Source organism: Thamnophis elegans, chromosome 16 (assembly GCF_009769535.1).
Source record: "Thamnophis elegans isolate rThaEle1 chromosome 16, rThaEle1.pri, whole genome shotgun sequence".
Classification (NCBI taxonomy): domain Eukaryota; kingdom Metazoa; phylum Chordata; class Lepidosauria; order Squamata; family Colubridae; genus Thamnophis; species Thamnophis elegans.
The window spans coordinates 24502063-24643667 of record NC_045556.1 but is presented as its reverse complement, the minus strand read 5'-3'; the positions used below and the strand labels follow the sequence as shown (position 1 = coordinate 24643667).

The 141605-nt window shown below is 49.5% G+C and overlaps 4 protein-coding genes and 2 long non-coding RNA genes across 7 annotated transcripts in view; 5 read left to right on the top strand and 1 right to left on the bottom strand.

Annotated features, from left to right (window-relative positions):
- ZNF710 (zinc finger protein 710) overlaps positions 1–11614 on the bottom strand; it is a 20934-nt gene extending 9320 nt beyond the window's left edge. The window contains exon 1 of the mRNA XM_032233221.1: positions 11452–11614. The gene's annotated coding sequence lies outside the window, so the exon portion shown is untranslated. The remainder of the gene's footprint in view (positions 1–11451) is intronic.
- Positions 10437–14442, top strand: LOC116519370. The gene is made up of 3 exons (XR_004256644.1): positions 10437–11103; positions 11621–11916; positions 13570–14442. It is a non-coding gene; the product is annotated as an uncharacterized LOC116519370 (long non-coding RNA).
- A 56-nt stretch (positions 14443–14498) lies between these two features.
- LOC116519371 lies at positions 14499–45204 on the top strand. 2 transcript variants are annotated; one of them, XR_004256646.1, is made up of 3 exons: positions 14499–14537; positions 43102–43133; positions 43839–45204. It is a non-coding gene; the product is annotated as an uncharacterized LOC116519371 (long non-coding RNA). The 2 variants fall into 2 exon arrangements; XR_004256645.1 differs by lacking the exon at positions 14499–14537 and adding an exon at positions 39844–39902.
- A 27139-nt stretch (positions 45205–72343) lies between these two features.
- ANPEP (alanyl aminopeptidase, membrane) lies at positions 72344–112807 on the top strand. Its single transcript, XM_032233273.1, has 21 exons — positions 72344–72513; positions 97712–98721; positions 99201–99343; positions 100274–100410; positions 100517–100643; positions 100974–101128; positions 101295–101408; positions 102364–102507; positions 104581–104646; positions 105601–105666; positions 106557–106729; positions 106954–107030; positions 107414–107553; positions 107984–108039; positions 108277–108424; positions 108536–108627; positions 108744–108854; positions 111176–111343; positions 111800–111940; positions 112020–112101; positions 112513–112807. The coding sequence occupies exons 2-21, from the start codon at positions 97934–97936 to the stop codon at positions 112660–112662; spliced, it is 3078 nt and encodes a 1025-aa protein (XP_032089164.1). The 5' UTR covers positions 72344–72513; positions 97712–97933; the 3' UTR covers positions 112663–112807.
- Positions 112808–120739: 7932 nt separating this feature from the next.
- Positions 120740–121600, top strand: LOC116519557 (mesoderm posterior protein 1-like). The gene is made up of 2 exons (XM_032233481.1): positions 120740–121334; positions 121445–121600. Exons 1-2 carry the CDS (start codon positions 120819–120821, stop codon positions 121511–121513), a joined length of 585 nt encoding a protein of 194 aa, XP_032089372.1. The 5' UTR covers positions 120740–120818; the 3' UTR covers positions 121514–121600.
- Positions 121601–123036: 1436 nt separating this feature from the next.
- LOC116519335 (gonadotropin-releasing hormone II receptor-like) lies at positions 123037–129031 on the top strand. Its single transcript, XM_032233175.1, has 4 exons — positions 123037–123531; positions 123690–123897; positions 124754–125020; positions 129009–129031. Exons 1-4 carry the CDS (start codon positions 123037–123039, stop codon positions 129029–129031), a joined length of 993 nt encoding a protein of 330 aa, XP_032089066.1.
- Positions 129032–141605: the final 12574 nt, after the last annotated feature.

The following is a 141605-nucleotide window of genomic DNA, read 5'->3' as shown; positions in this document are numbered from 1 at the left end:
CTTTCTTCTCCACCCCCCCCCCCCCGCAAAGAGAGAGAACGTGAAAAGCCAAAAGGATTTTACATCTTTACATAAGGGGGGGTTGGCACAGCCTGTGAATCCGGGCTCCTTTCTTTTCAAGCGCTCTCCTCTTTCCCCTTCCTGCAACTCCATTCAGCCTTTCTTTTCAGAGCTCTCCATCCCCCCCTTCCTTTTTTCCATCGCTTTTCACTCTGTTTCTCTCACCCCCACCCCCCTTTGAGGCTCCTTTCCCCCCTTTCATCCTCCCTCTAGTTGGTTCCTCTAGTGTGTCTGTGTGTGTGTTTGAGGCACACTGCTTCTTTTTAAATAGCGTTTCTATTTTCAGAGAGCACATGGAACATGTAGGAAGAGAAATAATTTCAGCAAAAAAGGAACGTGAAAGTCTTTCTTGTTATTTTAGCAAAAGTTATTTTATACCAGGTCTTTGTAAGACAGTAAAGCTCTTATTCTCTTGCCACTGTGATTGTCTCTCCACAAGCAGCACAAGTGTCCCCATATTAAAAAAAATGTCCAGCTGCCACTCTGGTGCGTGTCTTGGTTGTGCAACCGCCACCAATTTCCTGTGGGCTCATCTGGAGCATGGTGGTTCCTCAGCCTGCAAGTGGCCTTCCGCCTCTTTCTTTGGGGCCAGTCTGGGACGGGGTCTCCCGTGTGTGCCAGGCCAGAGTGGCCCCTGCGGTCGCTCCCTCTTGAATTAAAAGGCTGCTCTAGAAGAGACGCCTCACTCCGGTGGCGGCAGGACATCTGTCTCTGAAAATGGGACAAAGGAATCTGGAGAGGAATTCCCAGGTGGCTGTCATTCTACCGAGCGAAAAGGAAGAAGCAGCCTCTGTTGGGGCCACTGGAAACACCCTGCTTAGTTTTTGATATTTGGGAAGATGGACGGCAAAGGGCTCTTTCTCTAGAACTATCCCAACTGTAGCTCGGCCTTTTGCCTGGCCTCTGAGGCATTCACATCCCACGGCAGGAGACCAGAGGAAGAGAGGCTCCCGCAGAAGGCGGTCGACCACCTGAGCTGCTCATGGGAATCCATGAGCAGGTGCTGAAGATGTGGCAGAGGCTCTAGGAAGCGTTTTTTTGATAAGCTCACCATAAGGGGAAATCAAGTGCACCAGCTCCTCAGTGAGGAGAGAAAATGCTATGAGATAAAAGGCAAAGGGAGAGGTATTTAACACTTGCTTTGCTTCAGTGTCTTGTTCACTGCAACAAGGAAGTATACAGCCCAACAGGACAAAGAGGAAGAAAAAAACTTGAGCTGATTGAAATCAGGGCAGGCAATAACAGTTTATTTTGAATGAATTTAAATCTCCAAGGCTACATGGGGAGGTACAGAGGGATGACAGAGGACATTAACACTGGGCCCTGCCCAACAAAATGTAATTCAGGGGTAAAAAAAGCAAGGTTTTACACTTAGGCAGGAAAGATCAAATGCACAGGTAGAGAATAGAGGGCATCTGGTTCAATAGCAATAAATGTAAGAGGGATTTAGGAGTCCCAGTGGACCACCACTTAAATATGAGCTAGCAATATACTGTAGCTGCCAAAAAGCCAATGCAATTCTATTAATCCTCTAAATTAAGAGAGGGAAAGAAGCAAGTTCATGTGACGTGTTAGTATCACTTTATACTTCTTTGGTAAGACCACACTTGGAATATCAACATCAAAAAAGATGTTGAGACTCTAGAAAGAGTGCAGAGAAAAGCAACAAAAATGATTAGGGGGGGTGGAGGCTAACATATATTAAGAATGGTTGCAGGAATTGGGTATGGCTAGTCTAATGAAAATAAGGACTGGGGGTGACATGATAGCAGTCTTCCAATATTTGAGAGGCTGCCACAAACAAGGGAGGGGGAATCCACCTACTCTCCAAAGCACCTGAAGGCGGGAGACGAAGCAATGGATGGAAACTAATCAAGGAGAGAAGCAACCTGGAACTAAGGAGAAACTTCCTGACAGAGAGAACAATTGACCCATGAAATGGCTTCCTTCCAGAACTTGTGTGTGCTCCATCACTGGAGGCTTTTAAGGGAGAGACTGGACAGCCATTGTCACATTTAACATAGAAGAGTTCTGTACACAGTTCTTCACATAAGAAGCCAATACCAAATACCCAGATGCAGAATTGGGGCTCTCTGACTTGGCTATATGACTTGTAAAGAAGATAATGGGATTTAGTATAACCTGAGCCTGAGTCAGCAATGTGATGTGGCTGCAAAAAAAGGCCGAGGCAATTTTATCCTTCAACAAAGGAAGCCAACTGCTAAAGCCCCAGAGGCAAAAGTTCCCCTTTAGGCTGCTTTGCAGAGACCCTGAAACTTCTGGAGGACTTCAGGAGCCCCGCTTGAGGGATGTCGGTCAGCCAGCCAGTCGAGTCAGGTCCAGGAACCTGAGACGAACGAGATCCTATGCAGAGGCAGATCAAGCTGAGAATGTGGAGTCCTGAGCAGAGAGGGCGGAGGAAGGGCACATGGCAACCTTTTCTGACCTTCCAAAATCCAGGAGACAGAAGAACGGATCAAACACAGCCAGGAGGGGGATTCTGACTAAATGCTAGATAAACTTCCTGGCAGGAAAAGCCCTTAAAAAGCAGCATTTGTTTCCAGCGGGGGTTAGTGCGGGGTCTTCCTTCCCTAGATGCATTCAGGTGGGTCCAGCCGGCCTTTGAGGGGCCACTTGGATTTCTCTCCTGAGCAAGTGGCTGAAGCCTAAACAGTTGTCACCCTTCTACCATACTTGCCAGAGAAAATGTTAAGCCCTTCATTTGAATCTGATTCTGAAGGGAGATGGGGGAGGGGCATGGGGGAGGGGCGAATGCAGCATCTTCCTTCCTGTCCTCAGGGCATCAGCTGAGCCCCTTCAGAAAGCCTCTTTTGGAGAGTCCCCCCAAGCAGAGGAAGGGTCTGCTAGCTGAGACTGAATGGGGGGGAGCTGAGGGGGGCCTCTGAGCCCAAGTGTTAGGGACACAAACAGCCAGGAGAGAGGCAGGCAGCGGCAAGGGGGCTGGAGGGGAGGGGCCACGCGGGTGCTCCTGCGCGCAGTCTGGGAAATAAAATTCCCCATAAATAAATGCAAATGCAGTATGGTGAAAGCAGGCAAAGTTGAAAGACAGGCTTTGTTCAGGACTCATCCAAGAGAACAGGAGACAATCTAATGTTCCTAGCTGCACAGCCGAAAAGCCAAAAAAAGAAACAAAAGTGAAATCGCTTTGTATCACAGACAGTGATACAGATACAGTCCAGCCTGATGGAAGAAATGAAAAAACAAAAAATCCCTCTCCTCTCCGCTAGGTCTGACCTAACTCAAACGGCAATTTGAAAATGTTTGGATATCTATGTCTCCGACAATAAAATAAGCCACAATAATGGAATTGTCATTTATGCTCACACTTCACAATATAAATCCTGCCAAGGAAGCTTACATCAGCACTGATGATGCTACCAATTTGATGATGTCTGCAAGGAACAACCAAGTTCAGAGAGCACCAAGGATGCCACCGAAGCTTACAACAAATTAGAAGCCAGAGACTGGGAAGATACAGTGGGGTCCCCACCTCTGGGCTCATACAGAATATTCGCCGCCTGCTTTCTGTGCAACAACCGTGGGGAAAATTGTATTTCCCCATCTCTTTCCTAGGCAGGTCCTTCCCCTCTTCTTCTTCTTGGCTCCTGGAGCTTTCCCCTTGGGGAGCTTCTTCTGAACTGTTTTTCACCCAGCCTGTTGAACTGCGATGGCCAGAATTGCAGAGAGCTTCAAAAGGGGTCTGGCCAGGGCAGAGTGGGCCAAATACTAAGGGGGATATGGACTTTATGGTTCTCGCCTTTTCCTCCTGGGCGACACCTAGATTCTTCTCCGTGTTCTGCCGCCAAGTCAGGTCTCCCCTCTGCTGGGATCACTTTGGATCTCCTTTGGAAGGCTTTGGAAAGGAGGCAGTAATGCTGCTGGCAACAGTGTCTCTTCACCCATCTCCCTCCCCTCCACAAGAGACTCCTTCAGTTACCTGAAGTCAGCTATCGTCTCTGCTCCAGTCTAGGGAGACACCCAGCATCTCCAAGTGCCCCGGGTAAGGCTTCCTTCCAGCCTCCTGATCCATCTGGGATGCCACCTTTGGACATGCTTCAGTTTCTCAGGGGCTTTCCTAAGAGGCGGCACGGAGAATTAGGCCCAGTCCTTGTTTGCTTATTTATAAAATGTGGAGGCTGCCAACCATTCTGATTCTTGGCAACATCACATTAGAAGGGAATCAGGGCTTCTTTTGATGCCGACAATCTCCTCCTATTGAAGCAGCCAAGGAATTGACTGTTTTCTACCTACATCATTGGGTCACTTATAGCTTCTCGCCCGGATCCTTCTAACACATGCTACTATTCAGCGTGCTGCCCACAATATCATTCCCATGTCCTTGATTTTTCATCCCAAACATATTTTTCGCTGCTGAAATTCATTTGCCATTTTCTATCCATTTCTCCAACTGATATATTACGATCCTCCTGAACCCAACTGCCTATAAACCTGCTAACCAGCACACAGGGCCTTGACTAGCTTGACGCAAAGGGGTCCATTCCTTGGGCACAGCTGCTCAGCCACATCGGTACTGATCTAATGATGATCAGCCCGGCCCATTTTTTCTGTTTTTTTCACTACGTGATGCCTTCCTGATTTCTGTGATCACCTAAATTCATCTCTTTAGAATGAGCTGCTTTAGCAGCCTTCGGTCAACTCATGCCAGCTCTGCAAGGCATTCACTCCTAAATGCCCACTAACTCATCTCTTCCAGAGGGTTGTCTGGCATCAACACCAAACTGACCTTTCCACTGGGTCCTCTAAACGGAAGCAGCACATTCTCTGGCACTGTGCCATGATTTCCCAAAGGCCCCAGTCGGGGTCTGCAGGCCTTCAGGTGTAGGTGGCTGGTCCTGGAGCCTTGACCTAGTTGCCAGATGCTCCTAGCATCCCTTTATTTCTTTGGCTGCTCCCCCCCCACACCTTTTGTCCCTTATTCTCCTTCAGCCCATGCAAACAAGTTTCCCTTTGGAGGCAAAAGCAGAAAAAAGGAGGCCTTCCCTTCCTGCCACCTGTTATTATCCTATGACTGCATTTCTCTCGCCAGCAGACCCACCTTCCCTTTTACTACCAATTCTGCCAAAAAAGACCCTTTTATGGTTTCCTTTGCCAGCCTCAATTTCATGGTTGCTTTCTGCACGGCTACTTGCCCTCTACCTGTGATGATCACCCTCCCCTTCCCGTTCTCCTTAACTCTTGACAGCTGCATTCATAAGCCTTTCTTAGGCTCTCTGCATTTTTCTCTCGGGTTAGGAGATTTCCTTCTGGTGCCAAGTTTCTCAGGGATTTCCGGCCCACCTACCCCATCTCTGCACAAGGAGTTCGGCTTGTGAGGGCAGCTCTCTCCACATGGCCAAAGCGGCTCTGCTGACATCCTGCACCGGTTTCTCTTTGGGTAAAAACAACCTAGATGACATATCCATTTCCTCCCCAAAGTTCCCACTGCTTTCGGTTCATCTGACCTTTTGCCACTGATGAGAATCCTAAGCCACCAGCTAATCTCTCCTCCAACTTTCTGGAAAATGAAGCACTCAGCAAGATTACTGAGGAATTTGGGGATCTCTCAGTTTTGGCGGAGTAGTTTTTCTGGCTTTTGTCTAAGTAGTGGAAGTGTTCCGTTAGGACCATAGCTCTCCTCCCTGCATGTTCTGCAATCTGGCCTGAAGGGTATTATCTCCAGTATATCTGCTGCCTGGCCTGATGGTAAATTTAAATAATAGATGTGGTCTTTCCATCTCCTTGTGTTGTTAATCACTGCCAGCTGGAGATTCAGTGCTCATTCTGCATCTGAGTGCTTAGGAGCCCATCATCCTTCACATAGGATGCTCCTTCTCCTCCCCTCCTCCTTTGCTTGGGATATTCCTGTCAAATACATGCTCCCCTTCAGTTCTTGCATTCCAGTTGCAGGTTTTCCCCACCAGGTCTCCCCACTAAATTGCACTTCCCTTCCTGCATTAAGACTAGTTCTCCACATCCTGTATTAGTATGGCAGGGGTGTCAAGCTCAATTTCATTCAGGGCTGCATTAGCATTATGGCAGCCATCAAAGGACCAGATGGATATAAGACTATGACAACTCACAGTGGCAAGGTGGGCGTGGCTGGATAGTCACAGCTGGGTCACCACGACTAGGTGGGCTTGGCTGGGAGGGTATGGCTGGCTTGATACCACTCACTGGGCATGGCTGAATTGGGACACCTGGATTGGTGGGATGGAAAAAAGTCAGACCAGCTAACTCAACATGGGGACAATTCAGTGCACCACAAGCTCCTCACCTCCCAAACTGGTGTCAGCCACAGGGGAAGGGGACAGCCTTTTTCCCAAGCCCAGGTATGATTGGCAGTTTGCAAGCTCAGATATGGGTAAAAGTCTCAAGCTTGGAATGGTGTGTGTGTGTGTGTGTGTGTGCGTGCGCGCGCATACAGCACACCAAATGAGACATTCTTCTCCCAATCTGACATTGTTGGTGTTTCCCTATCCGGTGCCCCCTCCCAACAACGCAGGAGGCGGAGGAAGACGATGCTGCATATGGAAGCGAGGAGGAGAAAGTCTGCAGGAAGCAGCTTCCTCAGAGTGCAACTTCTGCCTTGAAGAGGAGCAGACAGGGGAGCTCCTGGTCCTGCAGGAGGGAAGCTGGCTCTTCTTGAAAGGGAATCCCCGTTTCCAATCGTGTGTGTGGTAGGAATGCTGGCTTGTTGGGGCAGCCTTTCCTCATGCAGCTCCCACCCCACCTCTCCAGAGACCTGTCAAGGCAGATGTTGGACTCAGAGGAAACTGGTGGCTGTCGCTTTCCCACAAAGGGGCAGGGTGGAGGACGGGGTGGGGTTGGGGATCATCCCAATGAAAGGGAAGTGCTCACGGGCTGTGGGGCCCAGTGGGCAAGACTAGGCCAGTGAGCGGGCCATGGAGGCGGTGGAGGTGCTGGTGGCAGGCAGAGAGCTGCTGCTGGGGCAACACAATGCTCATCACAGGTCAGCGATGTGCCAGCCTCCACACACTCGCCGCCTCCTGTGCGCATATACAGAGGGAGCACCTGGCCAGGCTGGGGTGGGCCAGATCTAATCACACCATGGCTCACATCTGGCCCATGGGCCTTGAGTTTGACATGTCTGGTATATGGGGATGTGGAATTCTTGGATCACACACCTAGGCCATTCCTTCTTCTCCTAATGTTCATTACAGGATGCCCCTATATTCTGCCCAACTCCTCTCTGAACAAGGAGAGGGCTTGAGATTGCTCCACACATTTGCTTCCCAGGAGGAGGAGACTGCAAGGCTGTAATTTCCAGTGAGTTTGGAGTTCTGGGAGGTGAGGGGGCAGCTACTTTGCTCAAACTGCAGTAGCTGCTCAGAAAGTTCATATAATTCCTTTTGTAATCATTTTCAAAAAATGATTGTTAAATGAATTTCAACTGTTAGAAACTTTTGGATTGATATGTTAAGTTTCCTTCAGTCCTTAGCAAAATAAGTTTTAAATATAAGTTTAAAGTTTAAGTTTAAATATAACTTTTTTTTTAATGAGCAGCTAAAGGGTGATTAAAACTTTTATGTTACAAATGGACTAAGGGTCCAGACAGATCTGAAAAAAGATTTTGGAATTAATTACAAGAATTCTTGTCATAGGAAAAAGTTTTGAATTCACGTAAAAAACATGTTAGGAGTGTCTGCCTCTATTGACAAACTATGTTTAAAAGAAGTAATGAAACAGGAAGAAGTTTTACTAAACAAGACTGATCTAAAAGTGGATTTAAAAATGAGATTTGGAAGAAGGTGCTTCATTGGACATACAAAAGAAACCACTTGATGTCTTAATAATTAAAAGGGATATGCAAATAACAAAATAAGCCAAGAGTGTAACCTGGATAATTCTCCTATATTGGATTTACAAGAGTTCTGTTAAAGCTTTTAAGAATTTTGTGAAAAGTGATAACTAAAAATGAAAAGAAATAAAGTTTTAGGATATTATTTGAAGGGCCTAAAAGATCATGATTGTTAAAAATATGAAATTGGTTCATTTTATGTTTAAAATAAATACGTTATTTATTTCTGGTAACCCTTAACGAACTTTTGCTGATATCAGGACTGAAATGATGAGGCTTTAAAATTTGTTTATAGATAAAAGATAGGATATAGGAATAAAAGATAATTTGTTATATTTTAAGGGAAGGTTAAAATTCTTTATAGTTGTTATGACAAAAGAGGAAGTTGTCCCCCCCCCCTCTCTCTGAGAGAGAGGGGGTGGTGGTGGAATGGCTTGCCTTCAGAAATTGTGAGAGCTCCATCACTGGAGACTTTTAAGAGTCTGGACAGCCACTCAATATCTAGGGACAGTTGGAGTTCTTTCAAGTATCTTACATATATTAATTCTCAGCAAATTAAATTAATAGTTTTGTCAAGAACAAATCTTATTAAGACTAATCTAATTTTTGTTATTAGCTAACATCCTTAATAGATTGCAGGAATGCTGTAGCTGTAAAACATCTTGATGTGGATGAAGAGGCAGAAGTAGCTTATCAAATTTGCAAAATGCACAAAACTGGATGGGAAGAATTGTGCTTGTGATAGAAAAATGGAAGAAAGTAACAATTACATTCAAAAAGATAAGTGCGCAGGTCTTCCTGTCACGAAACAGAAATCAAATGTTCAGGTCTAGGTTGTAGTTCTCTGGCTTGTGCATCACTTATGAGAAAGATCTTGGAAGGGGTAAAAGACAGCATGTTACTATGTGACACAGGGCATTTGCTGCAAAATTGGCAAGTAAATGTCCAATTGCACCAGTGGAGTTTCACTTTCTTCTGCTTTGGGCAAATCACATGTCAAGAGCTGGGCTCTCCTTCTGAGATGAGACTGACTGAGGCTGCTTTAAATGAGATTTCTGCACTGAAACAGATGTCACATTCAATGGCTTTGATGGCCCTTTCTAGGGCTGGGCCATGGAGGTTAAAAGGCACAAGTGTCAAATCAAGATATCTAAGGTATCCCAGATGCCAAAACCTTCTTTTTCAATGGGGCGAAGAAAGATAAATGAACTGCTAGAAATTTAGAAAAGGAAGATAACAACTATATTTTAGTCTTCAAGAGATAGCTGGTAAATTTGTTAAGCAAAGGTCTCTGAATAGGAAACACACTTTTCCCCCTCCTCTGCTCACTCCTTTTAGTTTCAGTTCAACTTCTGGAGGCAAGTTGGATTCATGCATTTCCTATCCTGAGCCTTTCCTGATACAGAGCTAGAGAATGCGGGGGGGGGGGGGCTCTCCCTGATGCCCTTCAGCCAAGCCAGAAGAGAGGAGGCATCTGGGAAACACCGGCCATCACCCACAAAGATATGAGTGGGAAGGCTCCTCTGACTTCTCAGCATAAAGGAAATGATGGGGACAGTTAAGAGTTAAGAAAAGAAAAAGAAAAAAGCAGCCGGTCTGTTGAAGGTGCAGAATAATCCTCAGGTTGGCATATGTGCAATTGTGCTTTCCCCCCTTCTCCCTCCCTCCCTCCCTCCCTGCCTCCCACACACACAGGAAACACCAGGGAGATTGAAACAGGAACAATAATATGGGAAATGAAGGAGGCATTCTTCCTTTTGAGAGTCCAGCCACCCTTTCTTCCTTCTTGGTTTTGCCTGGAATGGCCACCACAAGCAAACACTTCCTTTTTGTGTTTTAAGATGACACAGCCTTTTATAAAATGAGGATATGGAGTAGTTAGCTAAGTCCCTAAAATACAACCCTCTCAAGAGATAATGGCAAGAAGCCCCTGGGTGCTGAGGGGTGCTAACAGCAAGACAAAGCTGTGGATTAAGAGGTGTCTTTTCAACGCACATTGAAGGAGGCTGATGTACCTCAAGTTCCTCAGCAACAGCGCCCCTCCCCTCAGTCCTCTCCTCTAGGAGGCTCCACTGAAGGTCTCAGCCAGGACAAAAAGCAGGAGGTGCCCCCACCAACACCTGGGCTCTGAGCAATCATTTCACCTTGGGAGAGATCAAAAGTCTTCCGGGGTTTCATACTGAGAAGCAAGTGGAATATCAGCACCGAGCCAATTATTTTATTAAATTTGTTCGCTGTCCATCTGGGCAGTTACGTGACAATCATTTACCCTAAAACCACCTGCGGGTTTTCTCTCTCTGACCGCGGATGCCCCACCAGAGGCCCAGCCCTGCTTGGGGCGAATGGGCCCCAGGCCTCTCCCTCCTTGAGGCTCAGCAGATCCTCCTCTCTGGGGTGGCATTGAGGAAGGGGCCTGGCTCCCCCCCCCCGGCGCAGTCCCTGCCCCCCCCCCAACCCACCTCTCCGCCTGCGCAGCCACCTGACTCTGCCCCGCGGCCGCAACACTCCTCCCTTCCCCCAGCCTTAATCCAGGGACCGCACTACGCCAAGCGGCTCGACCCTCCGGCCCACCCATGCCCTTCCCCAGCGCCGCCAAGAAGCCCAAGGAAAGCAGGCGCCCCTCCGCCACCGCTTCGACCGCCGAGCTCCGCCAAGGACACCCGGGGCGTCGCCTCCAGCCTCCGTTTCCCCGGCTTGGAGAGCCCCTCCCCCACAGCCCGTTCCGCCCGGTGGGGAGGGGACGGAGAAGCCCCTTTGAGCGGAGGGCACAACTGGCCGCCGCCGTCTCCGCAGCGCGCGGGCAATCGAGGCCGCCACGAGTGGATCCCAGCCGGGCAGGGGCGGCGGGAGCCGCGCGGGGCGGGGGGATCATGGCACGGCCGCCCGAGGCGCTCCGGTTCCCTGCCTTCCGGGCAGCCTCGGCGGCGCTGCCTCTTCCAGGGCCGGGCGGAAGGTCCTGCCAAGGGCGCCCCCTCCCTTCGTCGCCGCCCGGCTCAAGCGCGGTGGCGCGCAGGGCCCGCGGCCCGCCACGCCTGGGAGCCGCGAGAGCGCCGCGCCACTCGGCCTTCCGGGCGGGCCGCGCTAGGCCGGGTCGGCGGGCAGCGAGCGACGCGGGCGAGACGATCAGCTGTTCGAGGGGAGGTTCAGCGCGCCGAGCCGGAAGGGAGGCGGGCAGGAAGGGCCGCGGCTCGGAGCCGCAACAGGTAACCCGCCGCCGCCTCGGCGTCCCCAGGGAGCCTCGTCCTCCGCCGGCCTGGCAAACTTTGCACCGGCAGAAGCGGCCCGCGAGCCGGGCGGGCGCCCCACGTGCTCAGCGGCCGAGCCGAGCCCCACGCTCCCCTCCGACCGACCGACCGCCTCCCGCCTCCACTGCCTCCTTCTCCTCCTCCCGCGGCGCCATCGCTGCTTCGTCGCTGCCGGGTCCGAGATGGCGAGGGCGGCGGCGGCCTCTGGGGCCTGGCCAGTCGGCAGGCGCGGCGCGGCCCTCTGTGCACGGGCCCGGCGCCTCCTGGAGCCGGGTTGGGGCCCGGCCGGGGCGCCGGCGAACTCACCCTGGGAGTCCTGCAGAGGCTCGGCCGCGGGACGCGTAGCCCCACTCGACGCGGGCGAGGCGAGGGGCCTCCGGGCGGCTGCCGCAGCGCTGAGCTCCGGCGGCGCTGCTGCTGCTGCTGCTGCTGCTGGCGCGTCCTCAGTTCCCTTTCCCTTTTCTCTCCCTCGCAGGAAGGAAGAAGGGAATGAGGCAGGGCTGACGTGAAGGGATGCAAAACAGCCCCTCCTAACCCGCGCGGAGAGAGAGAAAGAGAAAGGCGCAGAGAGGAGGGAGAGCCGCCGCCGCCCTTTTATCTCGCTTTTGTTGTCGCACTTCCTCTCGCTCCTGCCGCGCCAAGTTTTCTTTCTCCTGCAGCCCGGCTTCTCTCCCCCCTTCCGCCTCCGCGGAGACCCCGAGACCCCCCTGCTCTCCCCGGGCCAGATGGAGCTCCGGGGGAGCTGAGCCCGGTCGCTTCCCGGTGAAACAGGTGAGGAGGGAGCCGGGAGCCGCCGGGGCCCGGAAGACCCCTTCTCCCGGGCCCAGCCCGCCTGCCGGCAAACTCCACTTTAACAAACCGAGGGTGCTGCAAGTGCCCCAGAAGGGCCTGACCCGCCGCCCTCTTCCCTGCAGCTCACGGGGAAACGCTCAGTGGAAGCCCTGAAATAAGCAACTGGGGTGCTGCCCAATGAGCCTCGGCCGCCCCTCCCCATTTTTCTTGTGGGCCCAGAGGATGGGCCCATTTATACCAGTTGATGCGGTGTGATTTGAGAGATCCGAGGGAGATGTGGGCTTGTAGTACTTGCTTGTTCTGCAGGCATTGAGCTAACACATCATGACAAGCCCCAATTCTCTCTGTGGCCTGTGCCTGGGCGTGCCGTATGCACCCAGCCAGCCATCATGGTTTATGGCACAACAGGCTGTATGGAACCGACTAACAATTGTGGTTTGCTCATTAAATCCATGTGTGTAGTAGCAAAGATTGTCTGCCCTTACAAAGAATGACTTTCGTCTGTCGGAAGTCTGAAAGTTGAAATAATTTATCACTTCCGATTTGTCCCCATTATGAAGCCCTAAAGATTTAAAGAAGGAAAGGACTCCAGTCCCTTATTAACAGCCCGGCCCCCCAGCTGTTCTGGAGACCTCTCCGTCAATCGCACAAGTCAGGACATACCACCCTTAGCCTGGAAACTGCTACTATCAGCACTTCTGCTAGTCAGGTCTCAAGGTGCCTCACTGTCCAATGTTGGAGTTGTCCACCCACGAGCTGCTCTGTCCACACAAGCCACTTTCAAAAGACCCATCCTCTGGGAAGATCCCCCATCATTGTGCCAAACCAGCATTCTGGGTTACTGACTGTTTTTTGAAACTGGCAATCGTAGTCCAGGAGGTCTGGGGGCCTGGAAATAGCCTTTTGCAGGAGAAAAACAAGCTGTCATGAATGTTGCACAGAGTAAAGGTGCAGCTGCAGTCTCAGAACACCTCCCTTAACTGTTTGTAGATTTTCAGGCTCCCAACTTTGATGAGGTTTTCCCCTATTCCTCTGTAACCAGAAGTTACCCCCTTATCAGAGCAGCCCTTGAGAAGAAAGGAGGCTCAGTCGGGTCTCATCCACCTTATGCTGCCACTGGGAGAAAGGCAGACTCCCTTAGGAACTCATGAAAGGAGTCCAGGAGCGCCACTATCTGCCTTTCACTTTGCATTCAGGTGTGCAAGAGCCGTGAGGCCATCCAGTCCAGCCTTCTTTGGCTTCTGGGAGGCTCCCGTTGGCAGGCAGGATACGCCTTGCTCATTCTCACTTCACAGTTGCTTCTTCGGGAGGGGCAAAGTTCTGTGGCCACAGATGGGCTGATCCACTGTGAAACTGGCATGTTTCCTTTCAGTCACCCATGTTGGCCACTGCTACCAGAATTGTGGTGCTCTGTAAAATAACACGTCCTATGTTCAATTTCAGCCAATCCCTGTGTGATGTCGCACAAAGACCCTCTTGATGTGGCTTTGTAGTTTATAGGCCTTTGATGCCTCCTCTTCTGTCCAAGCGAATAGCCCCAATTGCTGCAGTCTGCTTCCTTCTTCCAATGCCCTTTTTAACGTATCTCCTAAGTGCATCACATCCTTCTTAATCCTCCTTATTTCCTTCTAGGACATAAACATCTTAGAAGCCATCAAAATGCTGACGAAGAACCTTTTGCTGCCCCATAAATCACCCTCCTTGCTAATGGCCTCTTCCTTGATGGGCATGTCCTCTTCTGCTGAATCTACTTCCGAGGGAGGGGGGAGCCAGCATTTCCTGCTTGCCTCCCTGCCTGGCCTTCAGCACGATCTGAACTGCTCCAGGACAAGGGCTTGCCAGGAGCTCTAGTCAAAAAGCAAGCTGGGCACCCTGACAGCCTGTGGAGTGGCTGAGGATGAGTGATCAGGCATCTCAGGCATTTTTTAAAATGTATTTGCATATAATTTTTATTAAGGATTTTGATTAGAATAGTAAAAGTTAATACAAACTATATAAAATAAAGAAAAAAATAGAATAAAAAGTGAAAAAAAATTAGGAATATAGTGAAGAAAGAGGAAATAAATATATAAATAACTTCCAACCTTCATCACACATATAGACAAATTTAGTAACTCCTAATCCCCTCCAAGATTACAAATAGATTTGTCCATATCCCACATCCCTTCCTTTAACAATAAGCAAATCCATAAAACTTTTCAATTCTGGTGGCAGCAAAAAAAGTCCATAAAGGGCTGCCGGAACTTTGGAAATAAATGTCTTATTTTAACCTTGATCAAATAAGTCAACTCTATGCTCTTTTATTTTATTTTTAACAGTCACTCTTGAGTTTATTGAAATTCTGACATAACATTTGATTTAATTGTTTATCCAATTACTCCAATAAACATCCTTTTCCAAATTACTTATCCAATTACTCAGATTTCATCAAGGGTTTAACAAGCTCCTTTTGTAGATTCAATAAAAATTTTCCACATCATTTTCAGGAGCCGAGGTGGCGCAGTGGTTAAATGCAGCACTGCAGGCTACTTCAGCTGACTGCAGTTTGGCTGTTCAAATCTCACCGGCTCAGGGTTGACTCAGACTTCCATCCTTCCGAGGTGGGTAAAATGAGGACCCGGATTGTTGTTGGGGGCAATATGCTGACACTGTAAACCGCTTAGAGCTGAAAGCCCTATGAAGCGGTATATAAGTCTAACTGCTATTGTTATTGCTATTTTCATGGTTTGCTATTTGTATTTTCCCTTTAATTTTTAACACTTAAACCAATTTCTTTGCTAAATCCAATAAACATCCTTTTCCAAAACATAATTTTGGAATATTTATACAGATAATTGTCAAGTTACAATAGCTCACTTAGCGACAATTTGAAGTTACACCCCCCCCCCAAGTACTTATGACACAGTCCCGCGGTTACAGGTATTGCAGCACCAAAGCAGTTGTTCACCCTTAGGAACGTTCTCTGTCCCCACTGCCGGGTCTCCACAGGTCCTGGGCCTGTGGAGATTCCCTTCCTTTGCAAAGATCTAGTGAACCTTCAGTTTCTTTGCCTGCTTTGTTGCTTCAGGCATTTGCAGAGAACAGAGGCCTAAAGTATCACGAGATCTCATGTTACTGATCTCACTTGATCCTGCACACTTTAGGCATCTCTTCTCTGTGAATCGAGGTGCAAAAGGCTTTGCAAACAGAGGGAAGGTTTCATTGCTTCAGGCCTTCCCTCCGTTTGCCATTTCCCTACTGAAGCCTGCAGGGAGATTGTATCCTTGTGGGCTCTAGTCTCTTTGCAAAAAGCCTTTGCTGGCAAGAATGGAGCCCGGGAGGAGCCAGCACATCCCAGTCATGTTCCATTCTGGCCGGCAAAGGCTTGCCGAAGTGTTTGCAAGCCAATGGGACACTTGGAGGCAGCGTGATTTCAGTACCCCAAAGCCTCCCATTGGCTTGCATACAGTTCGGGAGCCAAGACTCGAGCTTCTGGGGTCCATGACCTCACGTGATTTCAGGCACCCATTCTCTACAAAGACAGATGGGTGCCTGAAGTTGCAGGAGATCACGGCCCCCAGAAACTTCCAGTCTCGGTGCCCAAACTGTTTGCAAGCTGATGGGATGCTTTGTCCTGCCCCAAAGCCTCCTGTTGGTGTGCAAACATTTTGCGCACTGAGACTGGAAACTTCTGAGGGCTGTGATTTTGCACAGCAGAGAGGCTGACGAGGATACAGCTCACTAAATATTCACAAGTGACCCAGCGCAGCAGGATGTGGGTGGGGGGAAGCAATTGTGGGGAACATGAGGTATCTTTGGGTTGGGAAGAGGCCTTGAGAGGTCTTAAGTAGGTGGTCTTTTCCATCACTAGCTCTCCACCCCCTGGCCTTCCCCACCCGATACCTCATGTGCATTTAACAACCTGTACGTTGGATTAACAGATGTGTAGGCAAAAGCAGGGAATTTTCTAGTTCATTTTACGTGATTCACTCCAATGAATCCTCGGGTTATGAATGTAATTGGTAGGCTCCATTGCATTCGTAACTTGAGGACTACCTTTATTTCCACTTTCAGTACTTTGTCTTGCCAGACAAAATTTGGTCCACATCTGACATAATATTGACATATTTTCGCCATACTCTATGCATAAAATTGGACATGATTACTGACATTGTTGATACTGTACTAATTTCTAGTTCCATTGTTCAAAAATATTTAATATTTCCAATGTTATAACATTTTATGTCATTTGTAAGCCCCCATAAGCCTTGTATTAAAAGTCTTTAGTCCCTTCTAATTTTTGGTCCAAATCATAAAATATCTTATTTTTATTATACACCAAGATAATTCATTTAATTTTAATTCTTTTATATTCATGATTTTATGCTGTTGTAAGTCACCCAGAGGCACAATGAAGAGTGAAAAGGGCAGCATATAAATTTAAAGTTACTAAACTGGACTCTTAATCTGTTGGTAACTTTCTCAGATCAAAATTTTATGTAACTTTTGCTTTTTATTTTAATTTCTATTTTTAGATTTGTAATTAATTTTTTTTGGTTTAGAGTCGAAGCTAAACTTATCTGCTGATTTTTCAAACTTGTTCTGAAAGTCTCTTAATGGATAATAGGCAGTTTCAAAAAGTGGGTAGAAAGTCAGGTTTGTGAACCTTTTTTTCCTTCTGTTCAGTTGTGTCCAATTCTTTTGGGGACTGGATCAGTCGCTGCAGTTTTCTTGGCAAAGTTTTTCAGAAGTGATTTGCTGTTGCCTCCTGAGAGGCTGAGAGAAAGTGACTGGCCAAAAGTCACGCAGCTGATTTTGTGCCCACTAGAACTAGAATTCCTGGTTTCCCAGTTTCTAATCTGATGCCTTAACCATTGACACCAAAGAGGCTCTCCTATAAAAATTTTATGTCCTTTAGTGTAACCTTGTCGGTCTATAAGGACAGTAATATGTCGTTGGTGTCCTTATAAAGTTAGTGTCTTCAGTGTGAGTAAGAAGGCCAATCCCTTCGTCTCCCAGTGCTGATACCAGTGGAAAACTGGTCTTGCAGGCTCTTCACAAGGAGCAGCTGTCTAGAGCACATTTAAATGATCTCCAGTCTTTTCTGAAGAGTTTCCAAGGAACCAGTCTACTCACCTGTGCTTTGGTCTTTGCTGTGGTTGTTGGCTCTGCTTTCATGGAAGCATCACCACTTTGCCATCTCACTCGCAGAGGTCCATACCAGGGCAACTCCAAAGGAATTCCTATACTAAATAGGCTGTTGCTTCAATTGGCAGCATGCCATCTTCCTGATTACTTTTCCTTAATTAAAAGAATCCTAATAACAAACAAGAGGAACAGCTAATTTGGTGGGCATAAAGAAAGGTACCTGGGTCACATTAATGTCCAGAAATATGGCATACATTGTTAGGCATTTGTGACCTTGCCATATGTGTTATGAATTTTTTTCTGTAGAAATATTACTGCTTTTATTGATTTAATTTTTGTAGAGAATTAAAGTGGCAGAAATCTATGCTGTGACTTGGTGTTATCCTCACTTTGAAATTGATGGGAGAAAGTTGGTTTCTAAGATCACGGTTTGTGTTGCCTTCATAACAGACCACTGCATGAGATAGGATACATCTCCCAAGGACTGGGAATCTCATTTTCAATGAAAAATTACGGGATTTATTGTACATCTTATTAATCTCCAGCAGATGAAAAGCAAATGGAATAAGCTTGTGATCTTAGGAATGTATAGTCAAATGATTATACAGAGACTTGGTGAGAAGACTATCATGACACAAAGACAATAATTGTTCAAAAGGAACTGAACCAAAAGGAAAGAAAGGTGCATTATAATATGCTCAAAACAAATATATAAACTTGGCAATGCTGTAGGAGTCTATGTCAAGATAAATGGAAGACTGAATAAATGGTATTAGTCAGGACAACTAAGGAGAAGATGTGAATGGTGTCCAAAATCAAATTGGAGACTTTCATAGTCCAGTAGTTATAAGTGATTCAGGACTTTTATACTGGTATCTGTGAGAAAGAAACTACATCAGGGGTGACAAACTCAATTTCACTGAGGACTGCATTAGGGTTGTGTTTGACCTGGGTAGGGTGTGTGTGTTTGTGGCCCGGTGGCGTGCCAGATCAACGTCACTCGTGTTGGCGCCTATGACGCAGCAAAAGCAGGCTCCTGCAACCCTCTGCCAGTGAAAACGGAGCTTGGGAGGGCCATGTATTAAACATGCCTTTTATTATCACCCTTCATTTCTGAACCATATTTCTGTCCTTTTCTATATCTTAACATATTAATATACAATTATTTCTCCCTGGTATTTTCTATCCCTATTTTAACTCCCCGCACCTTCATATTGCTATAATATTCAAAGAAGTGTTTTCCACCTATTTTGTTGTAGATATTTCCTTAGTTAAATCAAAGTTCCATCCTTTATTCTTCCATTACTCAATATCTCTTTATATACAGTTTTAGTATGAATCATTATCATTTATACATTTAGAGTATTTCTATTCATATTCTTTCCAGTTCTTCAATCCATATAATTCTAATATTAACACGTTTAGATTTATACACACACACACACACACACACACACACACGTACGTATGTGTCAAGGCTGCTTCACTCAATAACCAAGAAAGAAACCCCTCAACTCCATTCATAGATATCAATATGTGACCCAACCCCCTATCCCTGGTAACCTTAGTCCATAGTCCAATCAGTACACCCCACAGGTGTCATGTGAAAGACATCTTCAAAAAACATCATCAGGCTGGTATGCCGGACAGTTGGTCTGGGCGGCAAATCCTTTATCTGTGCATGCGCAGTAGATGGTGAGAGCACCTCCCTTTATTCAGTCTCTCCAGTGCTGACACTTCCCCACCCATAAACAATGCCCCCCTCCCCGTTTCAATGGCAGCCGAAAGCAAACAGCAAAACAGAGGCTGACATCCGGCCCTCTGTCAGGAAAGGAAATCATCCCTGCAGAAAAAGAACAAACAAACACACAAACAACAGAAAACAGGGACAAGGAAAGGTGAAAAATGTTCATGCCAATCCAGGTCAAGGCTTGTCGGGATAGGCAGAGTAGAATTTCCACAAAAGTCAAGGAGCCCTCACGTGGGACTTATCGACCCATTCAGCATGAGAGGGAGGAAAATGCTTCCAGGAAACGAGATACTGAATTCAATTTCTATGTTTCCAAGAGTCCAATATCTCCTTAACCTCAAAAAGTTGCTGTCCCTCAATGAGAAGAGGGGCAGGTGGTGCAGGTAGAGGAACTCACAGAGAGGAAGTGTGTTCTGGCTTCAAAAGGTTGACATGAAACACTGGGCAAACACGGTTAAGGTATTTTGACAGTTCCAGTCGTACCGAGAGGGTTGATAATCTTTACAATAGGAAACGGACCGATGTACTTAGGACCCAGTTTCTTAGACTTCTGGGTGGTTTGGATAAATTTGGTAGACAAATACACACGGTCTCCAAGCTTTGCTTAGTCCTCTTCTTGCCAGCCTGTTTCTTGGGTGCCCAATGAGCAGCATCCAATGCCTTGTATGCCAAAGGCCAGATTTTGCGGAGTTGGTCACTCCATTATGAAAGGGATAGGACTTGTGGTTTTTCTCGTGGCACCTCCGGAATAGGTACAAAATCATGTCCAAACACTACTTTAAATGGCATAAAACCTGTATTGCTGTGCACCGAATTGTTGTAGGCCACTTCAGCATGAGGTAACAACTCAACCCAATTACCTTGCTGATAATTAATGAAACACCAGAGGTACTGTTCCAAAACAGAATTAGTCCTTTCACAAGCTCCGTTAGTCTGTGGATGGTGGGCGGAGCTTAGCCCCTGGGCAGAGCCAATCAACTTTAAAAACTCCTTCCAAAATAAGGAGGTGAATTGGGGCAACAGCTCTTTAGCCCCAGGCCTGTCGGAACAACCAGGTTTTGAGGGCTTTGCGGAAGGCCTGGAGGGTGGTGAGGGTTCGAATCTCCACAGGGAGTTCGTTCCATCGGAGCAGCCACAGAGAAGGCTCTCCTCCGGGTAGTCGCCAGTCGACACTGGCCAGCAGATGGGATTCGGAGGAGGCCTAATCTGTGGGATCTAATCGGTCTAGTGGAGGTACTTGGCAGCAGGCGGTCTCTCAAGTATCCAGGTCCAATACCATGAAGGGCTTTATAAGTAACGACTAGCGCCTTGAAGCGTATCTGGAGACCAATAGGCAGCCAGTGCAGCTCGCGGAGGATAGGTGTTACGTGGGTGAACCGAGGTACACCCACAATCGCTTGCGCGGCTGCATTCTGGACAAGCTGAAGTCTCCGAATACTCTTCAAGGGCTGCCCCATGTAGAGCACGTTGCAGTAGTCCAGTCTAGAGGTCACAAGGGCACGAGTGACTGTTGTGAGGGCCTCCCGGTTCAGGTAGGGACGCAACTGGTGCACCAGGCGAACCTGGGCAAATGCCCCCCTGGTCACAGCCGACAAGTGGTGTTCAAGAGTCAGCTGTGGGTCCAGGAGGACTCCCAAATTGCGAACCCTGTCTGAGGGCCATACTGTTTGACCCCCCAGCCTGAGAGATGGAACACTTGGCCAATTAGTAGGAGGGAAGCACAGCAGCCACTCGGTCTTATCTGGATTGAGTACAAGCTTGTTAAGCCCCATCCAGTCCCTAACAGCCTCAAGGCACTGGCACATCACGTCAACTGCTTCATTGAGTTGGCACGGGGCGGACAGATACAGCTTCGTATCGTCCGCATACTGGTGGTATTTTATCCCGTGCCATTGAATGATCTCACCCAGCGGCTTCATGTAGATATTAAACAGGAGGGGGGACAGGACCGAACCCTGCGGCACCCCATAATTCAGGGGCCTAGGGGTCGTTCTCCATAGTGAGGGGGGAGGAGTATCCAGAATGGGTTGACTTTGTCCTCTCATGATTGGATGAGTCAGATAAGCTCTTTGGGTAACGCCCCCTGGCCAGCAGGCCCTCCCAGATTTGACTCATCCCACTCAAGGGAAAGGTTGCACCACTCTGGACCTCCAGTAATTTACAAAGGATTAAAGAAAATAAACTTGGACCCGGCGAATCCTGCCTCCCTACATCACACACAGCCTCCTCCTGCAAGGACTGGACTGCCACAAGCCCTCTGGGGCGGCACGCTGCCCTGGCCACTGAGTGAGACGGAGTCACTCAGGGAGGACCCTTGCTGGGCAAGCAGGAGAACTGGGCACACATGCCTCCTAGAGGCAGCCCTTGATGCAGAGGCTTCTCAGGAGCAGAAGCGCTCCTCTGCTCCCCTCAGGGGTTGAGCCACGAGGGTTGTGGAAATACCCTGAAACACCTATGCTGGCAGCTATCACCAGTGGACAAGGTGAGAGCCGGAAAGGCTTAGAAAGATCTGCGGGAGGCAGGGAGACGCGAGCTGCAGCCGCATGGCAAGCCTGCAAAGGCAAAAGCCATTTCCATGTGCTCCAGCAAAGAGGAGCCGTTTGAATTTGGAGCCGGGGGCCATCTTGAAACCACGTGGTCCAAGATGGCTGCCCCCAGCAGCTCAGAGGAGGCAGGCAGAAGCCTCAACTCTCAGCCCTCCAGCAACAACCGGAGGCTTGTGGAGCCCTTGAAAGGTGAGAAACCATCGCAGAGGCATTAGCCAAGGGCGGGGGACGCAGCAAAGGGCCAAAAGGAGGCTTTTTAAGGTGGTTAGAGGCAGGCGGTGGATTCCCCCCCCCCAAGCCTACCTCCTAGATGAATCACAGAGGCAGCTGCCACAAGACTGCACGAAGAACCCTCCCCCCCAACCTGAGAACTCCTCCCCTCCCAGAGGAGGATCCCCTTCCGCTTCGGTGCTTCAGAAATCCTGCCTAAAAGCCCGTTCTGTCCCTTTCTAACTGCATAGTAACAGGAGAAGGCTCCCCCCCCCTTAAGGACACTCTCCTTTAAGTAGGAGAAAGAGACTTGGGGGCGAGAATGCCATCAGAAAAAGGCTTCCAGCAAGAGCTGCGTTTTTTTGGGGGGGCTAAGTCTCCTTCCCCCTTAAGAGCATTCTCCTTTGAGTAGGAGAAGGAGGGGGGAGGGGCAGGAAGTCCCTGAGAAGGAGGCCGGGCCCTTAACAAAAGCTGTTTTTTTGTGGCTAAGTTCTGAGGGCGGAGCTATGGCAATTGCCTTGCAAAACCATTTGGAAAGAAGGGGGGAGGGGCCCCACGTGGCCCAAGCCGGCAGCCCCGGCAGCCTGGAAAACACAGGGGGGAAGAGTATTCAGCCCGCCTACTAGAGGCTGCAGCCCCCAGGGAGAGACAGAAGAACCTCCAATCAGGTTAGAGATTACCCCCCCCCCCAGGGCTTTCCAAGGGTGGGGGTGACTAGGCAAAGAGCAAATGCAATGCAATACAATACTATGCAATACAATAGCAGAGGGGGAAGTGACCTTGCAGGTCTTCTAGCCCAACCCCCTGCCTAAGCAGAAATTCCTACACCATTTCAGACAAATGGCTATCATTACTATAGTTGATTATGCTGACTCTGTAAACCACTTAGAGAGGGCTGAAAGCCCTATGAAGCAGTATATAAATCTAACTGCTATTGGTATTACCATCCAACAGCTGCTTAAAAACTTCCACTGTTGGGGCATTCACATCATCTGGAGGCAGGTTGTTCCACTGATTAATTGTTCTAACTGTCAGGAAATTTCTCCTCAGTTCTAAGTTGCTTCTCTCCTTGATTAGTTTCCACCCATTGCTTCTAGTTCTGCACTCAGGTGCCTTGGAGGATAATCAGGCTGCCTCTTCCCTGTGGCAACCCCTGAGATATTGGAACACCGCTATCACGTCTCCCCTAGTCCTTCCTTTCAATAAACTAGACCTACCTAAGTCCCGCAACCGTTCTTCATAGGCTTTAGCCTCCAGTCCCCTGATCCCCTCTGTTGCTCTTCTCTGCACTCTCCCTAGAGCCCCCACATCCTTTCTACATCATGGTGACCAAACTGAATGCAGAATTCCAATCTGGCCTTTCCAAGGCCTTATAAGGTGGGATGAACACTTCATGGGAGCTTGATTCTATTCCTCTGTTTATGCAGCCAAAAACTGTGTTGGGTTTTCTGGCAGCTATTGCACACTGCTGGCTCATATTAAAGGGTTGTCCACTAGGACTCCAAGATCCCCTTCACAGTTACTACTGTGGAGCAAGGTATTCTGTACCTGTGCACTTCACCTTCGTTGCCTAAAGGTAGAACCTTACTTCATTGAATCCCATTTTCCTAGGTAGTGCCCAATGTTCAAGGGTATCAAGAGCCTTCTGTATCTTTAGCCTGTATTCTGAAGTGTTGGCTATTCCTGCCAGCTTGGGGTCATCTGCTAACCTGATGACACCCCCCCCCCAATCAGCATTTAACAAACAGAGAGCTAACAGTCATTCTGGCTCCTTCTTATGACCGCTTGAGATAACAGCAGTTCTTAAAGAAACAGTACTACTATCATGGCATATATTTTGCTAACCCAAATGTTAGCTTACACACCTAACACCCTCATTCAAATCACTGATGAAGATGTTGAAGAGTACTGGGCTCAACACTGAGCCTTGGGGGACTCACTGCACTCTTCCCTCCATGAAGAGGCAGTTCCATTGAGGAGTACAGGTGTGTGCGGTTGATCAACCAGTTACCAAGCCACCTGGTGTGACTATGTCTAACCCACATTCTTCTCCTTTATCTAGTAGTAGGTTATGGTCTACCTTATCAGGACTTGCTGAAGTCCAAGTTAACTATATCAATGGCATTCCTATGGTCCACTAGGGTTGTCACTGTAATCTAAGAAGGCAATATGGCTAGTCTGATATGATCTGTTTTTGACAAACCCATGTTGGCTTTGGGCTCTCAAGCTGGTTTTTCTCCCTTTCTGAAGGGAGGGAATCACATCAGCAATTCTATAGTGGTTCTCCGGTACTCCAGGATCTCTGATAGATATAGTTTCAGTTGTTTGGAGATCTCGTCCGCCAGCTCCTTCAGATCCCTGGGGTGTAACCCACCCGGTCCTGGGAATTGGACCTTGCCTAAGATAGACAGGCTACCATTTCTTCCCTATCTCATCTTGGGTTCCTAATCTGAATTTGGGGTGCTGTTCTTGATAGGTTGGATTGTTTATCCCTTCGGGTAAAGACAGATGCCAAGCACGAGTTAAATAGTTCGGCTTTACCCCTGCTGCTTGTCACCTTCGGGCCACTTTCTCCCAGCAAGGGACCAATTGTTTCCTTAATCTTTCTTGGTTTTATCAGGCAGGAAGATGCCCCCTTTTGTATTTTATTTTATTATTATTATTATTATTGTGGTTGTGGTTCTTGTTGTTATTACTATTATTTTATCTTTGTGGCAGGCCTTTATTATGAGACTTAGCTTCCCTCACTTCATCTTTACACACACTCTAGTGGCCGCCCATTAAACTCCGTCTGTGTTTACATTCAGAATATCTCTGCGCTAATCCTAGCCATAGAATCATAGCACCCTTATGGCCGGGGGGAAAAAGGGTCAGACAGGCTGGTCCCCATGCCAGAACCCACCACAAACTCAGAATGGGATGCCCGACTATGAGAGATCGCAGAAGCACCTCAGATAGCCTATGAATTTAGACAACATTCGCTGAGGGCAGAACATATAGCAGGGGTGGGGTACATCAGAGCCGACTGGCTCAGCCGGACCAAGGGGACAATTTAGAATGGAAGCTGCAGCCAGCAATCTTCAAGGAGCTGGCAGAGTGCTTCGGACACCCGGAGATCGACTTATCCGCCACGCCCCTCAATGCTCAGCTCCTGAGGGTCTTCTCAGGTACCAGACATGGGGGGGCAGAAGGGGCGGATGATCTGCGAAGCCCCTGGACCAGGGGTTGTCGGTATGCCTTCCGCCCTTACCCCTGATCCCCAGGGTCATATGGGAAACCCTTCGGGAGGGGGTGGAAAGGGTTCTGTTGGCGCCTCACTGGCCCCAGAGACTGTGGTTGCAGAGCTCCAGTCGCTTTCAGCAGAGAGGCCATGGAGAATCCCCCAGGAGGGGATATCCCTTAACCAGGGGTCGCTGGAGCACCCAGACCGTCAATGGCTCCAGCTGACCGCTTAGCTCTTGGAACGGAGCATCCTGGGGAAAGACCCTTTCCCCCCAGGGTGATGCAGACTATCCAGACTGCCCGCACACCCTCCACAGAGCATATCTATGGCTCAGGGGTGGGTTTCTCGCCCCGTTCCAACCGGATCGGTTGGAACGAGGCCGGCGGCGTCCTCGCGCACGCACGCGGCGTCCTCGCGCACGCATGCGGCGTTCTCGCACACGCACGCGGTGCGCGTGTGCACGCACGTGGTGCGCGCATGCATACTAGCGTCTGCACGATGCTCCAGCTGCTCCTGGAGGATCGCGCAGGCGCTGTATGCGTTCTGCACATGCGTGGAAAGCGCAGAATTCGGAAAAACCGGGTAAGGAGCGGGCGCGGGTGTGCGGGCGCGCGTGGGCGCGGGGTGGGGCTTCGCCGTTCCCGGAAGTTACTTACTTCCGGGTTCGGCGACCAACCGGATCGCAGGGACCGGTGTGAACCGGTTGAAACCCACCCCTGCTATGGCTCCATGTGGCGGGCCTCTGCCTCATGGTGTAATTCCCTGGGGCACAATCCTAGCCAGGCCTCAGTGCCTCAGATTCTGGACCTCTTCCAGGCAGGCCGGGACAGAGGGTTAGCTTCTAACACAATTAGGAGACAGGTTTCAGCCATCTCGCCAGTTCTCCTGCGTGGCAGGAACCAGAGCTTGACTCACCATCCTATGGTCAAGCAATTCCTCAAGGGGGCTTCCAACCCCAAACCACACACAGCGTTCAAGTACCATTCCTGGGACTTACACAGGGTAGGGGACGCTCCAATAGGCGCTCCATCTGAGCCTTTACGAACAGTTTCCCTTACGTTCCTGATTCTCACTGTAGCCTTTCTGGTGGCCATCTCCTCCGCCAGGCAGATATACGAACCGCAAGCTCTGTCCACCGGGGAGGATCTCTGCTTCTTCCACCAAGACAGAGTGGGGTTACATCCTTCATCCCCAGGGTGGGCCCCTGCTTCCATCAAACCCAGGAACTGATTTGCCCAACTTCTGTCCAGACACTTCCCACCCGTTGGGAAAGAAGTGGTTCACTCTGGGCGTAAGGAGGGCTCTGAGGATTACCTCAGGAGAACCAGGCCAGACAGGAAATCCGAAGCTCTGTTTGTCTCCTTCCAAATAGGGGCCTGGGTAACAGGGTGACTTCCACCACAATAAGTAGGTGGTTGCGAACCTGCGTTACCTCTGCATACCAATCGCAGGGCTTACAGACACCAATCATATCACAGCTCACTCCACGCGGAGCGCAGCCACGTCCAGGGCCTGAGCCACGCAGACAGCCCTGGCCGGAATCTGCAGGGCAGCCACGTGGGCTTCCCCCTCTCCCTTTGCTAGGAACTATAAACTGGACTCTTTTGCCTCAGCAGAAGCCTCTTTGGATGCAGGGCGTTGTAGGCGGTTCACAGGGCGGGGCCCACGCCTCAACTGGCATGAGCGGGGGACATGGGGCCTCTTGGGTCTCCCTCCCTAGGGACGTGCAGGCTTTGGTACGTCCCATTCTGGATACTCCTCCCCCCTCACTATGGAGAAAGAGCGTTGGTACTTACCTGATACGCCTCTTCTCATAGTGGGGGGAGGAGTGTCCAGTCCCCCCCTGACTATGTTTGTACGACTTTATGTTCACAGTTTTATGAAGTTATATAAATATTGATGTTGAAGACGATAAAAGCTAAGAACTGAATTAAGAGTCTGGAGTGAATGGTGCCACGAGTCGGATGGAGCTCTTCGTCAAATCTGGGAGGGCCTGCTGGCCAGGGAGCGTTACCCAAAGAGCTTATCTGACTCATCCAATCATGAGAGGACAGTCAGCCCATTCTGGATACTCCTCCCCCCACTATGAGAAGAGGCGTATCAGGTAAGTACCAACGCCCTATGTCTGCCCTCCGACTAACACCGACTGCGACCTATCCGAGAGGTAAGAGGAGAACCACCGTAGGACAGTGCCTCCCACCCCCACCTCCCGCAGTCGTCGCAGAAGGATACCATGGTCGATGGTGGCGCAGTGGTTAAATGCAGCACTGCAGGCTACTTCAGCTGACTGCAGTTCTGCAGTTCGGCTGTTCAAATCTCACCGGCTCAGGGTTGACTCAGCCTTCCATCCTTCCAAGGTGGGTAAAATGAGGACCCGGATTGTTGTTGGGGGCAATATGCTGACTCTGTAAACCGCTTAGAGAGGGCTGAAAGCCCTATGAAGCGGTATATAAGTCTAACTGCTATTGCTATTGCTATTGCTATCGAAGGCTGCTGAGAGGTCAAGGAGCACTAGGACGGAGGCATGACCTCCGTCCCTGGCTCTCCAGAGATCATCGATCAATGCGACCAAAGCGGTTTCCGTGCTGTAGCCAGGCCTAAATCCTGACTGGAAGGGATCTAGATAATCGGTGTCCTCCAAGGACCACCGGAGTTGAAAGGCTACCACTTTCTCAACAACCTTCCCCACAAAGGGGAACTTGTTTGGAAAAGAAGTCTGTAACAACCCAAATCACAGTATTTCCTTGACTTTCAGGTAATTCAACAATGAAATCCATAGATATTTCTTTCCACAGTGCCTCTGGACGAGCCATGCCCTGGAGGAGCCCCTGGGGTTTCCCTGGTGGGCGCTTTGCAGCAGCACATGTGGGGCAACTGGCCACATAGGACTCAATGTCCTTCTTCAATGGCGGCCATCAAAATTGCCTTTTAATGAGATGCAGAGTTTTCACAAATCCAAAATGGCCTGCCATGCGTGAGTCATGGGTCCGTTGCAGAACCAAAGTTCTAATGGCAGCAGGAACATACAATTTAGCCCCTATCCAAGGTAGACAGTCTTTCATGGTACACTCATTGGAATGCTGTTTAAACCACTCATCGGACTCAAGGTTTTCCTTGAGTTTGGAGATGAGGTCCTTTGTGACCTCAAAATTTGAACTGCTATGGCTTCTGGTGACCACCGGAGCAGCGAGATTCTTTGCTGGGATGAGTGGGTGAACCATGCTGAGCTTTGAGCTCTTGTATTGAGGGAGTCTAGATAGAGCATCTGCCATAAAGTTCTTCCCCCCTGGGATATACTTTAAAGTGAAATCGAACCTGTTAAAATGTTGTGCCCATCTCATCTGTTTGGGGGATAATTTTGGGGGAGTTTTTAACGCCTCCAAATTCTTATGGTCAGTCCATACCTCAAAAGGGTGTTTTGCTCCCTCCAAGAAATGTCTCCAGGTCATCAAAGCCCACCTGACTGCAAAAGCCTCCTTTTCCCATATAGCCCATTGTCTCTCTGTCTCAGTCAGCTTTTGAGAGGTGTAAGCGCAAGGTTGTAGCTTTCCATCAGCATTTCTTTGTAGCAATACTGCCCCCACTACAACGTCACTTGCATCCGCCTGGACCACAAATGGTGAATCCATGTCTGGGTGTTTCAAAACAGGTTCAGCTGCAAATAGTCGTTTAAATTTTTCAAATGCGGCTTGACACTCCATAGTCCAATTTAAGGTCTTTCCTGGTCTAGGTTTGGCCTCCCCTTTTGATTTCAGGAGGTTCGTAATAGGGAGGGTGATGCTGGCGAACGAGGGAATGAATTGACGATAAAAATTCGCAAATCCCAAAAAACTTTGCAACTGTTTGTGGGTGCAGGGGGGGTGCCCACTCAGTGACAGCTTGGACCTTTGCAGGGTCCATCTCAATGCCATCATGGGAGATGCGATACCCAAGGCAGTCAATTTTTTCCTGATGAAATTCACACTTAGACAATTTCGCATATAGCTCTGCTTCCTGGAGTTTTTTTAGCACTGAGCGGACCAGTTTCATGTGTTCTTCATGTGTTTCTGTGTAAATAAGGATGTCATCAAGATAGCCCATCACGCCTTTGTAGAGGTGGTCATGAACGCAGTCTTCCCCTCGTCACCCTCATTAATTCTGACTCTGTAATAGGCCTCCCGCAGGTCTAATTTCGTGAAAATTCTTCCATTACCCAACTGGGCTAGCATGTCCTTCATTAGCGGTAACGGGTAGAGATTCTGAATAGAGATAGCGTTCAGATTTTTATAATTGACCACTAAGCGGAAGGAGCAATCTTTCTTTTCTCTGAATATAACAGGGGCAGCCACCCGGGGCCTAGCAGGCTCAATGAAATCTCTCTGCAAATTTTTGTCAATAAACTTTCTTAACTCATCAATTTCACGAGGGGTCATTGAATAAATCTGAGGTTTCGGAAGTTTGACTCTGGGAAGGATATCAATGCTGCAATCAGTGGCACGATGGGAGGGCAATTTATCAGATGATTTTTCACTGAAAACATCTTTCAGGTCCCAATATACTTTTGGGATTTTCTTCTCCCCTTCAATTTTTTCTTGCCCCCTGACTGCTAGTTTGGGGTCAACGTTACATTTTTTGGGAGCCCCCCCGCTCCTTTAGGGGGTGTAGCAGAACAGTTACTCTGCTTGGGAGCCTCCCCCTCTCCACCCACAATGCCCCCCTCCCCGTTTCAATGGCAGCCGAAAACAAGCAGCAAAACAGAGGCTGACTATGTGTGTGTGTGTGTGTGTGTGTGTGTGTGTGTATGTATATATATGTATATATATGTATATATATGTATATATGTTTGTGTGTATACATACATACATGCACACATACATACATACATACATATATATATCACCCATTGTTAAGTTCTAACCTTCCACTGTTGTTTCATATTTTTATACATATTTAGTAGTACAGTCATTCAAAATTTATTTTTCCAATTCTTCATATCCATTTATATTAAAATATTATCCTGAAGGGGAGAACCTCTCTATGATATTGTTAACAGTTCCAATTTCAATTATTTTAAAATTATAAATCCAATAATTGAGCAATGTTTCTAAAGAAAAATTTGGGACTTTAATTCCAGCATTTTTAAATGCTCTCAATACCAAATCTTTTAGCTTTGAAGAACCAAGTTTCTATTTATTATTTAAAAAACAAATGTTTTCCTTTTTCAATTCAATTTTCCTGTGTGCCCATTCACAGCTTCAACAAATAGCTTTAAATATGCTTCCCCCTTGGATTTTTGGAGTCAATTTCCAATAAAAAATATTTTCTCACCCAGATCACACTCCATTCACTTTCTCCACTCCAGCACAGTCTTGGGTATTCAGGCTGTCCCCGGTTTCATGGTGGCCATTTTGTGTGCCACTGGATGAGGGGGCTTTCCAAGTCAGGGAGGAGAGATGCGGCTCTCCTCTACCTGCCAGGTGGTCCCCCTTTATTTCACCACCCCTTCAGGGTGGCTGTGGTCCGAATTTAGACCCTCAGACAGGGAGAGGTTGGAGCTGACCGCAGAGCTTGCTGATCAGACTTCCGAAGGCACCGGAAGTACAGAAGTCCCCACAGCCCTTGAGTTTGACATCCCTGCTCTACATAGTCCTTCCAGGGCAATAATAGAACCTGCAAATGGTTTGAATAGAAGCCCCACAAGCTCACTTCTAAACAGGAACTTCTATGTTTTCCAACACCAAAGGATCTGTCCCACCATGGAATGGTGAGGAGCAACTTAAGCTTCAGACTTCAGCAACTGTCCCTTTACCTTGAGTGAGTTTCAATTCTGGGGTACTAAAGGAGCTACTTAATGGTTTCACTGAACCGTTTCAGCAAACTTTTTGGAGGGGCCCATTGATTAGAAGGGAGATAATGTCCAAGTCTTCCAAAAGATGCTCAGTTAGTCTGACACTGAGATTTGGAAAGAATTTATAGCAGATCACAAACAGCTATTTATAGACACCTGGTAAAATAATGCAATAATTACCAGAAGTCATGGATTTATCAAGAACAAGTCTTGCTTCAGTGAACTCATCTTTTTCATTTTGGCTTCCTTAGTAGACTCTGGGGTGGCTGTCATGTGATGGGTAGTCTATTAATTCACTTATTTTTATGTCTTTTAATGGTGTGATACTATGATTAGAAAACTATGAGCTGGGCATCATGCCAATTAAATGTATCACTAGAGGAGAATATTTGTAGCTCAGGGTTGAAATGAAGGGTTGTTGGTGCTCTCTGAGCATGGTTGCTTTCTTGCAATAATGAATGAATTAATACAAGATGAATGAAAGCAATTAATGAAACATCTGGAAGAAAACAACCAAGCTCAGAGAGCACCAAGGACCCCTCGGTTAAATGTATACATAACCACCTAACCCCTAAAATTTCTTATGCAGTATGTGCTCATCAATCATCCTTTGTAAATTGGGGACAGATATTGAATGTGGCAAGCAAGAACTGTCAAGTGTGTAACCTCATATAGCCTTATATTCTAACATGTATACTAATTAAATGTTTTAATTAAAACATTTTTTAATTGTTAAAAAGATTTTGATTGTATGCTTGTTTTTATTGGTGGCACTTAGAGTCACTTTTCTGTGAGATAGTCAGCTAAGTAAATATGGTGTGAGGGAGTGAATGAATGAGCTGGATGAAGAATCATGGAAGGGCTTCTAGAGAGCAGCGGAGGGGACCCTGGAGCAAGAGGCTTCCAGAAGCCATCAGGGGCAGAGGAGGCCGGAGGGAAGCCCGGAGGGGCAGCCAGGGAACATTAGAAAGAGGCCCAGAGCGGCTCCTCCCTGATTTCCAGGGAAGGTGGAAGGGCGGCCACGGTCTCTTACGGGAGCCCCTCTCACTAAATCAGGCGTGAAGCCCGTCTCCCTTCTGGGGCTGACGGCAATGCTGCAGGATCGCTAAGAACCCTCAATGGCGGGAGGGGGTTGTTAACCGAGAGGTCGTTGTTTCCCAATCACAGCAAGATACGCGGACTTCAACTCCCAGAATCCCCCAGCTGCTCAACAAGCGGAAGGCGCGGAAGAGCGAAGTGCGGCTTCTTGGAAGGCAAAATGGAAATCGAAGGGGCGGGTTTGGGCAGCCCCTCCCCCTCTTGCGCTCCAGAGCCGAGCTGGGCCGGGTCGAGCGCGAGGGCAGGAGCTGCGTCCGACCACGGCGGCAGCCTCGGGAGGCGAAGGGCGGCCGGGAACCGGCCTTCTCGCCGCTGCAGCTGCAACGCCCTCCAGGGGCACCGCCACCGCCGTAGAGGCCCGCCTCGCTCGCCGGCGCTCCCGGGGGTGGGAGCGCGCGACAGGCTAGAGCCGGGGGTGGGGGGAGGGCGGGCGCCGGCGGCCCGCCTCTTGCCAGCTGGTACCAGTCCCCGCCCGCCCGGCCTCAGGAAGGGAGGGGGCGGCAGGGGCTTGAGCCAGAGCCTTAGGCGTCCCCCCAGGAGCTCGGCCAATCGGGGGGGGGGGAGCCCAGCTGCAGCCTCCGGACAGAAGCGGCTGCTCGGACGCGTCCAGCCCAGGACGCCTCTCGCTGGAGGAAGAGCGCCCCTCCGCCTTCTTCCCGTCGGCGGTGGCGGAGAGCGGCCTGACCTCCTCTGTGCAACACGGAGATGATTTCCCTCATCCATCCACTCACTCTCTCTCTCTCTCTCTCTCTCTCTCTCCCTCTCCCTCTCCCTCTCCCTCTCCCTCTCCCTCCCTCCCTCCCTCCCTCCAAGCTCAGCCTGCCCGGCGGAGTCTGACTTTCCAGTCATGTCTAAGGTGACCAGATTTTCAGATTGGTAAAGGGACACCATTGACAGGGGGAGGGGGAAGGGGGGGGGGCTTGATTAAAAAATTTATTTTTTGTCAAAAGGTCACCCCAGGACACTGAAACCAGCATAAATACGAATCTGTTGCCAAACAAAAATTTGATCACGTGACCATGAGGATGCTGCAACGGTCACTAAGTGTGAAAAATGGTAGCAGCGGTCGCTAAGTGTGAAAAATGGTTATCAGTCACTTTTTTGAATGCCATTGTAACTTTGGTCACTAAATGTTTTCCCCCTCCTCGAGACACCTCACTTCTTCCTTCATTCCTCTTGCTTATCTACCTTCACCTTATCCATCTTCTGCTCTTTCCCTCTCTTCCTTCCTTTCTCCTTCCATCCTCTCTTCTTTCCTCACTCACTCCCTTCCTCCTTTTCTCTTCCTTCCTCCTTCCATTCTTTCAGCTTCATTTCTTTTGCCTATCTACCTTCTCTGTCTTTCTGCTCTTTCCATTTCTCTCTTCCTCTTCGCTTCTGTTCCTTCCTCCTTCCCTCCTTTCCTATTTCTTCCTTCTTCCTTCCTTCTGCCTATCTACCTTCACCTTCTCTGTCTTTCTGCTCTTTCCCTGTCTTCCCCTTTCCTCCCTCCCTCCCTTCTTTCCTTTCTAGTTCCATTTTTCTTCTTTCCTCTCTCCCTCCCTTTTTCTTTTTCCCTTCCTTCCTCCTTCCTCTTGCCTATCAACTTCATCCTCTTTGTCTTTCTGCTCTTTCCCTCTCTTCCCCTTTTCTTCCTAGCTCCTTCCCTCTTTTCTCCCTCCCTTCTTCTTTTTCTTCCTTTCTTCTTCCATCTTCCTCCTTCTCCTTTCATTCTTTCTCCTTCCATCCATCTTTTCTCCTTCCATCTTCCCCCCCCCTCCCTTCTTCTTTTCCTTCCCCCCTCCCTCCTTCCTTCCTCTCCTTCCCTTTCTCGCACACAGGAAGGGGAGGGGGGGCTTTCTAGTCACTTTCACAGCATAATTTCTTTATCTAACTTTTAAAAAACAGTGTGCAAATCAAACTTGAGATTTTCGTAACTTGCGAAGCACCAAGTTATTATCTTCTGTTGTTGTTACAAATTTGCAGCTACTCCATTCTTTCCGATAGGGAACTGCATTTCCCAAGATGCCTCAGGTCCTCAAAGCGCTGAACGCGGTTTGCAATTGACTCCAGCGAGGCCCGGTAGCCGCCGGCTGGGATGGCTGTCAGGGCGCTGACGGCGGAGCAGACGCGCTGTTTGTTACTGCTTCCAGCAATCGAGACGGACGAGGGAAGCGGCGGTGGCGGACGTCGGCAGCGACTGTAAGGACCGCTCAGGCGAGGTGCAGAGGAAGAACGGAAGGTCCCTCCCGCCCACGACGATGGCTCCAGCCATGGACGAGCAGGCTGGCCCCGGTGTCTTCTTCAACAACAACAACAACGCGCTGCTCTTGCTGCCACCTCCGGGTGGGAAGCAACCACGCCTCGCGGACTCGCTTCCCAACGCAGCACAGGCGCTGCACAGGTGTGGTTGCTTCCCACCCGGAGGTGGCGGCAAGAGCAGTGCGTTGTTGTTGTTGGGGCCAGCCTGCTCGTCCATGGCTGGAGCCGTCGTTGCGGGCGGGAGGGACCTTCCGTTCTTCCTCCGCACCTTGCCCGAGCGGTCGTTACAGTTGCTGCCGATGTCCGCCACCACCGCTTCCCTCGTCCGTCTCGATCCCTGGAAGCAGTAACAAACTGGGTGCGTCCGCTCCGCCGTCAGCGCCCTGACAGCCACTCCAGGCTCTGGAAAAGGTGGAGGTAAAGAAGGCGGTGGTGGCGGCGGCGGGGGGACCCGCAGCTCACTTCCCACCACAGCACAGGCGCCGCCAGCGGGCTTGCTTTGGCTTTGCTGAACACGGGGGCAACTGACACTAGTTTGAGCGGCCGCGGTCGGCACAAACTATCGTCAGTCGCTCCGTGCTCATCAAAACAAGTCTGCTAAAAGGGCCACAGTTCCCCATTCCTGTTCTAAAAAAGCATCAAGGAGCGAGACCACATGGAGGTACTGCTCAGCACACGCTCAGCCCCGCTAGCTAGTCCCAGCGAGTAACATTAGGCAAAGGGGCAGAATAGCCTGACTTTAACTTGCTTCTTTGACAACTCTTCTGTCCCAAAGAACAGGAGAAAAGAGTCTGGAATTTAGCCCGGCCACCATCTTTCTGCATTACAGGAAAGCGATAATAACGCACTGAGCATTAATCTCGTGGAGCCTCCAGAGAACACCAGGGCTACGGAAGGAGGCAAAAGACGCTCCGAAGCAAATCGCCTTTCTCCTCTCGGCACTCTCCATTGCTGCGCTCAATATTAATCGATAAGCCAGGCTGAAGGCACTTCTAAATTTGGAATCCATACTAAAACTGCCAGAGAAATCTCAAGACGCCTGCAAACTAGCCCGCTACCGCACAAGAGCACTCAACCAACTGCCGCCGTTTTGAATGGGGCCCGCCGAAAAGGCTGCCGGGAAACAACGTCCGTCCAGAGACTTCGACGTTTGCAGAACTACATCTCCCAGCATGCAGTGGGAGCTCCTCGCGTTGTCCATTTTAAAATTACATTTCCGAGAGGCTTGGGAGCAGAAATGGTAAAATCGATTTAAATCTGATGCAGACAGTTCAGAAAGTGGTAGTCCTTCTCAGGGCAGCCCGCCCAACTCCGCAAAGGGGGAGAAGGAGAGGAGGGCCGTCTCCTCCCCCCAGCTGCCCTACTGTGGAGGGACAAAGGCTAGTGGAGGAGGCGGGACGGGGAGGGGACCCAGCCGGCGGCCTCCCTAGAGAGGTTCGTCTCCGCGTCCACATGTGGAATTCACTTCACCTGGGCAGCCAGGAGGCGGAGCTGGCGGCTATGCACTGGGCCGGGTGGCAGAATCAGGAGGGGGCGGAGGGGTTGCCGGCATCACAGCGCGAGTCACTCGGCGCACCCCACTGTGACTGGCGGGGACAGCGATGAAAGCTCGGGCTCCGCTCCTCCGTCTGGGGCTGTGGCTAACGGGGGCGGCCAAGCGCTTTCCTCAAAAACGGCACTTCCCACGACCTCCCGTCCCTCCCCGCAACTCCCCAGATTTTGAAAGCTGGGTGTGTGTGGAAGGCGGGGGTGCGGGTTCTCCACTGCCGGTGTCTGCGTTTTCCTTCCTCCCACCCGCACCCCCGCCTTCCACACACACCCAGCTTCCAAAATCTGAGGAGTTGCGGGGAGGGATGATCTTCTTCCCCTCTCTCAGGTTGCCCAGTCCCCCATCCCCAGTTCCTCTCGTGAGTAGCTCGCAAGGGAAGGCCTTCCCGAAGCGGCGAAGCCTCCCAATTCCCACCAGCACCGCCGGAATTACTCACCAGGGCAGTGCAGCAAAAGCAAACGGCGAAGGCGAAATGAAATGGAGACTCGTGAGAGTCGCGACTCATGCGGCGTGCTTAAGCGTACTCCAGCCAATCAGTGAGCTGGCTGGGATGGAAAATTTTAAGCACGCCGCTTTTTCCATCCCAGCCAGCTCACTGATTGGCTGGAGTCCAGGCAAATCAGTGAGCGGCAGGCTGGGCTGGCTTAGATTTTTAGTGTAGATGGAATAGATGGGGGAACGGAATGGAACGAGCGAGCTAGTGGCAGCTGATGATGGGCGGGGGAGCCAGCGAGTGCCAAAATAAAGTGGGGTTTTTTGAGAACCGGGCGGGACGCGGGAAAAATGATGAAAAGTCGTGCCTGTCCGGCCAGATGCGGGACACCCTAGTCATGTCGTGTTTGTTTCTGAAGCTGATGTAGCCTCCCCTCTCCCCTCTGTGACTCTGGAGGCAACCAACGTTAAAAAAGGAGACCGCAACAAACACCTTCGGCTTATTTTTCCCTTAGTTTAACTTGGCCTTTGCCCAAGAATTTTGGATCCCTCTCTGTCTCTCTCATAGGCACCTTCATTCAATTGTAAGTGGAAGGTGTTTCATCCGTCACACCCACGAACAGAGTTTTTTCTGTTTCTCCATGAGATTGCTTTCATCTCAACCTCAGTTCATGTCTTAGTGGAAGAGCCAGACAGGGTGTATCCATCAACTGTTCAGAAAACAAAAAAAGATTAAAAAATGTAAATAAGGCACTTGCAAGGAATAAGATAACATCTATTGGACAGACCAATCAACTTGCCTGCTGCACAGCACTGGTTCTTAACAGGAGATGTGAGCTTTGAAATTAGAAAACCAAAAGCAGAATCATATGCCAAAGTGGAAGGTCAAAATAACTGATGGTCAAAATAAAGACATTAAGATCAGGTGCAAATAATGTAAAGGACATGAAAGACCAAAAATTGAAGAATGGGAGGACCAAATCTAGTATAAATCACATGGAACAATTAATAACAGCAGAAATGTTTAAACATCAAGTGAAAAGAATTAAATACTGAACACCTCAAAATGAACAACTACATGGCTTTTGACTCAAATATCTGACTAATTTACAAGATTAGCTAACAGCTTAAAATTGCATAAAGACTACATCAGTGATTGCTTAGTAACTGACAAAACTGATTCAAAAGGTCTTGGCAAAATGGTCACACCAGAAACAAAGGTTGATAATATGATTGCATACAATGCTTATATTTCTTATGGGCATAATAGCAGGTAACTTGCCAGATTTTTTAAGAAGAAAATAACATTCAGTAGAGCAGAAAAGCAACAAAAGGAAAAGCAGATGTATAAAAGATCAACTTATGATTGATAAAATGGTTTTGGAGAATTGACAAAGTAAACTAAAAGGTCTGTATTGCTTATGAAACAGCATTTAATTCATTACCAGATAGTTGAATAGAAAGAGTGCAGAGAACAACAACAAAGCTGATTAGGGGACCAGAGACTAAAACATGATGAATAGTTGGGGGAACTGGGTATGTCTAGTATAACAAAGAAACAGACTGGTGAGACATGATAGTAGTCTTCCAATATTTGAGGGACTGTCACAGACAAGACGGGGTCAATCTATTTTCCAACGCATCCAAGGGCAGGACAAGAAGCAACTGGTAGAAACTTATTAAACTAATTAAAGAGATCTATAACAAAAGAAATTTGCTGACAGTGAGAACAATTAATCTGTGGAATGATATCTAGAGATTCTCAGTTATGCAGGTCATAGTTGTCTCAAAGGTGCTTTTTCAAAAGGCAACGACTTCTTTTTTCCTTGAGGAGGAGGAGGAAGGGGAAGAAGAAGAACAAGAATAATAACTTCTTCCGCAAGGAAAACAATCGTCCCGTTGCCTTTTGAAAAAAGCATCTTTGAAATAATCAGTAGAATGGCTAGTTTCCAAAAGTTGTGGGTGCTCCATCACTTGGCAGCGGATCTCCGGAGTTTGGAAGCTGGTTATGGTCTTGTCAACATTAGGAGAGGCAACTTCGAGTTGATTCATTATCACTCTTATTGTTTGTCATTACTAGGATCTCAGTTTCAATGATTTTGAAGAAAAAAATATTGGCTACCAAACAACTAAAATAAAATAAAATATCATGTTTGCCTTATGATCTGAAGTTTTGTGGAAAAACAAAAAATAAAAATCCATTAACAAATACCACAAGAATTTTTAGCAGAGATATTAAATTTGGCATAAAGAAATATAACATTAAAGTTGGGTAAAATCACAAAAGGTAATGAAATTGAAATGCCAAATGGCCAAACCATCAGGAGCCATCAGGACAAAATAGCAAGTATCTGATCATTTTACAGTTAGATAACATCAAGCATGGACAATCAAAAATACATGGGAAAGGTACTAAAGATAAAATTGAACACTGGAAACACAATCAAAGCCATCAAACCTGGGCCATACTGGTGATCTATTACACTGGTGGGGGAGGCAGACAAATGGCTTAATGACGCTGCCAACCAGAATTTGTCTCCAGTCCAGCAGTTCAAGCCTGGCTCCATGAGATGGAGTGAGCTCCCATGCTGGGTCTCTAGCTCCTGCCCACCCAGCAGTTCAAAATCATGCAATATTGCAAGTAGACAAATGGGTACCACTTTGGTGGGGAAACCTAGCTGCATTTGTGTTTGCCAGCACTGGACCTGATCAGATGCAAGACATTTTAACCGATTACATAAAAGACAGAGAAGAAGAAGCATTAATGCAAGTTAAAAATTGGAACTTAATTTTTTAACTTGCAAGTTAAAAAATTGGAAATTGGAACTTACTGAATGTACAGGAAACAATACAAGTATATTGAAATAATGTAATAAAGACACCAACAGATTGCTGGCAAGGAAAAGTATTACATAGTCAATTTCTACAAAAGACCCAGGAGAAAGGGGATAAAGGTAAAACCCGCCAATGACTTACAACTGGAACATTAAAAAAAGAAACTGAAGGCTTCATTTTGGTTGCTCAAAAGTAAGTAATTTGAATTAATGCAACCAAGGGCAGAATTGAAAAATCACATGATTCAAAGTACAGATTGTGCAAAGAAGCAGAAAAAACAGGTGATATTCTCAGCTCATGCAAGAAGATTACACAAACTGATTATTAACAATGACATAACACAGTTGCCAGGATAATTCACTGGAACAGCTATCAAAATTATCATATATCAGTAATGAAAAATTAGTGGCAACATAAGGTTGAAAAGTAGTAGAAAATGAGCAGGTTAAAATATTGCAGGATTTCCAGATACAAACTGATAAAATTGTGGGTCACAATGCATTAAATTTAATTGTATTTGAAAAGAAGAAAGTATGGATAATTGATGCAGCAATATCAAGAGATAGTAGAATAAAGACGAAGAATTCTAGAATGATATAGAATTCTTTATTGGCCAAGTGTGATTAGACACAAGGAATTTGTCTTTGGTGTGTATACTCTCAGTGTACATAAAGAAAAATAAAATAGAATACATTCATCAAGAATCATAAGATACAACAGTGATAGTCATACGTTACTAATAACCAATCACAAAGTAACAAAATCTGAACATTGAAACTGGGAAATTATGGCATAAGCCAACTATGGTGATCCGAGTGGTCATGGGCACATTTGGTATCATAGCAAACAATTTTTTTTTTAAATAAATGTTTTTTAATTTTAATTGAAACAAGTACAGCATCTTTCTTTACATCTGTAGAAAATGTATCAATCGATTACAGATCCTCCACGGTCAACAAACATAACTCATATTAAGCATTATTATATATCCATTTTCATTTGACAATCTTGAACAGCACATTTATACATTTATGTATTTATCACATTTTTTAACCATCCATCTTCCTCAGAGATCCTTTTGAAGGGCAACAGCTAAAGAACTGGCAGCTGCGATTTCACATTGTTAGGTACATAATTTATTCAATTTATATGCCATCCAACTCAGTCATTCCCTTGAAAGATCTGGGTGAAGAGCCATGACTTTGGGGTTCTTCAAAACACTAGTAGGGTGGAACCCACTCAAATTTTGGGGGCAGCCTCAATCCAGAGAGCAGGTGCTGCTACAGAGAAGGTGTGCTTTGGGGTTCAGGCTATTTATTCGGTGGGACTCAAAGTGTACCAACCCTGCCAGATTGAACTGTCCAGGCAGATCCTATAGAAAGCAGTTCCTCCAGGCCATGTGTGTCATAGAAGGTTATATAGGCAGTGACCAGCACCAAGAAGCAAACTGGCAACCAGCACAGTTCACAAAGCAGAGGGCAATTGAGGCGTGACCCGTCAAAACCGCGGTCCACAAAAGCGCGATCGACGAAAGCGCGCATTTGACGTCATCACAGCGCGACAAAAAAATTAAAAATTGAAATAAAAATAAAATTAAAGCAAGCCGATTCACATAAAGGTAAGGGTTAGGGTTAGGGTTAGGTTAAGGGTTAGGGTTAGGTTTAGAGCGTTAGGGTTACGTTTAGCGTTAGGTTAAGGGTTAGGTTTAGGGTTAGTTTAGGGTTAGGTTAAGGGTTAGGTTTAGGGTTAGGTTGGGGGGGATTAGGGTAAGGTTTTCGCTTTATTTTTACATTTTTCGATCACAGCGTGATGTTTTCGTCACACTGTGATGACGTCAAATGCGCGCTTTCGTCGACCGCGGTTTTGTCATCCGCGGTTTTGTGGTGGAACCAATTGAGGCATGCCATCACAGCCAGTGTCACCGCATTCTGGACCAGCTGAAGCTTCTGGGGCTCTTCAAAAGCAGCTTCAATAGAGCGCATGGCAGTAGTCAAGCTGTGAAGAGCACCCCCGATCTAGGAAAAGGGGCAGTGGGCACTTCAGATATAGCTGGGCTCCCAGCTACAGCTGGGAGTCCAGGGAAAAAACAAACCCCAAATGCACACTCCCTTTGATTGGGGAAGTGCCTCCCCACTCAAGATCAAAGATGGAATCTCCCCACGTCTGGCAATCTAGGTCAGAGACAATTCCTCCTCATCCCAAAAACTGGGACACCTTTCTTGGGAGCTTGGAGAAGAAACAAGAACTTTACGATTCAGAGCAGGAGTCAGAAACAACACTGATTAGGGAGTGTGGAGGGGAGTCCAAAGAGCAGATTGTTTCCTGAAAAGGACAAAAACGAGAGTTGTAATAGCTTCATGACTAACTCATACAAGGGTCAGAACTGAGTGTGCGCATTGCAGTTGCTGGTCATAAAAGAGGCAAACTCCAAAGAACAAGATAAGAGATGTGATGGAGCAGTTTCCAAGCTTATCAAGTGCACCAACAGTTACTCCTTTGTGCTTATCCAGGTGGACAGAGAAAAACTCTCACACCTTCTCCAGCCCTCTTTCCATCTCTAAATTTAGAGGCCCTCCAACTCCAAAAGGTTCTGGGCAGCATACACTTTAAAAAGTAGAGAACAATATCAGAGAAAAATACTAACAATAATAGAGAAAAATAATCACATATGTCCAGGAAGTGGTACAGGAGATAGTCTTAGGTAAACAAGTGCCACAAAATTTGGCCTTGGCTTGGAGCTGCCACTGTCGCTGTTGTCTAACTCGGGAAGCTCCACAAATTCAGTTTGGTACTTCTGCTGTATTTATGGGATGTTCCCTTGGGGAGGGTTATTCCAGGAGCAGCAGCAGTGAGAGACAGAGAGACTGTGTGTCATGCAGTCCAGATTGTAGGATGCTGTCTATAATTGGTGTTTGGATGAAATTTTCCTCAGCTGTTCTCCTTCCCGTTCTTATTTGCATGTATCACTTGCTCAGCTTCTTGAACGGCCACCTCCTTGCTTTACATCTCTTTGCAAATTTATCAAGCCCTCAAAATAATGTGTGGAGCCCAGCCGATGCCACAAGGGGACTTGCTGAATAAATAAATGGATGGATGAAGCAATTAACACAGGAAGTCCAGCTTGTCTCAGCATTTATTAACAGCAATAATAGCTTTTAGGCTTATATACTACTCCATATTGCTTTACACCAGTGGTTCCCAAAGTGGGTGGTACTGCCCCCTGGGGTTGGGTGGGATGACTTAGGGGGTGCTAAGAGGCAAGGGGGATGGCAGGGGGGCGCTAAGAGGCAGGGGGGGCGCTAAGGGGACAACCCGAAGGGGACATCCTCCCAGCAGCGTCTCAGGCACCTTTCTCTCTTGCAGCGCAAGGAAGCGAAGCCAAATTTGTTTAACCTCCGCTCCAGCCTCCCCCACCCTACTACATTAAGATCCCCACACTTCCCATTTCTGCTGGAGATTACTTAACCCCCTCCTCTCTGTGGCAGCCCCTCAAATATTGGAACCCTGCTATCATGTCTCCTCTGGTCTTTCTCTTCACTAGACTAGCCATGCCCAGTTCCTGCAACCATTCATTGTATGTTTTAGCCTCCAGTCCCCTAATCTTCTTGGCTGCTCTTCTCTGCACTCTTTCCAGAGTCTCAACATCTTTTTTATAGTGTGCTGACCAAAACTGGATGCAGTATTCTAGGTGTGGTCTTACTAAGGCTTTATAGAGTGGCATTATACCTCCCTTTATCTTGATTGTAGCCTTCTGTTAATGCAATTTAGGATGCATTGGCATTTTTGGCTGCTGTAGCACATTGCTGGCTCATATTTGATTGTCCATTAAGACTGCAAGATCTCTCTCACAGTCCCTGCTATTAAGCCTGGTTTCACCCAATCTATATTTGTACTTTTGGCTTTTCTTGCCTAAGTGTAAGACTTTACATTTCTCTACACTGAATTTCATTTTGTTAGATAGGGCCAAGTGTTTAAGTCTGTCAAGATTCTATTCTATTTATTACATTTATAGGCCACCCAATCCCGAAGGACTCCATGTAGATGCATGTAGATGCATGTAGCGTTTGACCTATCATCTAGGGTGTTGACTATTCCTGTCAGCTTAATATCATCCGCAAATTTGATGAGTTCCCCTTCTATTCCTCCATCTAAGTCGTTTATGAAGATATTGAAAAGTACTGGGCCTAGGGCAGAACCTTGTGGTACCCCACTGCTTACTTCCCTCCATGTAGATGTAGTATCATTAAGGACTACTCGTTGAGAATGATTTGTCAGCCAGTTACAAATACATCTGATGGTGATGCTATCTATCCCACTTTTTTCTAGGTTACCAAGAAGTACGGTATGGTCTACTTTGTGTAAGTATATTATGTCCACAGTATTTCACTGGTCTACTAATTTAGTTACTATGTTGAAAAATCAAGATTGGTTTAGCATGACTATTTTTAACAAACCCATGCTGGCTTCTATTTATTATTTTACTGGTTTCTAGATGTTGGCAAATCTGTTTTTTATTATCTTTTCTAACAGAATTTAAAATTCCTTCTGAATGGATTAGAGACATTTAACAGTTACATTGAACCCAAGGGTACACAAAGGCTTTGACACACACACACACACACACACACACACTCACACACACACACACACACACACAAGGGAAAGAGAAAAGGAAAGGAAAACAGAATTCTTAGGTTTACACACCCTGATAATTCTTAATCTCAGTTAATCATAAATCATAGTCATAAATCTCAGTTAATGTAAATTAGAAAAGGCAAAAATCTAGAAGGGGAGAAAGATCTGTTATTATATTTTTCTTTCCTTTTAAGTACCTTTATTTAGACAAATTGGTTTTCCTGCTTTATCCCTGAGCAAAAGTCCATCTCTTGCATAATAGGTCTGCACGCTTCTTTTTCATTCCCGCCTGGACGGGTAGCCTCTTATAATCCCAGGCTTTTAGCAGTCTCCCCAAAGGAGAGATTGGCAGAATCTTGGAATCAGAGCTTTCCATATTTTCAGTTTTTCTTAACATTAACATTTCCTTTACTCTCCTGCATCCACAGAGTGACCCTCTCCTGGAATCCCCGATCCTGGCATGACAATCTTTCAGCCTTTGCCCCTGGTTAGCCATCTTTTCCATTACCAGAGCAACTAGAGGAGAGATCCTTCCCCTCCCCGGGAGTTTTCTGGAAGGGTGCAGAGCCTCCTCCTCTTCCTTGCATGGGGGTATCGCAGCAGCCAGCTCCAGAGTTTTCTGTTCCTGCAACAGGTGGCAGCATCTGCCTGCCTTGAAATCATGGCTGATTGCAAGAAGCCAGCAACATGGTTAGCACCCAATGAAATGCACCAGAAAACCTGAAGCTTGGAAACTAGACTGGGAAACCGAAGAAATATGCAGGAAGAAAGCAGTGGTGAACTACAGTCCTGCTCCGAGAGAACAACAATGTAATTCTCACTTGCAGTGGAATCTCTTGATAAGAGATCCAAGATGGCATAAAGATGCTTGAGGCGAACATCAGTTTATGTTATTTATATGCTGTGCTGGCAAAAGCTGTTAAAAGACCAACATTGTCCATACTGTTAGCAATGAATACCAGGGGCGGGGGCGGGGGGGCAGGGGGAGAGGCTCAGCAAACATTATGTGAAAGCCTCAAAGGAGCACAGCAGGATTGGCCTCCAGGTTCAGTATTTGCAGACCCCTCTGTGATAACCACTCTATGAGCCCCTTGTGAGACGGACTGTCAGAGGAATGCTGACAAAATAGACTCTGACTTCTGGTCCCGTCTTGAACATGAAAGCATCAGTGATTGCCTCCTACCAGTTCGGCCAAACTGGTAGTGGTTTGGTGGCCTGGCTCCCTGGAACCGGCAGCGACCCAGGCCTGTCATGCTCCCCAACCGATTTCCCGGTCACCTGCCCCACCCCCGCATCCCACCCAGTCACTCCTCACCTCCCAGGCGGCTTGCCTGCCTAAGCTGCCACCTGTAGTAAATTTTTTTGAAACCTACCACTGCTCTGCATGCAGTTCCTTTTTGGAAAGTTCTATATGGGAATCTGGAGGAGGGGAAAAGGGGGGGAACAACAACATAGATGTGAGGACACAATTATGCAAATGCTATGACTTACACATACTTGCATAAGACGCCCTGATCATGTAAATCATCCCTTTTGCCATCATCACAATCAGCTGAGATGTTGCAACTTCTCATCAACTGTGCCTTCCTGCCATCTTCTCTTTGCAGTGGGCCCATCCCTTCTTTTGTCTTCCTTAATAATCTTCCAAACAAGGATCTTTCAGCACGATTCAGTGGGAAAGTTGAATGTGACAACATCCGTAATGAACCCAAAGATCCTGGAACTTGTGTTTGATAGGCAATATATGAGTGAATGATTTCAAAATGCATTTAAAGATTTTTAACAGAAATAAAAGCTAGCACCAACAAAAGGTCATATCTGGTCTGTTGCAAGCATAAAAACTTTATTGAGAGAAGAGAAAGATCTGTCTGAATTGAATCCAACATTTGAAGTATTAGCTATTCTTGCCACCATTGTGTAGTCTGCAAATTTAATGAGTTCCTCTTCCATCTCTTCATCATAAATGATCTAGATGAGGGGATACAAGGAGAACTCCTCAAATTTGCAGACAACACCATGCTGGAGGTGGGGGGTGGGGATTAGCCAACACTTTAGAACAGTGGTCACCAACCAGTGGTCTGTGAGAAAATTTTGGTGGTCCCCAGAAAAATTATTAGCATTTTATTATTGCACTAAATACAATTTCTCTTTTTAAAAATTCATATTAGTGGTCCGAGGGATTTAAAATTATGAATTTAGTTGTCCTTGAGGTTCAAAAGGTTGGTGACTCCTGCTTTAGAAGATAGGATCAAGATTCAGAAAGAGTTTGACAGACCCTATACCAGGCCCTATCCAACAAATACCAGGCCCTATCCAACAAAACGCAATTTGATGGTAAGAAATGTACGATTTGACACTATTAAGCAAGAAAACCCAACAGTAGTACTGTAACTGAGAGGGATCCAGACATCCTAGTGGACAATCCCTTAAATATGAGCTAGCGGTGTGCAACAATTGCCTAAAAACTAATGCAGTCTTAGAGTGCATCATCGGAGGGATAGTTTCAAGATTACATGAAGTGATAGTACCACTTTATACCTAATGGGTGAGACCACACTTGGAATATTGCATCCAATTCTGACACTAAAAAGATGTTGCGATCCTAGAAAGAGTGCCGAGAAGAGCAACAATGATGATACGGGGTCTGGGAGCTAAACCATATAATGAATGATTGAGGGGAACTAGGTATGTCTACTCTAACAAGAGAAGGACTAGGCTTGCTATGATAGCAGTCTTTCAGTATTTGAGGGGCTGTCACAAAGAAGAGAGGGTCAACCTATTCTCTAAAGCACCTGAAGGCAGGACAAGAAGTAACAGGTTTTAAGATAACTAAAAAGAGATCCAGTCTAGAACCAGAGAGAAATTTCCTGACAGTGAGAACAATTAACCAGTGGAACAGCTTGCCTTCAGAAACTCCATCACTGAAAGTTTTTAAGAAGAGATTGGACAGCCATTTGTCCAAAATTGTATAGGGTCTTCTGCCATAGTTGGGGGTGGTGGTGGACTAGAAGACCTCCAAGATCCCTTCCAACTTTATTATTCTATGTACTATATTCTATTGCTGAGAACTAAGCCTTTCCGTGTGAGCTGCTGAGAACTGCTAGAACTATTGAGGCCACTTGCGAACGTTGTGGCCGTTTGATAACGCTATTGTTTCTGGATGCGGTGGAGTTTGTGGGCTTTATCATCTTACGAACCTTGTTGGGCCACCTGTGGTGAGAGGCGGGCAGTGGCCCCCCCGACCACCGGGGCCAAAGACACCTGTTGGAACCTGGAAGAGCAGGCTGAAAACCGTCTGGCTGCCGTGGAAGCGGCTATCGGTGACTGCTGGGGAGGGCCGACCCCCCCGGGATTGCCTGACGCCTCCTCTGCTGTTTGTGCCGCTGTAGGGTCAGGCTAGGGACAGGGTAGGGTTAGGTTAGACTTTAGGGTGGGTTAGTTTAAAATATAGTTAGGATAAGGTTAGGATTAGGGCGAGGGAGGGGGTGGGGTCGCTAGCCTGATGGCCTACCGATGGGCTGCTTCCACAGGTAGTGTCACGGTACAGCTGGGAGTGGGGTTCCCCCCCCCCTTTTACCGTGGGGTTATCCCTGACTCCCGGGTGTTCTTTGCCCCTGATGGGAGGGGGGGTGCTGCTGGCCGCCGTCTCCTGCGGCTGGCCCTACAACTTTCGCCGTTACTCTTTATTGCCCGCAGCCCACTTGACTTTCAGGCCTGCCTGGTTTCGCTCTGGACTATTGTGAACTACTATTCTATGCCCCACTATCCTTGGACTTTGGATATCTGTTCTTCGGGAGGCTTGGACACTATCCCCCGGCCTCCTTGGACTATACAATTGGCTGGACTGCGCAGGCTCATAATCATAATCTTAATTTTTATATATTGGTAAATTTTTATTCGTTTTATATTTTATGCGTATGGGGAGTGCATGGTATGACTGTGACTGATTGAATGTCCCACTTTTATTATTATATTGGTGTTTCTGTTTTTAACTTGTATTGTGGGGGAGTGATTGGCTGTATGTATGGGTTTGTCTGGCGGGCCGGAAGTTTAGCCGGGACCTCCTGCACTGAGTGCTTTGGCAGAAGTGCTAGGGGGACCCGGGCCTGGTTCTGGCCCTTGGTTGTGTGTGTCAAAGGGCCTGCCGATGAATCCGGCAGCTGGGGGAGAGGGTGAAGGGACCACAGATGCGGGAGTGGGCGGGAACATAGGGGTCATAATGGGGAGGGGCAGATATGGCGGGAACTTCAGGGCAAGCCATTACCGGGGAAGGAGGGTTCCCTATATTAGAGGGATCCCCCCTTCCGGCCCTGTGAGTTCCACTCCAAGGCCAGATGGCGTGAGTAGTCAGGACCCTGGTCTCAGGTTGCTGTTGCTAAATGCCAAATCTGTGGTTCAGAAAGCTCCCCTCGTCCAGGACCTAATTATAGACGAGGGGGCAGATCTGGCATGTATTACTGAAACCTGGCTGGGCCCGGAGGGAGGAGTCCCCCTCACAAGAATGTGCCCAGAGAGTTTTCAGATGCTTCATCAACCGCGACCCCAAAAAAGGGGCGGGGGAGTGTCCATTGTTATCCGACAGTCTTTAGTTCCTCGTAGGATCCCTGCTCCAGAGCTTGTCGGGTGTGAGTCCTTGCTGGTGAAGATGGACCTCAAGGGTCAAGTGGGCTTGTTGTTGACGTACCTGCCTCCCAACAGCGTGACAACAGCCCTCCCCTTGCTCCTCGAGTCAGTAGCCGAGCTAGCAGTTGAGTTCCCCAGACTTATGATACTGGGGGACTTCAACTTGCCTTCACTCGGCAACACTCTGATGGAGCACAGGAGTTCATGGCTTCCATGACAGCCATGGGCTTGACCCAAGTAATCCAGGGTCCGACTCACTCAGCGGGTCACACACTCGACCTCGTATTTCTCTCGGAGCAGTGGAGTTGTGATCTTGGTTTGAGGGGTAGTGAGATCTTGCCCCTGTCATGGTCAGACCACTTCCTACTGAGGCTTGACTTTCCCTGACCAATTCCCTGCTGTAGGGAGGAGGAACCGATTAGGTGGTTCCACCCCAGGCGTCTTATGGATCCTCAGGGTTTCCAGACGGCGCTTGGCATTATGCCTGATACTCTCGCCCACAGTCTGGTGGAGACCTTAGTTGCTACTTGGAACTCGGTAGCATCTGAGGCTCTCCACTGGATTGTGCCTTTACGGCCGATCCGCAGCAGTGGATCCAGGAGGGCCCCTTGGTTCACCGATGACCTCCTGGAGATGAAGCGCCAAAAGAGACGCCTAGAGCGCCGCTGGAGGGCCAGTAAATCCGAGTTAGACCGAGCACTTTTGAAAACCTGCATCGGAGCATATCTATCGGCAATATGGACAGCTAAGAACAATCACATTGCCGCTCTGATAGCGTCCGCTGAGTCATGCCCTGCTGCCTTGTTTAGGGTGACCCGCTGAAGGAATAAGCTTGCAATGAAAATGCGAGAATTCCCCCAATCCGATGGACCATTCCACGAATTCTAATTCCTAGGCTGCTTTGGTAATGAGACACACACACACACTGCAGTCTGGGTGAAAATGGTGGATTTCTGGTTTTACCAGAGCACCTTTTATTAGGAAAGTTTAAAGAAGCTAGTTCATCAGCAGTTAGTACAAACAAAGGATTTCACAGTATGTTACAAATCACTTCTTGATAAAAGGATTTCACATTCTATCATTCTACATCCTGGCAAAGAGGGCAGGGAGGAGGAACAAAAGGTTTTACTGTTGCTTTGATAAGGGGAAATGAGGAGGTATAGAATTGTAAATCACATAGAGAGCTACATTAGGCATATGGGAGTGACTGATCTGTTACATGAGGCGGCAAAAGGATGCAAGGCTAATTCTGCGTGTTTATATCTCAGATAACAGAGGCCTTTCATTCCTGTGTGTATTTGTGTATTGCTATTCACATAAACACTTGAAATGAATTCGACTCTCTCTTATCTAAAGCTTTCCCAGGACTGTTTTTTCCATAGGGCTTTTGGCAAATGTTCACTGGGATCAATTCAAACAGTTTATTCTTTTGATCTCAGCTAATTTACCAGGCCAATTATGGGGCAGATCCCCACATTTCCTCCTTTTTTATTTCTTAAGGAGGGGGGGCAATTGCCATGGGTTGTTTCTTTCTCACAAATCCCCCTTCCATTGGATATCCAGGAATTATTAATTCTGATGTGTTGACACTTATTAATAACGCGTTATGCTTCTGGATCGCAGCGTCCGCAATACTTTGCATAGTGGATCTCAATAATGGTATTATGCATAGCAACATAGTTAATCCCAAAAATATCATTCCGATAAAAAATAATCCTTGCTTCCAATTGTTAAAAATACCTCCAAGCCATCCATCAGTGTCCAATATGCCTTTCCAAGTTTGTACAGGAACATGTGCAGTTTGTATCATAGTTCGAGTTATTTTTTCTATTACAATTCCAGAATCATCAATTTGTATACAACAATTACTAAGATTAAATTTACCACACACTCCGCCCTCGGCAGCGAGCAAATAGTCTAAGGCTAAATGATTTTGCATAATATAAGTTCTTGACAATACACTTTCTTTTGCAAGCTTAGTTGCCAATGCAGTTTCATTTGTAATTATTTCTAATACAGCTTGTAATCTAATAATTCGATTAATCATATATATCGGCGTTCTATATCCCCATGATCCGTCTTGTGCCCACGTCGCAGGATCATAATATGCAATAATTCTCTCAGGGGGCCACTCATCATCCTTCCAGTTACCTATTTTTATCCCTTTAGAGAGATCTATTGATCGTTTTCGTCTTTCAAGAGTATCATATACAGGGACTCCCAATTTCTGTTTTTTCTCTATAGGCATTAGGAAGAAGGAAGGTTGAATTGCCCCCAAAATACATGAGCCATACCAACCTGCGGGTAACATATTATAGGCAAAATTACCACATATCCAATATAACCCATCAGGTGAATTCCACATAATAGTATCATTCTCAGGGTCTGAAAGCCCTTTTAACTTAGTTACTTTCAGCAATGAGTTTTCAGGTTGGGTCATATTAGTTTGTGAAACCCAAGTGTTATTTTCCCACTCATTAGAACATTTTAGAAATCCCATAGGTTTATTTCTTTTAGTCTGATTATTTTTATTTCTGGTATAACATATATGACCTATTATATGGGAGGTAACTTGCCAGGTTTCATTGAAGTTATTATTAAAGGTGAAATTCCCTTTCCATTGAGCTATTTCAGTATAATTTGCTTCTTGTACATGCCATGGCCAGCGATCTCCCATAGTGGTTCCTCCACATACAAAACAGTTTTTTAACATAAGTTCTGTAGCAACTTCTTGAGCCAAATTAATAAACATATTTTTTGCTTTTGGAGGTGTAGGTAAATCGTTAAGTTTAGCAATCTCCTGCTCATAACTCCAAAAAAACTTTACTGGTTGATTTGTTAATTTTGTTGCTTCAGTCTTTACAATAATATATCCATAAGGATCCTTCCCTGTTTTATCTATACCAATACCATAATGATAGTATCGGGTACCTAAAGTGCCTGCTACCTGCGCAGAAAGGCAGAGTGGCGTGCAGTGATGGGATTGACAATCAGTAGTGACTGGAGTAATAGAAAGATCGAAATTATTAGGTCCATAGCCACTTGTATACCAATATACACTCGGTTGGGTATAGCCTCCATGTGATGAAAGTGTTGAGCGAGTGAATAAATATCTACGGTTTTGGATATATGATTGTTCCCATGACTGTCCTCCACAAGTTACCCCCGCGGATCCTGTTCCTTGCCCTATATCAATTGCTAAACATGTATCAAAACAAACAATAACAGGTGCTATTCCCTTTGAGACATTATAGGCTATGTACCCTGATAATCTTTGTGCTGTATGAAATTGATGTTTTAAACTAGATCCTCCTTTATAGCCATAAACATAGATGCTACTCGTTATAGGTCCTACCGCTTTTGGTTCATAACATTGTATCCCATTTGGTGTATAACACTGATTGTATTGTGTATTATTATGTGTGCATGGTGGTATTAAAGTTCCATTGCATTCAGGTTTCATAGTATAATATATTAAGGTCATAGAAATTTTTGTGCCTTGTTTGGTTTTTTGTAAACAGGCTGTGCAAATGTCCTCTTTTATCTCTCTTTTTGTAAGGTGGCGAAAGCTGCCTCCTCCTATCTCTTGTTGATAACTCAATAATGTTAAGAACCACTCACTAACTGGGGGAAATTTTATGCTTGCTCTTGAAGTTACTTCTGTTTTTATCATTTTATTGGGTAACCCTTTTTGATATTGTATACATTGATACCAACCTATAGAATTCTCTGTAATTTTTACTTTAATGTGTGATAAACAGCTATTCTCTTTCGGATGTGAAATACCTCTCACATACTGGAATGCCTTTTTGAATTTTGCAGGCAAAAATTGCCATGTAATTAAACACGCTGCAGCTGGATTTTTCAAATAACAAGTTAAGGTAACTTGTGTATTGGCTTCTCCGTATGTATTGTGAGGGTAGATGCATATCCCTTGAGAATTGCAGTTTTCCCCATTGGAGTACGGAATGATCGCTCTTTTTGAGCGGTTGTGTGTGAAAGGAATTTCTTGAATATCCCCCACTATTCCCTTCTTACTTTTGCGTTCATATTCACATGCCCTCCATGTAATTAAAAGCACAATTCCCACCCCCAACATCATTAGCAAAAGGTGCAACAGAAAATGCTTACAAGACATCGGAAGAGCCCAAAAATCCCAAAATCCCATTTCCTGTCCAGGCGGCGGTCCTCTGAAAAATGGGCATCGGGGCTGACGTACTCTGGGAACATATGACCGGCCAATGACCTGTTCCGGACGGATTTTCATTTTTAGCACTAGACGTCAAAAGAGGGATCAATAGATCTTACGTGATAATCGTTAGAAAAAGGATTATCGATAGCTTGTTGTACTGTGGGTGTAATACGAAGTTCAGTAGTGATGCGGGATGGATCGGTGTAGTTAAAATATTGTTCAAAGAACTGTTCAATTATCACAATGTCACACAGGATTTTGCAATGAGTGCAAAGTTCACAGGAATAACAGTGGGAGCAGCAACAGGCTTTGCAGGGGCAAGGGCAGAACCAGCACATTGGTCGCAATAGAAATTTTAGTCGTCTGTTGCTTGAAACAAAAGGGATAGGCTTGCTTCGGGATCCTTTGTATTACCCGTCTTCACTGATTTCTCATGAAACGGTCGTATGCATCTTCCAGGAACCCACAACACTCTGTCCGGGAGTTGTACGGCAGCGTAACCACGTCCCCAGGTAACGAGCTCCACGGGGCCCTTCCACTGAGGGTCTGGTAATTGTCTGTAATAAACAAGAGGGCGGGGAGAGACTACGCTATTCTGAAAATGTCTTTCCCCAGCTGTGGAGGCTATAGGTGAGCCTGTAAGATTTAAAAAATTCTGTGTGTACAAGGCTTTACTCAAACAGTTTTGGATTTCAGGCAGCCCTATCTTAAAGGGGCCTTGCTGCTTATCAAGCATCATTTTTAGTGTTAAATTTGCTCTTTCTACAATTCCTTGTCCTTGGGAGTTGTATGGGATGCCAAATTTATGGACAATTTTCCATTGATCACAAAAGGTAGCAAATGCAGCGCTACAGTATGCGGGTCCATTGTCTGTTTTAATCTCCAGGGGACTTCCTAAAACTGAAAAAGAGCGCATACAATGGTTGATCACTTGTTTGGTTGTTTCCCCCCGCTGTGGGCTTGCAAAAATAAAACCTGAAAAGGTATCCACCGTAACGTGAATATATTTCCAGGGTGCAAAAGGAGGATATTGAGTGACATCCATTTGCCAAATCTCACAATGCTTAATTCCTCGGGGGTTAACTCCCATAGGAATTGCGTTACCTTGCCTGCTACAGGTTGAGCACTGCTGGATAATTGCGGCAGCCTCTGTTTTTGAAATTCCAAACATCTTCATTAAGGCTTTTGCATTTTGATCAAAATACTCATGGCTTTCCCATGGAGTTGCAAATCCAATAAAACTTTCTCTAGCGGCTTTGTCTGCATAATCATTTCCTTCTGTTAGTATTCCAGGAAGTGACTGGTGACTCCTAATATGAGCCACAAAATATTGAAACTTTCTATCCACAATTAATTGTTGTAACTGTAAAAACATATCTAACAATTGCTTATCTAGGGCTGGTGAAAGATAGGCATCAAACAAATTATTAATCACTTGGTAAACATACAATGAATCCACAATTAAATTAAATGTTTGGTCTTTTAATTTCTCAAAAGCTAATATAGAGGCAGCCAATTCAGAACGCTGGGCTGAACTCTGAGGGGGGGGTGTGATAAGTCACCCATTGTCCTGAAATTTGATACACACAAGCTCCCCTATTCTTAGTTCCGTCAGCGAAAACTGTGACTGCATTTTTAATTGGCAATTTACTTTGTAAGGAAGTCAATTGTAAATGTTGTAGATTCAGTAACAAAAACCTATAGTCTGTGGGATAGTGGTATTTAATTGTCCCTAAATAGTCACTTAAGGCCAATTGAAGTGCATCTGATATTTGAAAATATTTCTCCCACCAAGGTAGTGGATATGGAACGTAAATAGTTTCTGGATCCATTCCCACTACAGCTCGAGCTCTCTCTCTTAACTTTATAATTATCTGGGATAACAGTAGAGGTTTTGTTGAAACTGTTCTCCCCGGGGTGTTTGGTAAGTGTATCCATTCAATCACGAACACTTTTTTCTGTTGTGTTTGCAACAAACACCCTGTGGGCAAGTTTTTAGTATTGAAAATAGCTGCTGAAATAGGAACGTGTGAAATCATCCTATCTACCCATTCCTTTGCTAGGGCCGCTTCAATGACCTGAATACACTGTTTCTCTTGGTTCCCTATCGTGAGAACTGCAGCAGGCTCTTTCCCCCCTGCCAAAAGTGCAAATAAGGGTTGTAACTGACTTGTAGTTAATCCCATGTAAGGGCGTGCCCAGTTAATTGAACCCAAATATTGTTGTAACTGCACCAAACTACATTTATCCATTTCAGGTAGTTTTGGAATTACTGGTGAGGCATGAGATGTCATTATCTTATGCCCTAAGTACAAATACGGTGGCATTGTTTGAATTTTTTCTGAAGCAATTTTAAATCCTTTATCATTAAATCCTTGTATGATCTCTTTTATTATTTGTGAATGTGCATCCTGTGCATTCTTTTCTATTGCTAGCAAGATATCATCCATGTAGTGGTAAAATAGGATACCTCTATACTTGGCTCTAAAATGTTTTAAAATGTTATTAATGTAATATTGACAAAGCGTTGGGCTATTTAGCATTCCCTGGGGTAAAACTTTCCACTGATACCTTACTGTTGGCTCACTATAATTTAGTACAGGAATTGTAAATGCAAATAATATTCTGTCCTTTTTATGTAGGGGTATTGAGAAGAAGGCATCTTTTAAATCAATAACTGTTAATTCATAATTCTGAGGAATGATGTTAGGATTTGGCAGACCGCATTGCAAGGGTCCCATGGGCTGAATCACTTCATTTATCTTTCTTAAATCTTGAAGCATTCTCCACTTTCCTGATTTTTTCTTAATTAAAAATACAGGAGTATTATAAGGGCTATTTGACAATTCTATTTTTTTATCTAATAACAACTGTTGCACAATTTCTTTTAAGGCTTCTAATTTAACAATAGGAAGTGGCCATTGATCAATCCATATGGGAGTGTCATCTTTTAGTGTAAGCTTCATTAAGGGATCCATTTCATTTATTCTTAATACAAAACATTCATTACCATCAGTTCAAAGAGCTATACATAAGCCAATGAGCTCTATTTTCTCAATGTCCCTCTAGGTCTGAAAGTAATTACACACACACGCTCTCTCCCCCCTTCTCCTGTTTCCTTCCAAAGAATGACTCAGGGGGAAAGAGGGGGGTGGAACTCACGCACGCAATCACTTAAGTTAACAATCAACTTTAGCTCAGGGTTTAACGATTCTACAGACAGCTATCCTGCTCTTTAAAACATGTTTTCTCTCAACAAATTTGGGAATGATAACACACAAGCATACACACACATACCATTAAACAACGTTGCAACTTACTGTTTCTTACTGCCTGTGTAAATTAATTTCACATACAAAAATCCCATTTCAATCATTCTTCAAGCAGCGGGAAATTCAGAGAGCAGTTTAAATCCTAACTACTCTTTTTTTCCTCACGGCTTCAAGCCCAAACCCATTTTTAAACTTAGCTAGCTGATCAAACATCAATTAAATTCACTTCTCCTCTTTCTCTTTTACCTCTGTTCACTTTCTTTTTCTCTCTACCTCTCTCTCACTCTTTTATCACTCTTTCTTTACCCTATTTCTCATTCCAAAGTTAAGGTTGCCCCAAATTGAGACAACAAATCTCTCCCCCACAAGTTAACATGCAATTTTAAAACGACCGGTCGAATACGTGCCTTAATTATAGAACCCGGGATGGACACTTCTAACCATTCAGCGCTAGACTGGGCCAATTGGACTCCGCCGACTCCTTTAACGGCAGCAGCAGTTTGCAAAGGCCAAGAAGAGGGCCACTGTGCAGAACGTATCACTGAGACATCAGCGCCCGTATCTAGAATTCCAGTAAAAGGGACGCCATTAAGAACTATAGTCAAAAATGGTTTTTGAGCTTTTACTCCTGTAGTAAGGTAATTTTCATGGGTAGTAATTAAATCTCCCAAAGGTATTTTTTCACAATGCCTAAGAGGATTGTGTTGGTAAGGATCGAGTTCTAAAGAAACAGGTATTACAATAGCAGCGTCCTCCCCCGCCCTGACTGTGAGCGGGCTGCTGCAAATGCATGCCAAAGCTAGGGAGGAGATATTTGTGTCCTCTAGCAAAAAAGGTGACGCCAAAACCTTACGGGATATAAGATCCCTATGAGGGTACAAAATTAAGGGAGTTGCTGGTGGAAAATGAGTTGCTGACATATTTAATGGCAAAAAGTACACCAATCCTGGAGTAAACATTTCAATTGTTTCTGAGGCTTGAATTACCACTGATTGCACAACTGCTTCCTTTTCTGCAAAATCAACCGGTTTTCTAGGAGAGGCTACTATGGCTATGGGTTCTGGTTTATCAGATGGCAATGAAAATATGGATTTATGATTTTTGGAAATGAAATCTGGACAATTTACGTTAAAAGTGGCTCCTTTAATTAGCGGGCTGGAACCTCGCCCGCTGTCTAGTTTCCCGAAAACTGTTGTCTATTCTCATTTTCCCTCTGATCACCTCTTCCTCTGCACTCTCTTGCCCAGTGGCCGTTTTTTCCACATTTGGGACAAGGGGTTTTTGGCCGGGCTCCTTCATTCTTAGCGGGTGGACCTGCTCCCCCCCCCCGGGGCTCTGCATTGATTTTTAAAATGACCTGGCTTCCCGCAATTAAAGCAATTTCCCACCCTTGGTCCTCTGGGTTTTTGATTGTTCTGATTTACTATGAATGCATCAGCCATCAATTGTGCCTGATACGCAGCGGACCCTACCACTGAAGCCTTGCGTAGATAATCTACCAAGGTCCTTGTGGGATCTCCCCTCAGAGGTTCCAAGAATTTTTTACAATCCTCATTAGCATTTTCAAAGGCTAGCTTTATCATCAGTTCTGTTCGAGCTACCTCATTATTAATTTCTCTATTTATTACAGTCTGCAATCTTTCCACAAAACTGCTATACGGTTCCCCATTTTCTTGTCTAATATTAGTGAAGCTAGAAGTAGCGGCAGATTTTATATCATCCAAATGTGCAAAGGCAAATACTGCAGCTTCCCCGGTCACCTTCAAACAGTTCTCGGGGATGGCCATTTGTTGGGCAAATGTGGCAAAATTTCCCCTTCCTTGTAACTGGGGAACAGTGAAATTGGCATGATTTCTCTGCAACACTTCACATTGTTCTCGAAATATGGCTTTCCATATCATTGCCTGTGTCATACTAAGAACTGTTTTTGCTAGTGAATACCATTCAACCGGTAACAAAGCATCATTATCAGCTAAACTTTCAATTAAACCCTGAACATATGGAGACAATAATCCATAAGTTGTTATGGCTGATTTTAAATCTTTTAAAACATTATGTGACAAGGGGGTGAACACAGGATTTTGTCCTGCAAAGTCAACAGGAAAGGTGGCTAACATTTTTAAATCTTCCAACTTTACATCGTCCCCACTTCTCTTTTTTTGCATTCCTGCAGTGAGGGGACCGAATGAGCACTCAGTATTTTTTAAAACTGGATAAATATTAGATTTTTCTGCCTGAGGAACTTGTTGTTTGATCTCTTTTTCCTTAATTTCCTCTGCAATTTCTGTTTTTACTTTTTCATATTTTGGAGGGATATCAGATTTTTCTGGGGTATTGGATTTTTCTTCTTGAGGAGTTTGCTTTAAAATTTCCTCTTTGCTTTCCCTTTTCTCTCCCCCTACAGCCTTTGTTGTTATTTCCTCATACTTGGGAGGGGCAGTGGGGTTTAAAGGTGCTAATTCATCTGCCTGCTTTTTGGAAAGCGTGAATGTGTCTCCGTGATGAAGACAGAGAGCGGTTAAAACTGCCTTCCAGCTGATTAATATGATTGTGGGTGCTCTAGGCTCCTCGTGTAAATAGGAGCCTATTTTCGTCCATGTGTCTATATTAAGAGATCCAAATGCTGGATAACACGGACAGTTCTGCCAAATGTATCTCATTAATTCTTTAACCTCTCTCTTTGTAGGAAGTTCACTTTTATCTTTTAATATAGTTTTGTGAGCTCCAATTATCTGTCCAATTTCCTTAAGGTGAGCCTTCTGCTCTCTGGACAGGGGTCCTGTTTCCTTAAGGTGGGCCTCCCGCCCCTTAGACAAACCTGTCCCCATACTTACGAATTGCGCTGAGTAAGAGATGGGGATATTGGGCACGCTGTGAGTCCGTCCGACCTGTCCGGGCCTCCCTGCGTCGCACCTCGACTGACTCCTGGCGTTGTAAAATGAATCACGTCGGGGTCACCACTTGAAGGAATAAGCTTGCAATGAAAATGCGAGAATTCCCCCAATCCAATGGACCATTCCACGAATTCTAATTCCTAGGCTGCTTTGGTAATGAGACACACACACTGCAGTCTGGGTGAAAATGGTGGATTTCTGGTTTTACCAGAGCACCTTTTATTAGGAAAGTTTAAAGAAGCTAGTTCATCAGCAGTTAGTACAAACAAAGGATTTCACAGTATGTTACAAATCAATTCTTGATAAAAGGATTTCACATTCTATCATTCCACATCCTGGCAAAGAGGGCAGGGAGGAGGAACAAAAGGTTTTACTGTTGCTTTGATAAGGGGAAATGAGGAGGTATAGAATTGTAAATCACATAGAGAGCTACATTAGGCATATGGGAGTGACTGATCTGTTACATGAGGCGGCAAAAGGATGCAAGGCTAATTCTGCGTGTTTATATCTCAGATAACAGAGGCCTTTCATTCCTGTGTGTATTTGTGTATTGCTATTCACATAAACACTTGAAATGAATTCGACTCTCTCTTATCTAAAGCTTTCCCAGGACTGTTTTTTCCATATGGCTTTTGGCAAATGTTCACTGGGATCAATTCAAACAGTTTATTCTTTTGATCTCAGCTAATTTACCAGGCCAATTATGGGGCAGATCCCCACAACCCGCTCCCTCCTAAATACGAGGGTTGCGGATAACCCCTTACAAGGTAGAGCAGAGGAATATGTCCAGTTCCTCGTGGACAAAGTTGCTCGGATTCGGATGGACCTGGACTCCAATTGCACAGAGCCAGCTGGGGTACCGGGGGAAGGTCTTGAACAACATCTCTGGACTGACTTTCAACCTGTTGCTCCTGATGAAGTGGACAAGGCCATCGGAGCGGTGAGTACTGCCACTTGTGTACTGGACCCGTGTCCCTCCTGGCTGGTCGCGAACAGCAAGGAGGTGAGGCAGAGCTGGATCCAGGCGATGGTGAGTGCTTCTCTTCGGGAGGGCTTCTTCCCACCGGCACTGAAGATAGCGGTGGTAAGACCCCTCCTGAAGAAGCCATCGTTGGACCCAGCTAGTTTGAACAACTACCGGCCAGTCTCCAACTTCCCTTTCATTGGGAAGGTTGTTGAGAAAGTGGTAGCCTCTCAACTCCGACGGTCCTTGGAGGAAGCCAATTATCTGGACGCCTTTCAGTCGGGATTCAGGCCTGGCTACAGCACGGAAACCGCTTTGGTCGCACTGACCGATGATCTCTGGAGAGCCAGGGATGGAGGTCATTCCTCCATCCTAGTGCTCCTTGACCTCTCAGCGGCCTTCGGTGTTAGTTGGGGGAGAGAGGTCGACCCCTAGGCCCCTGAAATATGGGGTTCCTCAGGGTTCGGTCCTATCCCCCCTTCTGTTCAATATCTACATGAAGCCACTGGGTGAGATCATTCGACGGCACGGGATAAAATACCATCAATATGCGGACGATACTCAGTTGTATCTGTCCGCCCCGTGCCAACTCAGTGAAGCGGTTGACATGATGTGCCAGTGCCTAAAGGCTGTCAGGGTCTGGATGGGAGTTAACAAGCTTGTACTCAATCCAGACAAGACCGAGTGGCTGCTGTGTTTCCCTCCCAATTTGGCCAGTATTCCATCACTCAGGCTGGGGGGGTGAAAATTTACGCCCCTCAGACAGGGCGCGCAACTTGGGAGTCCTCCTGGACCCACAGCTGACCTTAGAACATCACCTGTCGGCTGTGACCAGGGGGGCATTTGCCCAGGTTCGCCTGGTGCACCAGTTGCGCCCCTACCTGAACCGGGAGGCACTCGCGACAGTCACTCACACCCTCGTGACCTCAAGACTGGACTACTGCAATGTGCTCTACATGGGGCAGCCTTTGAAGAGTATTTGGAGACTACAACTCATCCAGAATGCAGCCGCGCGAGCGATTGTGGGTGCACCTCGGTACACCCACGTTACACCTATCCTCTGCGAGCTGCACTGGCTACCGATCGGTCTCTGGATACGCTTCAAAGTGCTAGTCGTAACTTATAAAGCCCTTCATGGTATTGGACCTGGGTACTTGAGAGACCGCCTGCTGCCAATTACCTCCCATAGACCCGTTAGATCGCACAGGGTCGGCCTCCTCCGGGTTCCGTCTACCAGCCAATGCCATTAGAGCCAAGGTGGCGCAGTGGTTAAATGCAGCACTGCAGGCTACTGCTAGATCAGCAGGTCAGCGGTTCAAATCTCACTGGCTCAGGGTTGACTCAGCCTTCCATCCTTCCGAGGTGGGTAAAATGAGGACCCAGATTGTTGGGGGCAATATGCTGACTCTCTGTAAACCGCTTAGAGAGGCCTGAAAGGCCTATGAAGCGGTATATAAGTCTACTGCTATTGCTATTGCTATCTGGCTACCACCTGGGGGAGGTCCTTCTCTGTAGCAGCTCCGGCCCTTTGGAATGAACTCCCCGCGGAGATTCGGACCCTCACCTCTCTCCAGGCCTTCCGGAAAGCCGTCAAAACCTGGCTGTGCCGGCAGGCCTGGGGTTGATGAGTTCCCCTCTCCTCTCGACTTGTATGGCTGTATGACTCTTGTGTATTTTAATTACGTGTATTGTGTTTGTATCCCCTTTCCCCTTTTGAGTTGTTCGCCGCCCTGAGTCCCTCCCGGAGAAGGGCGGCATACAAATAAACTAAATCTTAAATCTTAAATAGCTTTCAACAAGCTGAGGAGATTCTCAAAAAGAAAGAGGCAGAAAGTTCAAAGAACAAAAAGGGCATGAAAGAAGGATGGAATATGAGGAGAGAAAGGCATGGAGAACTGGAACACAGATTCCAGGCTTACTTGTGAGTCCAGAAATACAGAATAAGAGTTGGTAAAGTTTAAAAGAAATTCCTTGCAGGATAGTCTAGATTTACCAGGCAAAAAATAGATACATTCTATTTTTCAAATTAACTGAAGCTGGTGTACAAGTAACACAATTTTAGGGGTTTGTGTTTCTCATAGCTAATAAGAAGTTAGGTCTATAATAGAAATTTAAGGCTCCTCCTTTGGTTGTGGTTTCACATTTTTGTACCATATATGGTCGTCCCAAAAAGGCAGAACCAAGATCTTTAAGCCAACTCCCAAAGGAGTCTCAGCATAGCAGCCTCCGAAAACTCTATTTTCACATTGACTATTGGCTGCATTCCAGGGAAAATGTGTTTCTCCAGAATTATTTATAGCTAACCCAAGTTCCTTCTTAGCTCTTTTATTGTCTCGCCTGAATGTATAATAAAAAGCCTGTAAAATAGAGCGCATTTTAGAAATATAAATACTCCATTTTATGTTTTATACAAATAGATAGATAGATAGATAGATAGATAGATAGATAGATAGATAGATAGATAGATAGATAGATAGATAGATACTTTATTTGTATGCCGCCCTTTTCCCTGAGGGGACTCAGGGCGGGTCACAATTCAGGGGGAGGGAGGACAAACAAGTTACAAACACGAAAAACAATACATCAATTAAAAGAGCACAACAGTCATACTATTCGAGTGGGTCGAAATCTTTAGCCCCAGGCCTGTCGGGACAGCCAGGACTTAAGGGCTAAGCGGAAGGTCTGGAGGGTGGTGAGGGTACGAATCTCCACGGGGTGTTCATTCCAGAGGGTCGGAGCAGCCACCGAGAAGGCTCTCCTCCGGGTAGTTGCCAGCCGACATTGGCCGGCTGATGGAATTCGGAGGAGGCCTAATCTATGGGATCTTATTGACCTAGTGGAGGTAATTGGCAGCAGGCGGTCTCTCAAGTACCCAGATCCAATACCATGCAGGGCTTTGTAGGTGATAAGTAGCACCTTGAAGCGCACCCGGAGATCAACAGGCAGCCAGTGCAGCTCGCGGAGGATAGGTGTTACGTGGGTGAAACAAGGTGCACCCACGATCGCTCGCGCGGCTGCATTCTGGACCAGCTGAAGTCACCAAATACTCTTCAAGGGCAGCCCCATGTAGAGCACATTGCAGTATTCCAGCCTAGAGGTCACAAGGGCACGAGTGACTGTTGTGAGAGCCTCCCGGTTCAGGTAGGGAGGCAACTGGTGCACCAGGCGAACCTGGGCAAATGCCCCCCTGGTCACAGCTGACAAATGGTGTTCAAAGGTCAGCTGTGGATCCAGGAGGACTCCCAAGTTGCGGACCCTATCTGAGGGGCGTAGTATTTGACCCCCCAGCCTGAGAGATGGAACACTTGGCCAATTAGTGGGAGGGAAGCACAACAGCCACTCGGTTTTATCTGGATTGAGTACAAGCTTGTTAACCCCCATCCAGTCTCTAACAGCTTCAAGGCCCTGGCTCATCACGTCCATCGCTTCATTGAGTTGGCACGGGGCGGACAGATACAACTGTGTATCGTCCGCATACTGGTGGTATTTTATCCCGTGCCGTCGAATGATCTCGCCCAGCGGTTTCATGTAGATATTAAAAAGAAGGGGGGACAGGACCGAACCCTGCGGCACCCCATATGTTAGGGGCCTGGGGGTCGATCTCTGCCCTCCGACTAACACCGACTGCAACCTGTCCGAGAGGTAAGAGGAGAACCACCGTAAAACAGTGCCTCCCACCCCCACCTCCCGCAGTCGTCGCAGAAGGATACCATGGTCGATGGTATCGAAAGCCGCCGAGAGGTCAAGGAGCACCAGGATGGAGGCGTGGCCTCCATCCCTGGCTCTCCAGAAATCATCTGAACTCAACTGCCAGCTTGGCTACCGACTCGAGGAGCGAGGGGAGGGCTGCTGCAACGCTGTTGGCAGGCAGGTACATTAGCAGCAAACCCACTTGACCCTTGAGGTCCAACTTCACCAGCAGGGACTCACACCCGACAAGCTCTGGAGCAGGGATCCTACGAGGTGCTAGAGACTCTCGGATAACAATGGCCACACCCCCACCCCTTCCTTGGGCCCTCAGCTGATGAAGCACTTGAAAGCCCTCTGGGCACATTTCTACGAGGGGGACTCCTCCCTACGGGCCCAGCCAGGTTTCAGTAATACATGCCAGGTCTGCCCTCTCGTCTAAAATTAAGTCCCGAACGAGAGGAGCCTTATGAACTACAGACCTGGCATTTAGCGACAGCAGCCTGAGACCAGGGTCCTGATTACTCACACCATCTGGCCTTGGCGTGGGACTCATAGGGCCGGAAGGAGGGATCTCTGTGACGTAGCGAGCCCTCCTTCCCCGGTAATGGCCTGCCCTAAAGTCCCCGCCATATCTGCCCCTCCCTGTTAAGACCATAATGCTCCGGCCCACTCCCGTGTCCATGACCCCTCCACCCCCCTCCATAACCCCCTCATGTTCCGGCAGGCCCTTCGAATCAAACATCCTGAGGCTGGGATTGGCTCAGGCCCCCCTGATGCTTCTGCAGAGCACTCAGCACAGAGGGTACCTAGGTAGGCCCCAGCCTGCTCAGACATACACAATCACAGAACCATTCGCTCCCCACTAACAATTTAAAAACACAGAAAAGTTACAACAATAATAGGGGTTAAAAAGTGGGCACATACAACAACAGTCACATCATTCTCACCTCATTCATAAAATGCGGAGACTAAAAATTGCGCAAATCCAAGATGGAGCAGTGTGAAAAGGAGGGGGGAGAGGTACTCCGCTCCTCTCCCTTCCTATGTGTAAAATGATGCATACATGTGTAGAAGGTAGAGATAAACTAAATTTACAAACCATTTAAAAGAGACAGTTCAAAAAGTTCAGAAAGAAAGAGAGAGATCAGAATATTGCCTCTTCAGCAGCCAACCCCAAGATAAGCAGAGAGCCTAATCAAGGAACAACCACAGAGGAAACCCCACAGCAGACACAGGCAGGGCAAACAGCTGCATAGAAAGAGGAAGCAGGAACCCCCCCCCCCTCACTCACTCACTTGCACTGAGGATGCTACCTAGTCTTCTAATGAAACATCTGCAAGCGAACAGCTCAGAGAGCACCAAGGACTCCACAGTTCAGCCTTCAGATGCACATGTTCTTTCCTATGGGGGTGCAAGCAATTACACAAAACAATACAAAAGCCAGAAGAAACAGAATAGGTAAAAGACAACCAAACACATAGGACCACTGCCCATCCTAACCGATGTCGGGTGGGGGGAGGCCAGGTTTTCAGAGCTCTTTGGAACGTGGCCGTGTTTCTTGGAGAGAGCCTGCTCTAGGGGCAGGCACCGGGGCAGAGTTGGCCTGCTTTCTGAGACCCAAGGGAAGAGGCTGTTTAATTGAAGGGACACAGAAGGCAACCTCTCTGCCTGACCTTACTGGGTACTCCTGGCCTAGCAGGGTGGGAACCAGCCCCAAGGCCTGCAGGGACCCAGCAGAGTGGGAAAGGGAGGAAGGGAGGTGGAAGGGCCGCTGCCTATTCCTACAACCTTCCATTGCTTGTGGATTGCCAAACGCCAGCATTTGGTTCAAGTGACTGAGGGGATGCTGCAGTGGCTGTAACTTTGGGCAGATTCATGAGTCCCTTCAAAGAGCACCATCTTAATTTCAAATGGTCATTATAGCAACAGCAATAGCAGTTAGACTTATATACCGCTTCATAGGGCTTTCAGCCCTCTCTAAGCGTTTACAGAGTCAGCATATCGCCCCCACAGTCTGGGTCCTCATTTCACCCACCTCGGAAGGATGGAAGGCTGAGTCAACCTTGAGCTGTTGAGATTAGAACCCCTGAACTGCAGATAACAGTCAGCTGAAGTGGCCTGCAGTACTGCACCCTAACCACTGTGCCACCTCCACTCTTGAACTAATGGCCAATGTTAAAGACAATCTACGGGACAACTGGAAGCCTCCTGGCAACCACTGCAGTTCATGGAGCAAAAGCCTCTGCCTGAGGATTGCCTGGGGCACCATCTTCGGGACCAGCAGCATATTTTGCGTGCTTTCCTTGTGCAGAGTCCATAGCGGTGGTTCATAGGGGACTGCCTGAAGGGCCTGTTGATCCTGGGCAGGCTGCACTTGGCAGACAAGATGGACTTGTGTGAAGGCTTTTAGCTGTGGCTGCTAGTGCCTCCTTGAGCAGGAGCTGAGACCCCAACTGTTTAAGCCTGTTCCTTCCCATCCAGCCCTCACAGCCTCCAGATACTTGGACAAAACTTTGACAACATTGCCTGGTCAGTCTGGGATCCAGAGGCTCAGAGGACCCTGATCCCAAATTGACAGGTGGCTTTACCCAGGAGCCTTAGGAGTAAGCAGGAAGGGACAGACTGTAGAGCTCTGAGGCTTCTCACACATCAGAGGCCTTGAGTGTGAGTGCATGTGAGAACACATACTGGACCCAACCACAGAGAAAGGAGAAGAACCACTGCGGCTACCACTCCCAATCCCCCAGTGGGCCAGAAGGCGACTGTGGTCAGTGGTATTGAAAAGCACTGAAGGAACAAAGATCCAAGTTTCAGTTTTAGTTTAATAAAATTTGTATGCTGCCCACTCCGATTGGGACTCTGGGCGGCTCACAGGCAAGACAAAAACATTTAAAAATTTAAAATAAGAGATACAATTATTAAAATTAACACACCATTCATTCTGTCTAAGTGGGGCTGGATATTAATCAACAGCCCCAGGCCTGCCGGAACAGCCAGGTCTTGGTGGCTTTACGGAAGGCAGGGAGAGTGGTAAGGGTCCGGATCTCTACGGGTAGATCGTTCCACAGGGCCAGCGCAGCTACAGAGAAGGCCCTCCCCCGGGGGGCTGCCAGCCGGCATTGTCCGGTCGACGGCACCCGGAGGAGGCCCAATCTGTGTGATCTTATTGGTCGTTGGGAGGTAAGTGGCAGGAGGCGGTCTCTCAGTAGCCAGGTCCTAAACCATGTAGGGCTTTAAAAGTAATGACTAGCACTTTGAAGCGCGTCCGGAGACCAATGGGGAGCCAGTGCAGCTCACGGAGGATAGGTGTGACATGGATGTATCTAGGTACACCCAATATTGCTCGCGCGGCTGCATTCTGGACCAACTGCAGTCTTCGAACACTCTTCAGGAGCAGCCCCATGTAGAGCGTGTTACAGTAATCCAGTCTTGAGGTGACGAGGGCATGAGTGACCATTCGAAGTGCATCCCGGTCCAGGTAGGCCCGCAACTGGTGTACCAGGCGAACCTGGGCAAAAGCCCCCCTGGTCACAGCTGACGGATGGTGTTCTAAAGTCAGCTGTGGGTCCAGGAGGACACCCAAATTGCGGGCCCTCTCTGAGGGGTGTATAATTTCACCCCCCAGGCTAAGAGGTGGAATGTCTGGACCATGCTTGGGAGGCAGCATCAATAGCCACTCAGTCTTGTCTGGATTGAGTGCAAGCTTGTTCGCTCCCATCCAGACAGCCCCCAGGCACTGGCACATCACTTCCACTACTTCGCTGAGTTGGCACAGGGCGGACAGATACAATTGAATATCGTCCGCATATTGATGATATTTGATCCCGTGCTGGCGTATGATCTCACCCAGCGGCTTCATGTAAATATTAAATAGGAGGGGGGACAGGACCGAACCCTGTGGTACCCCATATTTGAGGGGCCTAGGGGTCGATCTCTGTCCCCCAACCAACACCGACTGCGACCTGTCCGAGAGGTAGGAGGAGAACCACCTTAAGATGGTGCCTTCCACTCCCACCTCCCGTAACCGTCGTAGAAGGATACCATAGTCGATGGTATTGAAGGCCGCTGAGAGGTCAAGAAGCACTAGGATAGAGGAATGTCCTCTATCCCTGGCCCGCCAGAGATCATCGATCAGCGTGACCAAAGCAGTTTCCGTGCCGTAACCAGGCCTGAAACCCGACTGAAAGGGATGTTGGTTGTATCTCCATCCTTGCTCCCCCTAACTCCACCAGAGAGCATCAACTAGTATGACCAATGCTAACTCCATATTGTGTCTGTGCCTTAACTAAAAGGAGTCCAGATAAAGAACTTCCCCAGGAACCTCTGTAGTTACAACCCCACCATCTTTTCAATAGTCTTCCCTAAAAATGAAGATTGGAGACTGGATGAAAATTGTGTGGTATAGTTGGATCCACACCCTTCTCCTTTTGTGGAGAAGGGTGTGTCACTGCTTTTTTCAAGGTAGCAGGGGACACCCCACCCCCCGCCAGTGAACCCAAGGTTACAGAAAGGACCCAGATAACTATCTTGACCAGGACAGTCTTCACAAGCCATGAAGGATGAAAAAGGGCATTGGTAACTTACCTGATACACCTCTTCTAATAGGGTGGAGATAGCATCCATTTCATGGGTTGACACCGTCCATGCTCTGATTGGACTGAGTCTGATTACTAATTAATTAACCCCTATATAACCCGCCTCCATTAGTGGTACCACCCAGTTTCCGGAGAAGAGAATGTCAGTTGGTCTTACCTGAACTGCATGTCTCGAAGGTGGCGTGGAGGTAGTCACAACTGGGTATTAACAGTCCTTTTGCCCTGGAGACTGAGGTAAATCTTGAGGCCACACCTCCGCTCCTCCTCCTGATCTCCCAGATTAACTGATGGTCTGTAACAGAGAAATCTGGAAAGGAAGGAAGAGAGAAACCACACACACACATCCTTCCTGCCCTGTCCCTGACTGACCAAACTGGACTAGTTCAGGCCCCTAGCGTGGGGCGCCTAACGGGTGGGAAGTCACTACTCCCACACCACCTTCAAGACATGCAGTTCAGGTAAGACCAACTGATAATCTCCTCAGTTCACAGCAGCAAATTGTTTGTCGTCGGGGCGAATTGAGCAATGTGGGGAAGAATTAGCTCCCACCCCTAGCGCAGGGCGCCCTAACTTTGTGGGTCCCTGCAATTAGCAGCCTTGCAGGCAGTCAGATTTCAGAGCCCTGAATCTGGCAGTACTCACAGTCAATGAAAGCAGCAAATTCAAATTAATCATGTTCGTAGCAATATATATATCAGAGAGGGAAAGGATAACATGACCAGAGTGGACTGAGTCGGAAACTGGGTGATACCACATATAACCCACCACTCATGGAGGTGGGTTATATAGGGGTTAATTAATTAGTAATCACACCCAGTCTAATCAGAGCACGGACGGTGTCAACCTGTGTCAATCCACCCTTATTGAGAATCTAAGAAACCAGGTAGATTGTGGCCATTGGAAAAATTATAATTTTTGGACTGTAGTAGGTTAGCCATGGGCTATACTGGATAGATTGCTGGGCAAAGGCCCCACAGGTGAGCAGGGAGGATATGAGCTCTGGATTGCCATTTTGCTGCACAAATTTTAAATGAGAAATATATTTTATGCCTCTAACATAGGAAAAGACAATGGGACTAGTGCTTTACTTCTGTGTAAGCTTCAGCAGAATATATTGTACATTTGCCATCTTCAGCATTTAGGAACACCGACCAATCGGATTGAGACAAGCAGGAGGGCCAAACCAGACTTCCTTTTGCGTCTTTCTTTCTGAAAGTGAAAAGTAGAACAACTTTATAGGATGTTCCTTCAAGTTCTTTGTCATGATGAAGTTTCTCTTTCCAAGAGAAGAGGCTCTCTGTACCTCCGGGTTGAAATGTGGAGTTCTTGATGCTCTCTGACTCAAATGATGTAGATTTATAGGTTTTACCCTTCGCCCTCCAGCAATTCTGTGCTGAGACAAGATGCGGCTTCTTCAGGCCAAATAAAAGAATCTTTATTCAAAAGGATAGAGGGGATCAGTGGTGGGTTTCAAAAATTGTTCAAACCTACTCTGTGGATGTGGCCTCCTTTGTGGGAGTGGCTTGCCGCCCATGTTATGAAGATGCCGATGACACTTGACGAACCAAAATTACCTCACACACAGCACTGGCATGCATAAGAATATGATGTAAACTTGTTTTTTAAAAGGCATCTTTGGTTTGCGTTAAAACAACTTCAACACACGCAATGTTCTGATTGCACCACAAACGCAGTCGTCATCCTTACCTTTCACAGAGGCACTGAGTTTTATAAATATGAGCATGATAGTGTAGAATAATCATATCCAAGGACCAGTGGTGGGTTTCAAAATTTTTTGGAACCTCTTCTGTAGGTGTGGCCTGCTTTCCGGGTCCACTGGTGGAACCTCTTCTAACCGGTTCGGTAGATTTGAGGAACTGGTTCTACTGAATAGGTGCGAACTGGTGCGAACCTCTGGAGGGGATGTGCAGCCAAACTGCATTCAGAGTAGGGAGGCTGATAGAAATTCACATGAAAATATTTGCTCTTGACATTGGATTTTTTGCAACAACAGGATTTTAAATCTACTATATGTGACCAGTTATTCCAGCTAGAAAAAAAAAGCAAAATATGAAAATGATCCAACTGGCCGGATCTTCCTGGTATTGTTTAACTTGGACTGGGGCCCGGGGCCTGTATTTAACATTGTTTATATTTGTGGGGATCATTCTTCTCTGTTTTATTGTATAACCTCAGCTGGAACGATCTTTTAGGAAGGTGGGTGCCAAGTCACCCACCGATGTGATCTGCGTTCGCTATCCAGTAACATGTAGATTGCCAATGAGATGGCTTCTTTACAAAGTATCAAAAAAATGTTGCTGTAAGCTGTGTATTAATGTGGAAATGACAGAAACTCTTACCTTATCCTGTGGCATTTAATTGATTTGAGTCATAAACTTGTGTTCTAAAATTTTGCTGTTGTAAAAAACATGTAAGCACTTGCACCTGCAATTGAAACCATTTCCTCTTCCCTCCCACCAGTCCACAAAGCCGGCAAGGTCGGGGAACACTGGAGGCATTTCTTCAAGGTCTTTACCATTTCCTCAGCTTGGCACGTTCCCCAGCAGGCCAGCTGATTCCCCCATTGCCTGGCTGGAAGGCCTTAAGTTGGAGCCCAGGAGAAGCACCCCGGAAGACCCAACGGCCCTCAGCCACCATCACTGCCCTCCAGAAGACAGGGAAAGCCATTTCCTGTCATGGAGGAATCCTGGAGTTCCCCGGAGGTGCATCTTGAGGAGGCGGGAGGGAGGGAGGGGAAGGAGGTTTAGCAATCGGCCACTTCATGGTTCCTTGATCATCATTCTTTCCCTAAAGTCACAACTTGAGTGCCCAAACCAGTTGAGCCAGCCCAGGGCTGCACCTACAAGATACTCCTTGCCAGGAGCATTTGGGACCGGAGGACAGAGGGAAGGCAGAGGAACTGTCTCCTCCATCGGGCAAGTCCAGTTTGCCCTCTGACCGAGGTCTGTGGAGGGATTTTCCAGTAACCCTGAAGGCTCAGGTGGGAGTTTGGCTATCAGAGCTCCGCTTTTGAAAATGTACTATGGGGGGGGGGAGCAGGATTGGGGGGGCTCCAAAGGGAAGTGCAGTCAGCTTAGCAGCTGCTGGGTGAGACCTTTGCAATCTGCCGCAGTGCTGAGCTCCTGGCACATCATCAAGGGCCGGGGTGTGTGTGTGCTCTGGGCTTAGGATAGGTTCTCTGAAAGCATCAACTGTTGGAAGGTGAAGGCAGCGGAGCACAGCTGGCTCTAGCAACCACGGTTTTGCGGAATGAAGGTGCCACCTTCTGCAAGGAGTAGGAGGCAGCTGCTCTGTTTTACTCCACAGCCAGTTTACTCTGAGGGAAGAGTACAGAGCCCCCTCTGGAGAGCCCATAAAACAATCTGGCAGCGGAGCAATTCTCAGCGTTGCTGGGCAACTGACTCTTCCCATCATCCCTCACCTTGAGGACACAGCAGGGTGGTCTTTGTCCATCTGTTCCCAGGGGCCAGGCCGTGCCAGGCAAGGAAATGGCAGTGCCAACTTGGAGGGAGGGAACTGGGCAACTGCTTTTATCAGCTTCTGCTGACCTTCTGTTCCACCTGAAGGCACTTGGAGGCAAGGCAGCTTCTCTCCCACGTGTGCAGTGGTAGAAGGTCCCCAGAACAGCCTGTTGGGGTATTTGTGTGTGGAGCTGCCTTCTGGGTGCAACTCTGGCAGTGTGTTGAATTCCAGGCTCTGGCTTCTTGTGCTCCAATGGTCTTCAATGAGAGTGGGGTGGGGGGGAGCTCTGTGGACCCTCATCTTGGCTGGAAGGATCTTTTACAGTTGGGCCCTTGAACCATTAGGAATCCCAGCCTCTTTCATTCTCCACTGGCAGGCAGGCAGAGCTTGCAGAGGTCTGGTCCCACTTCCAGTTGCTTGCTCTCCTTGTGCCCTGAAGGCTGGGTCTGAGCAGGCCCCTCACCTGCAGCTCAGAGGCTCTGCTCAGCCTCCAAATCATCGGCAGCTCCTCTGCCTTTGGCTCAAACAACTGCAGTCCTTGGGAGCTGCCAAAACTTAAGAAACATCCCAAGGGCAGAACATAAATCTTGTAAGCAAGTAGATGAAGTATGAACATCTGGAGGAGGAGGAAGCCCTGCCCACTTTTTGAAAAGACCCTGCTCTCCCCCCCCCTTAACCTCCTGCTGCTTCCAAGGCTGTGTTCCCGAGGGAGGGTTCAGGGGTGCAGCTCAGAGCCAGGCTTGGACTTTGCGAAAGACCCCCAAAGGAAGGAGGCTCTCTAGAGCCCTTTGGATCCGGGTTGAGGCTCTGCCTTGTGGCCTCTGCTGGCACTTCAGGGGGAGGCCGCTCCCCGGGGAGCTCCTCGAGGACCCTCCTGTAAGGAGGGCGACGGCGACAAAGCGCTGCCAGTGACGGAGCCCACCCACCATTGGGGCGATGAAGGGCCGGCTGGCAGAGCAATTCGGATTCAATCCTTGGCAGCCCGAGTCGCTCTTTGCCACCGTCCAGGCGGGGCCCGAGGCATTTTCCGCGCGGCCCGTCGGGGGAGAAGCGCCCGCTTCGCCCTCCAGCCGCGGACGCCCTTTCCCCCGCGCCCCTGGCAAGCAGCCGGCCGGCCTCCCTCCCAAGGGCGGCGGGGCGCCCGCAGATGCTTTCCAGATGTGGCGGCCTGGCCGCTGACGGGGAGGCGGGCCCAGTCTGCCTCTGTGGCGTCCGGCCGGGCCGGAGTCCCCGCGAGAGGCCAGCCCGCCCCGCGAGGTGACGCACAGCTGGCCACGGCTCGGGCCCCTCACGCCGAGCCCCGCGCCCAGACCCCGTCCTGCTTGCCAGCCAGCCGAGGTCGAGCGGCTCCGGGCCCGCGTGGACGGCAGGGTGGCCATGGGCCAAGCAGGTGAGTCGGCGCGTGCGGCCGGTAGAGGAAGGCGCGGAGGGCGCCGAAGGGATCAGCCGGCCCCGTCGGGCGAGCAGGGCCACCCGGATCCCGGCGTCGCGGGCGGTCCGAGCAGCCGCGGTGACCGCCGCCGCCTTGCTTGGCCTCTCCGGGGAGCGCGGCTGTGGGCCGGGGGGCCGCCCTCCCCCAGGGGCCGCGGGTGGGCGTGGCGGACTCCCCCACCTCGCAGGCGGGGCCAAGTGGGGGCCGCGATCTTGCTCGGGAGGGCCCCGCGTGGCTTTTCCCGGCGACTCTGCCCCAAATCCCATTGGGAGGCCAAGGAGGTTCCTGACCCCCCCTCCCCGCGCTCTGTTTCTTGATTTGGGAAAGGTCCATTGCCGCCTATTCGCCGGTGGGAAGTCAAGGCGGCTTCCAGGAAATTAGGTTGCCTCAGTCGATCCTCCCAAGGCTTTCCCAAGGGTCGCGGCCGCCTTTCAACCCTTCCTCCCCCGTGTGTGTGTGTGTGTGGTGTGTGTGTGGTGTGTGTGTGTGTGTGTGTGTGTGTGAGAGAGAGAGAGAGAGAGAGATGCCTCCAGCTCTGACGCCGAGCCGCTCGAGAGCTTCGGGGAGCGGGGGGGGGGCTGTGCGTGGGGTGTCACCGGGACCTTCTTCCCAGCTGGCTCCTCCCTGTCCACTCCGGCCCTGAGGCTGCTGGGTTTCCTCTCTGATCAGGAAAGGGGAGAATAAAAAGCCCGCAATGCCCCCCCCCCCCGACTGCTGACGTGTTGGAGCCTTCACGTTCGTTCCTCTTTTTGCAGGGTGGGGGGGAGGTGAGTGCGGGCCCGCGCATCTGATGTCCTTCTCGAAAGGGAAAAGTCAGCACTTCTTTCTGCCCATCGCCCCACAGAAGTGGGGAGGGAGCAGAGATCGCCCTCTGCCTCCCCACACTTTGCTCTTTCATTAATCATCCGCTCCTTGTTATCAGTGTGTCCCTTTCATAGTCTTATCTAATCATTTTCACCAAACTGATAATGCCCAGAGCTAATTTCTATGCTACTCATGCCAACAGCATTTCATAAACAGATAGGAACACCACTCTGAAAGATACTTTGCACACTAAAGCCATGAAAAGGCCATCATAAAAGTGACCATAAAAACCAATCATTTCTGAAGGAAACTGGCTCAGGCAAAGGGAGAACTAGGGTGAGGGGGTGATGAAGACACTTGGGCCAGTCCTGGCTCTCAGCCCTAGGAAGCACTCAATGACATCCTTCTGAAAAACATCGTCAAGGAAGAGTAGACAAGAGAATTGGACAGGAGGAAACGGAAGAAAAAAATTGGGCAGCTTTAATGAGAGCTAGCTTGTCATCGTGGTTAGGCAACAGGCTAGAAATTAGGAGACTGGGTTCTAGTCTTGAGGCACAAAGCCAGTCACAATCTTCCAGCCCTAGAAAGCAAGCAACGGAAAGCCAAAAACCTTGCCAAGAAACTGCAGGAACTGGTTCAGGTGGTCGCCAGGAGTTGAGACTGACTCAAAGGCACACAGGCAAAAGAAGGTAAGAGAGAGAGAGAGAGAGAGAAAAGAAAGAAGAAACAAAGACCCACCCAGAGAGAGAGTTCACTTCAAGGAGGCCTACAATGTCTTCTCAGGAGCTTCTGTGCAAGTGGCTCTCACCAACCCTGCCAAGGGCACCATCCTGACCTCTGACATCCTTACGGGGACACAACAGGAGTGAAGCGGTTGCTTCCAGGCCGATGGCCAGGACTCATCCTCTAGAACAGTGGTCCCCAACCTTTTTATCGCCGCGGACCAGTCAGCCTTTGATAATTTTACCGTGGCCCGCTGAGCGCGTGCAGGGGTGGGGGGGCGTTGTTCGCGACGACACATTGATTGTTTATATATCACGTGCGTACCAGCGCGGGGCTCTCTTCCCTGGAGCCTTTGCGCACGGCCCAGGAGCGTTTGCGCACGGCCCAGGAGCCTTTGCGCTGCAGCGATCATGTCCCCCGGCCGCTGCAGCGATCATGGCCCCCGGCCGCTGCAGCGATCATGTCCCCCGGCCGCTGCAGCGATCATGGCCCCCAGCCGCTGCAGCGATCATGGCCCCCGGCCGCTGCAGCGATCATGGCCCCCGGCCACTGCAGCGATCATGGCCCCCAGCCGCTGCAGCGATCATGGCCCCCGGCCGCTGCAGCGATCATGGCCCCCGGCCGCTGCAGCGATCATGGCCCCCGGCCGCTGCAGCGATCATGGCCCCCGGCCGCTGCGCGGCCCGGTGCCAGGTACTCCACGGCCCGGCACCGGTCCGCGGACCGGGGGTTGGGGACCACTGCTCTAGAAGAGCTGCCTCTGAGGTCGACTGGGGGCCTCAGAGAAACATTTCTACATTTGCCTGGAAAAGGGTACATTTCTCTGGCTTCAAGCTTTGCTTCTGCTCTTTCTGCCCCTCCACCCTGCCTACTCCCCCACCACTTTGGCATGCTGCCAACCAAACTCCTGGCTGGGATCAGCCTTTCCCAGCCAGAAGAAGAAGGGCAAGGGGTCCCTAGTGGTATGTGGGCTCCTTTCCAGAGAAAGGCTACCTTGGGGAGGTGGGCAGGGGTCTGCCGGGTGAGAAATTGCCAGGAGGAACTGGGCAGTGCTGTGAAGCCCTGGGCCAAAAGAGGAAGCAGCATGGCTCCCCTTACTCTTGAGAAACCCACCCTGGGAGATGGAGGGAGATGCAGTCAGGGCAAAACCAACAAAACAGCTGTTTGCCCCTCCCAGCAGCAGAAGCTTTTCCAGGTCATTGACTGCCTTTCTGCTAAATGAATGGGTAACTCATTTAAACTTATAGAAACATTAAGGCTGGGAGGGAAAAAACATGAAAAACAAACACAGCACCCATCTCATTTTTTCAGTATTGTCTGCTATTTGTTAAAATAATATAGAATAAGAGAATTAGAAGGGACCTTGGAGGTCTTTTAGTCCAGGGGTCACCAACCTTTTGGACCTCAGGGACCACTAAATTCATAATTTTAAATCCTGCAGCCCACTAATGTGATCTGCCTAATGACCGGCTGTGTGGGTGTGGCTAGATGGTCATATGAATGGATGGGCATGGCCAACTTGATCAGGGCCCCAACAGGAGACTCTGCAGCAACACAAACATTCATTGCACGTATCTGTCCTGGGCGCCGTAGTTTGAGGACCCCCGATTTAGTTGCATTATAAAAAAGATAATATAAATATTTTTAGTTTTGCTCCAGCAAGACGAGGAAAGGCATATTTTATTTTCTGCTTGCCGCAGAAAGGTTGGCTGAGATCATATTTCATAGTTTCAGCTGCCACTTTGCGGATTAAAATTGCCTGAAGGTAGCCAGGGGATTCGCTTGCCCAAAGCGTTCCTGCACCAGGAAGAGTGGCCGGTTCCACCACAAAACCGCGGTAGACTAAAGCGCGCTCGACGAAAGCGCGTACCTGACGTCATCACAGCGCGACGAAAACATCACCACAGCGCGACAAAAACATCACGCTGTGAGTGGTAAAGTTAAAATTAACGCGAAAACCTTACCCTAACCCCCCCCAAACCTAACCCTAAACCTAACCCTTAACCTAACCCTAAACCTAACCCTAAACCTAACCCTTAACCTAAACGCTAAACCTAACGCTAACCCTTAACCTAACCCTAAACCTAACCCTAACGCTTAACCTAACCCTAAACCTAACCCTAACCCTTAACCTAACCCTAAACCTAACCCTAACCCTTAACCTAACCCTAAACCTAACCCTAACCCTTACCTTTACGTGAATCGGCTTGCTTTAAAAGCGCTTTTTAAAGCGCCCTTTTTTCTCCGCGGTGTTTTTTGTCGCGCTGCTGATGACGTCAGAGAAGCGCTTTAATCGGGCGCGCTTTAGTGGACCGCGGTTTTGTCGTGCCACGAGAGTGGCCAAGTGAGGGCTGCGGGGGGGCAGTCGATGAAAGGGGGTTCCTTGCAGGTGGTGGAGGGCCAGGATCCCCAGGAGGCCTTGCTGAATGGCCTGGACAAATCTGCCTGCGCCCTGGAGAGAAAGCAGGAAGAGGAGAGCAGGAGAGGCCCATTAGTGTTTGGCTGCCTTCCCTGTCCAGGAGGAAAGCAAAATCCCTCCATTGTTATACATTCAAGGTTCAAGGAGAAGCCAAAGGGCAGCTCCTTAGCCAGTCTCTGGCACCACGCCTGATTTCCCAGAAGAGCCGATTCAGAGCCCGGACTGGCAAAGCCGCAGGTGGTGAGCTGGGATCAAGCCTAGAGATTTCTCGGAGCTCAGGATGCCCCTCCTGGCTTCCTCTTCTGGCTTCAGTGAGGAGGTTCAAGTCAGAAAGGTCTTTCTGGTTGATTGCTTCATCCCCACTTGCCTCTGGAAGCATTGGAAGAGAAATTGGAAGGGTTCACTGTGTTTTCGGCAGTGGGTGAAGCAACAGGCATAATCTGGGAATGGAGGGGAGACGTTTGTGGCAGAACCTTCCCTCCCGCCCATAGCTTCCCTTCTCAGGGGGAGGGCTACACAGGGAAGTGTGCAGTGAAAGCTGTGCTGAGGAAGGACTTTTCAGACCTATGCAAAGATACATGCGGAACAAAGAAGGGGGCACAGCTCTCGTCGTCCCCATGAAGCCACTCTGAGAATATTGAATCTCACCTCCTTCCACCAGGGCCTCGTGCCTGGCTAATGTGGCATTGGCCTCTTCTGCTGCAGCAACATCACAGCCGCTGTTAAATCAGACACAAACAGTTGCCGTTGATCGTGTTTTAAGATGTAGTCAAGGTTTGGACCCCCCATCCCCATAACTTAGTTCCCCATGGGTAAAGTGACCAGATTTTAATATTGGTAAAGCGGGACACCATTGACCGGGGTGGGGTCTTGATTAAAAATTTAGTCTATATGCCGCCTCCTCCTCCAATAGAACCACCACATTTGCCGCTGTGGCTGAGATGAAGCCGCCAAAGCTCCCGCTGGCGCCCACGCCCGTGGCAGCGGCGGTGCCCCCTCCCCCTCCCTTGGAGCACCTGAGTTGGGCACCACATTACCCCTGCTGCAGCCGCCGCCTCCTCCTGTGCTTTTGAGGAGCCATGAGGCCGCGGGAGCCAGTAGGAAGGCAGCGGAGGGGGCGGGAGCAGGAAAAAAAGCACAGTGGAGGAGGAGGTGGTAGCAGCAGGGGTAATGCAGTGCCCAGCTCAAGTGCTCCAAGCGAAGCGGGAGGCGCTGCTGCCACGGGCGGGCACGGCCGGTGCAAACTACCGTCAGTCGCCCCACGCTCATCAAAGCAAGTCTGGGAAGATCCTTTGCAGGCGGCCAGTTCTAGCTGCCTGCAAAGGACCTCCCCAGCTTCCGGAGCCTGTGACAGTAGAAATCATTGCATGGCAATTGTAAACTGCTGCGTGGTGTTTTTTTGCCACATACGTGGCCAACTGAAAAATTGGGACTTATTTGAAACGACGCGGGACAAATTTTTAAAAAGCGGGACTGTCCCGCCAAAAGCGGGACGTCTGCTCACCTTACCCATGGGCCTCCACAGAAGGTACAGAAGTTCAGTACACTTGTACATATCACTGAAACGGCAATTTTACAGCATTCTTAGAATAATTTCCCAAACCAGCCTTTGGATTCTTGCCAAGTCCAGTTATAATTCTTCACTAATCTCTGTCCACAGTTCACAGTGGCTATTTCAGTTCCGCCAGCGTCATAGGGCAATAGTAAGAATCTTTTCTGAAACTTGATGGTTGAACAAGAAAATACACACAGAATAAGTACAGACACAGAATTAGTTGGAGCAGCAAATCCATATATTACTGGCATCTCCAAGTAAAACCTTCCACAGGGGTGCGCATGTAAGGTTGCAGCCCCAGCACTGTCTCCTGCAGTACACTCTGAGGTAGCTGTTCTGTGTCACAGGAAATCATGAAACTGCTGCATTGCACATTGCTGACATCAAAGTTCCTTACTAGTGCAGGGCAATTGCACAAACCCATTTCTTACCCAAGAGGGCATTTCCTTCAGCTGGGCACAGGAACCATGCAAGCATGCCTAACAGAACAATCCTGTATCTATTGGAAACAGACTGAGGCACGGAAATATTTATGGACTCTGACAAAGTGCACTATCCATCATTCTGTGCATGCTCAAAACATTTTGGGGTTTTTTTTGGCGGAAATCCCTGCAGATTTCAAATGATTGTGATTGCAAAGTATGAATGCAAATGTTTCCCTGCTGGATAGAAGATAGCAGTGTCACTTCCGTTCCAGAGAGGTTGAAGAAGGAGAAGGAAAAGAAACATGCGTGCGATGCCATTAGAAAATGGGAATTATCTACAAATGTTAATTCGTATTTGCCCTCCTGAGGAAAGTGAAGCTCCAGATACTTGTTTATATTTATCACCCTTGGATAACTACATTCATCCCAGGATTAAAAGAGAAGAAGGCAGCTCCATGTCATCGCTCTCTTCCCTCTGGCAGAAGGTTGTCTGGCAGCTTCTGGCTCTTGGTTCCAAAGGGCTTTGATTCTTCTGCATAGGAGACCCTCTTCCAGACCACTCTTGGGGCCTTAGAAAAGGGACTCTTCCGCACAGATTCCTCCAACAAGGGAGGAATAGGACTCCCTTGCTTCTTCTCTGCTTCCTCTTCCTGGCCATTTTTCTGTCTTCTCCACTCCAACACAGGCCTCAAGAAAAGCACAGATGTATTGGTGACCGCTGTCTGGCTGCTCGTAAGTACTCCCATCTGTGTAAGGGCTCCTAGACCTGCCATCTGACTGGCCATCATCCCTTAGTTGGCTTTCACCGCCTCCTGCTGCCCAAGGGGGTCATTTCATTGTTTCTCCACCAGAAGGATGTAGGAGTCTTCAACCTTGGCAACTGTGAGACCTGTTGACATCAATTCCCAGAATTCCCCAGCCAGGCAGCATGGTTGATCTCTGAATTCTGGGAATTCAGTCCACACATCTTAAAGTTGCCAAGTTGGACACCTGTGATGTACACGATGCAGCTTTCTTTAAACTCTCAGAGCAGAGAGATAGAGAGGTTGCTCACTCCCATGCATGGGTTTGCAGGGCTGGACTTCTGTTTCTGAAGGGTGTGTGCAGCCTTCCCACAGACAGGCCCTACACAACCTGTTTCTCTCACCGTTGCTCTTTTCTAAGAAAGCCCATCCCAGCCCACCATTCCCTTTTCCTTCCAAGGATTCTTTTCACCCTGACTTTGCAGAACCAAGGCTCCCTTCCTAAAACCTAGTGGTTTTCTCAAATTTTTACCAAACTGGAGCAATAACAGGAAAAGGACATCAGATGCAATCCTTCTGAAACATTTTCATTTTGAAATGATTTTAAATGGAAGGAATATTATTGGGATGGGAAAATAGGAGAAGAAAAGGAAATATCCATATTTTTGTAAACTTTACTTAAGTTGGTAGTATATAAATACTGTAAATTCATACACATACAGTATGCATACGTACGTAACCCTTTTGTAGATATTAAGTAACTGGAGTCTCAGTATATTTCAATCATTCACTCTCTTCTTTCTTGGTTCATGGTTTATAAAATGGGGCTGTTGATCTGAGCTTCAAAACTCTGTTGGCTGATCATATGGAACTTTAATCAGCCACTTCTGCAGCCTCCTTTTTCTGATTTCAGATTAACAGAGTTGGAAGGGACCTTGTAGGTCATCTAGCCCAAGCAGCTTTCATGATCATATTTCTCAGAGTTTCCCAAGCTTCTTGAGTTGTTTTCCTCTTTAGAATTTTCATCTAAGGAATCTTTCCCAAGTTCTCTCTCAGTTTGTTAAAATTTAAAATCTTTTAAAATCTAGGACTCTGCTAACATTATGTTCTATTGCTTGTATTTGTGTTATGTTGAATTCTAGTAAGACATGATCACTCTCACCCAAGGTTCCTTTGGTTTCAACTCCCTCTATCACATCTTCTCTGTTTGTAAGAATTAAGTCCAGTATGGCTGTCCCTCTAGTTCTCTCCTCTACCTTTTGGACAACAAAGTTGTCGGCTAGGTTAGCCAGGAACCTGTTCAATTTCTCACGGTGCAGAATTATTCTTCCAATTGATGCCAGGGTAATTGAAGTCACCCATTACTATTGTAGTGTGTTTCCTACATATATTTGTTAGTTGATTGGCAAAAAGTACATCTTTTTTTCTGCTTGGTTGGCTGGCCTGTAGTATACACCTATGGCCATGTTATTCTTTTCTTTTTCTTTTTTATTGATCCATATGCATTCTAGGAGGTTTTCGTCTTTGGTTTCGTGCATTTAGCAATGTAGTGGTCCTTTACATACAGTGCTACTCCACATCCTCTTTTATGGCATCTGGTTTTTTTGAATATTTTGTATCCTTCTATCAATATGTTCCAGTCATGGGTTTCATCCCACCAGATTTCTGTAATTCCAACTATATCATATCTACCTTCATGTATTAATAGTTCAATTTCACCCTGTTTGTTCCCCAAACTTTGTGCATTTGTATATAGACCTTTGAGGCCTTTGGATATGTCTCCTATTTGGTATTTCAGTTTGTCTTCCTTCCCATCCCTCCTTACCTCATTATTTGACTTGTTTTCTAGGGTTTTTTGCTTGGAAGTAGTTCCTGGAGATTGGTCTTCCTCCCCCCTCTATTTTAGTTTAAAGCCCTCCTGATAAGTTGAGCCAATCTTTTCTGAAAACATTCTTCCCAGTCTTTGTGAGGTGCAGCCCATCCCTTGGCAGAAGCCCCTCTTGGAGGCAGTACAGACCATGGTCCAGGAATCCAAAGTTTTTTGGGTGACACCAACCCTTTAGCCACTTCTAGAATCCTTTGTTCTCTTACTGGATGTTGGCATATTGTTAGCAGTACAGTACAGCACAACCTCCCTTTACTACTTAAACATCTTGGAGGTTTCAGCTTACAAGTTGCTTATCAAAAAGCTTTTGGTTGCTTTTCTTCAAAAAAAATATGAACTGAAGTGAAAGCAAAACATTCATTAGAAGTCATGTTCATCAGTGGAATTTGCTAAAATGAAATTTGGCTAGAGAAGAAGATCTTGTGTTTGAAAAAGATTTTATTTTTAGAGTGGATTAATGAAAGCGTGATTGAGCACAAGGAACCTCAGCAGCAGCAATTCCTTGAGTTATTCCTTCGTCACACTTTGTGAGATAAGATCATAAGCAGGAGCAATTAATTAATAGCTCTTTATGGTTTAGATTTCATCTGTCAATGGTTATTAGATGCTCTTAAAGGACCTGCCTTTAATTACATCTTACCTATGAAAGAATTACTGCCTTGGACTATGGCAGGCCTCTTCCCCTCAACAACCCTCTGGACACGCATTGAGAACTCCCCAGGGTGTGTATTTATATGTGTGATCTAGAAGGAGTTGCAAACAGTTCTGTGGGTTTGGGACCAGCTGGAGCCTTCCAGTTCAGATTAGAGAAAATCTTGGCTCTCTTGCTTAAACTCTTCTGTTTCAATAGTCTCTTGCAGAAGAAAAGCAACCTGCGGTACATAAGAGCTGCTCTCAATTAAAAATAATCCCAGTAACAATACTATTATACTATTATTACTACTACTATTATGACTGAGACTAAGAATGAAGAACTGGGCATGCTAGCAGGCAATGAAGGATCCCAGTTGCCTCAAAGGTTTCGGATTGTCTAGAAGAAGTAATTGCAGGGCTGCGAAATGCTCCCCCTCCCGGGCTCTTTGGGGGCTGCTGCATGACCACTCCCACGTCTCTCTGGGCTGCTAAAGGCTTCCTGGCCAGTCCTGGGTCTTCCTGCGCTGAAATTGCTGACTTAAGTGGCGGCTGATGCAGGCCAAGCCAGCAGTTAGCAGTGGGGAACAAATTCTCCTGGGGGGGCACTTTGCCTTGTGCTGCTTCCACCCCAATGAAATGAGGCAACCTGAAAATAAGTTGCTAGTGATCGGGTGGATTGAGATGTCCTGGTGGATCGTGTGATGTTTGGGAAGTCCATTTTTATTTATTTTATATAATTATATTTTATAATACCATTTATTTATTGGACTCCATTAATTGGCCACTTTTTCTGGGTTCAACTGTTCTTGACTGGCATGAGCACTTATCAAAATTTCAGGATTTTATAGACCCACAGGACAAAGGTACCTCTGAGCTGACCTAGTACAGACCAGCTGCTATCCCATTTAGGGGAGAAGGGATGGAAAGGGATTTTAGGGCAGGGCTTCTCCAAAATGCTGCCCGGTGTAGCTGCCCCACATGGATTTGGGGCTTGGACTCCTCCTAAGGATGCCGAGGAAGGATGCTTCTGATCTTGGCTCCTGGGGTGCCCTGTGCCTGCAGTGAAGCAGTGAGTGGGGGGTGGAGATGGGGGTCCTTGAATTGCAGCACATGGGAAGTCATGGATTTCTTCTATGTGACACTGACTGGGCTTCCCAGAAACCATAGAGTGGCTCACACTGTCTCACAGAAGCCTGTTAGTGCTGGAATGCCCCCCCCCCCACACCCCGGTAGCTTCTGGAGGAAGGCCACCTTGTGTTGATGCTCCGTGAGGGGCTCATGGAGAAATCCCTGCTGGCAGTGTGCGCTGGGTTGTTTTCAGGCAGAAGCACAGCTATAGGGCAGTGATGGCAAAACCTTTCCTTACGGCGTGGCAAAATTGCATGTGCACATGCTATTGCCATGCCCACTCAATTCTCCCCCCCCCACTGTGCATGTGCACATGCAACCCTGCACATGCACGCTCAAACCCTCCCCCCTGCATACATGCACAACCTCTCCCTAGCTCCCTGGAGGCTCTCTGGAAGCTAGAAACAGATCATTTCTGAACTTCCGATTGGGCCGTTGGGGCCGTTTTTCACCCTCTCCAGGCTTCAGGAAAGCCTCTGGAGGGTGGAAAGGGCAAAAAACAGCCTCAGCGGCCCAACCGGAAATTTGTTCCTGCTCCCCTGGCCTTCTGGAAGGGCAATAAATCAGCTGGCTGGTGTGCATATGCACACCAGAGCTGACGGCTGGCGTGCCACCAAATATAGCTCCGGGTGCCACCTGTGGCACGCCTGCCATTGGTTCGCCATCAGGGCTATAGAGCATACCTACCTGGTGCTGTCTGTCCATCTACCCTTTGGAATGTCTTCTAACCCAACCCCCTGTTCAAGCAATTGAAGACTCTTCAGGAATCAGGAATCTCAGGAATGAGCCGAGGTGGCGCAGTGGTTAGGGTGCAGTACTGCAGGCCACTTCAGCTGACTGTTATCTGTAGTTCAGCGGTTCAAATCTCACCGGCTCAAGGTTGGCTCAGCCTTCCATCCTTCCGAGGTGGGTGAAATGAGGACCCAGACTGTGGGGGCAATATGCTGACTCTGTAAACCGCTTAGAGAGGGCTGAAAGCCCTATGAAGCGGTATATAAGTCTAACTGCTATTGCTATTGCTATCCCTGAAAGGGGCTAATATTACTTCTGGTTCTTAGTTCCTGGGCTGAGCGAAATCTCTATTTGTCGGTTGAGAAGAAACAGGCTTGAGAGTCCCCCTTAAATCCTTCCACCAGAGAGTCTTGACCAAGTGCTTCCGGGTCTCATCCCATGAGCTCAGCCCCCTCCCCAGAACCCGCCTGCCTGATTCTCCTGGGGTCTCTGCTTAGTCAGGTGGAAGCAGGTATTCTGGTCCTCCCAGTCAGTGCTTGTTTGGAGGCGATCTTTTCCCTTCCACAGATAAGCATCCGTTCACCTGCAGACTTCTGGCCTCACTTCCTCTTTTGGAATTCCCCAGGCGGCTCCCATTTGCTCCGCCTGCGCTCAGAGTTCTGCGCTCAGAGTTCTCCTTAGAGAGGAGAGCTGGAAATGGCAGAAAATGAGATTCTTCACCTAGGAAAAGGAAATCGTGTGCCCAAAAGGACCCCCATGTGGCAATGGATAGACCTTACTTAATGACAGTGACTTATTTAGTGACTGTCTGAAGTTACAACAGAGCCCCCTCCAATTTTCTTATGATTGGGTCACATGACTGCATTTCGGGCACCTGGCTTACTTTTATGGCAGGTTGCACCATTACATCACATGACGTAATGACTTTTTTCCCCAGTTTCCAGACTTTTACACTGATGTCTCACAAAACAACACCCATAAGAATGACTTGCTTTATAGCCACAACATTCACTTTATGACTTCCATATTCACTTAATGACCACTGCAAAATCAGGTTGGTGATGTGCGTGCATTTGGATGTATGGTTTATGATGGAAATTCTGTGCTCCATCCATGACAGTTGCAAGTGGAGCGCTGTATGTACTTACAAAAAAGTTCTTCGCGTAGGAACTGACTACAGACGGAATCCGGGGTCCTGTCATGTGGCTGCAAAAACAGGCAAATGCAATCTTAGTTTGTTTTCAATAGATTTCTTGGGTTCTTCTCCTGCCAGGCTGCATGTCAGGTGCCTGTTTACAAGAGAAGAGGAAGAAGAGACGGTGAGCAATCCACCCTCGGCCGTAATGCTGAAGCCTTTGGGAAACACCAATTTCTTACTGGCTGCGTTGGGCTTCCCGTGAAGTGGCAAGATTGCAGAGAGAGTTTGGCTTTTGCTGCTTTTTGGAATGATGTTGCTCTGCTCTATCCAGTTCACTGGACGATACTGGAGACTGTGGTGAGAGGTGGGGGCTGTAGCAAGGACCAAAGCTCTCAGGGCCCTAAAAATAGAGAGATACTGGCTGGCACAAACCCTGGGCAGGCCAATTGTACCATGATGACTCCGGGCTGGGCTGACCTGCCCTCTCTCGTACACCTTCCCCTCTCACTGCATCTGTCAGGTGCCCCTGGAAGCTCCTCCCTGCCCCCCAGGTTTCCCCCATGGCCACCTGGGTTGATCCCAGCCTCTCCCCCACCTCACTTCAGATAGGGATTAACAGAGTAGGAAGGGACCTTGTAGGTGATCTAGACCAACCAACCCCAAAGCATGGTTTATCACCCATGATGATAAACCTATGGCATGTGTGCCACAGGTGGCATGCAGAGCCCTCTCTGTGGGCATGTTAGCCATCATCCCAGCTCAGCTCCACCACACATGCACATGCACCTCTTGCCAGCCAGCTGATTTCCGGGTCTCTGCCGTGCATGGGGGGGCATGTAGGAGGTGTGTGTGCATCAGGGGTGGGTTTCAACCGGTTTGCGGCGGTCCCTGCGAACTGGTTGGTCGGCGAACCCGGAAGTAAGTAACTTCCAGGAACGGCGAAGGGCGCGCCCGCCCGCCCACGGTCCTTACCCGGTTTTGACGAGTTCTGCGCTTCCACGCATTCGTAGGACACATACAGCGCCTGCGCGATCCTCCAGGAGCAGCTGGAGCGTCGCGCAGATGCTAGTATGCATGCGTGCAGCGCGCACGTGCACGAGGATGCCGCCGGCCCCGTTCCAACCGAACCGGTTGGAACGGGGCGAGAAACCCACCCCTGGTGTGCATGCAAGGGAGAAGTGGGTTGCTACCGGTTCAGGCGAACCAGTTGTGGATATTGGGATTGGGTCGCCAATCTGGTAGAGATGAAAGGCTGGCCAGGGCCTCAAACTGGTCCTCCGGTCCCCACTGCCATCGCCAGCTTGTTTTTTTATTACTTTTTCATGTTCTGCACATGTGCAGAACAATTTGCAGGCAACTGTGCCAGGTGAAGGGAGCGCATGCACACAAAGCGCAGACACAGTGAACTGGCAGCAATGCCAGCAGCAACCCATCCCTGGTGGGGGACGCATACATGTGCAGGGGTGGGAGGGTCTCACATGCCTGCGTGGGGCAGGGGTAGTGTGTGGGGCGGGGGTTGTGCGCATTGCATTATGGGTTTCGGCATGCAAGGACAAAAAGGTTAGCCATCAGTGCCCTACACCATTTCTGAGGGATGGCAGTCCAGTCTCTTCTTGAAAGCTTCCAGTGATGAAGCTCCCACAACTTCTGAAGGCAACTTCTGTTCCATGGGTTGATTGCTTTCACTGTCAGAACATTCCTCCTTATTGCCAGATTGAATCTCTCCTTGTTCAGTTTCCATCCATTGTTCCTTCTCTGGCCTTCAGGTGCTTTGGAAGATAGCTTGACTCCCTCCTCTCTGGGGCAGCCCCCCAAACATCAAGGTTGCTGTATCAAATTCAACCAGGAGAAACCCATGGCGGCCATGCGAGGAGGCCCTTCCGTCTTTTCTCTTTGCCATTTACTCCTGAAAGCTTCATGGATGATTTTGAAAAAGATCAAGTGTCGTTTCTTGATATTACAGAATAGAACTATTACAAAAATGTGGCCTCTGAAGTGTGGCGAGGGCTCAGACTATTCAGCCCCCTGACCTCAGAGGGAAGGACGGAAGCAGAGCAGGGAGCGGAGTCTTCTCACCACCTGAGAGGTTCAAAGAGGCTCAGGGAAGATGCTGAAGGAAGAGGGGAGGGGCGGGGGAGCCCAGCCAAGGAGGCCAAGGGCAGCCCTTTCCCACTCCTTGTGAAGCAGCAGCCTCTCTTTCCATAAGACTCAGGATGCTGAAGAAACAGAACAGAAGAACAGAGTTGGAAGGGACTTTGGAGGTCTTCTAGTCCAGCCCCTTGCACAAGCAGGAGACTTTATACCAGGGATGGCTAACCTTTTTCTTGTCACGTGCCAAAAGAGTGCAACAGCAGACATGTACCTGTACCCACAACGCAATAGACGTGTGACACCCCCCTGCACCCATCCCCCCCAGTGCATAGGCAAGTGATCCCCCCCCGCTTCCCCCACTCCCTGCGCATGTGCACATGACCCCCACGCCCCATTTTGGGCCTAGCAAGCTTCCCTCCTGGCACTAAAAATGGGCTGCAGCGAGGGGGGTTGCATTTGCGCTGCACCGCCCTGTGTTCCTCCCCGCACATATGCACCCGACCACCCACCTACATATGCATGCGCCCTGTGCATGTGCAGCAGAGACACGAAAATCAGCTGGCTGGCGGGAATTGTGATGGAGCTGAGCTGGGGCGATGGTTGGCGGGCCCGCAGAGAGGGCTCTCTGTACCACCTATGGTACGCATGCCATAAGTTCACCATCATGGCTCTGTGCTATCCTGGACGATCCGCTGTTCAGCCTTGAAAACCTCCAGTGTTGGAGCAGCTACAACTTCTGGAGGGAAGCTTTTCCCTGGTGAATTGTTCTTGTTGCCAAGAAATGCCTTCTTGGTTCTAGCTTGCTCCTATCTTTGATTAGATTCCACCCATTGCTTCTTGTCCTGCCTTCCAGTGCCTCCTCAGTCCAGGCTTTGGACGGGTTCTTTACCCTTCCTCCATAGCAGGAGTTCTGTGGGTAGAATTCTATGCTGCCCCCATCATACAAGTGGCTCTAGGCAGCATAGAGCAGTGATGAAAAACGTTTTTGTAAACGTGTGCCAAAATTGTATGTGCGCATGCGATAGCGCATGCCCACGTGACCCACACTGCAATGCACCCTGCCCACCTGCGCATGCATACATGAACCCCTGCATGGGGGGGGGAAGAGGAAGCCCCAGGATTCCCGAAACCTCCAGAGCCTGGGGAGGGTGAAAAACGGGCCCAGTGGGCCAACCGGAAGTTTGGAAATGATCAGTTTCTGGCTTCCGGGGCACCAGGGGAGACTGTTTTCACCCAACGGGCCAACCGGAAGGCGCTGGAGCTGACAGCTCGCGTGCCACATGTTTGCCATCATGGACATAGAGCATATTAGAACAATAGAAGCAAGGGCAAAAAAATGGAATAGGACAAGCCAACATAACCAAGAGAGGCAAACCTTCAGACAAATGGGTCTGAGCCAGAAAGAGCATAAACGGGGATTAGCAGCCGAAAGCTTCCTAGCAGACGGTGTAGCTTACAGAGCAGTCCTGTTATCCAGGTAAACCCACCCAGAACTGCTTGTGCTGCCATACTCTGGAGCCTCTGGAGCTTCTGAATGGTCTTCGAAACTCATCCCTGTAGGGTGTATTGCAATAGGCCAACCATGAATAGCCATGAGGAGTTCCTCCCAATCCAGGGAAGGGTGTCCTTAGTGCACAGTCTGGCCACAGATGCCATCTGCTCTTCAATCTGGACTTTGGGATGAGCCCCAAATTGCACGTCTGTTCCATCTGGGGAGTACATTCCATCAAGAAGAGATGGTGAAAGATCCCCAGAAATGGAGGGCCTGTGAATGCACAGCAAGTGTCAAGTGTTGTTCAGCCTGAGCTTGTGCTGTCCCATCCAGAGATCACAGCCTCCAGGCCCCAAGACACAGGCTCAAGAGCAGGTATGCAATAGGGCATCCTCTGCATGTTGATGATACCTGATCCCATGCCAGTGAATAACCTCACCCAGCAACCTCGTGCAGATGTTGTAGAGAATAACTTTGCTCTCGTTTTCCAAATTTCTGCCTGTGTAAACATGTTGGTTAACTTGAATCAACCTGTTGTTTGTGGTGAGCTCAGCATCTTGTATCAACTTAGCTGAATGAAAATAGGCCAAACAAGTTGTTACGCTACTGAGGCCAAAGAAAGCTTTCATGCATTTGCCACAGCTTCTTCGGGGAACCAGAACTCCTAAGCTACTATCACTGCCACCAAGTCAGTACCTAAACCGGCTCTTAGGCAGCTGCACTTTGCATCTCTGCCTGACCAAAGAGGACAGCAGATGCAGACCTAGTCTTCTAGAAGAAGGTCACAACTGGGCCAAAGAGAGGACCAGGAGGTTTAGGGCAAAGAACAACTTTGTTAAGATGTGTCATGCCAGCAATTTTGGAAACTGCTGTCATGATTCTATCCTCTCCTTTTCAGGGAACGTATTCAGAAGATGATGTAACGTCCACAATTGAGTTCTTATCATAAAGGGAGATAGAACATAGAATAACAAGGAGGGAAGGGACGTAGAAGCACTTCTGGTCCAGCCCTTTGCTTGAGCAGGAGATCTTATGTGGTTCTGGATAAATGGCTGTCCAGTGTCTTCTTGAAAACCTCTCGTGATAGAGTACCCACAGTGTCTGAAATCAAGCCATTCCACTGATTAATTTTTTTTCGCTGACAGGAAATTTTCTCTTTAGTTCTCTCTTTGATTGTACTTGTATGTTTCAAACCAAGAAAGAAAAGAAGTTCAGCTACCATTACTCAGCTTCCAGATCTCCTAATCTTCCATCTGTTGCTTCTTGTCCTGCCTTCAGGTGCCTTAGAGAATCGGTGTCTCTTCCTTAGAGGAGATAAACCTAGTTCCCTCCACTGTTTGTGTGTTTTAGCCCCCAGACCCTTGATGATCTTTTTGGCCCTTATCTGCACTTTTTCCAGGGTCTCAACATCTTTTTTGTATTGTGGTGACCAGCTCTGGAGGCCGTGTTCCAAATGGGGCCTCTCCAGTGCAGTCTAAAGCAGTATTGCAGAGTTTCTCTCTCATTTAATGTCTCAGTAGTTAAAGTCCCCCATTACTGCTGTAGTATGCTTCCTGCACACTTTAGCTCAGTGATGGCTAACCTTTTTGTCGTTGTGTGCCGTAATTGTGCACTTGACAGTGCACATGCACATGTGCCCACATCCTTCCCCCTGCACATGTGTGTGCGCCCCCATGCCCCGTTTTGGGCCTAGCAGGCCTCCCTGCAGCCTCCTGGAACCAAAAGCGGGGTGGGGGCACATCCCCCACACTCCCCCTGCCCCCACACATGCACACATGTCTCCCATATGTGCCCTGCTCCCTGCGCATGTGCAGCAGGGACCCAAAAATCAGCCTGCAGAGTGGGTCCATGTTCCACCTGTGGCACGTGTGCCATACTTTTGCCATCACAGCCTTAGCTAAATGATAAGCAAAAATATTATCTCTTTGCTTGATTGAGTTGCTTGTGGTACAGGCCGATGTCTATGCTATTTCCTTTACCTTTGATTTTAACCCAAATGCAGTCAAGAAGGCTTTCGTCCTTGGTTTGTTTGGGGTTGTGTGTGTGTGGTTTTTTTTTTGGTAATTTCTGTAGAGGTGTAGTTATTTCTTACATATAACAGATTAACAGAGTTGGAAGGGACCTGGTAGGTCATCTAGTCCAACCCACCATCCAAGCAGGAGACCCTGAACCAGTCTCTTCTTGAAAGCCTCCAGTGATGAAGCTCCCGCAACTTCCGAACGCAACTTCTGTTCCATTGGTTGATTGCTCTCACTGTCAAAAAATTCCTCCTTACTTCCAGGTTGAATCTCTCCTTGTTCAGTTTCCATCCATTAGTCTGGCCATAGAGTGCCTTGGGAAATAGCTTGACCCCTTCTCTCTGTGGGAGCCCCTCAAATATTGGAAAACTGCTATCATGTCTCCCTGGGTCTTTCTCTTTGCTAGAGTAGCCATGCCCAGTTCCTGTAATCTTATTCATATGTTTTAGCCTCCAGTCCCTTAATCATCCCGGTTGCTCTTCTCTGCACTCTTTCTAGAGTCTCAACATCTTTTTTATAGTGTGGTGACCAAAACTGGAGGCCGAATTCTAGGTGTGGTCTTATTAAGGCTTTATAGAGTGGTATTGGTACCTCCCTTAATCTTGATTGTATATCTCTGTTAATGCAATTTAGAATTGCATTGGTTTATGCAATTCCATTTCCTCTTTTTTTATTATTTTTATTACATAAACCACACATACATACATAAAAAAAGAACAACCACACACACACAGAGAGACAAAAAAAACCCATAATCACATACAGCATGTCATTTGGTTACAGGTGTTTTAACATTTATCATTCTTATACATTTATTATTTCATTTAATAGGTTATAATATACTGTTTGGGTTGCTTTATTTACCATCCCTTCCTCCTGTTGTAACACCACCTTATTTCCCCTTTCTTTTCTCCCTCCCTCCCTTCTCTACTTTCTTCCTTCCTCCTCTCCTTTCCCTTCCTTCTTCCTGTACCTTTCTCCTACTCCCACTCTTCCTCTTCCCCTTCCTACCCTCTCCCCTCCTCCCCTCCGTCCTCCTCTCCCCACCTCCCTCTTTTCACCCTCTCTCCCTTCTCTACTTTCTTCCCCCCTCCTCTCCCTCCCCTTCCCTCCTCCCCCACTCCATTTCCTCTTTTGTTAGGTCTGCTTCTTCTGAACAATTTAAATGTCTCTAGCTGTACTTTCCAGTCATGGGTTTCATCCCATCAAGTTTTGGGAATTGCCTTTTTGTTCCTCATACTTCAAGTGTTAGTATTTAGGCCTCTGAGTTCTTTTTGAATGGCCCCACATTTGCTTCCTGCTTCTTCTGTTTTGTATCTGAGGTCCCATTCTTTCTTACACTTGGTTCGTTGTCTTGGGTTTATGTTTGGGATTACATTCTAAAATGGGTCTTCCCACTCCACCGATTTCAATTTAAAGCCCTTTGGATAAGCCAAGTCAGTCGTTGTCTAAGAACGTTCTTCCTGGTTCTTATGCAACACCGCTCATCCCTTGCTAGGAAGCTTCCCTCACATGTGTCACACAGATCGTGCAGAGATTGAGAGTAGCTGAACTGACCCTGCTGGGAACACTCAACCTCCCACCACTGGTTCAGAAATTACCTCTGTCATGTTGTGCAGACACACACACCCCCGCAACAAAGGGCTTGGGTGTAAATCCTGACTTGATATTTAAAATGTACCATATATGATTGGCTTCAGCCAAGATTGTGTGTTGAAATGGAAATGCTTTTTACTTCAGTTGCAGCCCTGTCGGTGATTTGACAAGAATGACACAACAGAGGGAGGGAAACCACAGTCTGTGATCCCAGTTCAGGTTGACCGGAATTCATAGAAGTGACTGCAATTTTTTTTTAATTTTCACAACCTTCTGCAAAATTCAAGAACACAGAGCTATAGAGAGCTTGTAGGAGGAGAGCCATGTTTGTCTCTGAGTGTGGGAACTGCTTCTCTGACTAGCAGAATAGACTAAAGGGCATCCCTCTGTGGAGCTCCTTTCAGCCCCCTGGAGCAGTTGGCAACCAATCCCGATTGGGGGGATCCTGGCTTGGAGGCAATATTAGGAGGGCCTTAGTTGTGGAGTCCTGGGTGCTCTCAGGACTTGCAGAGGTTTCCTTCCCCAACAGGGTGGGAGGGAGGGTGGGCTTTGCTCCCTCTGAGTCCTGGCGATCAAAGGCACGAGCCTCCTTGGGGATGCCTCCCCCTTTTCAAAGAGCATTCCCAGCCACCCCGACTGCTTTTCCTGCTCACATTCCAAAGCACCATTAGGACTTGCTGCTCCCAAGCACTTGGGAGAGACCTTTGCGTGCTCCATGATCTGCTATTTTTGTTTATTCCTTTGGCACAGAGCATGTTGCAGTTTCACTTTTGCTTCCTTTATATTAGGATTTTGTGGCTGTTTTAATGTACTGCTTTTAATCCCCTTACTGGGTTTGTAAGCCATCATGAATTTTCACAGATCAGATCCTAGTAAATCCTAGTAAATGCACACAAAGAAAGACACTTTAGTGTAGGGGTTGAGGCATTAGGCTAGAAACCTGGAGATGGTGAGTTCGAGTCCTTCCTTGGGCATGAAGCAGCTGGGTGATGTTGGGCCAGGAAGGACGGCCAGGACAAACCCCCTCTGAAAATCTTGCCTTGCCGTCACCAGGAGTCAAGACTGATTCAAAGCCCTCCAAACCAAGACAACACCCTGCAACATATGGCACATACATGCTGCCTTTGAAGTAGCATTTTCATCCTTATTCTGACACCATCCCAGAATAACCAAAGGAATTGAAGTTCCATGCGCTTCACCATCCAAAGTGCTGGAGGTCATGGAAAGGTACAGTGGTGCTTTGTGATTTTTCAGGTAAATGAAGAGGTGACCCTCCCCTCCAGGCAGTCCCATTGGCCACTTCACTGCTGATGCTTCCCCAAAACTGGGAGAGCACATAAAATGTAACACCGAGGCTTGGAATCATGGAATCATAGGGTTGAAAAGGATCTTGGATGTCTTCCATCCAGAACTGGACACACATTCCAAATGTGGCCTCACTAGTGCAGAGTACAGTACAGAAAGTGATAGCACAGACTGGTACTATTACTTTCCGTGATCTTGATGCTATCCCTCTGTTAATGCAGCCTAGGACTGTGTTGGCTTTTTTGGCAGCTGCAGCACACTGCTATCTCATGTTTAACTGGTTTCTATTAAGTCTCCAAGGTCCCTCTCATAGTTACTGATGTTGATGTAGTACCATCTATTCTATATCTGCACATTGGGTTTTTCTTGCCTAAGTTTAAAGCTTGACTTTCTCACCACTGAGCTGGATCTTGTTGGATATGCCCAATGCCCAAGTCTGTCAAAATCCTTCTAAATCTTGAGCCTATGTTAGCAATTCCCCCCAGCTTGGTGTCATCCGCAAATGTGATGAGTTCTCCTTCTACCCTTTTATCTAAATTGTTTATAAAGATGCTGAAGAGTACTGGGCCCAAGACAGAACCTTGAGGTACCCCACTGCATGCTTCCCTCCATGTAGGTGTAGTTCTATGAAGGACTATATGAGGAGTGCAGTTGGTCAGGCAATTGCAAATCCATCTGGTGATGGGACTGTTTATCCCACACACAATCCCAAGAAGAAGGCTCTCGTCTATTTTGTCAAATGCCTTACCGAAGTCAAAGTAAACTATGTCCGTAGCATTTCCCTGATCTACTAAATTAGTCACTATATCAAAGAAGGCAAGGTATGTTTGCCCTCTGTTTTTAATAAACCCATGCTGATGTCTGATAATTACCTTGTTGATGTCTAGGTGTTCACAAACCCACTTTTTGATTATCTTTTCCAGGATTTGCACAGGTATTGATGTCAAGCTGATTGGTTTATTGTTTCTTGAAACAGTTTAAGTTTGAAACAATATAGTAGAATGCAATAGTGAAATAACAATAAAATGATGCACAAGTGAAAATACAACAAAACGATGTAATAAGATGTATTCAGATGGTTGTGTTCAAATGGGAATAAATCTTTAAAGGCAAAGATGTTTTAGTTAGCTGGGATTTCTGAAAAGATGTGTTACAGAGAATGCAGTCCAGTGGGGAAGAAAACCAGGAGGCATCTAAATAAGTCAATGCAGTTAAACAGACAGCTTACAAAGGAACTGAGATTCCAGAATGTACAAGTGAAACTGGAAAATTAGAATATCGTGCAAAAGTTCATTTATTTCAGTAATGCAACTTAAAAGGTGAAACTAATATATGAGATAAGACTCATTACATGTAAAGGAAGATAGTTCAAGCCATGATTTGTCATAATTGTGATGATTATGGTGTACAGCTCACGAAAACTCCAAATCCACCATCTCAGAAAATTAGAATATTACATTCAATCAATAAAACAAGCATTGTACATAGAACAATATTGGACCTCTGAAAAGTATATAAGCATGTACTCAGTACTTGGTTTGGGTCCCTTTTGCAGAAATTACTGCCTTAATGCGGCGTGGCATGGAAGCTATCAGCCTGTGGCACTGCTGAGGTGTTATGGAAGACCAGGATGCTTCAATAGCAGCCTTCAGCTCTTCTTCATTATTCATTCTCATGTCTCTCATCTTTCTTTTGGCAATGCCCCAAAATTTGACCACCATACCATCACTCAGGCTGGGGGGACAAAATTTAAACCCCTCAGAAAGGGCCCGCAACTTGGGAGTCCTCCTGGATTCACAGCTAACTTTTGACCACCATCTCTCAGCTGTGACCAGGGGGGCATTTGCCCAGGTTCGCCTGGTGCGCCAGTTGCGGCCCTACCTGAATCGGGAGGCCCTCACAACAGTTACTCGAGCCCTTGTGATCTCTAGGCTGGAATACTGTAATGTGCTCTACATGGGGCTGCCCTTGAAGAGCATCCGAAGACTTCAGCTAGTCCAGAATGCGGCCGCGCGAGTGATCGTGGGCGCACCACGGTTCGCCCACATAACACCGATCCTCCGTGAGCTGCACTGGCTACCTGTTGGTCCCCGGGTGCACTTCAAGGTCTTACTCACCACCTATAAAGCGCTCCATGGTAGTGGATCTGGCTATTTGAGAGACCGCCTTCTGCCAATTACCTCCCTGCGTCCCATCCGATCGCATAGAGTTGGCCTCCTCCGTATTCCATCCGCCAGTCAGTGCCGACTGGCGACTACTCGGAGGAGAGCCTTCTCTGTTGCGGCTCCGACACTATGGAACAATCTCCCCGTGGAGATTCGTACCCTCACCACCGTCCAGGCCTTCCGTACAGCCCTCAAGAACTGGCTAACCCGTCAGGCCTGGGGATAATCTTATTTCGCCCCTCCCGAATGCTGAGTGAATGTTGAGTTTTATTGTCTAATTTACTTTGTGCACATTTCTTTTTTTGTATTGTCCTACACTCCCCTTCCTTTTTTGATTGTAAGCCGCCCTGAGTCCCCTCAGGGAAAAGGGCGGCCTATAAATAAACTACATAAAAAAAAAAAAAAAGATTCTCTATGGGGTTCAGGTCAGGCGAGTTTGCTGGCCAATCAAGCACAGTAATTCCACAGTCATTGAACCAGGTTTTGGTGCTTTTGGCAGTGTGGGCAGCTGGAAAATGAAATCAGCATCCCCATAAAGCTCGTCTGCAGAAGGTGCATGAAGCATGAAGTGCTCCAAAATCTCCTGGTAGACAGCTCCGTTGACCCTGGTCTTAATGAAGCACAGTGGTCCAAAGTCCTGTTGCTCAGTGGTCCAAAGTCCTCTTTTCTGATGAGAGCAACTTTTGCATCTCATTTGGAAACCAAAGACCCAGAGTATGGAGGAAGAATGGAGATGCCAATCAAGCACAGTAATCCCACGTTCATTGAACCAGGTTTTAGTGCTTTTGGAAAAAGGACCAGGGTGATGTAGAGGCCATCAAGGGTCTTGCTTGATTGTTATCACTGGGAAGAGGGGTTCTTGGTTTTCTGTGTGGGCTTTTATGTTGATAAGCCAGCTGGAATCGTTGTGAGTTGAGCAGCCCTATAAATGTTCTAAAGAAATGGATGATGACCAAATAGGGAGAGTTGCTAGAGGGACGAGAGTCCTACACCAGTTCCTGCTGTTGTGCTATGATGGGCAGGTATTTTCCTGCAGCTCAACCTGATTTTCTGACTACATTCTGCATCCTTTGGCAGCGTCTGTAGCCAGAGACAATTCTGGCTGCATAATCAGTTGGCAACGAGGGTGGAGGGCACCTCAGCTCACCCCAGGGAAGGTAAAGGCAGCTGCTGGATGCCATTTGGCTGATGGAAAACAATGGAATAAGCCAGCTAGCAGAAGATTTCCTTCCTGAAGTCCAGACCCAGAGACTGTCTGGCCTGGACTGAACCGAATCATATTCTCCAGCTTCCAACCCATACCGGATTTGGCACTTGTACACACTCTGTGTATGAGCAGGTGGAAAATCTCACCTTTAAAGGTTGGAACAGAAAATGCTAATTGTTTCTAAGTTTCCAGCTGAGATGTTCGCCTAGGACAATATTTCTTAAATGTTCTGCTTGGGAGAACCATGTCTCACTTTTAAAAATTATGGAAGACCCCAAAAGAGCTTTTGTTTGTAGGGGTTATATTTATTGATATTTGCAATATTTTTAAAAATTATGTATTCATAGAATGAGCCATGGTGGCGCAGTGGTTAGAATGCAATACTGCAGGCTGACTGCCCTTTGCCAGGAGTTCGATCCTGATGGGGCTCAAGGTTGACTCAGCCTTCCATCCTTCCGACGTTAGTAAAATGAAGACCCAGATTGCAGGGGGCAAGAGGCTGACTCTGTAAGCTGCTTAGAGAGGGCTGCGAAGCACTGTAAAATGGTATATAAGTCTGCTAGTGTTAAGTGCTGTATTTATTTATTGAATCATGTAAACCAGGGGTTCACAACTTGCAGTCTGTGGTCCACAATGTCATCCCAGGGGGTCCACAAAGGCTTGAAGAAATGTAATGATTTAAAACTTAAGTCTTAGGGGCCCATGACCATGATCCATGGCCGCAAAAGATATTTAAAGGGTGTCCGTGGTGAAGGAAAGGTTGAGAACCATTGATTTATTAACATTAATACAATATTTTAAGAAAAGGCCCTATACTTTTTAAACAAATGAAAATAATAATGAGAAAGGGGACAAAAAGGTCTTGGAGGACCTCCAGGGGCTGGCGAGGAAAATTCCAGATCTGCCTTCTACACCTAGTAGTGGGTGCACCAGCTGGGCTTGGATCTCCAGTCCACCCTGTACTCGCAGGGCCAGCAGTTCCTCCTGAATCCCCAGCCTGCCCCTCGGGGGACTTGGCCAAAAGCAACTGCAGGTGGGAGGCAGCCGGCCATGTTTCCCTGAGAGTCCTTTGAAACTGGGGTTGATTATCTTCACAGGAACCAAATCGAGGTGCATCCAGTTCTCCATTAACTCTCTCCCAAGATAAGAGAAGATGGCCCCAGAGCAGAAGTGACCTTTGCCCACCATTCTCGGCTTAATCATTGACATGTTTCATCAATCACACTAATAATTCCCCAGAGGCCATACGTATATAAAGGACCAACAGCATCTAAGCAGATCCCTTTGTGTGCGAGTTCCTCTTTGGCCTCTCCTCAGCCATGGCCAAAGGATTCTTCATCAGCAAGTCTTTGGGGATCGTAGGCATTGTCCTTGGCCTGGGGGCTGTGGCCACCATCATTGCCCTCTCGGTTGTCTACACCCAGGAGAAGCAGCGGGCAGACAATGCGCTCGGCAACCAGGGCCCAAGCACCACCCTCACGGCTGGCGCTACTGTAACCAGCACTCTCCAAGCTACCATGACCAGCACCACCAGAGGTACAACGGCCAGCACCCCTAGAGGTACCACGACCAGCACCATCCAAGCTACCATGACCAGCACCACCAGAGGTACAACGGCCAGCACCCCTAGAGGTACCACGACCAGCACCATCCAAGCTACCACGGCTGGCGCCAACAGCACTATCCCAACCAAGCCTTTGGAGCCTTGGGACCACATGCGGTTGCCCAAAACTTTGATGCCCACGTTTTACACTGTCTCTCTGCAGCCTTTTCTGACAGAGCTCAGACCAAACTTCTACATTTTCAAAGGCAAGAGCACAGTGGAGTTCCAGTGCAAGCAGCCTACGGACCTCATACTCATCCACAGCAAAAAGCTGAATTACACTCTGCAGGAGACATTCCTTGCATCCCTGAGAGGAGTTAATGTTGCCGCACCTCCCATTGAAAGAACTTGGCTAGTGGAGAAGACAGAGTACCTGGTGGTGAAACTCAAGGAGAAGCTCCTGCAGAATGAGACCTATCAGCTGCATGCTGAGTTCACTGGGGAACTGGCAGATGATCTGGCTGGCTTCTACCGCAGCGTATATACAGAAGATGGAGTAGACAAGTAGGTGGAAAGGACAGAGGTGGGGGGGGGGAATCATGGGGACAGGAAGAGGACCCACAGAGATCTCTTCCATTAGTGGGTTTTGTAACATGGCAGCCATGGCAATTTTCGGGCCTTGGGCTGGGAGCGGGATTGGAGGCCCAGCTGCACCTTCCTAGGAAGAAGCTGATGCCCTGGGAGCAGCAGACCCACCGCGAACTGAGTCCCTCCCCCGCTTGTGTGTCAGGAAATGTTACCTCTGAGAAATAGTAATGAGCCAAAGGGAGAACCTGTGGGTGGAGCAGAAGCAGCAAATCCTCCTAGATGCCACCATGCCTGTCCCACACCTGGACTGGGAAGTCTGCTCCGCAAACGGACCTTATCCTGGGGTTGTATCTGCGACCCCTTGAGAGTCCCAGATGGAGCAGGAAGAGCAGGCCCGGTTGATAGAAAGGGTCCTGGGCATCCTGACTGATCATCTGGTATCTGTCTTTCTCCAGGCTGGTGGCTACAACCCAGATGCAGGCTGCTGATGCCCGCAAGGCTTTTCCTTGCTTTGATGAGCCAGCCATGAAGGCCATCTTCACCATCACGCTGCTTCACCCGCCTGCCTATACGGCCCTCTCCAACATGCCTGTTAACAGTAAGTGCCTGGCGTGGGGAGTGGGAGGGCAGAAGAAGGGCAGTGGGCAGTGAAGAGGACTTGCACTGCTCTCGCGCTTGGGCTCGTCTAAGAGGCTGGCAAGACTTCCCTCTGTGGAAACCGGAGGCTGAACCGGAGACAAGCGGGGGGGAGGGCAGGAATGGGGCTGGGGAGGTGGTGCCAGGTGACTGACTCAGCAGGACAAAGGTCCTTTAGGGGGCTGTCCGAGGGTGTGGAAAAATGATTTTGGGGCCACTAGAAATGGGGAGGGACTCCTTAAGGCCAGGCTTTAGCAGTAGCTGGGTGGCGGCAAAGGCTGCTGCTGCTGCCACGGAAGATGCTGGGGGGGGGACTCCTCGGGCTGAAATGAGTCTGGTGGGAGATGCATCCACCCACTTGTGTTCCCCAAGGCAAAAACAAGCGGGGGGAAAGGGAGGGGTCTGAGAGAAGGGAGGGGGCACCCATATTTGTGATGACTGTCACTTTAAATAGGCAATTTGCTCCCTGATGGCTGTGAGTCAGAAAGAGCAGAAGACACCCACAACCTTTCAAGGCTCCTTCGGCTCAAAGCTGCCCCCTCCCCTCCCCATGGGACACATTGTGCAACAATGGCAGCAATGCAATGTTTTGGCTGCATTTAGTGGCAGGGAAAATCCCCCTTCTGCCTCCAAAGGGGAGGATTCCTCTGCTTTTACTCAGGGCATGTAATCCCCCCCCCCCTGAGCTCCCCAGCCTGTCAGTTGGCTCTGTGAGGGAGTGAAAAGGGGTCGGGGGCCTTCTGCCCAAAAGGATGGCCAGGCCAAAGGGCCAAAAGGGAAGGGTGCCCTCCTTCGGGAACTTGTGCTTGGGGAGAGAGAACCCTCTCACCTGGGGAGGACGGTCAGGCAAGGGGGCCAAGCTCACCCCTTCCTTCTCGGCCTCTTCTTCCAGAGACAGAGAAAATAATGTCAGATGGAGAAATCTGGATGCGGACTGAATTTGAACCCACACTCAAGATGTCTACCTACTTGCTTGCTTTTATTGTCAGCGAGTTTGAGAATGTCTCTGCTGTGCCCAATAACATCCAGGTAGGCCTGCTCTCTCGGGGGACCCACTGCCCATCCCAGGGGCCTCCTCTGGGTTGCCCTGCCTGGGAGGGGGCCCTTGCCTGAGCGCTCTTGGCTCCTCTTTCAGCTCAAGATCTGGGGCCGTCCCAAGTCGATCCGGGAGGGCCAGGGGGACTACGCCCTCAATGCCACCTGGCCCATTCTCAGCTTCTTCGAACAGGAGTACCGCGTGCCTTATCCCCTGAAGAGATTAGGTAGGTAGGGCTGAGTCACAGATGGGAGCCTGGACTCTGGGCGGGGGGGGGGGTGGGGAGACCTGTGTAGCCTTCAGTCATGAGGGGTGTCCTGTGGGCCTGACCCTCCCCATCTGCTTCATCTCCCCCCAATTCTTGCACTCAGCATTCACAGGGAGCTTGGATCACTCTTGGCAGCTTAGCAGAGTGAGCTCCCCACTGCCCCTGCCAGAGCGGTAGATGCTTTGAGTGGGGGAAAAGATGCTTAGATCAGCGAGGGCGGCTCAAGGTTGGACAGGGAGTCCTGGGGGGGGGGTTGGTTCAGTTAACAGGAGGCACTGCTCTTCCCAGACCAAGTCGCCCTTCCGGATTTCAACGCTGGAGCCATGGAGAATTGGGGGCTTATCACATACCGTGAGAGTGCGCTACTCTTTGACCCCGAATTCTCTTCCATTGGCAACAAGGAGCGGATTGTGACAGTGATTGCTCATGAAGTTGCCCACCAGGTATGTTCTAGATTGCACTTCTGGAGCCCTGAATCCCTACCAACGTGGAGGGCATGCAAGAGATCCTCTGCGTAATCCACTCTGGCTAAACCCCTGGCACCCTCATGCTATCCCCTCACATACCTAGAAAAAGTGTTTACGGGACTAACCTCCTTCCTCCCAACAGTGGTTTGGAAACCTGGTAACCCTGGAATGGTGGAATGAGCTGTGGCTCAACGAGGGCTTTGCGTCCTACGTGGAATATTTGGGTGCAAATGAAGCTGAGCCCACATGGAATATTGTAAGTAGGGTGGGGTGCTGGATGGGGATGGGAAGGCAGCCCTGATTGGCCAAGGCTGGAGCAGTGCAGTACAATAGGAGAGCGGCTTTTCCCAAACTCACACTAACCACCAAGTTTCTCCTGGTCTCGACCAGCCCAAAGCTGCCAGTGGAGGGTGGGATACCCCCAGCCCCTGCAGAAGAGAGAGTTGGCCAGGGCGAGTTCCGGGTTGGCTAAGTGGGTAGCTGTGCTTGGAGTCCGGCTGCCCCAGTAGCTCTGGGAAGAGCCCAGCAGAATCTGGAGCCAAGAGCTGACCGCGTTCTGAATGAGGCAAATCAAGTGGCGCATCTGTGGGAGGCCGAATTGTCAGGAGGAAGGCTGAGCCGAGCAGCAGAAAAACAGCCAGTCCTGGAAAGGGAATCCAGATGTAGGAAGAATCCGGAGGCTGCAATGGTTGCCCAGTTCATCCACTGCCAAGATTCCTGGGCAGCCGTCCTTTCACAAAGCAGAGTTTACATGCAACGGGTAACATAATTCCTGAATCCACTCATTTAACCCGTTTCCTGGTTTAATAGAGTCCACTAAATCACAAACTAGCCAAATTCATGCACTGGTTAGCTCTTCTCTTCTCCCAGGGTAAGCAGGTTGTCTGAAGGCAGCACTAGGTCTTTAACTGACACGGCTGAGGGTGTTTTGTGCATCCAACCCAAGTCTCTGAAAGGCTGAGAAAACTCCTCTAGATGTGCCTTTCCTGGTTCTGGAGAGAAAGGACTTCTCCTGGGACAAAGATGATCCTGCTAGGAAGTCTTCACAGATTCCTGCTGGATCCGAGGTCCCTGTGGTAGATCTAGGAGAACTTCCACCTCCTGCCCTTCCAACTCTAGGCCCACGGGTGTCAATAAGGTTGCTGCCCACTGTGGCCTTGGGTGGAAGGAGGACTAGGGGCCAGATCTGAGTTTAAGGCTTTCTTTTTCAGAAAGACCTGATTGTACCAAACGATGTCTACCGTGTGATGGCCATCGATGCCCTGGCTTCCTCACACCCCCTCTCCAGCCCTGCAGATGAAATCAACACTCCAGCTCAGATCAGTGAAGTCTTTGACGCCATTTCCTACAGTAAGGTGAGGAGGGGGCTTGGTGAAACCTTGCCTGACTTTGAGAGCAGGAGGGATTTGTTATCGGCTTTGCTGGGCTGCCTTCACCCCAGAGGGGATTCTGGGCAAATGCATGCAAATGCCAGGAGCAGGAAAATCCATCCCACAGCAAGAAGAGTGAACTGTCTTCAACCTGCAGATGCGTCCCACCAGGTGGAGAAAAGCTAAAATGCAGGGCCAAGTAAAAGTGTGTGTGTGTGAGAGAGAGGGAGGGCAGGTTGGGAGGGGGACTGGCATTTAAAATCAAAATAAAGAAACTGATCAACCTTGGACAGGTTGTACCAGTAGGAGCACTGCCCCTCCCTCCTTGCTCCAAGGTTGCTTGAACCCTTCAAGCAGGAGCAGAGCCCTTGAAGGCTTTGACATAAAAGCCCATCCCAGAAGAGTTCATGTTTTGCTCTACAAGTTCAGGATTCTTATTCAGGATCCATTTATTTTCCAAATGGCCCAAATTGGAATGGCCCAGGAGTGCTGGTAAAAGTAAACTTGTATCAAGAAATATTATGAAAGTGGCCCATCTTTTGAAAGGCAATGCAGCTTTCTAGAAACACCTAAAAGTAAAGTTATAACCAAGAGCCAACAGGGATTTGTCAAAACAGATCATGCCAAAGAAACCTTATCTCATTTTTTGACAAAGTGACTAAATTAGTGGACCAGTGAAATGCTGCAGACATAGTGTACTTGGATTTCAGTAAGGCACTTGACAAAATAGACCGCAACCTACTTCTTTGTAAGCTAGAAAAATGTGGGATGTTGAAAAGGACAGAAGAGAAGGAGAACTTCTATCTTTCCCGCACCTTCTTTTGAAAGTCCCTTCTCTTGTCTGGAATGGGTGGATTCAGAGATGGGTCACCACCAGAGCCATTTTCAATTGCCTGATCAACCACACTCAGCATGTAGGGACTGCATCTACATGGAGGGAAGCATACAGTGGGGTACCTCAAGGCTCTGCCTTGGACCCTGTTCTCATCAATATCTTCATAAATGATTTAGATGGGGGGTTAGAAGAGGAATTCATCAAATTTGCAGGCCACACCAAGCCTGAGGGAATAGCTAACACTTTAGAAGGATCTTGACAGACTTGAACCTTGGGCCCTATAAAACAAAATGCTATTCAGTGATAAGATTTTACACTTACTTACACAAACACACTTGCACAACTACAGAATAGGTGGCATCTGGCTTAACAGCAGTAACTGTGAAAGGGATATTGGAGTCCTAGGACAACCATTTAAATATGAGCCAGCAGTGTGCTGCAGCTGCCAAAAAAGCCAACACAGTCCAGGCTGCATTGAATCAAGATCATTCAATGTTTCAGTACCACTTCATAATGCCTTGGGAAGACCACACTGGTAATATTGCACTTTTGGTCACCCACGATACAAAAAAGATCTTGAGATTCTAGAAACAGTGCAGAGAAGAGCAATAAAGACGACTAGTGGGCTGAAGGCTAAATTGTGCGATGAATGGTTGCAAAAACTGGGCATATCTAGTCTAAAAAAGAGAAGGGCTAAAGAGCATATTGGCAGCAATCTTCCCATATTTGACGGACTGAAGGACAAGAAGTACTGAATGGAAACTTACTAAGGAAGATCCAACCTAGAACTAAGGAGGAATTTCCTGTCAGTGAGAACAATTAATCTTCCCTCCATAAATTGTGGGTGCTCCATCACTGGAGGTTTTTAAAAAGAGACTGGACAGCCATTTATCCAGAATGGTATCAAGTTCTCCTGTTTGAGCAGGGGGCTGGACTAGAAGACCTCCAAGGTCCCTTCTGTTAGTCTGTGAATTCAGTATCTGTTTACTGAGCCTCCTCACAGCTGTGTAATGTGGGCTTTGGAGAACTAAAGAGGGATTTGCTGTATTCTTCCTCAGACGATCCCCAGGGCTGCCCACAATAAGTCTGGGACCAGGTCTGGTCCATGCCCTCCCTGCATGGCCCTCTTGTGCAAGATCCTCCTCTGGAGGAAGAAAAGAGGGGGGAGTAGGAAGGGGGAGGGGGCTGTGCTTGCCTCATTGCAGCTTCTTTTCTGCCTGCAGGGGGCGTCTGTGATCCGAATGCTGTCCGAATTCCTCACCGAGTCCGTGTTCAGAGAAGGGCTGCAGGTAAGGGGCTGCCTTCACCTCACCTCCCTGACTGGGGCACAAGCTAAAAATGTGACACACACATATACACCCCAGGACGTATGTACGGCTGTGCCGCAGGGGTGGGATTCAATTTTTTTTACTACCGGTTCTCTGGGCGTGGCTTGATGGGCGTGGCTTGGTGGACATGGCAGGGGAAAGATACTGCAAGATCCCCATTTCCTCCTGATCAGCTGGGACTCGGGAGGCAGAGAATAGATGGGGGCGGGGCCAGCCAGAGATGGTATTTGCCAGTTCTTTGAACTACTCAAAATTTCTGCTATGGATTCTCCAGAACTGCTCAGAACCTGCTGAAGGCCACCTCTGCTGTGTAGTTTGCGGGGTCGGGGGGAGAGATGCGTGTGTAAAAGAGCAGATCTCACACAGATCCAGGCAGCCCTTTGGGGAAAGGCCAGGCTCAGAACAACCTCAGTTTGCCACGCTGGTGAACAACCAACGGAAACCAAAAGGCCCTTTGGTGGGATGAGCAAAGAGCCTTTCCCGTGTCCCTCTGACCCCTGGAGACAGGCAGGCGGCTTTGTCCCTGGGCCAGCAGCAGCTCCAACTTGTGTAAAATCTTACTCATTTTACTGGGGGTTTTGAGTGGTGACTTGTAGGGATACGACACCTCTGTGCCCCTCTCCAAGCTGGCATTTTCCTCCATCTTCGTGCCCTCAGGTTCTGGGGCTGCTGACCTTCCGTCTACTAGATAACTTAGCCCCAAGATCTGGGTGGGGCCCTGTGGTGGCTTCTGGCTGGGCTCCTCCTTGCCCCTCCCAGTCTTGAATGTGGCAGAGGGAAATCAGCAGCTGCCGAGGGAATTGCCATCAATGTGCGCACATACACACCCACCCACACCCACACACCCATGCAAAAGGCACCTGGAGCTTTGCTGAGTCTGGGAATTGTGCTCACCTGGCTCTCCTCTCTCCACAGTCCTACTTTGAGACCTACCAATATGGAAACACGGTCTGTGATGACCTCTGGGAACAACTGCAGATGGTAGGTTTTGCAGCCTGTTCTAGCTGCTTCCATAGAATTTCTGAATCCCAGAGATGGAAGGACGTCTTTCTAGCCGATGTGATCCTCCTTCGTGATGCCATGAGCAGCTTTAGAAATGAATCCTCTCCCCCAAGGGCCCAACCAGGCCAGCCAACCCCTCAGCCTCTGCCTCTAGGGACCTGATGGAGACAGCTATGGCTACCAGCAACGTCCCGAGTGGCCTCTTGCCTCCCCCAGCCCTCCTTTCCATACGTGTGAAAGGTCAATTCCAGCAACCTCCCCCCCCTTGAGGGTGTCCTCCTGTGTCCTCTGGTTGGAAGTCCATCTGACATTTCCCTATCTAAAGCCACTCTCTCTTCCTTCAGAGCTCCTGCATGCCCACTCTTAGCAACCCATCCCCAAATCCAAACTCACCAGGAAGCCAAGACAGCTGTGAAGGCATCTGGCTGTCTTCTTGGTCCTACTGCCTTACAATGCTTTCTTTTGAAGGCTACAGTGCAAAGTTCATGCTAAAAGTAACAGGAACACCAGGTCCCAAGCATGTGATGAGTGGGAAGTTCAACTGCCTTGGTTCTCAACCTTTGGTACTCCATCTTACTCAAATTGTTCCTCTGAAGTTGCAGGCTGTTATGTCTGCCCAACTCCAGTGGGAACCATCTCCTCTTTCCTTCTGTGGGCCCGTGCCCATGTTGCCAACCACCAGCCCAGCCAAGGAAGAGACAGGTCCGTGGATAAGAGAGAGGAGCTATATTTCAAAGGCAGTTGGCCTCAATCAACTGCCTGGGATGCAATTCCTGCCACGAAGTCCAAATCTTGAGACTAGGCATTTGGGAATACCAGAGCCAAGAGCCACCTTCTCAAGTTGAGTATCTTTGATGCTTCTGGGACAGGTGGTGTGCAAGAGGAACATGAGTCTCCCAGACTCTGTCAAGGCTATCATGGACCGCTGGACCTTGCAGATGGGCTTCCCGGTTCTCACAGTTAATACCACTACAGGCACCATCACCCAGAAGCATTTTCTGCTGGACCCAGAAAGTCCAGTTGAGCGACCCTCACCGTTCAAGTAAGTCAGGAGCTTTGAGCCTCTGTGGGGAGGTCAGATCTCTGCGTGGAAAGAGCCTTGTCCAGAGGCAGAGAGGGGGAGGACATCCCCGGGGCTATGGGGGCCACATCCTGCTGTTGGGGAGACGAGGCTTATGCAGTCCAAGAATGAAGAGGACCAGGTTGAGGCAAGGGGAAGAACAAGAGAGGACAGAAGCTGCTTAACTGACAACCTGTTTCCTGCAGTTACACCTGGATTGTTCCGGTCTCCTGGCTGAGCAAAGGAAAGGAGGCAGAGATGTACTGGCTCAGAAATATTTCAGGTATGATTCATTTCTGTGGTTGTTCCACAGAGTTGCAAGATTGTGCTTTAGAGGGTTAGGAGATTGGATGGAGTTGGCTTAAGGCTGTCCAGGCAGCTTCTGCTAGCTGGCCAAGATGGTGAAGGTTGTGCCCACCTAGCCTGCCCTGGCTTGATCTGCTGCCAGTCGGTGGCGAGGAGATGGCCTCCCTTGTTGCTGGGGGGGGGGGACCTGGTGGCTCCTCCTCCTCTTCTCCTCCTGATCTTCAAAATGGAATTTGGCACAAGTCATCAGTGTTGTATGTTTGAAACCATTCAAAATGTCTAAGATTTCCCTGTCGCCCCTGAAGAGGAGCAGGGCGGCTCTTGCAGTAGAGAGGGACAACTTCTCTTCCTCTTTTGCAGCTGAAAATGCGAACTTTTCGACTTCTGCTGACCCTGCCAAGTGGCTGCTTCTCAATGTTAATGTCACGGGCTATTTCCGGGTAAACTACGATTTGGAAAACTGGGAGAGGCTCATGAATCAGCTGAATGAAGACCTTCAGGTAGGCTATCAAAGGCTGTCCCAGAAATGGCTATGCTGAAGTAGCCGCTCCTGCTGCCTCCAGGGTCGGGGAAGACCTCCAAGAGAGAGGAAGTGGGAAAGCAGGGAGCCGCTTCCTTTCCCCACCCCACCCCCGGAGCCATTCCTCCTCCTGGGTCCCACAGCATCCGTTTGCCCTTCCTATGTGCCTCCCAAACACCCCCAGCCAGCTTCTCCAGAAGAGCCTTTCGGATGCTTTGGCTCTCGTTCTCCATTTGTAGATGAGAGGCTCTCCCTCCAACACTCTCTCAGTAGAGGGAGCCCTCTGCCGACACAGCTGCAGCTGGCAACGGCCTCCAGGCAGGATGTGAGCTTCCGGGATTCTCCTCTTGCCCACCGCCTGGTTTTGCTACTCTCGATTCAGTTTCTCTGACTGCTCTGTTCTTTTGCAGATGATCCCCATTCTAAATCGTGCTCAGATCATCGATGATGCTTTCAACCTGGCCAGGTGAGACTCCCTTTATCTCCCCCTGCTGCTGGGGAGCAGAATTACAATCCTCCCTCTGCTTAGGAGATCCCGCTAGGCTGAATGTTCCCATCTGACAGGGGGGCTTTCCAGGACAGGAGTCCCAGGGGCCCTCTCGGTGGGAGGCTACTGCACCCACCCAGGGGCGCCTCTTCTGGGCTAAGCCTTGAGGCAGAGCAGAGGCCAGCCCCATAGCCAGCCCCTCTGCTGCTCTTTCAGAGCCAAGCATGTGGGCAGCGACCTGGCCCTGAACACCACCCGCTACCTGGCCCAGGAGAGGGAGTACCTGCCTTGGGACACGGCCCTGAACAACCTGGACTACTTCCGCCTCATGTTTGACCGCAGCGAAGTCTACGAGCCGATGGAGGTTTGAGCTCCAGCCAGTCTCGGCCCGTCCTTCCAACAGAGGAGATCCTGGGTGGGGGCGAAAGGGCTGCTCTCCCACTGTCCCTACTCAGACCTTTCTCTCCCTGTTCAGAAATACATCCAGAAGCAGATCACTCCCTTGTTTGACCACTTCCAGAACCTCACTCGCAACTGGACCCAAATCCCAGAGGGCTTGATGGACCAGTGAGTCTCCATGGATGAGGAGGAAGGGGGAGGGGGCTTGTCTGTGCATGGCAAGAGAAAGGGGGGAGAGGGTCACTGCCCCTGAATTCATATCCATGCCTTCTCCCCTCATCCAGGTATAACCAGATCCTGGCCATCCGCACTGCCTGCTCCTATGGCGTCCCTAAGTGCAATGAGCTGGCCTCCTCCTGGTTTAAGGACTGGAAAGCCAACCCCAGCATCAACAGGTGAGAGAGTGGCTGGCCCCGGGGGTGGGGGTGAGCATGGGAAGCCCAGAGGGGGGGGAGTGGAGCTGCTTTCTGGGCAGGCCGTCCTTTCTCCAGTCCCTCCTGCTCAGTGTGGGAGAGTAAGCGGCCTTTAAGCCCTCTTAACTCTCTGGTCTTGCCCGGCTCCCCAAGAGGGGCAGCCCCACGGGGGGGGCATGCGCCTCTGCCCACCTTTTCCCTTTGGATGCTGGGCCAGAGCAGAGGCCCTGCCCTACTTTTCGGGCTTAGCCTCGTTAGACCTTTGGCTTTGCCTCTTGGCTGAATAGCCCCCACCGCCAATGTCTCCTCTCCTCGGCCAGAGAGCAGCCCCCCCTCCACATCTGGGACAGAAGACCTTTGGGGTTTGCAGAGTCAGCCCCACTCCCACCCAGCCTGAGGAAAGTTTGTTCTATTGGTAGTCAGTCTGGAAGTAGGAGACCCCCATGGCCAGATCATGGGGGCAGGTGAAAGCAGACAGGCCTTCTTGGGGGACCCGGAGGCTTCCACAGGGGATTTCCTTCCCTCGCTTCCTGGGTCATCTCCATTCAGCAGCAGGCTGACCCTCGGATGGAGGTGCCACTGTGAAATCTCTCCCCCGTCGATGCCAAGCTCAGGCAAGGAGGCTTTGTGGGTGAACCCCAAAACGCCCAGCTAGACTTTGCCCATTCCATCCAAGGTCCACTTGACCCAACTCTAGGAAGCCAAGGGATTTCTGTATTCACAAGAACACATTTGGTTGTCCTCACATTTTGCCCCCCTTGTCCTGAGCTTCAGTTTCTCCAACATTGGTTCTAGTGCTGGCCCTTATTTTCCTCCACCCTTGCCCCGTCCATCTTCCCAGCCTTTGTATATTTCCAGGTCTTTTTACGTAGCCACCTTTGCCTCTTCTGCTGCCCTAGGTTAGAACCGTTTGCAGGATACCTTTAGAAATCCCTACCACGCTCTTCACATGATCTGTTCCCATTTGCTATTCCTGAGGAAAGTCCAAGGCACCAGTCCACACAGGAACCAAAGCTCTGGGACCCAATTTTCCTCTCCCTTCGGTTCCCCTAACAGTCTTCCCTACTGACTAGTATCCCCTCAAGGACGCTAGTCCTCTTGGGCCTTCTTGCATTGGAGATGGTAGTCAGCCAAACCAGCCAGGTGTTTCCTGGAAGGACCCAGCATGGGTGGCTTTTCCTTCAGCATTTCTCTGTCGAAGAGCTCTCCGTGCGTCTATCAGTTGGCAGAAAGCCAGGCAGGCCTGGGGTTGGGGGTCCTGGCCTTGGCTGATCCCTGCCTTGCCTGCCCTCCCTCTGTTTCCGGCCATTGCAGCCGGCATCTTCCAGCCACAGCAGCTCACATTGTTTCTGGAGCCCAAACCCTGCTGGGGGCTCCACAGGACCCAGCCACCCACCCGCCTTGCTACCTGGCTTGCGGCTGCATTTCTCCACACTCGTTGGGATGTGCAGGCAGTGTACAGCACAATCCAGTTGTGTGGGACAACAACCAAGCAGTAACCTGCAGCCATAGCAATGCAACATTTTACTGCTTTACAGGAGGAAAGATATTATTGCTTTAACTTAACAAAACAATTCAAAATTGTTATTTATAATTTAACAATAACAATTAAATTAAAATGATGTTACTGTTTTGACTTTAATTTTAATTGTTGTGAAATTACTAATTTTTACATATACGTATGAATGCAGCCCAACCATTTTATGTAAAGCGGCATCAACATTTATTTGAGAGCCCTACGCTGCACTCAGAGGACAGAGCCTAACAACTTTCATATTTAATTATTTATTCATCAAAGGACACTTAAATACCAATACCAAGAAAGCATCACACCTGGGCTACAGCAGAGCTAGAGACGAGATTTTTTAATTCCCAGGATGGCGTGGATTTGGGATGGGCACAAAGCCCCCCCCCTCTTTGCAAGAAGGGCAAACTGATCTTGAAAGGCATCGGCCACTGAGTTTTCTTGGTCAGGAGACACACACACCCCAGTCGAGGAAACTGCTTTTTCTGAGTAGGGCACTTTTAGCCTCTGGCACAGCTGCCTCTGTCCCTGCTGGTGGCAGTGGGCATCTGTTCTTTTAGGCCAAAGGGAGCCTCGGTTGCCACCATCTTGGGGATGGTTAATGGCTGGGATCCACACACCCTGCCCATTTCACAAAACCTCACCCCATTTTCCCCAGACAGCCCTCTAGACATGCTGGACCTCATTCCCAGTGAAACTCCTTCCTGCACCTGCCCCAGTTTCTCCTCCCTCCCCCCTCTCTGCCCGAGGCGCCTCTCAGTAACGGTCTCGCTTTCAGGATCCCGCCCAATCTGCGCTCCGCCATCTACTGCAGCGCCATCAGCACAGGAGGCCTGGAGGCCTGGGACTTCGCCTGGGAGATGTTTCAGAAGGCCCAGGTGATCTCGGAGGCCGACAAGCTGCGCTCGGCCCTGACCTGCAGCAAGACCCCTTGGATCCTTCACAGGTAAGCTGATCTCTGCCCAGGGTGGGGGGGTGGCAGCTCACTGGGCTTCACCCGATTGCCAGAGACAAGTGGGGAGACCACCAGGATTCCTTTTTAGCCCTGGGGCACAATTCAGGCATCCCCCAGCCGACCCCTGGCTCTCAGACAAGGGCAGGTGGGGGATCTCAGGTAAAGAGCTGCATTTGAAGGGAAGGAGAGCTTCCTGCTTGGAACAGCTGCCCAGTAGTGGCCTCTCCCTTTGGAGGTGGGCATTTCCCTCTGGAGGATTTTGAGAAGAGGCTGGACAGCCACCACTCAGGGATGGTTTCCCTGCACTGAGCAGAGGGCTGGATCAGAAGATCTTTGTGGCCCCGTCCATCGCCACAATTGTGCCATTGCCTAAAAAAGGGAAGCCTGGGCTGCAGCTGTTTGGGGAGGGGGCACACATTCCTGGAGCTGCCCATTTATCTCTCGCAGGTACCTTCAATACACTCTGAACTCCACCTTGATCCGCCGCCAGGACGCCACCTCCACCATCAACAGCATTGCCAGCAATGTAGTGGGGCAGCCTCTGGCCTGGGATTTTGTGCGCGTGAACTGGAGGACCCTATTCCAGCAGTGAGTGTGCCCTCTCCCCCCCTCCCCCAGGGCTGGGTGATGGGAGACCAGCCACTCATTCGCCCATCTTCTGTCCCAGGTTTGGGGGAAGCTCCTTCTCTTTCTCCAGCCTCATCCAGTCAGTGACCCAGAGATTTTCGTCTCCACTTGAACTTGAACAGGTGAGGCTTTTGAGGTTTGGGGAGGGTTCATGGGGAGCGACAGCCACCTTTTAGGAGCAGCAAGTCCTCATTTTATGTATCTACCCAGTGAGGAAAGTACTGGATGCCAGAGAACCAGGCAAAGGCATCTCCTAAAGGTGCTGCTGCCTCCCTGGCTGGCAACGGGAGCATTGGGCAGCTCTTTATCTCGCTAGGGTTTTTCAAAATGGTTGCTGGGTGAGTTCCTGAGCTTGTTCCCAGAAGCCCTTCTTCGTGCCCGATCCTGGTGCAGAGGGGAGAATGTGATGGGGGAGAGATGTGAAGGAAGGGTGCCAGTGGGGAGTCCCTTTGAACACTTGGGGGGGGGGTGTTGATCTGATCCAGCACACTTGGGAAACATGCTTCTTTCTTCTCTCTCTGACTGGCCGACAGCTGAAGAAGTTCAAGACAGACAACGCGGATGTCGGCTTCGGCTCCGCCACCCGGGCGCTTGAGCAGGCTCTGGAGAGAACAAAGGCCAACATCAAGTGGGTTGCAGACCACAAGCCACTTGTCCTGCAGTGGTTCAGAGAGAACTCGTAGGGGGCACCAGCCGGTGCTGCTGCGGACAGGGGGTTCTGACCAGAGGAGCAACATCCAAGGGCGGAGGACTCTCTCCGGCCATGGCAATGCCTTTCTATAATTTTGTAACTCCAACACTGTAAATTAAAGAGTCTCTTGAATGGAATGTGCAGATCACTGCTGGAGAAGGGGAAAGGGAAGATATCGTAGTGTGACCTGGTGCCAAGCCTTGGCAGATTTTTTGATGCCAGCCCTTGACACAGCACTCTATGTCTGGAGTGGGTATTAACAATGGCTGGGCACATGACTCCTGCATCAGCATCCTTTGGGCAACACATCCTTGGCACCCAAGAGCATCCGTCTCGACAGCCGCCTTTAGCCTCCACATTCATGGGTTGAGCAGCTTCAGGAGGGGTGGGGAGCAAGAAGGGAAGGACTAACATCTGGGGAGCTGTAACAATAGCCAGTTGAAACCCAGATGGCTAATTCAGAGGAGCTGATCCAGCAGGGAGGGGCTGAGGAAGGTCTGTTCTAGATTTGGAGATGGGTGAGAGGAGGCAGTGGCCCTCCTGGTCCATATCCTGCTATCTCCACCAAACAGAAGTCCCTCACTGGACTGAGCAAAGGTGATAATGGGACAAGAAAGGGTCTGGAGGCTGACCCCTAGGGATGGCTAAGGGAACGAGATATGTCTCGCCTTTCCAACAGAAGCATTGGGCATGACAGAATAGCACTTCCAGTACTTGAGGGGCTGTCACAGAGAAGGCCTTGACTTATTCTCTAAAGCACCTGAAGGCAGGACAAGAAGTAATGGATGAAAGCTTACAAAGAAAGATCCTACCTAGAAGTAAAGAGGAATTTCCTGACTGAGAGGACAATGAGCAACTGGAAGAGCTTGCCATCTGGAGTTATGGGTGTTCTATTGTAGGAGTTTTCAAGAAAAGATTGGACGATCATTTCTCCAGGATGATATAAGGACTCCTGCCTTTGACTAGAAAACCTCCAAGGTCCTTTCCAGCCCTATTGTTCTGTTCTGTTCTATTCCATTCTCATCTCTTTGGTCCTTCTTAATCAGCCATGCCTTTTGATCATTCTTCTTGGTGAATAGTGAATGGAGAATCTCAGCTTTAGCTCTCCTAACAACCCTATGGATGGAGTAACCAAGCTTTCTACACACATTTCTTCAATCATTCATTATTCTGCCTATCCCACCTTCCCAGAGCCCACCTGCAAGATCCATAGTGGATTCTTCCACTTCTCTTGTGCCTCCCAACATGTCTAGTTCTAACCAAGAACCCCAGGGTTGTGACATTTATGAAGAAGATTAATGCTGGCTGTGGGATTGACACTATGTTTAATTTCACACAAAGTCTCCAAATCCAAATCTCAGAGTCGAGAGAGCACTTTATATTAAGTGACTAATTATGAGTCATCAAGTCCTTTTCGATTCCTAACAATAGCATAAGATTTTCTCTAAGACAATCAACCCTGTTATTTCAAGTCTCCCAGTTATTGCCACCCAAACAGTCTGTCCACCTTGCATCCTCTTCTCTTTCCTCTTGGCCAAGATGAAGGTAGCAGTGTAGACTGTAGCTTACATCTCAATAAGATACAAAAATGTGGGATAGACAACATCACCACCAGATGGATTTATAACTGGCTGACCAACCACACTCAACATTTAGCCCTCAATGGAACTACATATACATGGAGGAAAGTATGCAGCAGGGTGTCCAGGTTCTGTCTTAGCTCTTCAACATCTTCATAGATGACAGATGAGGGAACAGAAGGGGAACTCATCAGATTTGCAGATGACAAAAAGATGGCGGGAACAGATTACACTCCAGAAGATTGGATCAGGATCCAGAAGGAACTTGGCAGACTTGAACACTGAGTCCTATATATAAGATGCAGTTCAATGGTGAGATACATTAAGGTCCTGTACTTAGGTAGGACAAACCAAATGCATAGGTATAGAATAGGAGGTACATTGCTCCACAATGTGTCAGAAGAATTTTAGTATCCTAATAGATCACCCCATAAATATGAGCCAGCATGGTGCTGCAGCTGCCCAAAAAGTCAATACAATACTAGGCTGTATCAACAGATAACAGATAGTCAAGATCATGAGAAGCGATAGTAGCAGTTTTATACTGCACTAGTGAGGCCACACTTGGGATACTGCGTAGTTTTCTGATCATGATACAAAAACAATGTCGAGAGTTTGGAAAGTGCATAAAGAATTAAAAGAACAAGTCCAACCCCCTGCCCAAGCAGGAGATCCTACTTCAGACAAATGGCTGTGGTCTCTTTTTTAAAACCTTCAGTGGATGGAGCCTCCCCAACTTCAGAAGATTCATTGTTCTCATTGAAAGGAAATTTCTCCTTAGTTCTAGGTTAGTTTTTTTGATTAGCTTCCATCCATTACTTCTTGTCCTGCCCTCAGGTACTTTGAAGGAGAATTTAAGGGACTGCTCCCACTTCTTTGTGGCAGTCCCTCAAATATGACAATACTGTCACCCCCAGTCCTTCTTTTCAGTACACCAGACGTACCCAATTCCTGCAACCGTTCTGTTTTAGCCTCCAGTCCCCTAATCTTTGTTGCTTTTCTCTGCACTCTAGAAAAAGTTTCAGTGTTTTTTTTAATACCATGGTGACCAACACTGAATGCAATATTCCAACTGTGGTCTTACCAAGGAAAGCAGCAAAGATGATTAGGAGGCATGAGGCTAAATCGTATGATGAACAGTCGAGGGAGCTGCGTGTGTCTAACTGATCAAAGAGAAGGAATTGGGGGGTGCCATGATAACTGTCTTCCAGTTCTCTCCACCTGCCACAGAGAGGAGCTGATTGACTTATTCTCCAAAGCACGGGGGGGGGGGAGGACAAGGAAGTGAGAGGAAGCTGGTTAAGGAAAGATCCAACCTAAAAGTTAAAAAAATGCTGTCAGTGAGAACAATCAAGGAAATAGATTTTCAGTAGACCAGACAGCCCTTTGATCGGCATAAGGCCCGTACCTTGAACAGGGAGATGGACTAGAAGACCTCTTCCAGCCCTATGATTCTAAGTTGCTCTGCTGGGCTGGGAAAGTCAGTTTCTATGAACAATTCCTGTTTTATTGTTTCCAACTTGTTCCAAAGAACATTCAGTCCCTCACAAGCTGAAAAAGAATGGAAGAATTTAGGTTGGGATGACACTGGGGGGGGGGGATGTGCTGGTGGAGGTGCTGGACACCCCCCCCCCCTTGGGTGGGGACCTGGGACCATGGAACTACTTTAACCAACTGGGACATGAAGATGATTGCAGCATCTGAACCCATGAAATGGGAGGGGGCTCGCCTGGTTCCTCCTGTCCACTGATGCTCTCAGTGCCTGACCACCAGAGCCGCCTCACTGGGCAGGGTCCCAGCTGCAGCCCAGGAGGGTCCCCAGTGCTGCCTTTTGTCTACCTGCTTCATAATGTTACACCACCCAGAACACAAGAGTGCAACACCAGAACTGCGTCACTAAAAAGAAGGCAAACCTGCAGAAGCCGCTGGGAAAGGGCCGGCTGAGCAGAAGGCCCAAATGGCCATAATCTTGGGGAAGGATGAAAACTGGACTCCACCAATGGTCTCTGAAGAATTCACACACAAGGAAGACCCTGTCCTTATACAGAATATTCTCTTTGTCTAAATTTGTGGCAGATGCAGAGTTTGATCTCCTGAAGGCTCCTCTGGCTGAACTGGCCGCTATGTTTATGGTACTGTTTGAATCTTTCTTCCACACAGGCACAGCCTCTTCAGGACTCCACCTCTCCAAGCACAGACCCTGAAAGGTCACGGCATCACTTTGCCAGGAAAACGGCAGACTTGGCAGCCCCTTTGTTAAGCAAGCTCACGCAGGGCAGGGCAGGGCGATCTGGTTGCTTCTGTTGGCTCCCACTCCAGTGCTTGGCTCAGCTGGAAGAGAAGCAGCCGCCCCAGGTGAGGAGGGGCACTCATGGCCATCCTTGGCAGAAGCAGCTGCACAACACAACCACTTCATACAACCCTTTTTCCCCTCCTGTTTTTTTAGTTAAAAAGCAATAAAAAAAAAACAAGAGCAACCTTTGATCTTGAGGCACCAGAAAAACAGCCCAATGCGAGCTTTGCAAGCCAACCTCCTTTCCTCCCATGGGAGGGCCTGGAACAGGAAGGCAGGTACCTCGGCAGGTGGCAGGTAGGCCAGCTCCAGGATTGGCTTTATCTGCTGAATCTTCTCAATGCCACCCAGGTCAAGAGGACTTCTGAGGAAGCTTTAAAAGCACATGGTGAGCTTTGTCAGGAGGCGACATAGAAATGTAAGGGGGGTGGGGGTGGAATCCTCTATTCAGTTCTGCTTGCCCCATACAGAAAAGTTGCCGAGGAACTGGGAGGGGGGCAGGGAAGAGCAGCAACGGTGGTCAGGAGGCTGGAGGGTAGCTACGAATAGTACGGTAGTTACAGGAACACAGGGAGATAGGAGAGCAGTTTCCCAGGGATGCCCCAGGAAGAAAGTATGGATACGTTCCCCACGAGGGGACAAGAACCAAGAGGTGGAAGCTTTATAGAGGGAGGGCCAAACCTGAACTGTGGAGAAATTTCCTGGCTGTCAAAGCTACCAAGTAATGGACAACCTGCCTCCTGGTGCTGTGGGAGGTTTTTAAGTAAATACTGGGCAACCATTTCTCCAGAGTGGTAGGTGGGATTCCTGCCCTGGGACCACCTCCAAGGCACCTCCCAATTCTTATCCCAAAGGTGCTTTCTTCAAAAGGCAATTGGACCAGGTTCCTTCCTTGAAAAAAGCACTGGAGACAACCATGGCCTGGATGACCCAGAATCTCCATAGGCATCCATACCAATTCTTCTCATGCCTAGAAAGGCCAGCTCTCCACATGTGCTCAGGAACTGCAGAGGGGTCAAGGCTGCAGGAGCCGAATGCCATAGGTGGAGAAAGCAAACGTCTTACTGGACCTCTGACCCGGCTGCCTTCGGAGTGGCATGTGCTCTTCTTCTTCCTCAGCGTTAGGTTCTTCTAGAAGGGGTTCTTTAGGTCTGAGCAGGAGTCAGAGGGGACCAAACAGCCTGGATGCTGACGGGACTTGGGAGTCAGGAGCATCCTTTGGCCCTGGCCAGGCAAGGTGCCCCCGAGCATCTCTGCCTCTCCAGCAAATGCCATGGCCACCACGCTTCTGCAGGACAGCTGGAGGCCCTGTGGCTCCTTGTGCCAGACTCCCACTTCCACCCACAAGGCCTGAGGCTGCTTCAACTGTTCACTCTTCCGGGTGTCTGGCGGGCAGTCTGGGGCTCCCACGAGGTCCAGCAGCTCTGAGGGGGAGTAAAGGGGGGGCAGAGGGAGGCAGAGTGCCAGCCTTGGTCTCGGCTGCCCAGATGGGCAGAGAGCAGTAGAGTCCGGGCCTGGCAGCCACCTTATGCAGATCCACCCGGCATCACTGGTGTGGGTGGAGGCTGCCTCTCCTCTGCAGCTGGAGGCTGAAGGGGGCCTGGCAGTGGGGGTGGGGAGAACCCAAAGCAGCCTTGTCCCACGCTGGCCAAGGAAGCTGGAAGTGTCTGATGCTGCCTCCGGCTATGGGAAGCAACCCCAAGCAGGGCTGGGCAAGGGGTCAAAGGCTCCCAGCCGAGGGTAGTGGGAAAGAGAGCCCCATTTGCAAAGGTGTGACTTTCACCACTCCGTGCCTTAATTGTCATCACTCCGGCCTTGGGAAGTGTGCAGGCAGCAATTCACACAGCACTGAGAGCTGCTAATGCTCTGGGATCAGCTTCTCTGGAGCAGCCCCTCCTGAGATGCCCCCCAGCCCCAGGCCAGGTGGACTATGATGGATTCAGCATGCCTCCCTCTCTTTCGCCCAGCAGTCAAAAATCCAATGTGGGAAACCGAAGAAAGGCCCTTCTCAATGGAGACCCTCTGGGAGGGGCCTCTCCCTGGCCCCCCATCCTCCCGAGGCACAGGAGCCTTTGCCCCGCCAGTTGCCAGGAGGGGGGGTTCTTCATGACACTGCCTTCCCAAGCCTTTATAGTTGGATTCTCCCGCAATTCATCACCTTCACAAGCCCTTCTTTTCATTAAGTTGGGCGGGGCATCTTCGATTAGTCACAGACCCCACCAGAGACAAGAACATGAGGACTGAATGTGTTTTTTTTTTCATAATTCTTTCTCCTTTCAGCTTGTATCTTGCCTTACTTGGCGTCTCTTTTACCAAGAGTTTTCCTCTTCCATCTCTGTCCCTCATGTGACAAATGCGCCCAAATGTGTCCCAGGAACTCAGTGGAAGCCCCACAAATGTTTTCCAGGGGATCCAGGGATCATGACAGCCACACACCTCCACCTGCCTCTTCCTCTGCTCCACCAGCTCTTCTCCATCCCTTCTGCCCTCTCCTGTTTGCCTGAACTCAGTTGGTGGTCCCTCGGCAGGGTCTGCAGGTGGCCTGGGTGCTTTGGCTCTTCTGGATCTCTCTCACTCGCAGCCCCCCGTTGGCTCGCCTCTTTCCCCAAGAGTTTTCTGCCCCTTTCTTTGACCTGGTCAAGCTCCCTTGGCCAAACTCCCTGCTCCAATTCTTTGAGTGCTTCAGGCAGGCCTGCAATCCAGCCAGCCTCCTCCGCTGAGGGCCTGGGCCACCACTGCCAAGCCTGCCTGTTCAGAGAGGGATCCTTGCCTTTCTCTGGTGTCCCACCAGATTCACCAAGAGGAGCTGCTCCCCATGCAGAAGAGAAGGGGCCAGGGGCCCCTCTGACTCCTGCCCCCATCATCCCACTGGGAATTCCTCTTCTCCGTTAGCTTCCTAACACAGGCAACAAGAATAACATTCCAGACCTCAGGAGTGCAAGGGGAGCCTCTCGGCCTCTGCACTCTCACCAAGGTTGCCCCCTTGCAGCCCTGCTGTCCCAGCAGTTTCAGGCCTGCAACCAGGAAGGACAGCTTCTCTGCGGTCCACCTCATAATACCCTGAAGGGCTCCATCGGTGGAAGACCCTCAGTGGCAACTTCAGAAGCTGTGAGGAAGAGAAGAGGCTGCATTTCACTGTCCCTCCTCTCTTCCCCAAGGCTGGGAAATGTGTGGAGGGGCAGATTTCCCTGGGTCGGGTGTCAAAAAAGCCCCACCCTTGTCTAAACACTGGGCGCCTGGTGTGGAGACCTCATCTCAAGTCTGCAGTCCATGAGGCAGGCCAGGTGTGAAGAGAGGCTGGCGGGCGGCAGCAGCCTCCAGGCAGCCCATGGGGTGTTCCTGCTTCCGTGGGCTGAGGGAGCACAAGCCTTGTGCCCCCCTCCCCAGGGCAGCAAGTCCTCCTGGGATTCTCCTGCGGAGACCACCTACCCTCGCTGGAGCTCACCTCATTGTCACCCCTCAAACATGGCAGCCCCTTCAAAGCCCCAGAGCTCCCCCCATAAGCCCAACGCTTCATCCCAGAGCTTTCAATGGGGTGAGGCCCCTTCAGAGTGGGGTGTCCCACACATTCAGCAGTGGGATCCCTCAGAGGACAACCAATGCCCTGCCATGGAGTTCTCTCTCAATTGACCACTAGCTCAGCTAGCTCAGAGCAGCTGGGAATGTAAGAAGGTAGTAAAAGGTTGAGGGTTCCTCTTATCTAACCCACCAAGGAAGAGACCTCCATATTTGCTATTTTTACAACATACATGTAGAAAACAGCACACCAGCTAATCCTGGGGCAAATTCCACGACAACATCAGGCATTCTCCCACAACCCCATCCAGTTTTCATCCACACCCTTTCCAGGTGGCTGGAATGGGGGGATCCCGGGGTCCCGAAGTGGGACGGGGGAGCCAAAGGCCAGGAGAGCTTCCCGCATGAGCTGAGAATTGGAGAGTGGCCTTTCCCTTGGGATCAGCAGAGCAAGGGGGCTGCCAGGGCCCTACGGGCGACGCTCCCGGCCTGGCCAAGCCACCCGCAGAGCTTCCCAGGCGACCCACCTCGGCCAGGCCAAGCGGGGGCAGCTGCCTATGCCGGGCCTCCCAAAGCAAAGACGCCCCCCCCTCCGAGGACCCCCCGCCCGCCCGCCCGCCCGCGCTTTCCCACCGCCGCTGAAAGCGCCCGGCCCCCCTCCCCGCTCTGGAGGGCGAAGGCCCGGCCGAGGTGCCAACTTCACACCTGTCCGGCATAAAGCGCTGCCCGCGCGGCCCGACCCTCACAAGCGCCCCAGCCATGGCCCGCAGCACCCGCGCCGGCTGCCCCTCTCCGGACCTCGGCCCCGCTTTCCATCGGCCCTCCTGCTGCCTATGCCCGGCCGAGGACGGCCCAGGCTCCAGCAGCGCCTCGCCGGCCTCCTCCCCGGACTCCTGCGGCTCCTTGCCGGCCTCCCGGGCTTGGCGGGCGGGCGGGCGGGCGCGGCTGGGCGGCGGGCAGCGGCAGAGCGCCAGCCAGCGGGAGAAGCTCCGCATGCGGCGCTTGGCCCAGGCCCTGCACGCGCTGCGCCGCTACCTGCCCGCCTCGGTGGCGCCGGCCGGGCAGAGCCTGACCAAGATCGAGACGCTGCGCCTCGCCATCCGCTACATCGGCCACCTCTCCCAGCTGCTCGGCCAGGAAAGCCGCCCGCCCGCCCCGCCGGAGCCCGAGTGGTGGCGCAGCGCTCCCGCCTCCAGCTGCGAACAAGGCGGCCGAGCCGACCCCGCGCTCCTCCCGGCGGAGCTGCCCGCTGCGCCTCCGTCGCCCGCCTGTCAGGTAGGTGCCCGCCCCGCCCGGCCTTCTTCTGCCGCCGCCGCCGCTCCTCCTGCGGGGTCCGCGAGTGGTGGCGCAGCGGGAGGCTCACCGGCTCCCGTCTCTCCCTGCAGAGTCTCCCTGACGAGCTGCTCTCCTTCCTGGAGGACTTCTTCCCGCTGGCGGCTCCCGGCCGGGACTGAGCGCCCTCGCCGCGCCTCGCAGGACCAAACCCCGCGGCCGCCGGCCGGCCCCATCGGCAGCAGCAGCAGAGCACCGCGCGCCCGCCGGACGGAGCGCCGCGCTCTCTGGGCCGACCTAGCGGCGCCCGCCAGCCGAAGGACCCCGCGGCCAAACGGCTTCCGAGCAGGCGCCGAGCGGATCACGGGTAGCGGCGGCGCCTCCCCCGGCTGCGGGCGCTGGAGACCCGTTTCGGCTCCTCCGGGTCCATCGCGCTTCGTGGAGCGGCCCGGCCCGGCCGGGCGAGGACAGAAAACGGCCGCCGGACGTTTCTCCGGCCGTTCAGCAGCCGCGCTCCCTGCCAAGGTCGGCGCCCCGAATTCGGAGTTTCCGGCGCTCCCGGAGGCCGTGAGGGGCAGGCGCCCCCTGGTGGCGGTTTCTGCCCTGATTTCTCAGGCGCCGGTGGCCGCGGGGCCCTTGCGATCAGTTTGCCTCTGAAACCTCTGGACTCTTGTGACTCTTTGGCGAATTCTGATGGTATTTATTGTTATGGAGAAAAATGGGGCAGAAATGATTGGGGAAAATAAATGATTTTTAATAATTGAGAGCCTAATGTAATGGTGTTTGCTTAGAAAACCTTTGACCCTCCGAAGCAAAGTACAAGCACAGCGAAAGGAGACAAATGCTGGTGAGGAGGGGAGGGTCCCCTTCTCGGACTTTGGCCACAAACAGCCACGCAAAGGCCGGATTAGGCGTTGCAGGAGCCTCAAGGGCTACCGGTGGCTGTCGAGCTCCCTTCACCATAGCAGCCACCTAGAAGCTGCTCCAAAGGAGAAGACATGGAGCCCCAACCGGGCTGGCTCTTTTGGGGGAGGAGCTGCCCTGATGAACACAGAGAAGGGGGCACCCCAAGCCCAGTGGGGACTCTCCCTCTTTCCCCAGGCACCTCCAGGAAGAGGCTGCAGCCAGGCCATCCACCCTGCGGCCCCCAGCGACTCTCTGGGAAAGGTGCAATAATGGCTCCTTTATTGAAACGATTGGATTCCAACCTGGCTGGCTGCCTTCCAAAACATTTGCCTCTCTTTTAAGGGTGTTTCGTAGAAGAAGCCATTGGGCCCTTTTCCAGACCAAAGCCATTCCTAGCGCAACACACGGCTAAAGTGGGTTGGGTCAAGGTGTGAAAATCCTGATTTGGAATCCCCTCCCCCACAGTCGCCCAGCAGCTGCACAAGAGCCACCTGGCTGCCTTGTCGGCTGGGGCTGAGCAGATGTGACCCTGGGCAGAATTCGAGGGATGCCCGTCCAAGGGCATCTCTCAGAGTAACCAGCCCTGACTGCCTGCAGGCCCCCTCGGGCTGCTTTCCCAGGGCTGGCGAGGCAGAGAGGCAGGCAGGCTCCGGCTCCTGGGCAGGTAGGTTGCTGAGACCCCCTGTGGAGCAACAGGGGAGGGGGAGGGGGCTGCTGGGGAGTTGCCCTGGCTCCAGTGACCAGCCTTGCTTCCCTTTTCTCCCTTCCAGGGAGGCAGATTCATCCCTAACCCTAACCCATGGAGCACAACAGGAGTGGGCTGTGGGGCAGGGGATCCTCTTTCAAAGGCCTGGAGGAGTCGGTGGTGCTGCCCATCTTCTCGGTGGCTGCTCAGGTCCGGGTGGGGCTGACGCTGCTGTTGTGCGTGATCTCGGCCACCTGCAACGTGGCCATGCTGTGGACCGGCTGGAGCAGGCCAGCAGCCAAGGGCTCTCACGCACGTCTGCTGCTGCTGCACCTGGCAGTGGCAGACCTGCTGGTGGCCTTGGTGGTGATGCCACTAGACGCCGCCTGGAACATCACGCTGCAGTGGCAGGCTGGGGATGTGGCCTGCCGGCTTCTCATGTTCCTCAAGCTGCTGGCCATGTATGCCTCGGCCTTTGTCACCACTCTCATCAGCCTGGACTGCCAAGCGGCCATCTTGCAGCCCCTGGCCACTGCCCGGGCTTGGCGCAAGAACCAGATCCTGCTCTACGCGGCCTGGCTGATGAGCGCCAGCCTCTCCGCTCCTCAGGTACCTGAGCCGGCTCATCCTGGCAAAGTAGCTCCCCCAACCTGGGCTGGGGGTCTGTGGCCTTGGGGTGGGGTGGGGGATGAGGAGGGGCTTGCACAACATCAGGCTCTGCTCCGAAACCTTTCTCGCTCCCCCCAATTCCTGCATTGTCCCTGCAGTTGTTCCTGTTCCACACAGTCACCATCAGCTCCCCCCAGAACTTCACCCAGTGCACAACCCACGGCTCCTTTGCCCAGCACTGGCACGAGGTGGCCTACAACATGTTCGGCTTCCTAGGCCTTTTCCTGCTCCCACTGCTGGTCATGAGCGCTTGCTACACCCGAGTGCTGCTGGAGATTTCAAGGCACCTCAGCTCCTGCAACAGCTGTGAGTTTGGCGGGGTGGGGTGGGGTGGGGGGGCACAATGGGGCAGCCAATTGCTTTCCTTCACCTGGGAGTTAAACTTGAATCATTCTTAAACGTCGCCATCTGCTGGAGATTTTGCATAGGGTTTTTTTGAACGAGACTTTGAAAACACAAGCCGTGTCCCCGACTTACGACAGTTCATTTAATGACCGTTTGAAGTTACAATAGACTGAAAAAATTGCTTTATGATCATTTTTCATGCATGACTACTGCAGCATCCGCATGGTCACGTGATCAAAATCCAGCTGTTTGGCCCGATATTGATGACGATCGCAGCGTTTCATGCTATTCCCCTTTCGCAACCTTTTGACAAACAAAATCACTTGGAAAGCCAGGTTACAACCGTGTTACTAGCTTAACAACTGTGGCAAGATAGGTCGTAAGATGGGACAAAATTCATTTAACAACTGTCTTACTTGCCACAAAAATTTTAGGCTCCGTTGTGGCTGTAGGTTGAGGCCAGCTGGGCTGTTATTCATTCAGCCAGAGTTTTGTGGGAGGTTCTGGAAAAGCCGAAGTCTGAATGGGATCCCAGAGGCCAAATAGGGGAAATTGATCCTCTCTTGACCAAAGGAGCTTCATGCTTGACCCAAAGCAAAATGTGGGATATTTTTCCTTAACAAAGGAAATTAACAGAAAATGCACCTGTTGGGGAAAAAAGTCTGCCCAGGAAGTTCATAGTGGACAAACACAAAACAGAAACGTTTTAGGAAAAACTAAGCAATGAATGTAGCAGAGCTCCGGGCGAAAGAGCAGCTGAAGTGGGGCTCCAAGCCCCCCCCCCCCCCGGCTGACCGGGCTGCCTTCTTTGTTTCAGGGTCTGCACAAGAGACGTCCCTGCGCCGCTCGCGCAACCCCATCCCGAGGGCGCGTCTCCGCCTGCTGCACCTCAGCCTGGCCATTGTCGGCTCCTTTGTCCTCTGCTGGACCCCTTACTACTTGCTGGGCCTGTGGTACTGGTTCTGGCCAGCAGACATGGAAGGGACAGTGAGTCCCTCACTGGCACACATCCTCTTCCTCTTTGGTTTGCTCAACGCCTGCCTGGACCCCATCACTTACCGCCTCTTTGCTGGGGGCTGGCAGGGCGGGTGCTGCAGGGCAGCTGGGCAAGGGAAGCAGCTGCCCTCCCCCGTCACCGGCTCCTTCCAGGGCTCCGTGTCTTCTGCTCGCCCCCAGAGAGAGGGCCGGCTGCTCTTCTCTGACACAGCAGAGGTGGCCTTGGGCCCAGGCTCAAGGGCCCCTCCCCTGAGGGCTGTTGCATGCCCCACTGGCAGCCCTTCCAGCCAGTTGAGTGGGAAGGCTGCGAGGCCAAACCTCCTTCAGAACCTGGAGCTGCCAGCTGCCTTGCCTGGGCCAGAGGGGGAAGGGGCTCCGGCAGAGAAGGCCCCCACAGGGCCCCTTCCTTGCCTGGGATGGCCCTGAGTTAGGCTCCTTCTGAAGTAGCTGGGAGGGGTTGTCCATGAAAGACACGTCCAGCGGTTCCCGGCTATTGCTTAACCCTAAGGAGCTTCTGGCACCTTCTGTCTAGGCTTGCTTTTATGGTGCTGTGGCTTGTTCAAGAAACGGTGGCTCAAGCCTCTCAGCCTCTGGGTCTCCTTGGGTAGACTGAAGAGCTTCCCAACAGCAGTAATAAGGAGTGGGGTCTCTGCCCATCTTTTTTTTTTTTTTTTAATTTGTATGCCGCCCTTTTCCCTGGGGGGACTCAGGGCGGCTCACAATCAAAAGGAAGGGGGGGACAGACTTTTACATATAAGACAGTACATGATTAAAACGCAACATTCATACCATTCGGGCGGGTTACAATCTTTAGCCCCAGGCCTGACGGGATAGCCAGATTCTAAGGGCTGTGCGGAAGGTCTGGAGGGTGGTGAGGGTACGAAGCTCCACGGGGAGATCGTTCCATTGGGTCGGGGCTACCACCGAGAAGGCTCTCCTCCGCGTGGTGACCAGTCGGCATTGGCCAGCGGATGGAACTCGGAGGAGGCCTAAACGATGAGATCTAATGGGTCGTGTGGAGGTGATCGGCAGTAGGCGGTCTCTCAAGTACCCAGATCCACTACCATGAAGGGCTTTATAGGTGGCAAGTAGCACCTTGAAGCGTATCCGGAGATCGACAGGTAGCCAGCGCAGCTCGCGGAGGATAGGTGTTACGTGGGTGAAACGAGGTGCACCCACGATCGCTCGCGCGGCTGCATTCTGGACTAGCTGAAGTCGCCGAATACTCCTCAAGGGCAGCCCCATGTAGAGCACATTGCAGTACTCCAGCCTAGAGGTCACAAGGGCCCGAGTGACTGTTGTGAGAGCCTCCCGGTTCAGGTAGGGGCGCAACTGGTGTACCAGGCGAACCTGGGCAAATGCCCCCCTGGTCACAGCTGACAAATGGTGTTCGAAAGTCAGCTGTGGGTCCAGGAGGACTCCCAAGTTGTGGACCCTGTCTGAGGGGTATAATGTTTGACCCCCCCAGCCTGAGAGATGGAATATTTGCCAAATTGGCGGGAGGGAAACACAACAGCCACTCAGTCTTATCCGGGTTGAGCACAAGTTTGTTAGCCCTCATCCAGTCCCTAACAGCTTCAAGTCCCTGGTTCATCACGTCCACCGCTTCATTGAGTTGGCACAGGGCGGACAGATACAGCTGGGTATCGTCCGCATACTGGTGGTATTTTATCCCGTGCTGCCGAATGATCTCGCCCAGCAGTTTCATGTAGATGTTGAAAAGTAGGGGAGACAGGACCGAACCCTGCGGAACCCCATATGTTAGGGGCCTAGGGTTCGATCTCTGCCCCCCAACTAACACCGACTGCGACCTGTCCGAGAGGTAAGAGGAGAACCACTGCAAAACAGTGCCTCCCACCCCCACCTCTCGCAGTCGTCGCAGAAGGATACCGTGGTCGATGGTATCGAAAGCCACTGAGTGGTCAAGGAGAACCAGGATGGAGGCGTGGCCTCCATCCCTGGCTCTCCAGAGGTCATCGGTCAATGCGACCAAAGCGGTTTTTGTGCTGTAGCCAGGTCTGAAGCAGGACTGGAATGGGTCAAGATAGCTGGCTTCCTCCAAGGCCCGCTGGAGCTGAAAGGCCACCACCTTCTCAACACCCTCTCTTCCCCAGAAAGCCCAAGCAGGGTCTCCCGAGGGGCGCTTTGGGAGGGAGGGAGGGGGCACAGGCCAAAGAGTTTGTCTCTTCTTTGGCAAGTGGGCAGGCATGCTCCCCTCTCGATCCTGGGCTTCCTGCGCATCGGCTGAGCCAGGAGGCTTCGGAGGGGTGAAACTGACTTGCGCCCTGATGGGGGATGGTTGGCTGAGCAGTTCCTGCCCCTGGGGGATCCTCCCAGTTTCCCCCACAACTAAGAGGTGAGCTTATCTGATACAGCATCTCCCAGGGGTTTCCACAGAAGAAGACAACCTGGAAAGGTGCCCAAGGAGGCAGTTTGGAGAGCAGCCCCTCCAAGCAGCCCCTGCACAGGCCCCTCCAGGAGGCAGCTGGGGATGCTGAGTGTCAGAGTGCAGTGCTGCCCCCCGTTGCCCCCAGGAGAAAATGCTCACAGGCTCCTGGTGGTGCCCAGAGGAAGCAGGCTCTGCCCCCAAGGTCAGCCCGGGCCCCTTCCAGTGGGCGAGGCACTGCCTGGAGGCCGGACAGGAAGAGACCAGGGCCCTGTGGCTCTGGGAGAAGGGAGGGGACCCCAGCAGACCTTGCCTGGAAGCAAGAAAAGTGGCAGGGTTGCCGCCGGCCTCCACATTGGGACTGAGAGTGGCACCAGCAGTCCTGCAGAGAGGAATCGTCCCCTGCTGGGAGATCCTGGGCGAGAAAGCCGGGCTCACTGGAGCAGCCACAGGGACGGTCTCTGCACAGCTGGATGGGCTTCTGCCTCCCTCCCTCCTGCCCAGCCCAGAGATTTCCTCCAGGCACTTCCTTGACGAAATGGGACAACACGGCCCATTCGTGCTGCTTGCCCATCCCTGCCCTGAGCTGATTGGAGCCCCGCAGGGGTGGGGCAGCAAGAAGAGGGCCTTGCCATGCAGAGGCCAATCCACTCCAAAGCAAACAGGGGAAAGGGAAAAAAAGTGCTCCTGCGATGCCAGCCAGAAAGCAAGGCACCAAAGAGCAAGATCTGGAGTGGCAGCCAAGCCCCTCCAGATGAGGCTCTGTCTTTCCTGGGGCCCAAACACTGTCTGGCTCAGGGCAACTGGGCACCCTGCTTGCCCTTGTCACTGGGGTGGGTAAGGAGCCAGAGCCAGGATGCACAAATCAGGTTAGAATCCTAGAGAGGACGCTCCCTGGAGGCCATCACCTCGTCTGGAGGAGACAAAAATGTGCTGCTTCCATCTCTCTTGAAAACCATAAGCCCAGCATGTCATGGTCCTGTCGGAGCCCGGGTGTGAGGGGGAGGACGAGATGAAGCCAGGTCCAATGGAGGAGGATGGTGCAGCCTCACTGGCCCCAGTGGAATGCCCGGGGGAGCAGGACGAGGAGGTCCCAGGTCCCTCAGGCCTTGGGGGGGTTGCCAGCGAAGGAGAGAGGGGGCAGTGAGGGGGCAGGAGAGGGGAAGAGGAGGCCGTGGAGCAGAGGAGTGAGGGAGCTCCCGAGAAGAACAATTGCCTCCCCCACCCGACTCTCCAGAGTGGAGAATGGAGAGAAGGTGGGATCAGCACAGGGCAAAAAACAGGGGCTCACCTGGGGAATAAGATTTAAAGAGATGCGGGGGGAGGGGGCTTGTCAGGAACAAGCATTGCCTTTTTCCAGCCACACTTGCAGTTACCAACAGCTGGCCACTCTGCCTAGCCTTCTTTTGCCTGGGCTGCCAACCTGGTCATGGGCAAGGAGTCAGCAACACAGCTCTGCTTCGGGTTGTGCTGCGGCCCCAGCGACCCCTCCGTGCCAAAGACACTCTGGAACCCAGTTCCCTGAATTCTTGTCTGCTCCTCTGGACTCACAGCAGCTGGTGGAGGGGTGTGTGTGTGTTTGGAGCATTGCTCTTGGATTTACAGTCAACTGTGGGAACTTTGGAGGTGAAATTTGGAGCAATAAAAGGGAGTTAAGCCTTCACTCTGGCTGTGTTGCTTTTGTGCCTAGCCCTGGATCGTCACACAGCATGACATGGACCTCACCATGGTTCCTTCTTCTTGTGTTGTCATCCTGCCATTTAATTAATTGAAGCTGGATTAAATTGGAGGGGAGCAGAGAGTTGGCTCTTGCCTAAGGGGTCAGGAGAGTTTGGCACCCGCCAAGAACTGGGAAAGGAAAGGTCATTAGATAAGTGAGAACGTGAGATAAATGTGCCTCTTGCTGGCATCGTCAAGAAAGGCCCAATCCAGATGTGGGCAGAGAATGTAGTAGGAGGAAAAGCAACACTGCTTTTGGTGTTAAGTTAAGGCACTAGGGGTAGAAACCAGGAAACTGAATTCTAGTCCTGCCTTAGGCATGAAAGGTGACTGGGTGACTTTGTACCATTCCTTATCTCTCCGTCAGCCCACCTCTCAGGACTGTTGTTGTGGGAAAAATAGGAAGAGGGAAGAAGAATCTTTGCTGCCTTGAGTTACTTATAAAGTAAAAGAGGTGGGATACAAATCAAATCAATAAATATAAATACAGGCATCAAATAACAGGGTTTAACACAACAGCAAGAGACAAAATACTCAAGAATTCATTCTTTGACAGAGAATAAGGAGGATTTGTTTTAGAATAATTACAGAGCTGAAAAGATGTGACAGCAGATGGAAAAAATATAATTGTTTTGGTTAGGAAAAATTGCATCCCTTAAAACAAACACTTTTTCAATACTTATTTTTTTCTTCTAAAGAAGTGTGATATATATTAAATAGGGGTATAAACACATAAAGTATCTAGGGTGGCCTCAGGCATTTTTTTGGGGGGGGATTACAGAGCAGTGGCTGGGCGGTGCAACTGAGTAGCTCCACCAAGCGTGCCCCCAAAAGAGAGGGCTTGGTTATAGGAGCCCTTGGAACAATACCCATGTCAGCGTTCCAAATACCATGCAGAATTAAATCAGAGTCGAAGGCAAAACTATGCTTAAAGTTCCAATTTAATAAGACAGGCATGTTGGCATCGTGCTGTGGGATTCCAACTCTGGAAGTTACATCAGAATCCCACCCAGTTAAAAGTTCATGATCTTGTCCCCACACCCACAATCCATCACATGGTCCAATCTTCTTCCACGCTGGCGTCTACGCCCAACTGCTTCCGGTCAGGTGTACTGGTGCGGAGACAAAGGATGACCTTGCTTCTAGTAAAGAATGAAAAACAATACATTCCACAATCCTACTCCTTCTATTCCCCCCTCCCATTGACTAGAAACAGCATAATGAAATAAAAGAAAGTGTGGCAGGCCAAAATTCTAAAAGGATTATAAATGCAGGCCTGACAGGCGGCCTCTCCTCAGAAGAAAAACGTTTCCTAAAAAGAGAATAACATAAAAGTTAACATATCAAAATTTAACCACCTACTTCCCCCTCTAGGGGACCCTTTGGCTTATCGGGAAACTTCTCGTGGAATTGTTCTAGTAACTTTTCCACTTTTAAGTTCCAACTTTTCACCGAAGTGGCTTCAGACAAAGGGTAGCCCTTCCATTGCACTAAATACTGTAAGTGACCCCTATTCAACCTAGAGTCTACAATCTTTTCCATCTCAGATTGTGTTTCCCCTTCTATCACTATAGGAGGAGAGAAAGTTTGGATGGATGCTCTTATGCTAGACCCATTTACTGGTTTCAACAAGCTACAATGAAATTCCATGCCAAATTTCCCTAGACTTCTGGGTAGACTGAGCTGAACTGTAAATGGGTTAACTATCTTCACTATAGGGAATGAACCTAGAAATTTTGGACCAAATTCCTTGCTAGGCATTCCTAATCTTAAGTATTTGGTAGACACAAAAGCTTTGTCCCCCATAAGGAAGGGGTCTGGAGCGAGCAGTGTTTATCAGCTTGCTTCTGGTAGGCTTCTGCTGCATCTGCTAGAGCCTTCTTCGTATTCTCCCAATCTTTCTTTAGCATGTCCATCCATTCATTCAAAGACATGGAGGAGGGAGCTTGTCTAGGCAACTCAGGCATGGGAACAAATTCCATGCCACTGGTAATTCGGAAAGGAGTAAATCCAGTGCTGCCGTGAACTGCATTGTTGTACGCCACTTCGGCGAAGGGTAGCAAGTTTGACCAGTTGTCTTGCTGATAGTCCACAAAACACCGAATGTATTGTTGCACTACCGCATTGGCTCTCTCTGCTGCATGATTCATGCTGGGATGAACCTCTGAGCTCAGTTCTTGTGTGGACCCGATAGATCTCAGGACCTGGTTCCAGAACTTGGCTGTGAACTGGACTCCGTGGTCTGAAATGATCCTCTTGGGCAATCCATGCAGGTGATAAATGTATTTCACAAACATTTTCGCTAATTTCTTTGCCGGCGGCAACTCTGAGCAAGCGATGAAGTGTGTCTGCTTAGAAACCAAGTCCATAACTGTCCAGATTACTCTATTTCCACTGCTGTCTGGGAGTTGCATGATGAAGTCCATTGCGACCTCTTCCCATGGCCTGTTAGGGCTGGCCACTCATTGTAGCAGTCCAGACTGGTCTGTTGAGAGCACCAATTTCATAGCTGTCATCAGCTTATCCTGGCTTTCATTACTGTCATGCTGCGGTTTTCTCGACAAAACATTCCCCAACAAGTTTTTTGATTCTTGTTGGACAGCTGGGGTTTTTGTCTCTGCTGCAGGTTCTGGGCTCTTGGATTCAATCATCCCTGGCTGGCCCTTTTTCTCCATCGGTGGTATTGGCTCATCCACAATCATCAATTTCCTACCACCATCTTCCCACTTTATCGTAGGTTTCCACTTGTCAAGCCATGCAAGCCCCAAGATTATTTTCTCCGGCATCTCCGGAGCCACAATGAATCTGAGAAGCTCGCAGTGGCGGCCCACTTGTAACTTCACCAGGTCAGTTACTAGAATGGTTTTGACCCCTCCAATTAGCGTTCCATCTACCTGCTCACCCCGAATGGGACAGGCTAGAGGTCTTGTGCTTATGCCTAGTTGCTTGACAATCAATGTGCTGATTAAGCATAGAGCGCAACTGATGCTCGCAACTGCTTCAACTTCCCCCTCCAACCCCGTCTTAGGCACTTGGAGGTTGACTTGAAAGGAGAAGGGGTGGATGGGTGCATTCACCATTGGGTCATCTTCAGCATTTTCCTCCTCCGAGGCCTCCCCCTTGGCAGGACTCTTCGTCACCTTAAGTTGGGGATCCTCTTCCAGAGGTTGGTTACCCTCTTCCTCCTCTGAGGCCCCCCCTTGGTAGGACTCTTCATCACCTTAAGTTGGGGATCCTCTTCTAGAGGTCGTTGGCCCAGATGACTCTTTTGTGATGGCATCTGGGGCCTTCAGTTTTCTGCTGTGGCGGTTGGTGTGCATGTTCGTGGCAATGGGGCTGGAGCCAAGCATGCTGACGCTTTGTGGCCAAGTTGACAGCAAAGGTGGCATTTTAATTACTCCCATGAGGAAAGGGACCTAGTTACATCTCTAAATTTAGGAACCGCCTCATCACATTTTTCCACCATCCATTCTGTAGTTTGCCCCTTGGTAATCCCTTCTTCCATTGTTGAGAACCTTTCTCTATAGGAAGATTGGGCAAGAACCTTTTGGGGCATTGCAGGGGAGACTGGAACCAGTGGGGAGGTCAATCCCTCTGTTGGCCACTGCCCAGTTGTGTGCCATGGTGCCATCTGCTGAGGAAGGCCAGGTATCAACTGGAAACCCTTCCATCCATGACTTGGGATTAAGACCCATCCCGAGGGTGCCTGATTCACAGGTTGCAGTTCACCCAATGATGGCTGGTTAGTGGGGGTTTATGTGCCAAGGGCCGCTCTGCTGGCTTGGAAGATTTCTGGCCCAAGAGCCCCTCTGCTGGCTTGGAGGATTTCTGGCCCAAGAGCCCCTCCGCTGGCTTGGAGGATTTCTGGCCCAAGGGCTCCTCTGCTGGCTTGGGGGACTTTCCCATGTTGATGGTCCAGGAGGTACCCACTGGAATCTTAACCATCCATACTCTGGGAAGAAAGCCCAATTTAGTGGTGCTTCATCCACTAGCTGCAGCCCAATTTCTGGTGGCTGGTAAGTGGAAGATGCTTGCCAAATCCCTTCTTGCTGGCTGGGTTGAAATCCCATCTTGCTAGGGATTCTGTCTTCAACTCAGTTGCAGGGCATTGGCTCATTTCAAATATCCCCGTTTGGAAGGAGTCAAAATCTCTACTCCAGGGTTTTTTCCAAGCCTTGGCTGGGGGAAAGGAGGGGGAGCATGCACTCACGTTTAGTTGTCCGAAATGGTCCGGGATCTCCATTCATCAGATCTTCTGGCCATCTCCTAGACGCATTGAGATTAAGCTCCTTCATTCCTTTGCCTTCCATCCCCCACAGGCTGGGCTTCTTGTCAGTGGCCATAAATTTTAAAAGCGAAACTGCTTCACCTTTGAAGATTTGTAGAGAGACATCTCATCTCAGCTTATCTCAAAAGGCATTCTCCTAATTGTTCGCTGATGTTTTACGCGGACCGGTGTGGCGAAGCATTGGAGAAACAGCAACCCTCACCAGCCCACCCTTGCAAGGGAGGGGTGCTGGTGATTTATTTTGAAGGGAGAGTTGGAATTATGTCAGCGTTCCAAATACCATGCAGAATTAAATCAGAGTCGAAGGCAAAACTATGCTTAAAGTTCCAATTTAATAAGACAGGCATGTTGGCATCATGCTGTGGGATTCCAACTCTGGAAGTTACATCAGAATCCCACCCAGTTAAAAGTTCATGATCTTGTCCCCACACCCACAATCCATCACATGGTCCAATCTTCTTCTTCCACGCTGGCGTCTACGCCCAACTGCTTCTGGTCAGGTGTACTGGTGCGGAGACAAAGGATGACCTTGCTTCTAGTAAAGAATGAAAAACAATACATTCCACAATCCTACTCTTTCTATTCCCCCCTCCCATTGACTAGAAACAGCATAATGAAATAAGAGAAAGTGTGGCAGGCCAAAATTCTAAAAGGAATATAAATGCAGGCCTGACAATCCAAAGGGTTACATAGATACATGGAAATTCTGAACGTATCAGACCTAAATCTTCTGACTTTGCAAAAAACCACCTTATTTGGAACTGCCTATATACTCAGATGTTACTTTAATGGCACTTACGGTAAGTCCTTGAGTAGGACTTGAACTGTTCAGTTTTTTCCAGTCGCAGACTGTGAATCAAATTTAAGATTAAATCAACAATAATAACATCACCTCCCACACCTGCATCTCTTTTATTCCTTTGTTCTTTTCTTCTTGCCCTGAAACTTCTATTTTCTGAAACCTGAATTTCTGTAGATTCCTGTTATCTTCACATACAAGGCAACCCCTCCCCACTTTTGGTTGAGCTGATTTCTTTTTTATACATTGTCGCCTTTCATCACTGGGAGGAATCATCCAACATATTACAGTAACATTTATGGTATCATATTGATGCTCCCATGCTGAGTTTTCTAGCTTTGCTGGTTTGCTTCCTATACTTGTGCCTTGATCAATCACTGATGTCAAGATCACCTGAAGTGATAGTATTGCTTTATGCTGCAGTGGGAAGACCCCACTTGGAACACCATGTCCAGTTCTGGTCACCACGATACAAAAAAAGAAGAGTGTAAGGAGCAAGAAAGATGGTAAGGGATCTGGAGGCTAAACTCTAGGACGAGCGATGGACAGGAGGCGGTCTTTCTGTCTAATCTAATGAGGAGAAGGACTACAGGGGAGATGATGAGAGTCTTTGAGAGGCTGTCACAGAGAAGAGGGAGGCAACCTGGGGGCAAGACAAGACAAGATAGTTCATGAAAGAGAGATCCATCCTAGAACTAAGGAGGACTTTTCTGCCAGGGAGAACAAAACCAATGGAACAGAAGTTGCCTTCAGAAGCTGTTGTTGCTCCATTACTGGAGGCTTTCTAGAAGAGACTGGCCAGCCATTTTTTCAGAATGGTCTAGGGTCTCCTGCTTGAGCAAGAGGTTGGACCTTTAAGATCCCTTCCAAACCCCTTGTTCCATGTTCTATGATTCCCACAGGGCGTTTTCCCCTCAGTTGCCACTTGTTACTGGCCTGCCTCTTGGAGTTTTGCCCACTTCTTTGCTTATGTCTCTCCCTTTTCTTTGTGCCTATATGACCAGTTGCCCCATCCTCAAGTGTTAGCTTAATACAGAGCTCTGGTGCTTTACTACTCTTCCATCTTGACCAGCATTGCAAGGTGCTGTCAGACTTGCCCCCGTCTGATCTCCTAGGAAAGTAAAATGCCCGACTCCATTTGGTTGACGTGAAAAGGCACTTTTACAGATTGCAGTGAAGTTGAACAGAATCTAAAATTCCTGCTCGCCGATACAGAACTGAACCCCTGGCTTCCTCTAGCCCTCTACCCAGAGTCCGCCCATGTGTAGCCAATCTAGCACCACCAAGGTGTTTTGGGAAACACTGAGGTGTTTGTGCGGATGAAATTCCACTCTCAGGGTAGATGGCCTTGAAGATGCCAGCACTAGCACCAACTGGATCCCAGATGACTTTTTTTTGTCTGCCTGTTTTTGTACAATGCAACCATCTCTTCCCAGCAGATCTTCTCATAAGTAAATCAATCCATCCATGGTCCAGGAAAGCAAATCCTTAACAACATTATCTATGTAGTGAAATGTTCACCTCAAGGATCTCATTCTCTGTTCTTAAACTATGGCCTTTCACAGTAGTGAAATTCAATTTTTTTCCCTACCAGTTCTGTGGGCGTGGCTTGGTTGGTGTAGCTTGGTGGTGTGACCATGGCCATGGCTTAGTGATCATGTGACTGGGTGGGCGTGGTTGCACAAATGACTCACACACAATGTAAAAGCAGCTGGCTGTCACACAAAATGTCCCCTGCAACAAGCAGGAATCTCAGTCACAGAGAGCTCAAAAGCCAAGTATCACACTTTACACAATAATAACACAAAAGCTGCACAACTGACATACACAATGTAAAGGCAGCAGGACTTCACACAAAATGTCCCCTGCAACAAGCAGGAACCTCACAGACAATCAGTCACAGCTGATTGTTGCACAGCTGATCATCAGAACTTTTAAAATTATTTTTTAAAGCATTTTTTTACAATCAGTTCTGGTGGTAGTAAATGCAGTCGGTGAACCCGGCCCTACCAGTAGCATTTCACCCCTGGCTTTTCACTGGAAGGATAGCTGAAAAACCACCTGTGCTCCCAGGCCTGTCACCTTCCAGCTGATGCTAATCTTATAAATGATGGAATGCTGCAGATATAATATATCTTGATTTCAGCAAAGCAGTTAACAAAGCATCCCCTCACCTTTTGTTTAGCAAACCAGTTGAGTGTGAGGTAGATGACTTCCTCTTGGTCGCATGAGAAGTTGTATCCACCCAAGTTGTGATGACTTCCTGATGTGGTGACCCAGTCTTGTTCCCTCGATTATCTTGATGTTCTGTTTCTCCCTTTTGGGGAGAAATAATACTCGTCCAGCAGCTTCACAGTCATAGCAGTTGCTGCCAGTTTAGCCCTCCAGAAAATCCATCTGCAATTCTAGGTGCAGCTGTGAAGATCACAGTTGGGCGGCCAATGGACTTAAAGAGAAAGTAATAAACTATCCAAGTTTTATGAATAACAATGAAAGCAGGATGACGTGAAGTGCTGATGTTTGTAGAGTGTGAAAAAGCAACAAAGCGGTAGAGACAAAAGAGTGCAAGGAGGCCTTCGCTTGGACAAAGCTACCCAATGGGTGTGAGGCTGGCATTGTGCAAGTGGAAATGCCAAGCAGCCTTCTTGGTCCCCGAATTTCTCTAGAAGGCTGTTTATTCAGTTTAAGAACGTGCCACCTGGGAGACGGGGCTACAAGATACGGTTTTAAAAAGTCAAGATGGCAGCCACAAGGGCATTATGGAAGCTCCACCTGTTTGCATCAGATGTGCTGACACCCCTTCAACGTGCCACATTTTGGGATGCAGAGGGGAAAGAATGCTAACGTAAAGTGATCACTGAATATTAATTGCAAGATGGAAACAAAACAGACTCTGGAAAGCTAGTTGGTAGAGAACCAGCCTCTCTAGCCGATTGCAGAGTCTAAGTATTCCTACCTGCTCTATGAAAAGATGTTCACAGCCACAGCAGAATGTTCGCTGTCGCAGCTGACTTCGTCCACGGGGCCTCCTTCTTTTCAAAGACAACTTTGGTTCCCTGGGTTTTCCACATTGCTGGGATTGTGGATGCTGTTGGAGAGCAATCTGTGCCCCATCTGGCCGGCCAGGCCAGCCAATAAACAGAAGACGTTCTTACTTGGTTTTCCTTCAGGGCATGGATGACCTTGGCAGGTTCACGAGCGAAAGCTTTGTCTTCTAAAGTCTGTCATCATGCCAAGCCACAGATGCTGAGGTATTTGTGCTTGGCAACCCACAATCACATTTGGAGGGCAGATCCTGCCCCCAATTGAGCATGTGAGGATGGCGCTATGTAAGCAGGTCTTCAGTTGAGGCGAGGGTGTCATCAGGCACAGCTTTCAGGAGCAGAGGGAAACAATGCCTCCACCTTCTGTAACATTGGTAAGAACAGATACCACAGATAGAAGCAAGGTGTGGCCAGTTATTCAAATCTTGTGTCTACACAAGTGGGCAGTGGAGAGCAACTGCAGCCAAAACTCTCCTGCAGTCGCTTCCAGTTCTCAGCCTCCCATTCCAGAAAGTGACAACTGGCTCCTTGGGGCGTAGCCAAGCAGAGGTACATTGAGGAAATCAGCTTGATTTATTTATTTTTCTGGGATTAAGATTTACATATCTCTGGATAACTCAGTGATACACATTAAAGCAACAATGGAATAGGAATAGAGCTGGAAGGGACCTTGGAGGTCTTCTAGTCCAGCCCTCTGCTCAAGCAGGACAATCTATACCAGGGATGGCTAACCTTTTTGCCATCGCGTGCCAAAAGCAGGAGGAGCACGGGTTTGTGTGTGGTATGTGCACGTCAGGGGTGGGTTTCGACCGGTTCGCACCGGTCCCTGCGATCCGGTTGGTCGCCGAACCCGGAAGTAAGTAACTTCCGGGAACGGCGAAGCCCCCCCCCCGCGCCCGCGCGCGCCCGCACACCTGCGCCCGCTCCTTACCCGGTTTTTACGAATTCTGCGCTTCTACGCATGCGCAGAACGCATACAGCGCCTGCGCGATCCTCCAGGAGCAGCTGGAGCATCGCGCAGATGCTAGTACGCATGCGCGCGCCGCGTGCGTGCGCGAGGACGCCGCCGGCCTCGTTCCAACGGAACCGGTTGGAACGGGGCAAGAAACCCACCCCTGGTGCACGTGTGCCCATACACATAATTCTATGCGCCTGTGACCCTCTGCTCTACCCCCCACTTTTGGCTCGCAATGGCACGGTGGACGTGTTTTTCACCCTCCCGGGCTGCTAGAAAGCCTCTGGAGGGCAAAAACGGCCTCCCCCATCCCACCGCAGGCCCTCTGGAGGGCCAGACTGGAAGTTGGGCGGTTTGCGTGTTGGGCTGTTTTTCTCCCTCCTGAGGCTTCAGGGGAAATGGCCCAACAGGCAGATGAGAGGTTTGGGGATGGACTTCTGGTTGCCTGTAGGGCTGCTTTTCTTCTTCCCTGAAGCCTCCGGAGGGAGAAAAAAGGCCCTGCGCACACCCAGAAGTCCCTTCTCCAACTTCCAGTTTGCACTTTGGATTGTTTTTCGCCCTCTGGAGACTTCAGGGAAAAACAGCTGAAAATGAAGGCCGAAATCCTTGTGGACAGCCCCTTGTGTGCCCTAAGAAATGGCTCCGTGTGCCCCATGTGCCACCTGTGCCACGCGTGCCATAGATTCGCCATCACGGACCTATACTATTTCAGATAAATGGCTGTGTAGTTTCTTCTTAAAAACCTCCAGTGACGGAGCGCCCATGATTTCTGAAGGCAACTTTTGTTCCACTGGTTAATTGTGCTCACTGTCAGGAAGTTTATCCTTAATTCCAGGTGGCTTCTCTCTTTGACCAGTTTCCAACCATTGCCTCTCATCCTGCTCTCTGGTGCTTTGGAGAAAAAATTGACCCCCTCTTCTCTGTGGCAGCCCCTCAAATACTGAAATGCTCCTATCAGTATTTCTTCTTTTCTTTAGACTAGCCAAACCCAAATCCTGCAGTTGTTCTTCCTAAGCTTTAGTCTCCAGGCCTTTGATCCAGGTCTATAGATTGGATTATAAAATATGCTAACACACAACATAGCCCAAAATGGTAACTAGAACATCTGACATAGAAATAACCTGTCAGGGTTGACATCAGTCAACAGAGAAGACTTTCCATCCTTCTAGCAGTGGGAGCTGCTCCTTGTTTCAAGCAGCAGGCCAACCCACCTCGCCCTCTCTGCCTCCTCAGAGGCAACAATGCTGGCAGGGCGGCAGGAGGGCACAGGGGTGGCTGCTTCCAGCTGATGTGCTTTTGAGCCCCAATATTTTCAGCCCATTTTCCAGATGTTTCAGCGTGTGAGTGGGAAGGAAGGCTCCCCTCATCCCAACTACAATACACTTAAACCAGCAAAAGTGGCCCAAAGTGCTTGGCTGCAATTTGACCAGGGAATTTCTGCAGCACAATCAGGATGCTGGTCAGTTCCCAAGTTCTAGTACTGGGCAAGATCTGACCTCACACTGCCTTCTGCCGAAAGGACAGGTCCCTTCGCTGGCTGATGGAAGTGTATGGGGTCCAGAAATTAATTTATTACTTCAATTTTAAGACTGTCTGACTTCACCACGATTGGATGCCTTGCAAAAAAGAAAAAGTGAAAAAGAAGCAAGGTGCCCTGTATCCCAGAGAGTCCTGAAATGCCCCCATGAAGACTGGGGAGGCAGCTGCAATTCTTGATGGGATGGCACCGGAGCAGCCCCTCCCTTCGCCCCAGCCCAGAAGACATCCCTCCAACTGGGGGAGAGGGAGGAGGAGGCCAGGAAGGATGCTCGCCCTCCTGCCTCTTTCCACCCACCTGGAGATTCTGAGGAAGGGGCGTCCCCCACCCGCTCCTGCGGGCCGCCAGGCCTCCTTCTCCGGCACCTTCTGACAACCTCCTTCCTGGCCTCCGCCTTCCGGTGGCTCAGCGCGTCTCCCAGCGGGCCGAGGACCGCTTCGGAGCCCCTCCGCCCCGCCCCCCCCCCAGGGCAGAGCAGGTGTCAGCCGCCTCCACGCAGCTCCTGCCGCGGAGGCTTCCCCCCCCCGCTCTTCCCCAGCGAGGGAGCGGGCGGGGCGGGGCAGGGCGGCCCCGAGGGAGACGGCCGGGCTCTCGGCCAGGGCGGCGGCGGCAGCTCCCCCTCCCGCGGGCTCCGCGCGCCTGGCCGACTCAGCGCTTTCCCGCCTTGAACTGAGCCGCCCTCGCAGGCTGACAAAACAGCCGCCGGGCACGGAGCGCTCGGCACGCAGAGGCCGGCGCTGGGCGGGGGGCAAGCGGGGAAGGGGAGACGAGCCAAAGGCCAAGGCCCCGAAAAGCCGGTCTTGCGTTGTGGGGCAGTTTGGGGCCCCGATCCACCTGGGCTGCCTCCCCGTTTCTCAGCCCCCCCCTCTCCTCCCCCTCCATTGGAGGCTGCTGGCTGGGCCTCTTCCCAGGCTGGACATGCTGCGGGGCTCTGGGCTTCACAGGGAGGGGAGGCTGCCCAGGACCCTTAGCACTCCCCAAGTCCAATGTGGACCCCCTGGTCAGGTGGCAGATCGGTTGTCGGGTGCGGCATGGAGGTGCTTTGCTGTTAGGGTTGAGTTGCTGCTTTCCTGGTGAGCAGAAGTGGCCCTGCACCAGGCAAAGCTGCCCTGGGCCCAAGAGGTGCCCAGAGTGAATGATCCAGCCTCATTTCCCCCCCCCCTGCCTTTTTTGCGCTTTGCAGAAGAAACAAAGAATTCCCAGCTCCACTGTATCCTAGGTTAATCTTGGACAATGTTGCCAAGGGCTATGGTGGAAATTATCCTGCAGGAAGGCAATCACCTCCATGCTGTCTCTAGACAGTTGTGTAGACATTTTGCAGTTGTGCAGTGTCTACCGGGAATAAGCTTTCCTTGAGAGACTCTTTGCCTGCCCCCCCCCCCAGGTAGTGGGATAAGCATAAAAGGAAGAAGTGAGTCTCGGGAATCTCTACTTAGCAGCCCTTGAGTGCAAGGGATCTTCCAAGGTAAAGCCTCCCTTCTAGGTTGGCTGCCTGGTGGGTTTCTCCAGTGCTCATCTCCTACCCTCCAGCTGAACTTTTAAAAGGATTGGGAGAAGTTGGAACAGGTGCCGAGAGGGCAGGCATGTAATCGGGGATGAAGGAGGCGAGTCCCAGGAAGAGACAAGGCGACCAGCCCTTTCCCTCACCTCTCAAGGGGCAGCCGGGCACTGAATGACGGATTAAGGTCCAGGCAGCTGAATGTTAAGGACCCCAACCACAGCAAAAGCACGGGGGTGGGGTGGGGAGGTCTTTAGAAAAGGTGCTTTCATTTGGAAATGCTTGATGGGATGGCCTCAGAATGACAGGGACTTTGATTGTTATTGGTCAATCCTGATTGTGTGCTGAGAATGTTTTGTGATTTGAAATAACACTTTCAGTTTACTTATAAACATTAGATCAAACTATTACAGGTTTCTCTTCTGGAGGTGCCAGTCATTTCAATTT

Bases quoted from the DNA above. Each gene is read 5' to 3' on its own strand.
- ANPEP (XM_032233273.1), top strand. From the start codon at position 97,934: ATGGCCAAAGGATTCTTCATCAGCAAGTCTTTGGGGATCGTAGGCATT. The intron at 99,344-100,273 runs GTAAGTGCCTGG...CTCTTCTTCCAG, and splicing joins CTCCAACATGCCTGTTAACA to AGACAGAGAAAATAATGTCA. The intron at 100,644-100,973 runs GTAGGTAGGGCT...TGCTCTTCCCAG, and splicing joins TTATCCCCTGAAGAGATTAG to ACCAAGTCGCCCTTCCGGAT.
- LOC116519335 (XM_032233175.1), top strand. From the start codon at position 123,037: ATGGAGCACAACAGGAGTGGGCTGTGGGGCAGGGGATCCTCTTTCAAA. The intron at 123,532-123,689 runs GTACCTGAGCCG...TTGTCCCTGCAG, and splicing joins CCAGCCTCTCCGCTCCTCAG to TTGTTCCTGTTCCACACAGT. The intron at 123,898-124,753 runs GTGAGTTTGGCG...TCTTTGTTTCAG, and splicing joins CCTCAGCTCCTGCAACAGCT to GGTCTGCACAAGAGACGTCC.
- LOC116519557 (XM_032233481.1), top strand. From the start codon at position 120,819: ATGGCCCGCAGCACCCGCGCCGGCTGCCCCTCTCCGGACCTCGGCCCC. The intron at 121,335-121,444 runs GTAGGTGCCCGC...CTCTCCCTGCAG, and splicing joins CTCCGTCGCCCGCCTGTCAG to AGTCTCCCTGACGAGCTGCT.